The 144,179-nt window shown below is 45.0% G+C and overlaps 1 protein-coding gene across 1 annotated transcript; it reads left to right on the top strand.

The window, feature by feature from the left end:
* The first annotated feature begins 21,117 nt into the window (after positions 1-21,117).
* Positions 21,118-111,563, top strand: LOC141126554 (sterol O-acyltransferase 2-like). Its single transcript, XM_073612480.1, has 12 exons — positions 21,118-21,164; positions 41,066-41,173; positions 47,370-47,649; positions 49,864-49,930; positions 59,161-59,245; positions 61,192-61,237; positions 84,272-84,401; positions 84,718-84,815; positions 102,377-102,475; positions 102,568-102,703; positions 103,406-103,551; positions 111,289-111,563. The coding sequence occupies exons 1-12, from the start codon at positions 21,118-21,120 to the stop codon at positions 111,337-111,339; spliced, it is 1,293 nt and encodes a 430-aa protein (XP_073468581.1). The 3' UTR covers positions 111,340-111,563.
* Positions 111,564-144,179: the final 32,616 nt, after the last annotated feature.

Consider the following 144,179-nt stretch of genomic DNA (forward strand, 5'->3'; position numbering starts at 1 on the left):
CAGCCTCTGTCCCCCCCCAAATGCAGCATGCCTGTGTCCCATTAAATGCAGCCTCTGTTCTCCCAAATGCAGCCTCTGTCCCCCCCAAATGCAGCCTCTGTCCCCCCCCCAAATGCAGCCTCTGTCCCCCCCCAAATGCAGCATTCCTATGTCTCATTAAATGCAGCCTCTGTTCCCCCAAATGCAGCCTCTGCCCCCCCCCCCCAAATGCAGCATGCATGTGTCCCCCCCTCCAAATGAAGCCTCTGCCCCCCCCAAATGCAGCCTCTGCCCCAGCCAAATACAGCCTCTGCCCCCCCCAAATGCAGCCTCTACCCCCAAAATGCAGCCTCTGCCCCCCAAAAATGCAGCCTCTGCCCCCCCAAATACAGCCACTGTCCCCCCCAAATACAGCCTCTGCCCCCCCCAAAATGCAGCCTCTGTCCCCCCCAAAATGCAGCCTCTCCCCCCCAAATGCAGCCTCTGTCCCCCCCAAAATGCAGCCTCTGCCCCCCCAAATGCAGCCTCTGTCCCCCCCAAAATGCAGCCTCTGTCCCCCCCAATGCAGCCTCTATCCCCCCCAATGCAGCCTCTGCCCCCCAATGCAGCCTCTGTCCCCCCCAAAATGCAGCCTCTGTCCCCCCCAATGCAGCCTCTGTCCCCCCCAATGCAGCCTCTGTCCCCCCCTTAATGCAGCCTCTATCCCCCAAAATGCTGCCTGTCCCCCCCAATACAGCCTCTGTCCCCCCCCACATGCAGCCTCTGTCCCCCCCAAATTTAGCCTCTGTCCCCCCCATTCTCCACACAGCGGTACTTACCTTGGGTCTCCTGCGGTGTCCTCCTCCTCACACTGGCACCAGCATTCTTTCTGTTTCCTCCTCGGGCGCAATGAGAGAGAGAATCAGGAAGTGACATCTGACTCAGGGCAGATGTCAATCAAATCTGAAGCGCCAAGTAGCTTCTGCCCGGCGCCTGTAGTATCTATTACTATGGCCGGGCGGAAGCTACTCGGCGCTGCAGAAGACGCCACAAGGTGGGCTAAACGCCCGCAAATGCAGCGCCATGTCTGCAATCTCGTGATTGCATAGACGTGGAGCTTCCTATAAGTGCACTGTGTCCGGCGTCCGAACACAGTGCACTTAAGGACCTTTTTTTCCTTTTTTTTTTTTTAAAGGGGCAGTATTAAAAAAATTTTTTTTTTTTTTACTTTTTTTTTTCTGCCTGGAGGGGGGGGGGGGGGGGCGGCGCCCAGGCGCCCCCTGTGGACGGGCTGCCACTGCTTTTGTGTAGAAGTTGTCTACGTATAAATGGTAGCCTTTCTCCAGTAGGGGGTATATGAGGTCCCAAACAATTTTCCAGCTTGATCCCAAGTAGTCTGGGCAATTAGGGGGTTGAAGCTGGGTGTCCTTCCCTTCGTGCACTTTGAAGGCATATATGTACCCAGTGACTCGGTCATGTATACCTTCATAGCGGGCCCTTTTGCTGGGAATAAATTGTTTGATTTCAAGTCTGCCACTAACAAGGCACTCATCCACACATATGTGTTGGTCCGGGGTAAACAGCTGGGGGAATATTTAAGAAAAATAATTTAGAAGTGGCCGAATTTTGAAAAGCCTGTCATAATTTGGTAATTTCGGGGAGGGCACTGGGTATTATCATTGAAATGGAGGAACTTCATTATCATGAGGTATCTGGTTCTGGGCATTACCTTGTAGAAGATTGGCATGTGGTGGATGGGGTGGCTTGACCAATAGGAATTCAAAGTGTTTTCTTTTGGTGAGTGCCATACAAAATGTGAGGCCTAAAAAAACCTTCAACTCCTTCACTGTTAGGTCTCTCTACTTGTAGGGACGGGCATAATAGGATGTTGGATTATTTAAAATAAATTGCTGTGCATAGAGGTTGCACTGGGCCACAATTGTTGATAGCATGTCCTCTGTAAAAATTAAATCAAAAAAATTGATTGGGGAAAAATTCTCCGTGTCCACCTGGACTCCTGGCTGGGCAGTGAAAGGGGGAATGCTGGCTTCTCCTGAATTAGGAGGAAGCCACAAGGGGTTCTGAAGGGCATAGGGAAGGATGGCATGGGTCCTTGGCTTTTCTTGCCGAGGTACTGCGGTGCTGGTGGATGGCACTGTGGTGCTGGTGGATGGCACTGCGGTGCTGGTGGACGCCACTGCCTCCTCACCAGAATGCCTTCGTTTGGCGGGCAGAATATCTTCCTCCTCTGAGTCACCCAGTGTTCCACTACTGAGGACTGGCTCATAATTTACGTCCGACTCTGAATCGGAGTTTGAAAGGGAATCCGAAAAAGATAGCTCCCCGTTGCTCTCGTCGGCCTGGGAAAGTATTTGTTCCTCTGCAGAAAAGCATCTTTTGGACATGGTTGCTGGTGGTGATGCGACTACACAGGTGTGTGCTATGCCTGCACTGATGGGCACTGATGAGCACAGATGGGCACTGATGAGGTGGCACAGAGGGGCACTGATGAGGTGGCACAGAGGGGCACTGATGAGGCGGCACAGATGGGAACTGATGAGGCGGCACAGATGGGCACTGATGAGGCGGCACAGATGGGCACTGATGAGGCGGCACAGATGGGCACTGATGAGGTGGCACAGATGGGCACTGATGAGGTGGCACAGATGGGCACTGATGAGGCGGAACAGATGTGCACTGATTGATTGCACAGATGTGCACTGATGAGGCGGCACGGATGGGCACTGATGAGGTGGCACAGATGGGCACTGATTGATTGCACAGATGTGCACTGATGAGGCGGCACAGATGGGGCAGCACAGATGGGCACTGATGAGGCGGCATAGATGGGCACTAATGAGGCGGCACAGGTGTGCACTGATTGATTGCACAGATGTGCACTGATGAGGTGGCACAGGTAGGCACTGATGAGGTGGCACAGGTGGGCACTGAGGCCATAGGGAAGTGCCCGTGCGTCAGAGGGGGGCGGGGTCACCGGGTGGCCCCCGCGCTCCGTTATATAAGAACTGTCACCTGAACAGAAGCGTCACACAGTGGAAGACTCCTACTGAGGTGGATCGTGCGGAGGACGAAGCGGAGAAGAAGCCGGAGGAAGATGCCGGACGAGAAGACCAGAGGAAGAAACGGAGGAAGAAGCGGGGGAAGAAGAAGATGGAGGAAGAAGAACACCAAAGGAAGACCAGAAGAAAGAAGATGGAAGATGAAGTGGGGAAAGAAGAAGAAATTAATAAAGGAATTGTCAAAAACCGTCTCTTGTCTTTTTTAACCTTTTTGACACTTTTTTTGTGAAATGGTAGGGGCAAATTTGTACCCCATTACCCATTCACACAGGGGGGGCAGGATCTGGGGGTCCCCTTGTTAAAGGGGGCTTCCAGATTCTGATAAGCCCCCCGCCCGCAGACCCCCACAACCCCCACAACCACCGGGCAAGGGTTGTGGGAATGAGGCCCTTCTCCCCATCAACATGGGGACAAGGTGCTTTGGGGGGGGGGGGCGCTACCCCAAAGCACCCTCCCAATGTTGAGGGCATGTGGCCTGTATGGTTCAGGAGAGGGGGCGCTCTCTCGTGTCCCCCCCCTCTTTTCCTGCGGCCTGCCAGGTTGCGTGCCCGGATAAGGGAGGGGACCCCACGCCATTAAATTTTTGGTGCAGGGTTCCCCTTAAAATCCATACCAGACCTGAAGGGTCTGGTATGAATTTTGAGTGGGACCCCCACGCATTTCTTTTTAAATTTTGGTTTGGGGTTCTCCTATGGGGAAATCCCATGCCGTTTTTATCAATTAACTTTTATGTGTATTGCCAGACCGACAATTCATTATAGCCAGCGCTAGCGCTAGTACTTTTAAATGACTTTTTTTCCTTTAGAAATGTCATTTTGCAATCGGACTGTTCTAAACATGGGAAGCATGTGCCACTTTACAGGCATACTATAGACACCCCCCCAGGTACGAAATTTAAAGGAATATTTCACTTTTATTGTTTTACTTTAAGTTTTATTAAGATCACTGCTTCTGAAAAAATGGACGATTTTAAAACTTTTTTTGCACTGATACATGTCCCCTGGGGCAGGACCCAGGTCCCCAAACACTTTTTATGACAATAACTTGCATATAAGTCTTTAAAATTAGCACTTTTGATTTCTCCCATAGACTTTTAAAGAGCTTTCGAATTTGCCGCGAATACCCCAAATTGTTCGCTATTCGGCGAACGGGCGAACAGCCAATGTTCGAGTCAAACTCAATACAGGGTCCACCTGGCGGATGGTTCTGGTATCAAATCAGGACCTTTCTTTTCCATGAAGAATATTCCCGCTCCAGCAGGGGAAGAAGATGGCCGGATAAACCCTTTGTCAAGATTCTCATCAATGTACTTACGCAATTCCTCCAGTTCTGGTTCTGAGAGTGGGTAGATCCTGCCAAAGGGAATTTCTGCACCAGGTAAGAGATCGATAGGACAATCGTACGGTCTATGAAGAGGGAGAGTGTCAGCGTTCTTTTTATTGAAAACGTCCAGAAAATTATGGCAAACGGAAGGCACAAGTTTAATGGTTTCAGGGTCCATGGTGATGCAGAGAAGTGGTTCTTCAGACTTGGGTGGAGGAAGAATGCAGAATGCAGAACCATCCGCCAGGTGGACCGTGAAGCTGTTCTTCTTGGCACACAGGGGGAGTGCGAGCATGGTTGCAAAGGCAGCAGTGGTGGCCCTTCAAGAAAAAAATACAAAAAAAGGTCCTTAAGTGCACTGTGTTCGGAGGCCGGACACAGTGCGACGCCGGACACAGTGCACTTATGGGAAGCACCACATCTATGCAATCACAAGATTGCAGACACGGCGCTTCATTTGCGGGCTTTTATCCCGCCTTGCGGTGCTTTCCGAAAGCGCTGAGTAGCTTTCGCCCGACGCTTGTAGTATCTATTACTATGGCCAGGCAGTTTGATTGACATCTCAGTTTGATGTCGCTTCCGGTTTTCTCTCTCCCATTGTGCCCGGTATGAGAGGAGCGGACGGACCCCTCCATCGCTGCTGTGGAAGCAGACACTGCAGGACAACACACAGCAAAGTAAGTAGTACCGCTGTGCTCCCGCAGAGAATGGGGGGAGGGGGGTTCGATGTGACACAGGCTGCATTTGGTGGACACAGGCTGCATTTGTGGTGGGACACAAGCTGCATTTGGTGGACACAGGCTGCATTTCTGGTGGGACACAAGTTGCATTTGGTGGACACAGGCTGCATTTGGTGGACACAGGCTGCATTTGTGGCGGGATACAGGCTGCACTTGTGATGGGACACAGGCTGCACTTGTGGTGGGACACAGGCTGCATTTGGTGGACACAGGCTGCATTTGTGGTGGGACACAGGCTGCATTTGGTGGGACACAGGCTGCATTTGGCGAGACACAGGCTGCATTTGTGGTGGGATACAGGCTGAACTTGTGGTGGGACACAGGCTGCACTTGTGGTGGGACACAGGCTGCATTTGGTGGACACAGGCTGCATTTGGTGGACACAGGCTGCATTTGTGGTGGGACACAGGCTGCATTTGGCGAGACACAGGCTGCATTTGGCGGTCACAGGCTGCATTTGGTGATACAGGCTGCATTTGGTGGGACACAGGCTGCATTTGGTGGGACACAGGCTGCATTTGGTGGACACAGGCTGCATTTTGTGTGACACAGGCTGCATTTTCTGTGACACAGGCTGCATTTTCTGTGACACAGGCTGCATTTTATGGGACACAGGCTGCATGTAAGGACGGACTCTGCTGGGGACACCTGATGGCATCTGGTGGCAGGCGACCTGGCTAGTGACACGCTCAGGGCTCCCACTGATTCTGCATTATGGTGAGTTGAATGATTTCATTTTATATTACAATGTAATAATAGAAATAATGCGCTTCAATCATCCTGACACCATAACAACCATGGTGCCGGGATGATTGAAGTGCTAACACCAGGTGTTTGGAATATCTTTATCTGCTGATTGTTAAACTTTCTAGAATACACATATTTCTATTGTTGTGTAGGATCTGGGCCTGCTGTCCCTCCATCCCTCTCTCCCTCTCCCTCTCCCTCCATCCCTTGTTCATCTCAGACGCTAACCACACCACCTTAAAGCCACGCCCACTATTCTACTGAAACCACGCCCATTTTCACCAAGTGGGAGGCGTCAAAAAGGAAGGGTGGGGTCTGGCGCCCCCCATCCTAAAACTTCACCAGCCGCCACTGAAAGGCAGAGTCCCCGAAACAGCTACAGGCCCCAGAGTCCACAATGGCAGAAACAGTAAGAGTCTTTTCCGTTAACTGAAGAGAAACTGGCAGCAGGGTATGGTATTGACTGGAACTTAGTGCCGCAACTGTAGAAGATGGAAGAAAGGGTCTCCTACGATGTCTTCGGGAGCAAGTCTGTAGGAAGTGCCCCTGATCCCCACAATAAAGACAGAGAATTTTGCGGGGACGTCAAGACCGCTCTTGTTTGGTCAGAGGGGGCCTAGGAAAGCTGGCATGTGGAACCTTCCCGATGTCAGGAACATTTTTTGGCATGGTCGAGAAGGAGGCAAGTGATGGGTCCACAGAGCAGGTAGGCATTAGATGAAGATTCCCGGCTTTTTCGAACTGTCTTTCACGTAGGCGATGGTCAATTTGTATACTGAGGTGGATTAAGTCATTCAGAGAAGTGGGTATTTCCACTTTGGCGAGTTCATCTTTGATGGCTTCTGACAGGCCAAGACGAAATAGGAATCATTCCACTAGGTATCAGTACTCCATAAACAAAAGACCGATACATAGTCCTCCATAGGTCTAGAACTTTGTAAATGGCTCAGCGAAGTCTCTGCTGTCTGGTGACAGAAAGGATCGGCATATAATTGGGCCATAGCAGTAAAAAAGGAATTGACCGAAGCCAGGATAGGGTTGTGTTGTTCCCGAAGCTGAAATGCCCAGGCCTGGGGTTCCTCCAGCAACAGAGAGATGAGAAATCCCACCTTCACTTCCTCGGTAGAAAATGTATGGGGTAGCAAGGAAAAATATAGTTCACAGGCATTCTGAAAAGCCCTGTACTTCCTACGGTCCCCAGAAAATCGTTTGGGCAATGGTACCCTGGGTAAAGGAAAGTAAGATAGTTCAGCTTGGGGCAAAGTCATAGTTTGAGCAGAGAAATCCTTGATTCTTGGATGCTCGGAGGTGAGGGTCAAGCTGGATGTATGCTGGAGCTGGTTATGGATGCAGGCAAAGTCCATATGCAACCCTTGCACATGTGGGAGAGTGCGGTAACACTTCGACAGAGAGTTGACAGCAGGCCTCCCTTTCAGACTCCATCACCGGCTGACTGGTACTGTCACGTACCTGAAGGGAGACTGAAATGACAAGGTCAGCCTCTCTTGTATCTCCAGTCCAGGTCCCGCTGAGAGTGGAACAGAAGGAGCAAAAGGACAGGAGGCACACGAGTGCCTGCAGATAGAAACCCGGAATCCTGTAGCAGGAAGTTGCAGTTGGTCGCTGGACTGTAGTTGCAGAGCAGGAAGTCACAGCTGGTCGCAGGACCATAGTTGCAGTCACTCGGGTAGTAGTGCTGGGCCGAGCAGGACACCAGAGCAAGGTCACAGGGATAGCCGGGTTCGTCAACAGGCGGGCAGCAGGGTACTGGAACATCAGACAGAGACGGGTCAGGTGGGAAGCCGGGTTTGTCAACAGGCGGGAAGCAGGGTACCGGAACATCAGGCAGAGATGGGTCAGATGGGAAGCCGGGATCAGGAACCAGAGATCAGGTATAGCAGGGTTCAGAGCAGGGTCAACAGGAGCCAAGGTCAGCAACAGGAATCAGACAGAACAAATGCAGGTTTCAGGATAACAGGAACACAGCTGAAGACCAGTCAGCAACAATCAGTTGCTGGGGCCCCCTTTAAGTAGGCCGTCTGGTGCCAACTGGCGCTAAAGCTTGTGTACGCTGGGCATGCTGGGCTACGCATAAGCGCGCGCGAGCATCTGTGGTCATCCGTGAGCATGCGCACCAGTGCGTGCCAGGCGATTTCCACTGGTTTCCTTACAGTGCAGCTTCACTATCTCAATTTAATTTATAATCTCTTGAAGAACACCCCTGAGGAAAGAATTTAACTGAAACGCGTTGGGTGACAGATCACACCTGATCGTGCGCTGTCACAGTGGTATTTTTCCATACAGATCTGTATACATTACAATTAATGGAAATGACCATGTTTTTAATGTAATGTTTTGTATAATAAATATTTTGTAACATTCAAATACTTCTCAAAACTTTTTATGTTTAGATATTAATGCCTTAAAAGTCCACTTAGGGGTACCCATTCTTTTGGTTTTCAGTTATGAGGAATAACAACAAATATTAAACGTATTATCCTTGGAGAAGAGACACTTAAAAGAGGTTGTAAAGATTCCCGTTTTTTCACCTTAATGCATCCTATGCATTAAGGTGAAAAAACATCCGATGCTTACTGGTCCCCCAGCCCTCCCGTTTACTTACCTGAGCCCTCGAAAGTCCAGCGTCGAGAACGCGCTGGATTTCGACCCGGTCTTCTCGGCTCTTCATTAGATAGGTAGATAGCAGCGCAGCCATTGGCTCGCGCTACTGTCAATCAAATCCAATGACGCGGCCGCTGGGGGGTGGGGCTGAGTCGTGCACTCAGCGGCTATGGACGCCGAATGCAGGACTCAGGAGCGCACCCGCAAGGTAACCTCCCGGGAGAGCGCTTCTCCCAGGGGGTTATCTGAGACAGGGAGGAGAGCCGCCGGGGGACCACAGAAAACACCATTCGGGGCCACTCTATGCAAAATAAGCTGCACAGTGGAGGTAAGTATGACATGTTTGTTATTTTTAAAAAATAAAAATCAAACCTTTAGTGTCACTTTAAGAGGAGATATGATCACAATATACAAATCTTTAAATGGTGACTCTAGCATTGGGAGGGAACTATTTCATCTTGTGTATCTAAAGACATGCGGCCACACAAGAAGCTTTTCAACCTTAAACTTTATAAGGGGTTCTTTACTGTTGAAGCAATAAGGATGTGGATCTCCTTTCCACAGTTGATGTTAGTTGAGAGTATATACAAATAAAAAAAACTTCTAGATCGGTTTCTTAGCAAACACAATATAATGAAATATAATCTAAATACAATGCTTAAATTTTTTACAAGTCTCATACTACACTGGACTCTTTGGGAAACATATCTTCCAGGGGTCAGTCTACATCAACCGTGCTCAGAGGGCAGTTCAACTGGTTTACCAAATGACATCTCCACCTGCTAGCGTTTGTTACCTCATACATACTGTAAATGGTAACCTTATCCAACAAAAGATTGGCTAGATTGTGCAGTGCTCATCTCAGGTCTATGGCCAGTTTAAACAAATGGAAATTAAATTGGACTAGAGAGGAAATTGCTACATGCAATGTTTCTTTACTGCTTGTAATACACACATGTGACATCATGTAAGTAATTTAACCACTTAAGCTCCAGAATGTTTTACCCCCTTCATGTCCAGAGCTTTTTTTTCTATTTGGGACTGCGCTAATTTAACTGGCAATTGTGCCGTCATGCAACACTGTACGCAGATGAAATTTATGTCTTTTTTTCACACAAATAGAGCTTTCTTTTGGTGTTTGATCATCACTGGGTTTTTTATTTTTTAATATATGTATAAACGAAAAATTTTGGAAGAAAAAAAACATATTTTTTACTTTCTGCTATAAAACATATGATAAAAAAATCAAATTTCTTCATAAATTTAGGCCAAAATGAATTCTGTTCCATGTCTTTGGGAAAAAAAATCCCAATAAGTGTATATTTATTTGTTTGTGCAAAAGTTATCATTATAAGCGATGTATCTACAAACTATGGTATATATACTGGCTCCGCCCACACAGCTGCATCATTCATTCACAGAGTTCTGTGAATGAATGAAAGTCCTATTTTCCACTGCAGCAGATGAGTTGTAGTTCTCAGTGAACTAAGAGGGTGCTGGTGAGCGCTCTTGTAGTTCATTGATTCTTTCAGGACTTCCGTAGCTGTCTGCCTGTACGAGAGGTATGGGCGTCTGAGGTACTGAGCGTCTGCAGGAGCTTCTCATTGCACCTGCTGATGAGTGGTGCAATGATCTGCAGGCTACTAATGTTCCCCTTCCCTGCCAGTGTCATTTATACTGTGACAGTGTATTTTTTTAGCACTGATCACTGTATTGGTGGCACTGATCCCCAAAAAGTGTCACTTAGTATCTAATTTGTCCGCCGCAATGTCGTAGTCCCGCTAAAAATCGCTGATCACTGCCATTACTAGTAAAAAATAAACAGTCCCTAAATCTATCCCATAGTTTTCCTCTGAAAACAACCCGTGGGTGGGACGAAGCTGGTCAGGTGACCACAGGCGGTGACGTCTATTCTGGCCGGTGAGACGCAGGCCGTTTGGCCACTTACAGTTCCGGTTTTACATTGTTTTAACATTTTAATGTGAGTGGAATACCTGGCATTTTTGATTTTATACAATAAACACACAGAATTATGATAAATAGCTTATTTTGCCATTTGTACCCGTCCCTGGAGGTTCGTTGAGGACAACACCTTTTGTAGCTGGAGATACAGCCTGTGGGACCACAGAGCCCAGTAGTCCTCATAATGTTTACACACTTTCCAAGGGGATTCTGGGATTTCTAATGGCTCAGTGAGGACAACGCAAGCCGCAGTGACACAGCCTGTGATACTACTAAGCCCAGCCACCCTCTCAAAGCGTATCTCACTGTTATGGGAGTCCTGGATCTCTGGTGAGTGAGAGGGCACACAGAGGGGAGCACAAATTTTGCACTGATGTTTGTTTTTGGCACTTGGCATTTTATACTGCACATCTGATTAAGTTGAAGGTGCACTGGAAAAACTTCCTTGGATTCACTTGAACTTTATACAATAGTTTATTTGTTCACTGGAATTTATGGACTTTATATATTGTCATTTATATTTGACATGAGTTTTTATGATTTATTTGGTGATGTATTAATATATCTTGTTCACATCTTGTTCACATTTTTAAAGGCATATGCACTTTTGAGAACAGCAACCCTGAATGTTAGTAATCACGTATTTTTCATCATCAATTATTCCTTTATAATCACTTGTTTAGCCCAGGAATTCACGGTGTTATACACTATTTACCTACAATCAATATACGCTAATTGGGATTTTCTTTACCAAAAACATGTAGCAGAATACAAATAAACAAGAATTCCGCGCTTAGGTGTAATAAGAACTGCTTCACAACTTCACAAAGTGAAATCTACCAGATTAAAATCAACAAGAGGGAAATGGCGCTGTTCTATGAAGCCAAACTGTCATGAATGTAAAACTCTCATGAGTGATGAATAGAGGGTGATAAAAAATTAGAAATGTGATACAAGGGAATGACTTCCCAAACACAGGTGAGAAACTTTGTAAACTGTATGAGTAAACCATGTGAAGGCTAATATAGTGTATCCAGCAAAAAACAGTGAAAAATTATTAATTGAATTAATACATATATTGCAAAATATATGGTAATAAAAAGGAAAAAGAAATGTGTGAGTGCAAAACCCAATTAATGTGCAAAAGGCGTATTTAAGATGCAAAGGACATATTAATATAAATCAGCAAGTCCAATAAATGTGCAATAATGTCCATATATCAAAAATAAAAAATAAAAATAAAGAATAAATTTCCAAAGTGACTGGTGCAAACTCAAAAAAATATATAAAAAATATAGGTGACAGTCTATTTTCAGTTCCAGTGCCAGAAATATATAGGTGACTTTTCCGCGCCCCCCTCTCGTATTTGCACTTACCAGAGCACCTTACCCCTGCAGGGGTGAAAGGCGTGTATTTGGGATATACTCCTATCCCTGGTGACCTGATCCCGGGGTGTATCCTCCTCCACTCCCTGATACAAACGATCACCTGGATCTCCACCTGGAATCTTAGTCCCTCCTGGGGTGCGTGATGTATCGTGGGGTATGGACAGAAAAAAGTCCTCTCTCCACTGTGAGCTGGGAGTATCTGGGCATCCACATGTAATTTTAGCAGAAAGAATGGACCCTCATAGCGTACCACCATAAAAAATGCATTTTTTATTATAAAAATATAAAGGCAATGTAGCCTAGTTAAAAAGTGGGGAGCTCCAATTGATTCAAGTACCATTCAAGGGATACGTAAGACACTCTCGGGGTCTAAACGGCGTGTGTTCCACAGACCATGCCGAGAGAAAGTGACGGAAATGGCGTAGTGTGTACCAAGTCCCACCTCACGCGTTTCGTCATAAGACATCCTCTGAGGCGTGGCCATCTTAGTACACCCTACGTTTTATACAGCGTGGATGGAGGTGTAGATGTGGCCGCCCACAAACATGCCAAATTGCAGTCAGTTTGAGATATAAACAAGACGCAGTAATCACCGCGCATTCCCCAATTAGAGCCTAATCATTAGGGATGAGCTTCGAGTTCGAGTCTAGCTGTTCACCAGTTCGCCGAACAGCGAACAATTTGGGGTGTTCGTGGCAAATTCGAAAGCCGCGGAACACCCTTTAAAAGTCTATGGGAGAAATCAAAAGTGCCTAATTTTAAAGGCTTATATGCATGGTATCGTCATAAAAAGTGTTTGGGGACCTGGGTCCTGCCCCAGGGGACATGTATCAATGCAAAAAAAAGTTTTAAAAACGGCCGTTTTTTCAGGAGCAGTGATTTTAATAATGCTTAAAGTGAAACAATAAAAGTGTAATATTCCTTTAAATTTCGTACCTGGGGGGTGTCTATAGTATGCCTGTAAAGGGGCGAATGTTTCCCATGTTTAGAACAGTCTGACAGCTAAATGACATTTCAAAGGAAAAAAAGTCATTTAAAACTACTTGCGGCTATTAATGAATTGCCAGTCCGACAATACACATAAAAGTTCATTGATAAAAATGGCACGGGAATTCCCCACAGGGGAAACCTGAACCAAAATAAAAAAAAAAATGACGTGGGGGGTCCCCCTAAATTCCATACCAGGCCCTTCAGGTCTGGTATGGATATTAAGGAGAACCCCGGCCAAAATTTTTTAAAAAAATGGCGTGGGGGTCCCTCTCAAAATCTATACCAGACCCTTCAGTTCTGGTATGGATTTTAAGGGGAACCCTGCACCAAAATTTTTTTTAAAAATGGCGTGGGGCCCCCCTAAAAATCCATACCAGACCTTTATCCGAGCACGCAACCTGGCAGGCCGCAGGAAAAGAGGGGGGACGAGAGAGCGCCCCCCCTCCTGAACCATACCAGGCCACATGCCCTCGACATTGGGAGGGTGCTTTGGGGTAGCCCCCCAAAACACCTTGTCCCCATGTTGATGGGGACAAGGGCCTCATCCCCACAACCTTTGCCCGGTGGTTGTGGGGGTCTGCAGGCGGGGGGGCTTATCGGAATCTGGAAGCCCCCTTTAACAAGGGGACCCCCAGATCCTGGCCCTCCCCCCTTGTGCAATGGTAAGGGGGTACAAAAGTACCCCTACCATTTCACAAAAAAACTGTCAAAAATGTTAAAAATGACAAGAGACAGTTTTTGACAATTCCTTTATTTAAATGCTTCTTCTTTCTTCTATCTTCTATCTTCCTTCGGTTTCTTCCTCCATCTTCTTCTTCTTCTGATTCTTCTGGTTCTTCCTCTGGTGTTCTCGTCCGGCATCTTCCTCCGCGGCGCCAGCGTCTTCTTCCCTTCGTCTTCTGGGCCGCTCCGCATCCAGCATGGTGGGAGGCTCCCGCTGTGTGACACTTCTCCTCTTCTGACGGTTCTTAAATAAAGGAGGGCAGGGCCACCTCTGATGCACGGTGACTTCCCTGTCCGCCCCCTCTAACGTCACAGGAAATGCCACAGGGAAGTCCCCGTCAAGTCCCTGTGCGTCAGAGGGGGGCAGGGTCACCGGGTGGCCCCGCCCTCCGTTATTTAAGAACCGTCAGAAGAGGAGAAGCGTCACACAGCGGGAGCCTCCCACCATGCTGGATGCGGAGCGGCCCAGAAGACGAAGGGAAGAAGACGCCGGCGCCACGGAGGAAGATTCCGGACGAGAACATCGGAGGAAGAACCAGAAGATGAAGAAGATGGAGGAAGAAACCGAAGGAAGATAGAAGATAGAAGAAAGAAGATAGTAGAAGATAGAAGAAAGAAGAAAGAAGAAGCATTTAAATAAAGGAATTGTCAAAAACTGTCTCTTGTCATTTTTAACATTTTTGACAGTTTTTTTGTGAAATGGTAGGGGTACTTTTGTACCCCCTTACCATTTCACACAGGGGGGAGGGCCAGGATCTGGGGGTCCCCTTGTTTAAAGGGGGCTTCCAGATTCCGATAAGCCCCCTGCCCGCAGACCCCCACAACCACAGGGCAAGGGTTGTGGGGATGGGGCCCTTGTCCCCATCAACATGGGGACAAGGTGTTTTGGGGGGCTACCCCAAAGCACCATCCCAATGTTGAGGGCATGTGGCCTGGTACGGTTCAGGAGGGGGGAACTCTCTCGTCCCCCCTCTTTTCCTGCGGCCTGCCATGTTGCATGCTTGGATAAGGGTCTGGTATAGATTTTTGGGGAGACCCAACACCATTTTTTTTTTAAATTTTGGCGCGGGGCTCCCCTTAAAATCCATACCAAACCTGAAGGGTCTGGTATAGATTTTGAAGGGGACCCCCACGTCATTTTTTTAAAATTTTGGTTCGGGGTTCCCCTGTGGGGAATTCCCATGCTGTTTTTATCAATGAACTTTTATGTGTATTGTCGGACCGGCAATTCATTAATAGCCGCGAGTAGTTTTAAATGACTTTTTTTCCTTTGAAATGTAATTTCGCTGTCAGACTGTTCTAAACACGGGAAACATGCGCCCCTTTACAGGCATACTATAGACACCCCCCAGGTACGAAGTTTAAAGGAATATTACACTTTTATTGTTTCACTTTAAGCATTATTAAAATCACTGGTCCCAAAAAACGTCCGTTTTTAAAACTTTTTTTTGCATTGTTCCACGTCCCCTGGGGCAGAACCCAGGTCCCCAAACACTTTTTATGACAATAACTTGCATATAAGCCTTTAAAATTAGCACTTTTGATTACTCATGTTCGTGTCCCATAGACTTTAACGGTATTTGCGTGTTCGAACAAATTTTTTGCCTGTTCGCATGTTCTGGTGCGAACCGAACAGGGGGGTGTTCGGCTCATTCCTATTTATCAATTATTAAGCTTCTAGCTTCAAAGATTGGCCATTATCTTAATTTAATACATCACAATAATACATCATAATTTAACCACTTGAGTACCGGAAGGTCTTCATGACCAGGCCATTTTTTGCTATTTTACACTGCACTACTTTAACGAGCAATTGCACGGTCATGCGCTCTATCCAAACAAATATTTATATAATTTTTTAGGGATTTCTTTTGGTGGTATTTCATTACCACTGGGTTTTTTATTTTTTAGTATATAAAGGAAAAAAACTGAAATTTAAAAAAAAAAACAAAAAACAATATTTTTAACTTTCTGTTATAAAACATATACAATAAAAAATGTAAAAAATCAAATCTCTTCATAAATTTCGGCCAAAATGTATTCTGTTACATGTCTTTGTAAAAAAAAAAAATCCCAATAAGTGTATATTGATTGGTTTGTGTAAAAGTTATAGTGTCTGCAACCTATGGTATACAGTGTCTTGAAAAAGTATCCATTCCCCTTGAAATTTTCCACATTTTGTCATGTTGCAACCAAAAACATAAATGTATTTTATTGGGATTTTATGTGATAGACCAACACAAAGTGGCACATAATTGTGAAGTAGAAGGAAAATGATAAATGGTTTTCAAAATAAAAAAAATAAAAAAATCTGAAAAGTGTGGCGTGCATTTGTATTCAACCCGCCTGAGTCAATACTTTGTAGAACCACTCATTGGTGCAATTACAGCTGCAAGTCTTTTTTGGGTATGTCTCTACCAGCTTTGCACATCTATCTCTAGATGTGAAATTTTTGCCCATTCTTATTTGCAAAATAGCTTAAGCTCTGTCAGATTGGATGGAGAGCATCTGTGAATAGTAATTTTCAATTCTTGCCACAGATTCTCAATTGGATTTAGGTCTGGACTTTGACTGGGCCATTCTAACACATGGATATGCTTTGATCTAAACCATTACATTGTACTGTAGCTCTGGCTGTATGTTTAGGGTCATTGCCCTGTTGAAAGGTGAACCTCCACCCCAGTCTCAAGTCTTTTGCAGACTCTTACAGGTTTTCTTCTAAGATTGCCCTGTATTTGGCTCCATTCATCTACCCATCAACTCTAACCAGCTACCCTGTCTCTGCTGCAGAAAAGCATTCCCACAACATGATGCTGCCACCACCATGTTTCACGGTGGGGATGGTTTTCCGCCACACATAGCATTTTGCTTTTAGGCCAAAAAGTAAAAATTTGGTCTCTTCTGACCAGAGCACCTCTTTGAACCCTTTCAAACCATGCGATACCTGGCCAGGCACTCACTGAGAGATTGAATCTGGAACATCTCATCTAATCACACTGGTCTGTTTAATTGGTACTTACGTGAATTTATCTGGGTCCAGCTCTTGGCCATTCGCAGTCCCTTCCCTCCCCTGCATATGTGGGGGCATGTAAACGTGATCCCTCGCAAGGCGCACTTGGTCCTCCACCCGCCCTCTGGGGAGTTGGCCCGGTACGGGGGAGACAGAGGACATAGGAGGAACCACATTTCCTTAAATACTCTGTACCGCCAGGAAACCTGTGATAGTGGACAACCTATCCTCTGAAGAAGACCCAGTGAGGGTCGAAACGCGTCAGGATTTATATACAGTATTCTTGTTGTCCCATATATTGCATTGTACATTGCTCCTATTCACAGGCCCTGTTTTTTGCATTGTCATAAGGATTTAACATTTGAAGAAACCTTGGTTGTCTCATAACACATTGTAATTTGTATTGCTTCTAATCACGAATATTGTTTGTTGCAATTTTTATGCTGTATTCAGTTCATGTCCTGACTTGAATCGTCAGAAGTTATTTATCTATTTTTACACAGATTTTTGTATCAATAAAATCAACCTTTTTTGACTATCCTTACTGAATCTTATTGGCTACTTTAAAGCCCCGTTAGGGGGTTGTTGTAGTTTCTTTATGCACTTTATGGGGTGCGCAGCCCATTTGTCTACACTCATGTGAGTGTCCTTCGTTGTCCTCCTGACCAGAGCACCTTCTTCCACATGTTTGTTGTGTCCCCCACATGGCTTCTCACAAACTGCAAACGGGACTTCTTATGGCTTTCTTTTAAGAATGGCTTTCTTCTTGCCACTCTTCCATATAGGCCAGATTTGTGGAGTGCACGACTAATAGTAGTCCTGTGGACAGATTCTCCCACCTGAGCTGTGGATCTCTGCAGCTCCCCCAAAGTTTCCATGGCCTCTTGGCTGCTTCTCTGATTAATGCTCTTCTAGCCTGGCCTGTCAGTTTAGGTGAACTGCCCAGTCTTGGTAAGTTTGCATTTGTGCCATCCTCTTTCCATTTTTGGATGATGGATTGAACAGTGCTTCCTGAGATGTTCAAAGCTTGGGATATTTTTTTATAACCTAACCCTGCTTTAAACATCTCCACATCTTTATTCCTGACCTGTCTGGTGTTCCTTGGCCTTTATGATGCTGTTTGTTCTCTAAGGTTCTCTAACAAACCTCTGAGACTTCACAGAACAGCTGTATTAATACTGAGATTAAATTGCACACAGGTTGACCCTATTGACTAATTAGGTGACTTCTGAAGACAATTGGTTCCACTAGATTTTGGTTAGGGGTATCAGAGTAAAAGGGGCTGAATACAAATGCATGGCACACTTTTCAGATATTTTTTTTTTTTTAATTTGAAAACCATTTATCATTTTCCTTCCACTTCACAATTATGTGCCACTTTGTGTTGGTCTATCCCATAAAATACCAATAAATTACAGTTAAGTTTTTGGTTGCAACATGACAAAATGTGGAAAATTTCAAGTTCAAATTTAAAAAAATGTCACTGTATTAATGGCACTGGCGGGGAAAGGGTTAACATCTAGGGTTATCAAGGGGTTAAATGTGTGCCTAATAATGTGTAATGTGTGCTGTTTTTTACTAAACGTCTCTGTATTTCTGTTCCCTGCTTTGCAGGGATAAGAAGCAGAGAGATCTTTCTCTCTGTACAGAGCCCTGTGTTGATGCAGGCGGGGGGTCTGCAACTGTGTTCCTGTACTGTGCCATGCGATTCGGTGCGGTGCCCTGCGATAAAATGGAACATGTCTGTGTTGTAGTGCAGCCCCAGACTGCATTACAGTGTCAATGGGACACACAGGAAACAATTGTTTTCTGCGTGTCCCTGAGGTTTTGCAGTGCGGTAAAAAGTCTGCCATTGTACAATGTGTTTATTTAAGCCTCAAGGAGACACTTCTAAAGTAGTACCTGTTATCTGTTGTATTTTCTGGGTTTTTTCCCAATTAGTGATCACTAATGGAGGTTAGAGTATTGTGATATTATACAACCATAATCCTTTCCCTGCTGGATGTAATAACTACTCTTTTTCCATTTGGCATCCAGTTAGGAGAAAACTAAATCAAACTTTTTTTTGCCATTTGCTATGTTGTTATGTAAGGTCACTGCATTTTCTTATGTACATAATATACTTCATATTAAAATACATTGTATTGCTGTTTGTGATTAGACCCCAGGAATCAATGTCTGAAAGAAAGAAAACATTTGTGCATCGTGCTTCCCTACTGGAGTAAGTGGACATCTCCAATCTTTTTTTATTATATTAGTTTCCTGTGTTAGTGAGCAGACGGAGACACGGTACCCAGGTTATATTTTACTTATGTTTTTACAAGTAGATGTTAATGTCTGATATTTATAACTATTAATATAATATTTTTAATAAAGCTTAAGGCATTTTTGTGTGCTCATTTTGGATCAAATAGTAAAAAAAAAAAACACACAAGAAAGTAGACCTGGTAGAATGATAAAGAGCTAAGAACCTATGGCAAGTATACAAAAAAATGAAATGAAAAAATAAAAGCTAAGATGCAAAGCACTGTACCAGTTATAGAATTTATGGAGTTGCCACTTATGCCTATAGATTGGAATCAGCTTGTGTAAGAGATCAAGATTTTACCAAATGATTTGCAAAGCTTTCAGTCAGTTTCAAGCAGCTGTTTTGAAGCCTTCAACTCTAGGTTGGGAAGGCTAAGAAAAAGTTAATGGGAGTGCCGACTGTCAGTTTTTATTAGGCTTTGTCAGGCTTAGCTTCAGCACTACTTGTTGAAAGCTTGTTTTAACCTGCACAAAGCTGGTTTAACCAGCTTTAACCAGGGTCATTGCCCTGTTGAAAGGTGAACCTCCGCCCCAGTCTCAAGTCTTTTGCAGACTCTTACAGGTTTTCTTCTAAGATTGCCCTGTATTTGGCTCCATTCATCTACCCATCAACTCTAACCAGCTACCCTGTCTCTGCTGAAGAAAAGCATTCCCACAACATAATGCTGCCACCACCATGTTTCACGGTGGGGATGGTTTTCCGCCACACATAGCATTTTGCTTTTAGGCCAAAAAGTAAAATTTTGGTCTCTTCTGACCAGAGCACCTTCTTCCACATGTTTGCTGTGTCCCCCACATGGCTTTTCACAAACTGCAAACAGGACTTCTTATGGCTTTCTTTTAAGAATGGCTTTCTTCTTGCCACTCTTCCATAAAGGCCAGATTTGTGGAGTGCACGACTAATAGTAGTCCTGTGGACAGATTCTCCCACCTGAGCTGTGGATCTCTGCAGCTCCCCCAAAGTTTCCATGGCCTCTTGGCTGCTTCTCTGATTAATGCTCTTCTAGCCTGGCCTGTCAGTTTAGGTGAACTGCCCTTTCTTGGTAGGTTTGCAGTTGTGCCATACTCTTTCCATTTTTGGATGATGGATTGAACAGTGCTTCCTGAGATGTTCAAAGCTTGGGATGTTTTTTTATAACCTAACCCTGCTTTAAACATCTCCACATCTTTATTCCTGACCTGTCTGGTGTGTTCCTTGGCCTTTATGATGCTGTTTGTTCTCTAAGGTTCTCTAACAAACCTCTGAGACTTCACAGAACAGCTGTATTAATACTGAGATTAAATTGCACACAGGTTGACCCTATTTACTAATTAGGTGACTTCTGAAGACAATTGGTTCCACTAGATTTTGGTTAGGGGTATCAGAGTAAAAGGGGCTGAATACAAATGCATGGCACACTTTTCAGATATTTTTTTTTTTTTAATTTGAAAACCATTTATCATTTTCCTTCCACTTCACAATTATGTGCCACTTTGTGTTGGTCTATCCCATAAAATACCAATAAATTACAGTTAAGTTTTTGGTTGCAACATGACAAAATGTGGAAAATTTCAAGTTCAAATTTTAAAAATGTCACTGTATTAATGGCACTGGCGGGGAAGGGGTTAACATCTAGGGTTATCAAGGGGTTAAATGTGTGCCTAATAATGTGTAATGTGTGCTGTTTTTTACTAAACGTCTCTGTATTTCTGTTCCCTGCTTTGCAGGGATAAGAAGCAGAGAGATCTTTCTCTCTGTACAGAGCCCTGTGTTGATGCAGGCGGGGGGTCTGCAACTGTGTTCCTGTACTGTGCCATGCGATTCGGTGCGGTGCCCTGCGATAAAATGGAACATGTCTGTGTTGTAGTGCAGCCCCAGACTGCATTACAGTGTCAATGGGACACACAGGAAACAATTGTTTTCTGCGTGTCCCTGAGGTTTTGCAGTGCGGTAAAAAGTCTGCCATTGTACAATGTGTTTATTTAAGCCTCAAGGAGACACTTCTAAAGTAGTACCTGTTATCTGTTGTATTTTCTGGTTTTTTTCCCAATTAGTGATCACTAATGGAGGTTAGAGTATTGTGATATTATACAACCATAATCCTTTCCCTGCTGGATGTAATAACTACTCTTTTTCCATTTGGCATCCAGTTAGGAGAAAACTAAATCAAACTTTTTTTTGCCATTTGCTATGTTGTTATGTAAGGTCACTGCATTTTCTTATGTACATAATATACTTCATATTAAAATACATTGTATTGCTGTTTGTGATTAGACCCCAGGAATCAATGTCTGAAAGAAGGAAAACATTTGTGCATCGTGCTTCCCTACTGGAGTAAGTGGACATCTCCAATCTTTTTTTATTATATTAGTTTCCTGTGTTAGTGAGCAGACGGAGACACGGTACCCCGGTTATATTTTACTTATGTTTTTACAAGTAGATGTTAATGTCTGATATTTATAACTATTAATATAATATTTTTAATAAAGCTTAAGGCATTTTTGTGTGCTCATTTTGGATCAAATAGTAAAAAAAAAAAAACACACAAGAAAGTAGACCTGGTAGAATGATAAAGAGCTAAGAACCTATGGCAAGTATACAAAAAAATGAAATGAAAAAATAAAAGCTAAGATGCAAAGCACTGTACCAGTTATAGAATTTATGGAGTTGCCACTTATGCCTACAGATTGGAATCAGCTTGTGTAAGAGATCAAGATTTTACCAAATGATTTGCAAAGCTTTCAGTCAGTTTCAAGCAGCTGTTTTGAAGCCTTCAACTCTAGGTTGGGAAGGCTAAGAAAAAGTTAATGGGAGTGCTGACTGTCAGTTTTTATTAGGCTTTGTCAGGCTTAGCTTCAGCACTACTTGTTGAAAGCTTGTTTTAACCTGCACAAAGCTGGTTTAACCAGCTTTAACCAGGGTCATTGCCCTGTTGAAAGGTGAACCTCTGCCCCAGTCTCAAGTCTTTTGCAGACTCTTACAGGTTTTCTTCTAAGATTGCCCTGTATTTGGCTCCATTCATCTACCCATCAACTCTAACCAGCTACCCTGTCTCTGCTGAAGAAAAGCATTCCCACAACATAATGCTGCCACCACCATGTTTCACGGTGGGGATGGTTTTCCGCCACACATAGCATTTTGCTTTTAGGCCAAAAAGTAAAATTTTGGTCTCTTCTGACCAGAGCACCTTCTTCCACATGTTTGCTGTGTCCCCCACATGGCTTTTCACAAACTGCAAACAGGACTTCTTATGGCTTTCTTTTAAGAATGGCTTTCTTCTTGCCACTCTTCCATAAAGGCCAGATTTGTGGAGTGCACGACTAATAGTAGTTCTGTGGACAGATTCTCCCACCTGAGCTGTGGATCTCTGCAGCTCCCCCAAAGTTTCCATGGCCTCTTGGCTGCTTCTCTGATTAATGCTCTTCTAGCCTGGCCTGTCAGTTTAGGTGAACTGCCCTTTCTTGGTAGGTTTGCAGTTGTGCCATACTCTTTCCATTTTTGGATGATGGATTGAACAGTGCTTCCTGAGATGTTCAAAGCTTGGGATGTTTTTTATAACCTAACCCTGCTTTAAACATCTCCACATCTTTATTCCTGACCTGTCTGGTGTGTTCCTTGGCCTTTATGGTGCTGTTTGTTCTCTAAGGTTCTCTAACAAACCTCTGAGACTTCACAGAACAGCTGTATTAATACTGAGATTAAATTGCACACAGGTTGACCCTATTTACTAATTAGGTGACTTCTGAAGACAATTGGTTCCACTAGATTTTGGTTAGGGGTATCAGAGTAAAAGGGGCTGAATACAAATGCATGGCACACTTTTCAGATATTTTTTTTTTTTTTAATTTGAAAACCATTTATCATTTTCCTTCCACTTCACAGTTATGTGCCACTTTGTGTTGGTCTATCCCATAAAATACCAATAAATTACAGTTAAGTTTTTGGTTGCAACATGACAAAATGTGGAAAATTTCAAGTTCAAATTTTAAAAATGTCACTGTATTAATGGCACTGGCGGGGAAGGGGTTAACATCTAGGGTTATCAAGGGGTTAAATGTGTGCCTAATAATGTGTAAATAATGTGTAAACGTCTCTGTATTTCTGTTCCCTGCTTTGCAGGGATAAGAAGCAGAGAGATCTTTCTCTCTGTACAGAGCCCTGTGTTGATGCAGGCGGGGGGTCTGCAACTGTGTTCCTGTACTGTGCCATGCGATTCGGTGCGGTGCCCTGCGATAAAATGGAACATGTCTGTGTTGTAGTGCAGCCCCAGACTGCATTACAGTGTCAATGGGACACACAGGAAACAATTGTTTTCTGCGTGTCCCTGAGGTTTTGCAGTGCGGTAAAAAGTCTGCCATTGTACAATGTGTTTATTTAAGCCTCAAGGAGACACTTCTAAAGTAGTACCTGTTATCTGTTGTATTTTCTGGGTTTTTTCCCAATTAGTGATCACTAATGGAGGTTAGAGTATTGTGATATTATACAACCATAATCCTTTCCCTGCTGGATGTAATAACTACTCTTTTTCCATTTGGCATCCAGTTAGGAGAAAACTAAATCAAACTTTTTTTTGCCATTTGCTATGTTGTTATGTAAGGTCACTGCATTTTCTTATGTACATAATATACTTCATATTAAAATACATTGTATTGCTGTTTGTGATTAGACCCCAGGAATCAATGTCTGAAAGAAGGAAAACATTTGTGCATCGTGCTTCCCTACTGGAGTAAGTGGACATCTCCAATCTTTTTTTATTATATTAGTTTCCTGTGTTAGTGAGCAGACGGAGACACGGTACCCCGGTTATATTTTACTTATGTTTTTACAAGTAGATGTTAATGTCTGATATTTATAACTATTAATATAATATTTTTAATAAAGCTTAAGGCATTTTTGTGTGCTCATTTTGGATCAAATAGTAAAAAAAAAAACACACAAGAAAGTAGACCTGGTAGAATGTTAAAGAGCTAAGAACCTATGGCAAGTATACAAAAAAATGAAATGAAAAAAATAAAAGCTGGGCGGCACAGTGGTGTAGTGGGTAGCACTCTCGCCTAGCAGTAAGAAGGGTCGCTGGTTCGAATCCCGACCACGACACTACCTGCCTGGAGTTTGCATGTTCTCCCTATGTCTGTGTGGGTTTCCTCCGGGGTACTCCGGTTTCCTCCCACACTCCAAAGACATGCTGGTGGGTTAATTGGATCCTGTCTAAATTGGCCCTAGTATGTATGAATGTGAGTTAGGGACCTTAGATTGTAAGCTCCTTGAGGGTGTAGGGACTGATGTGAATGTATAATGTATATGTAAAAGCGCTGCGTAAATTGACGGCGCTATATAAGTACCTGAAATAAATAAAATAAAAATAAAATAAAAGCTAAGATGCAAAGCACTGTACCAGTTATAGAATTTATGGAGTTGCCACTTATGCCTACAGATTGGAATCAGCTTGTGTAAGAGATCAAGATTTTACCAAATGATTTGCAAAGCTTTCAGTAAGTTTCAAGCAGCTGTTTTGAAGCCTTCAACTCTAGGTTGGGAAGGCTAAGAACAAGTTAATAGGAGTGCTGACTGTCAGTTTTTATTAGGCTTTATCAGGCTTAGCTTCAGCACTACTTGTTGAAAGCTTGTTTTAACCTGCACAAAGCTGGTTTAACCACTTGACTGGATTGGTATGTTTGTGGGCGAGGTCATGTGCACCTGTGCACGAGGGGGTACCTTTCGCGTGCAGCACGCTCATCAATGCCCGGTACCAGGTGGAGACTGTGTCATGTGATGAATCTAACATCACAGTGACATCAAAGGAAGAAAACAGCGGGGGGGAGAAGTCATCAGGAAAGATGGTGGTGGGAGGAGAAGACGGCGGCAGGAGAGAAGGCCACGGGAGAGACGGCAGGAGAAGACGGCGGCAGAGAGGATGGCACCAGGAGAAGATAGAGCTATTAACCATTTCAGCCCCCAAAGATTTTATCCCCTTCCTGACCAGGGCACTTTTTACTATTTGGCACTGCGTAGATTTAACTGGTAATTGCGCGGTCATGCAGTGCTGTACCCAAATGAAACTTGTGTCCTTTTTTTCCCACAAATAGAGCTTTCTTTTGTTGGTATTTGATCACCTCTGCGGTTTTTATTTTTTGCGCATTAAAACAAAAAGAGAAGAGAGTAAATTTTGAAAAAAAAACTTTTTGCTGTAATAAATATCCCCAAAATGTTTTTTAAAAAACAAATTTCTTCAATTTCTTCATCAGTTTAGGCAAATATATATTCTTCCACATATTTTTGGTTAAAAAAAAAACAAAAAAAACATCAAGCGTATATTGATTGGTTTGTGCAAAAGTTATAGCGTCAGCAAAATTTTGGAAAGATTTATGGCTTTTTTTTTTTTAACTAGTAATGGCGGTGATCTGCGATTTTTTTGACACATTTTTGGGACCATTGACATTTATACAGCGATCAGTGCTATAAAAATGCACTGATTACTGTGTAAATGTCACTGGTAGGGAAGGGGTTGACACTAGGTGGCGAGCAAGGTGTGAAATATGTTCCCTAGTTAGTGTTTCTTACTGTATGGGGATATGACTGACTGTGGGAGGAGACATATCGCTGTTCCTACTTATTAGGAACAAACAATCTGTCTCCTCTCCCCTGACAGAACAGGGATTTGTGTGTTTACAGTGGATATCAGTGGATATGAGCGGATGTCAGTGGATATGAAATCGGATGTAAAAATCGAAATCCGTATCCATTTTTCTGGTACAATGTTTTTATTGAAATATGAAAAAGGGGAAACCAGATAACAAATTCCCACGCAGGGGATATGGACAAAAAACATAAGAAAAAGGTTCACATAAAAGTACATAATAAAACATATATTATGAGGGTGTAGATTATTAACTGACATTGACCTGCCAGCCAGGGCCGGGGGTCAATGCGCTATGCCCAAGCCTTGAGACCCAGGGGCTAAGGCAGACAAGGGGGAACGGAGTTGTCCGCAGAACAGGGAAGAGGGAGACAAACAAACACGAGAAAAAAAACAAAAAAAAACCCAAAACACATACACAACAGTGGGGCGAAGGAGGGAGGTAAGTGTAGAACAGAGCGGCGGGCGAGAGGCCCAGAAAGAGAGGAAATGGGAGGGAGAAAAGGGGCTGGAGGCTAGTTCAAGCTGAATTCACAGTCCTAGACTAGTCGGATATAGATTAGGGAGTGCGTAGGACCACCATGGGGCCCACACCTTAAGAAATTTTGCATGGGAGTCGTGGAGGACACTGGACATTTTCTTATGGATCATAAGGGTCGTCAAAGTATTCTTCACCTCTGCGAATGAGATAGAAGGTTTTTTCCAAGCCTTCGCTATTGTTCGTTTGGCAGCCAAAGGCCCTTGACCAGAAGCCCACAAGACGGGGGCAAGACCACTATGTGTGCAGTTCACCTCCTCATTGACCACAACCCCAAAAGCATCTGTCATTGCATGATGGGTTTGACTTGGCGATACGGGCTGGGACCCAGTACCAGCGCAGGAGGACCTTATAGGTCGCCTCCAACGTGGCAGCGTTAAAGGAGCATTTTGCTATGCTGGACCCGTATCCATTTTTGATCCAATTTTTTACAAAAAAAATGTGACTGAACAGAACAAAACAATGGAATGTCTGTGTGAAACCAGACTTAGTCTTTAAGTGGTTAAACTGACTTCATTTGCAGACTGAAGTTCATCCCTTTGATCTCTAAAAGAACAGAACCATACAATGTTACTTTTTATCTCTCTTTTAGCTCATGATGTTAAATGGGTGTTCCAGCCGTAAAATTTTTTTTTTTAAAGTCAGCAGCTACTAACACTATAGCTGCTGACTTTTAATAAGGACACTTACCTGTCCCCCCGAGGCCGATCCGTCCCTCATATTGTGTGCCGGCGCCGCCATCCTCACTAAGGGAAACAGGCAGTGAAGCTTTGCGGCTTCACTGCTCGTTTCCTACTGCGCATGCGCGAGTCCCCCGGCGATTTGTGAATGGGTGGCTGTCTTCTGTGACACACAGGTCCCAGAAGACACCACGCCCAAATTTCCCAGAAAACAACGCGAGGAGTAGAAGACTGAAGATCACCGCGGAATAGGAAGTGGCAGATTAGGACGATCTGTCTAGCAACAGGCATTTCTGGTGAGTAAAAATAATTTTTTTTCAAATGTTTTTTAATGTATTTAAAGGAGCATTTTTATGTATTTTTTTTTTTTCTTTTAGGGTGGACCTCCGCTTTAAGGCTGCTTTTTTGACAGCTGTGAGCACGGAACGGCTCTGCATTTGTTACATAAATCGTGTAAATGCTGGATTAAGATTGTGAGGGGGGTTGAATCGAGATCACTTTTTTTAGCGATGAATCATGCAGCTCTACTACACACTGTAACTAATATACAGTATGTTGCATTAGAAGGGACGTGCAGAGCCTGCACCCACTCCACCAGCCCAGCATACCTTCCTCAATCCCTTCCATCCCACACCTCATGATCAGGCCATAGATCTCCATAACACTGGTTTGGATCCGATTTCTGGAAACCAACCACTGGGGAGGGAGCCAGGCAATGGCCCCTCGCTACTGGAGGACCTGTCACCTTACCAGGTACTACGCCTAATGACTGGTTGCCTGTCACTTATTCCTTTACTTGGTAACCCATAGCAACTACTCCTTTCTTCTTGTCTTGTAGAGTTAACCTTTTGTAGCTGGTACTTTACACCCCATAGTGCATTTACAGACCCAAGTTCTTTTCATATGCCAGCACCTATACGCACCCCTTTGAATAACTTCAGACCTGGCTCGTAATGGTTAATGTAACTTTACTGAACAAGTTTTCTCTAAACTAACCACTGTAGTGTGGCTGCCCAGGCATACCTCCATAAGTTGATAGTCCACACTGGCATAGGTGTGCGTAGCCTATTGCATTAGGGTGTGCACCCCAAAGCTCAAACACACACGCCTTTCTCTGCAGCTTCAGCTCTGGACAGTGAATGAATGGGAAGTGCTCTGTGCTGAGCAGCTTACTGGTCATTCACAAATGGAAGCATAGTAAACAAATTTTACTATGTTTCAGTTATGAATGAACACAGTGAGTGAGTGTATGTTTACTGTGTTAATTTAGAAAAGGAAGGGGCTGGTAAATTACATATGCACTAGCCCCTTGCCCCACTCCCCATTCTGAAACATCCCTCGAAGAAGCCAGGGGAAGAGGAGAGAAGGGAAGCCAGCAGCACTGCGGGGGGGGGGGGGGGGGCGCAACACGGGGGGGAGCCCAGGCAATAGGGGGAATCTGCACCGCACGCAGTGATTAGGGTGTGCCCAGGCACACCTGGCACACCCCCTGTGCACACCTATGCATACTGGCATTCTGCATGGCTTGGATGTCCTCCAGAATCCCAATGCCTCTGATGGACTGCAAGATGCAGCAGTCCTACAGCATGCCTGTTCAGTGTCTCTGCCTTCTTCACATGCAGCAGCTTTCTCTGTGCAGAGCCCTTCCTCTTTTTATTTACAACACAGAGAAGGGGGCAGAGCCCAGAAAAGACTGGGAAACTGCAAAAACAGGTTTAAACCATTATGAGTGGACACCTCAGTGTGATCTAATTTTTGGGAAATGAAGAAACATATTGTTAATGAGAGGGGTATAACACTGTGCTTGAGCATGGCACACTATATTACATTTATAGGTCATACACAGAGGGATTAGGGTGACAATGGAAACATGGTGATTAAGGCGTAAATGTCCAGATGTGCAGAATAAGGCAGGCGATGGGAGGTAAAAGTGGTTGTAAAGGCTGAAGGTTTTTTACCTTCATGCATTCTATGCATGAAGGTAAAAAACCTTCAGTGTGCAGCTCCAACCTCATCCCCCCTAATACTTCGCTTAAGCCTCGTACACACAATCGGATTTTACACCAACAAAACCACTGACTTTTATTCGAAGGGCGTTGGCCAGGAACTTGTCTTGCATACAAACGGCAAGGAATTGTCGGCCAACAAACACGAACTTAGTGATGTACTACGTGGTTTTTCAGCTCTTTAGCGCCACCCTTTTGGGCTCCTTCTGCTAATTTTGTGTTAGTAGAAGTTTGTTGAGTGTTGATTCTCACTTTTCATTTCGTGCTTTTAATTTCATGCTTTTCAGTTAGTTTCTGAAGGGCCGTTCGTTAACCAGCCATGGTGCGGAATCGGAGGAGATAACGTGTTATTTATTATTGGCCTTGGAGTTATTGCTTTGACTAGGGATGAGCTTCGTGTTCGAGTCGAACCCATGTTCGACTCGAACATCGGCTGTTCGATCGTTCGCCGAATTGCGAACGTTATGGGCCGTTCGCGCTAAATTCGTGTGGCGCGTCACGGCCCATAATTCACTGCGGCATCGCAGTGCATTGCTGGCTGATGATTGGCCAAGCATGCACTATGACCCGCATGCTTGGCCAATCACAGCGCTGTCAGTAGAGAGAGCTGTAATTGGCCAAAGCCAGGGTGGCTTTGGCCAATTACGGCTCAGGGCATTTAGTACACACCCCACACTATATAAGGCCGCCTGCACGGCGGCCCTGTGTAGTGTGTGTTCCGGTGTGCTGAGAGATAGAGAGAGAGAGAGACAGTGTCATTTGATTTGAGTTAGATAGATTAGGCAGAACAGTCAGTCAGTTAGCTGCACTTACAGTGTATTGTGTATATATATGCATCCCAGGTGTTGCATATATATATATACACTGTATTCAGTTTAGCTAGATCCGTTCCTGTTATCTTCTATCTAGACTATTTACATTTAATGCAGTGCGTCCTGCTCACAGTGTTCAGCTAGATCCGTTCCTGTTAAATTCCTACTGACCGGCAGGCTTGTCTGGTTACAGTATATAAAGCTACCTGAAGAAAATTACAGGTGTTCTATTTGATCCTATTAGTACCACGGTCAGGCAGCTAGACTATTTACATTTAGTACAGTGCGTCCTGCTCACAGTGTTCAGCTAGATCCGTTCCTGTTATCTTCCTACTGACAGGCAGGCTTGTCTGGTTACAGTATATAAAGCTACCTGAAGAAAATTACAGGTGTTCTATTTGATCCTATTAGTACCACGGTCAGGCAGCTAGACTATTTACATTTAGTACAGTGCGTCCTGCTCACAGTGTACAGCTAGATCCGTTCCTGTTATCTTCCTACTGACAGGCAGGCTTGTCTGGTTACAGTATATAAAGCTACCTGAAGAAAATTACAGGTGTTCTATTTGATCCTATTAGTACCACGGTCAGGCAGCTAGACTATTTACATTTAGTACAGTGCGTCCTGCTCACAGTGTTCAGCTAGATCCGTTCCTGTTATCTTCCTACTGACAGGCAGGCTTGTCTGGTTACAGTATATAAAGCTACTTGAAGAAAATTACAGGTGTTCTATCCCAGCTTAGTGCAGCTACAGGCCATTAGTATGTCTGGAAGGCCAAGAAGGAGAGGCAGACAGTCACAAGCCAATAAGAGAGGGCAAGCAGGCTCTGTGTCTAGTGCTGGTCGTGGAGACGGTGCATCCTCATCAGCACGTGGCCATGGGACACGCTTGGCCTTTTTTTCGGCAGCTGGCCATGTTGAGCCGCAACATGCGGAAGACTTGGTCGAGTGGATGACCAAGCCGTCCTCATCCTCCTCATCCTCTCTCACCCATGCCCAGGGTGCTTTGTCTGGCAAAGCAGCGGCCTCTTCCCTCAGCTCAATGTCATCAGTGACTCCTTCCCTAGCTCCACCATGTCCTCATGAGGATTCCCTCGAACTGTTTGACCACAGTGTTGGGTACATGCTCCAGGAGGATGCCCAGCGTTTGGAAGGCTCTGATGACGATACTGAGCTCGATGAAGGCAGTAACATGAGCGCGGACAGAGGGGGTGCCCAAGAAGGACAGCAATCTGGCAGTCATGCTCCCCCTGCTGCAGCATACTGCCAGGTTTGCTCCAGTGATGAGGAGGGAGGGGATGATGAGGTCACTGACTCAACGTGGGTGCCTGATAGGAGAGAGGAGGAGGAGGAGGAGGAGGAGGAGGAGGAGGAGGAGGAGGCGGCAGCACATCACCAACGAGGCAGGATGCCCTCCAGGGGCCAGCCTAAGGGCAACACATTGACTGCATCACACCCCAAAGCTCCACATGTGCAGGGCGCTGCAGTCTCTGCGCGTTATTCAAAAAGTTCTTTGGTGTGGGCCTTTTTTGAGACGAGTGCATCAGATCGCACCGCTGCTATTTGCAACATATGTCTCAAGCGTATCTCGCGTGGCCAAAATATCTCCCGCTTGGGTACCACATGCTTGACCAGACATATGTTGACCTGCCATGCAGTTCGTTGGCAAGCGTATCTAAAAGACCCACACCAAAGAACAAAGAGGATCTCTCCTTGCTCCTCATCAGCTGAGATTTCCAACCCCACTAGACCTTCAGTCCTCTCTGAGACCTGCAGTGAGAGGAATGAAGGTGTAGAATTAGGTGTGTCACAGCCAAGTACTTGTGGGCAATCTGCTTTTGGTACACCGACGTCAGATTGTACCAGGCAAATTTCCCTGCCCCAGCTGCTGCACCGCCGAAAGAAGTTTGCTCCCAGCCATCCACATGCCCAGCGGTTGAATGCTAGCTTGGCAAAATTGCTAGCACTTCAACTGCTGCCTTTTCAGTTGGTAGACTCTGCCCCCTTCCGTGAGTTTGTGGAATGTGCGGTTCCTCAGTGGCAGGTACCCAAACGCCACTTTTTCTCACGGAAGGCGATTCCGGCTCTCTACCGGCATGTGGAAGGCAATGTCCATGCCTCGCTGGACAGGGCGGTCAGCGGTAAGGTGCATATTACCGCTGACTCATGGTCCAGCAGGCATGGACAGGGACGTTACCTAAGTTTCACGGCGCATTGGGTGACTCTGCTGGCAGCTGGGAAGGATGCAGGACAAGGTGCAGTAGTGTTGGAGGTTGTTCTGCCACCACGCCTCCAAAATGCTGATTGTGACACACCTCTCTCCTCCACCCCCTCCTCTTCTTCTTCCTCCATGGCCTCTTCCTCGGAACCAGCGGTGCTCCGTAGGCGTTCAAGGGGCTACGCAAGTACGCAGGCCAAAAGATGCCATGCGGTGCTTGAGCTGGTGTGCTTGGGGGACAGGAGCCACACTGGGGCAGAGGTTCTGTCAGCTCTGCAGGGGCAGGTTCAGAGGTGGTTGACGCCACGCCAACTTAAGGCAGGAATGGTGGTTTGCGACAATGGCACCAACCTCCTCTCTGCCCTCCGACAGGGACAAATGACCCATGTGCCCTGTTTGGCTCACGTCCTTAACTTGGTGGTGCAGCGGTTCTTGGGCAGGTACCCGGGCTTACAGGATGTCCTGAGGCAGGCCAGGAAAGTCTGTGTGCATTTCCGCCGGTCATATAATGCCAGTGCTCGGCTGACGGACCTCCAAAAGGAGTTTAACCTGCCCAAGAACCGCCTAATCTGTGACATGCCCACCAGGTGGAACTCAACGTTGGCCATGCTGCAGCGGCTGCACACGCAGCAGAGGGCCATCAATGAGTACCTGTGCGACTATGGCACCAGGACAGGGTCAGGGGAGCTTGGTTTTTTTTCCCCACGCCAGTGGGCCATGATCAGGGATGCATGCACTGTCCTGTCACCATTCGAGGAGGCCACGAGGATGGTGAGCAGTGACAGTGCATGCATCAGTGACACTGTCCCCCTTGTCCACCTGTTGGAGCACACGCTGCGTGGAATAATGGACAGGGCACTTGAGGCAGAACAGAGGCAGGAAGAGGAGGACTTCCTTAGCTCTCAAGGCCCCCTTTATCCAGACAGTGTTCCTGCGTGCCCGCCGATCACACAGGAAGAGGACGAGGAGGAAGAGGAGGAGGAGGAAGATTGTGTCAGTATGGAGGTGGAGCCTGGCACTCAGCATCAGCAGCAGTCTTTAAGGGATCAGTCCCAAGAAACACATGGACTTGTACGTGGCTGGGAGGAGGTGGCTGCGGACCATGTCGTTCTTAGTGACCCAGAGGACTCCGGACCGAATGCCTCAGCAAACCTACGCTGCATGGCCTCCCTGATCCTGCAAAGCCTGCGTAAGGATCCTCGTATTCGTGGTATCAAGGAGAAGGACCAATACTGGCTGGCAACCCTCCTTGATCCACGTTACAAGGGTAAGGTTGCGGACCTTATCTTGCCATCGCAGAGGGAGCAGAGGATGAAACATCTTCGGGAGGCCTTGCAGAAAGGTCTGTGCAACGCGTTCCCAGAGACTGGGAGGTTACAAACTCCTGTTTCTGGACAATGTGTTGCTGAGGCTTCGGTCAGTCAAAGAAGGAGCGGTGGAGAAGGTGGCCGTCTGACCGATGCGTTCAGACAATTTTTTGGTCCGCAGCCCCAAGGTATGATCGGTTCCAGCAACCATCGCCAGCGTCTGTTTTACATGGTGCAGGAATACCTAGGGGCAAGATCAGACTTGGACACCTTTCCCACCGAAAATCCTCTGGGTTACTGGGTCTTGAGGATGGATCACTGGCCAGAGCTTGCACAGTATGCAATTGAGCTACTGGCCTGTCCTGCATCCAGCGTTCTTTCGGAACGCACATTCAGTGCTGCTGGAGGCGTGGTAACCGATCACAGGGTGCGTCTGTCCACCGACTCGGTCGATCGGCTGACCTTCATAAAAATGAATGAGTCTTGGATCACCACCAGCTACCAAGCACCTGATGCTGATGTAACCGAATAATTTTTTTTGAAATCTCAGATCCCTTCAAAGACTGCCTATGCTGATGCTGAGTGACTATCCCTGAGTAATTATCCTCTTCCTCCTCAATCATCACGCTGATAGCTTGTAAGAACATTTTTGGTTCTGGGCGCCACCACCAGTGCCTAAGGCACAATTTTTCAGCCCCTGTTTAACAGGGGCGTGTAATTACAATTTTTGATGTAATACTTTGCAGCAGGGCTCGTTCCTGCATTCCAACTAGAGTGTCTGTGAGGGGTTGCAGTGTTGTGGCACCAGCACCAGTGCCTAAGGCCCAATTTTTCTGCCCCTGTCTAACAGGGGCGTGTAATTACAATTTTTGATGCAATACTTTGCAGCAGGGCTCGTTCCTGCGTTCCAACTAGAGTGTCTGTGAGGGGTTGCAGTGTTGTGGCACCAGCACCAGTGCCTAAGGCCCAATTTTTCTGCCCCTGTCTAACAGGGGCGTGTAATTACAATTTTTGAAGCAATAATTTGCAGCAGGGCTCGTTCCTGCGTTCCAACTAGAGTGTCTGTGAGGGGTTGCAGTGTTGTGGCACCAGCACCAGTGCCTAAGGCCTAATTTTTCAGCTCCTGTTCAACAGGGGCATGTAATTACAATTCTTGATCTAATATTTCACAGCAGGGCCCTGTGAGGGCTTACAGTGTTGTGGCCACAGCAACACCTAAGGCCCAAATTTCTGCTGAGTATATAGGGCAGGACCCTACTTTCAAACATCTAACTTACAAACGACTCCTACTTGCAAACGGAAGGAGACAACAGGAAGTGAGATGAAATCTACCCCTAGGAAGGGAAATTCTCTCCTGTAAGAGTTAATATGGGAAAACAATTTCTCCTTTCCACTGATGCTTTCCAATCCTTGTTCCACAAAAAAACCCAAATTTTCAAAAAACATTTTTCATTGGGACAAAAAAGTGAGGTGAAATCTTCTGAAGAGGAGGAAAGACAGCAAAACAAATGTCACAGGGGTGATAACCCTTCCCTATGTTTTCCAAAAAGCTTAGAAAAGATTTTTTGGCTGGAGCTAAACACGTTAAAAATGTTCAAAATTACAAACAGATTCTACTTAACAACAAACCTACAGTCCCTGTCTTGTTTGCACCGCCTGTATACTGCTGTTCAGAGTATATAGGGCCTGGTGGCCCCACACCTTTCCTTATTTTAATTTGGGTGCGGGGTTCCCCTTAATATCCATACAAGACCCAAAGGGCCTGGTAATGGACTGGGGGGTACCCATGCCGTTTGTCTCACTGATTTTCATCCATATTGCCATGACCCGACATGACATTAAACCCGCAAGCAGTTTTAAATGAGATTTTTTCCTTTAAAAATGACATTTGGTGCAGGGACTGTTCTAAACATGGGAAACACGCGTCACTTTACAGGCATACTATAGACACCCCCCAGGTACGATATTTAAAGGAATATTTCACTTTTTTTTTTTACTTTAAGCATCATTAAAATCACTGCTCCCGAAAAAACGGCCGTTTTTAAAAGTTTTTTTTGCATTGATACATGTCCCCTGGGGTAGGACCCGGGTCCCCAAACCCTTTTTAGGACAATACCATGCAAATTAGCCTTTAAAATGAGCACTTTTGATTTCGAACGTTCGAGTCCCATAGACGTCAATGGGGTTCTAACGTTCGTGCGAACTTTCGGTCCGTTCGCGGGTTCTGGTGCGAACCGAACCGGGGGGTGTTCGGCTCATCCCTAGCTTTGACCCAAGTCCAGTCCAGGAACAGGAGGAGGAGGATTTATTGGACCAAAAATGTATTGCTTTATTAATCATGACCAATTATGTCATATGCCTTTGCTGTGGGAGCTCCAGGAGAATAATCCATATGATTTTCGGAATTATCTCCGGATGACGGACTCCTGCTTTCACAAACTCTTGGCATTATTGACCCCTATATTAAGAAGCAGGACACATGCATGAGGCTTTTATTTTATTTTTTGTTTGAATAAGAATTTTGCTTAAAATAACAAGCATAATAATATTATTCTTGATATCACTAGAAAAAAAAAGCCTTTGAAAATTTGTTTGCAATAACTTCTTCAGTATCACCAGCAAAGCACCTTCATTTTTATCCCATTAAAGAAGTGGTGAATGTGTGCTGCATTTCGAGATTTCATAATTTGCTGCGTCACAAGTTCATTCTCCATTACAAATGCTAGTTTACAAGACCAATCGCTTCTGGCTTGTCATGGCTTCCGAGCATGCATGTTTGTACTTTGGACTTTTGTCCAGCGGACTTGTGTACACACGCTCGGAAAATCCGACAACAGACGATTGTCCGCGGAAAATTTTAAAGCCTGCCATCCAACATTTGTCCACGGAAAATCCGACAACAATTGTCCGATGGAGCATACACACGGTCGGATTTTCCGCCAAACAGCCTGTCATCACACAATTCCGGTCGTGTGTACGAGGCTTTAGTCTAATCTTGATCCAGCGATGTGCACGGGACCCGAGGCTCTAGTGATTGGCTGAGATGCAGGAGCCATTGGCTTCAGCTGCTGTGAATCGCAGCCAGCGAGGTGGCAGCAGGGGGAGGGCTGACGACCTTCTGAATGCAGAGAGCCAGCTCAGGAGCGAGCATGTATGAGTGCCCCACAGCAAGCGGCTTGCTATGGGTGCACTCGGCAAGGGGGAGGGGCCCTGAGCGCCACGGGAGACCTGAGAAGAGGAGGATCGGGGATGCTCTGTGCAAACCACTGCACAGAGCAGGTAAGTATAACATATATTTGTTTTTGTTTTTTTAAATAACAATTTTTCCTTTTTATAATCACTTCAATTTCAATGTCAGACCAGGAACAGGATAGGGCTGAAAAATACTGAAGAGAGAGTGAACGTCAGTGTTTCTGGTGGTGGTTACACTTTTACAGCTTTTTTTAGTGTGTGCTGACTGTAACCATGAAGTTTCTTGAAAGCTGCTGCTCACCACAGCCATTATAAACAATGTGTGGATATGGTACAGAGCCACTCTTGCTGGCTCTGTACATTCATGCAGTAATCTGCAGTGCTCAGTGCACTCACATTGTGATGCTCCTGCATGGTACAGGACATGCACAAGCACTTAAAAGAGGTCATTTTAAAATGGTATGCCTTCTGCTTATTTGCATTGTCCAGCCACTCACAATAAGATCTAAGTCTAACATATCCATAGTGGAACTGAATGGTGTTTTAATGGCTTCAAGAAAGCTACTTACAGCTTGGCTAAAAGTTTTGAAAATGCCTTGTTACAGTTTGCTGTCTGCTGTGTTCTTATACAATCTGAAGCCAACATGTACAGGGCCTAACACACTCCTCTGGGAACAGGTACTTGTTTGAAGGGTTCAATCTTCTCTGTAAAGCATTATGGAAAAGAAATAGTATTCTTGAGATCCATCAACAGGTCCTTTTTTTAAAGATTTTTGTAAAAGGGAATAGCTGTAGTAATTACTAAATCAGTATCACAGATTTAATTAAGTCCCTGTACCCCTCTTTTGGAGGGATTATGAGAAATGGCCCTCCCCAAACAGGATATTGCGCTAAACCTGCAAGTAAATAAGAGAACTAAAACCTTTGCTAAGTGGAAGCGTGGGACTGATAATAATTTGGCAGTGCCCCCATCCAGGACAGGGCCTCTGTGTACAGAGGGGATTCCCTTCCTGGGAAATTAACCATTAACCTAATCAAAATAATTTGGAGAAGAAGATCTACTGCAACCAACATATATCCTGTAGATGCACACCAGTATAGAAATAATACAAGTTTTATATAAGAAAAGATTAATAGTACATACTGTACATCCAATGTACAACCGGTATTATCAGCATAGGGCCCAACAATAGTGCTGGGGGAATTGTGCACAATTACCTGGGTAGATATACTGTAGCTATAATTATAAATGCATCCAGATTAGTGGCGGTTGGTGCTCCAAATTTTTTTGGGGGCGCAAACGAACTGTCTGAAAAATTCTGAAAAATACAGAAACAAAAACATCAATTGCAGCCACTGTGCCCATCATATGCAGCCAACTGTGCCCATCATATGCAGCCACTGTGCTCATCACATGCAGCCACTGTGCCCATCATATGTAGTCAAATGTGCCCATCATATGCAGACTCTGTGCCCAGCAAAAGCAGCCACCTGTGCCCATCATATGCAGACTCTGTACCCATCATATGCAGACTCTGTACCCATCATATGCAGCCACCTGTGCCCATCATATGCAGCCACCTGTGCCCATCATATGCAGCCACCTGTGCCCGTCATATGCAGCCACCTGTGCCTGTCATATGCAGCCAACTGTGCCCGTCATATGCAGCCAACTGTGCCCTCATATGCAGCCAACTGTGCCCAGCAAAAGCAGCCATCTGTGCCCATAATATGCAGCCAACTGTGCCCATCATATGCAGCCTCTGTGCCCCGCAAATGCAGCCAACTGTGCTCCATCAATTGCAGCCTTTGTGCCCATAATATGCAGCCACTGTGCCCCCCGGCCCGGTGTCTTCCCAGCACTTATCCCATGCAATGCATGAATCTATCCATAGAACACAGAGGAGGTGGCTGGAGAGAGGAGGCGGCACCCGAGCGCCCCTAATGGACGCACTGCCACTGCTCCAGATGAATGTTGCAGCAAAACTCTATTGCAGGGTGCCTAAGGATGATCATGATGTGGCATCCGTCTTTGTGTCGGAGAACTAAAGACGAGATCAATGGTGATGTGGAGATGCTGCAACTATTGTACAACCAGCCTGGAACGCAGATTCTCAACAGCTGAAACTGTGGTGTGGCACTGGAACTCAGTCGCCTATGTACTCTATGTCTTAGTCCCTAGTTTCTAATCTGTCATGCAACCAGACTTCTAACTACAGAAGTAGCCATTGGATGCCTAACCTAGCTCGAACCTATGCTGGCTTAGCTTAGCTACTAAGCTAAAACTAGCTATAGGATCCCAGGCCAGAAGGGACAGGGTTAACTTAAATAGCAGGAACTGTATATACACTCTATTGCAATAAACAGGTTCACTTACTGTACAACATTGTAATATACAACAAGGTGACCAATACACACGCACACCGTATCACAGATTTAGCCATCTGGTATAGTGCATGTGAGATATCACATCTTTACTGCAGGGAAAATGGGGCAGCTGCCTTGGGCCCTGTCCTTTCTGTGGGGCCCAAAAAGCAGTTGCACCACGAGCCCGCGCTAACCGCAAATTGGGGCTCAGGTGATGGCACTGCAGAGTGCACCGGAGACACGGAGGCAGCGCTGTATTCCCGAGCTAGCAGAAAAAAGGACGGGGCAGGGAGCTCCACTGGCGCCCTGACCCCACGCCATGCAGCCTGTATGTTCAGGAGGGAACAGCTGTAGTAGAGGCTGAGATCTGAGTGGGAGCCTTGCCCCTGCACTTCTGAAAGTGCATGGTGGGCCTGGCAGGCCAGGTATGCCCCCCCCCCATAGACTGCCTATCTGCTACCCTAAACCCTGAGCTGTTGTTCAGCTGTAAAGCTGTGCATTGCTGAAAGGTCTCTGGCTATCTCCTGTAGTATGTGTGCAGTCTCTGACCATCTCCTGTAGTGTGTGCGCAGTCTCTGATCATCTCCGGTAGTATGTCTGCAGTCTCTGATCATCTCCTATAGTATGTCTGCAGTCTCTGATCATCTCCTTTTGTATGTCTGCAGTCTCTGATCATCTCCTGTTGTATGTCTGCAGTCTCTGATCATCTCCTGTAGTGTGTGTGCAGTCTCTGATCATCTCTTGTAGTGTGTGTGCAGTCTCTGATCATCTCCTGTACTATGTCTGCAGTCTCTGACCATATCCTGTAGTATGTGCGCAGTCTCCGATAGTATCCTGTAGTGAGTGTGCAGTCTCTGACCGTCTCCTGTAGTGTCTGTGCAGTCCCTGACCGTCTCCTGTAGTGTCTGTGCAGTCTCTGACCATCTCCTATAGTGTCTGTGCAGTCTCTGATCATCTCCTGTAGTGTGTGTACAGTCTCTGAATGTCTCCTGTAGTATGTGCGCAGTCTCTGACCATCTCCTGTAGTATGTCTGCAGTCTCTGACCATCTCCTGTAGTATGTCTGCAGTCTCTGACCATCTCCTGTGGTATGTCTGCAGTCTCTGACCATCTCCTGTAGTATGTGTGTAGTCTCTGACCGTCTCCTGTAGTATATCTGTAGTCTCTGACCATCTCCTGTAGTGCATGCAATAACCACTAGAAACCAATCAGTAAGCAGAGATTATGTATTGTAACCTCTAGCAACCAGTTAGTGAGGGGTAATGATAGGCTGCAGTTGCTGCTGCAGCAAACTGATTTTGAGTCTACTGGTTATTTTTTTTTAATGTCTCAGAATGGTGTGTGTGTGTGTGGGGGGGGCAAGAAAATGTTTGCCCAGGGTCCAATCAATATTAAAGAGGGCCCTGGCAACAAGGAGACATATACTTCTGTCATCAATCTTTAAATAAATACATATATACACCCAGAAACTATAGGCAACAATAGTAAACTAATAAATATAGGAACACTTGCCTAACATCAATGTTTCTAGTCTGGGTTAGCAACCGTTCTTTTTCATGGACAGACTTTCTCTCTCTCCCTCCACATCCTCCTTCTGGGGTTTTTAATTTAACAACCCAAAGACAGGAAGTGATGTGCATAAGTAACTCTGTGAATATTAACCACTTGCTGCCCGCTAACCATACATTTACTGCTAGCGGGTGGAACAGCAATTTTTTTTTTATACATTCAGCTTTCAGCGGGGAAGCCCACTGACAGCTGATGGCTCATCAGTTGTTAAGGACACAGCTGGCTTCCTGGCCCATCTGCTGCATGCAAAAAACTGCTTGCAAAAATGCATAAAAAACGCAGGTTTAAAAATGCACTGCAAAACGCACCAAGCACAGCCGCATAGATGTGAGCCCAGACTTAGGGAAACCTTGAATATATGAATTCTTGGTAAAGATGTAGAAATTGCATTGCTTTGTATTGTGAATAATAATTGCAGATCATTACACATTTATATGTAGTAGATGGTTTAAATCATATACTAGTTAATCCATGGTTGGTCCCATAGGTGCGCGCAGCCTATTGAATTATCGTGTGCAAAACACAAACACACATGTGTGTGTCTACATGTATATGACCCCGGCACATTTATCTCCCTACCGGCACAGTGAATGAGAAGTAGGTAAACACTACTTCTCTTATGGCAAAGCCGGTAAGAGGGAGATCATCTTTACCATCTCCTGGTTGCCACACGGAGCGATAATGCTAATGCGCATGGGGTGATTAGGGTGTGCCCAGGCATAGCTGGCACACCCTGTGTGCACACCTATGGTTGGTCCCCTTTGAAACTAAATTCTCTTATTTTTTCGGTTATTCCTATGTGCTCCACCCATTACTTTATTCAGTCCAGAGAATGTGACATTAGCACAGTCCGCTACAATATGTCTAGTAAACCCATTAATTGTGTTGCATCTTCTTCCCTTTTTCTCCAGTGACTTGAAGGATGCGGGACATTTCCAGATCATTTACAACATATTTGTGGCTGCCTTCTGTGTTTTTATAATTAGTAAAGCAGCTGTGGCTATCATTGACCAAGGGAGGTTAGTGAAATCCTCAAATGTCTAATATCGCCATCATTTTAATTTTTCCTGTGATTTTTCAGATGGGATTATTGCATGTGAAAATGGGCCTGTACTTCTGAAGGTTCTTCAGCTTCCTCTGTTCTCTGAGATTACTGGATGGTGATTGCCCTAAAGCAGGGGTGGGCAACCTTAAAGTAGAACTATAGGCAAAACTTTTTTTTCATTTTAGATAGAGCAAGGGGGGTTATAACCCCTGTCAGATTTTTTCTTCATCATCTGTGTGACATTGTGGAGATTTCCCTTCGCTTCCTGTCTCAAAACCAAACAGGAAGTGAGAGGAAACCCCTGAAAATTAAGGGAATACCTTGGGGACCCCCATGTCACCAGAACTAGTGTCCCCATTGAAATATTTCCTTTCGATATATTTTCTGGGGACAACCCAAAATTTGGGATTTGCTTTTACTTTCACTTTCAATGATAATGGTAAACAGGACAAATGGAGAGGATGAATCTCCTTAACGGGGGCACAGACAGCAAGTTCTAATCCCTCTCCACTTGATCCTAAACTAAAAAAAAAAAAAAAAGTTTGCCTTTAGTCATACTTTAACCACTTAAGCCCCGGACCATTTGTTTGGCCAAAGAGCAGAGCAAGTTTTGCGATTCGGCACTGCGTTGCTTTAACTGACAATTGTGCGGTCGTGCGACGTGGCTCCCAAACAAAATTGACGTCCTTTTTTTCCCACAAATAGAACTTTCTTTTGGTGGTATTTGATCACCTGTGGTTTTTATTTCTTGCACTATAAACAAAAAAAGAGTGACAATTTTGAAAAAAAGCTATATCTTTTACTTTTTTCTATAATAAATATCCCCAAAAAATATATAAAAAAACATTTTTTTTCCTCAATTTAGCACGAAACGTATTCTTCTACATATTTTTGGTAAAAAAAAATTGCAATAAGCGTTTATTGATTGATTTTTTTTTTACTAGTAATGGCGGCGATCAGCAATTTTTATCGGACACTTTTGGGACAATTCACATTTATACAGTAATCAGTGCATTTTTAATTGTGACTGGCAGTGAAGGGGTTGACCACTAGGTGGCGCTGTAGGGGTTAAGTGTGTCCTAGGGAGTGATTCTAGCTGTAGAGGGGAGAGGCTATGTGTGACATGACACTGATAACCGCTACCGATCACAGGGAGCTGTGATCAGTGTCAATGTCACTAGGAAGAATGGGGAAATGCTTGTTTACAACAGCATTTCCCCGTTCCTCTCCGTGAGACGATAGCGGGTATCCCCACGGACATCAAGTCTGCAGGACCTGCGATCACACTTATGGAGCTTGCCGCGGGGCGTACGTGCCTGCAAGCCGCCTTTTAAAGGGCAACGTACAGGTACGTTAATCTGCCTGTACGTGCCCTTCTGCCGCAGTATATCTGCGTGAAGCGGTCGGCAAGCGGTTAAAGAGATGGAGATCTACCTGAACAACATGGAAGAAGTCAAAGAACACCGGGCACAGTGTTGTCCAGTGTCACCTCCTCACACCTGTTTAAAACCTCTAATTTCCATACTTCCATGTTGCAATCGTGTACATTTCACGGCAATTATAGGTTTAAATCAGGTGGTGAGGAGGCAACATATCGCCTCTTCACCACCTGTCAAACACACTCTGGTTGCTTTTCAGAGGAGCTGCAGTGCCTGCTGCACTTGTGAATAAGTCCTTGTATTCTACAGCAGCACCCTTAGGGCTCGTTCACATGTAAAGGTGGGGGGGTGGTAAAACTTTGCAGTTGAGTTTATCGCCACCAATCCCTACCCCCTTTAGCTGCTGAGGCAGCAGTCAAAGGTGTATGCATCAGTGGCGGCTGGTGCTCAAAATGTTTGGGGGGCGCAAACAAACTGAAAAATACTGAAACCCCCCTATCAATTGCAGCCTCACTGTGCCCATCAAATGCAGCCATTGTGCCCATCAATTGCAGCCACTGTGCCTATCATATGCAACCACGTGTGCCCATCATATGCAGCCACGTGTGCCCATCATATGCAGCCAGGTGTGCCCATCATATGCAGCCAGGTGTGCCCGTCATATGCAGCCACGTGTGCCCGTCATATGCAGCCACGTGTGCCCGTCAAATGCAGCCACGTGTGCCCATCAAATGCAGCCACTTGTGCCCGTCAAATGCAGCCACTTGTGTCCATCAAATGCAGCCACTTGTGCCCGTCAAATGCAGCCACTTGTGCCCGTCAAATGCAGCCACTTGTGCCCAGTATATGCAGCCACCTGTGCCCATCATAGGCAGCCACTTGTGCCCGTCAAATGCAGCAACTTGTGCCCGTCAAATGCAGCCACTGTGCCCATCAAATGCAGCCACTTGTGTCCATCATATGCAGCCACTGTGCCCACCGACCCCCCTCCCCCACACACAGGGCTCGCTGCTCTGGCAGCACCCCCAACCCCCCCGCACACGCAACTGTGACAGAGGGGACTTACGGTGCAGCAACTCCTCTCCAATGCGCCAGAGTGGTGGCGACCTCCGCTCCAGCGTGTCTCCTCCGCTCCTCTTCCTAAGCGCCAGGCATCCAATAGGGTCTGACACCCTGCCTCCTGACTGGCAGGGAGGAAGGTTATTGTGAAAATGGCGAAAATTAATTTGCTATCGTCACACAAGTGGGTGGGATCAGGGCGCACTCTCTGCGCCCTGAGTTCACCCTATTTTGAAGCCTATTAGAGCCTCTGGCTCTAATCAGGTGCTTCAAAATGTACCGCCCCCCCCCTCCATAGGAATCCATGCATCCTGCGTCCTGAAAGGGGCCAGGCGCATGGATGGGGGGGTGGTGCCCGTGCGCCCACAGTGCATGGGCCGCCACTGGTATACATGCCGCAGCAGAAATTAAGCCCCCTGTTGCCTTTGGTGGGTGCTACCGCCTGCCAGTCATGACCCATTCAAGTAAATGGGGCCACTCTGCAAGCGACCCACAACTCCATGCTTCTGCAAGGTCAAAGAGGTTAAAGTAAGTGGTGAGAAAGCAACACAATGCTGCCTGCTTTAACCCCTTGTTTGCTGTACTGCACAAGGTTGCAGGGCACTTGCAGAGTGGCCTCATTCACTTGAATGGTTCATGCTTGGTAGGTCCTACACCCACCAACCATAACAAGGCGTGTAACTCCTGCTGTGGCTGTGATCTGTGCACACCTCTTGCTACTGCAGCTAAAGGGGGTTCAGTTGTGGAAGGGGTGGTAAAAACACATCTTCACTATGGGGTTTTGTCAAACCCCAAAATGTAAATGTAAATGAACACTTACTGTTCTGAGCCCCCTATAAGGCTGCTTTCACACTGATGTGATGCAGTTTGCCTGCACTGTGGGTGCAGCACAGTGCATTTGTGATTTTCCAGGGTTAGCTGCACTTTGCCATAGACTTCTATTATATCCTGCAGATGTGGTGGACTTTCTGAAAGTGCACCAAAACTCCTGCATTCAGGAGTTTTGGGGCACATTCAGAAAGTGCACCAAACCCACAGGATATAATAGAAGTCTATGGCAAACCAGCAGGAAAATTGCAGGTATACTGGGTAAATTGCAACGCATCAGTGTGAAAACAGCCCTATACTATTATGCCCAGTGTATTGCGTCACACTGACCTGAAGATCACATCTTTCCTGCTGCTGGCACCACTCTGGAGACCGCTAGCCGCTAGCCTGGATAAGAGGTGGAGAGTGCAATTGGTATTACTCCGCATGGGACAGGAGCCAGAAGAGGCATCGGCTTATAAGGGCTTTTGCTCCCTACTACACATCCAACTTTACAAGTAGTCTCTCTGCACTGCACTCTGTTTGATGCTCTGGGATGGCGGGTCAACAAGCCCAGACTGCGATCTATCAATCACCTGTCTGTGATCTACTGGTAGATCACGATCTACAGGTTGCTGACCATTGCTCTAAAGCAGTAGTACTCAACCTTCTAGTGCCATGATCCCTTGATAAAATTAAAGTTGTGGGGACCCCTAACAGTAAAATTATTTTCGTAGTGAGGTTTGTCAGCACGCAAGGCAAGACAAGTAATTTGCACCCCTAACCCACGGACATTTAACGCTTACTGAGTCCCTTCCACTTGTACAGTATTGAAACCCCTTATGGTACATTTTAGGATGTACAGTGGAACCTTGGATTACGAGCATAATCCGTTCCAGAAGAATGCTTGTAATCCAAAGCACTCGCATATCAAAGCGAGTTTCCCCATAGAAGTCAATGAAAACGAAGATAATTCGTTCCGCATTGACTTTTACTACATGCAATACCGCATGTGGCCAGATGTGGGAGGCGCCGGAGAGCCTCGGAAATACTCGGGGACAGCTCGGCTAAACTCGGAAAACCTCGGAAACACTCAGGAACGGAGTATTTCCGAGTGTTTCCCGAGTATTTCTGAGTCATTCCGAGTATTTCTGAACGGCTCCGAACCGTTCTGAGTGTCCGCCTCTGGACAAATGCGGTACTGCACCGCCCATTAGCTTGAATTCTGCTCGTTTTGCGAGACAACACTCACAAACCGAGTCAGAATTTAAAAAAAAAAAAAAGTTGGTCATCTTTCAAAACGCTCGTTAACCGCGTTACTTGTAAACCAAGGTTCCACTGTACAACTCTTTATTTTTGTTCTCCTTTCTTTGTCTTTTATCTCTCTCTATGCTAATTTCTTGTTTTTTTTCCCCCCATCTAGCCATATTTCTTATTCTTTCTCTCCCTTTCTCTTTGTTCCTCCCTCTCTTTTCCTCTCCCTTCCATGTATTCTCTGTTTTTATTCCTTCTCTTACTCCTTGGTGGGGGGTGGGATCAGTGGCAGTGCTGGGGGGAGTTCTGATTAGCCAACTTAGGTGCTCTTGATCAAGGTCATTTGCTGATCTGAGAACTGTAGTGGGGACTTTTAATAGCAACTATAATCACAGGTAGTGTTACTCAATGTGTCTCCGACTTTGTGGTGTCTCGCAGCAGTGACATCTTTGCCGAAATCAGGAGATAGGGTCTCCTCCAGCCCCTCCCACTTCACATTCCTCACCAGTCAGCTGACTTCTAGTCTCTGCCCCCCAGCCATGCCGTGAACTAAATTGGCAGTTACAAAGAGGCTGGGTGGGCGGCCGCGGGCTCCAGGAACAGCCCAGGATTCAGTGACCCCTGGCAAATCGTCATTCAACCCCCGAGAGGGTCCCGACCCCAGGTTGAGAACCACTGCTCTAAAGCATATTAATGTTCGCACCTCTGTCTTTCCAGTCTGTAACCTCATTTACTGTATATGTTTTATGATGATAAAGACATCTCATACAAAATTATGTTGTTTCTTGACTATGACTGTGTTATTATTACAGGGTCTATATTAGGAAAAAGAGGTAGAGAAGGCGCTTCTAAGTGCAGTATTTAGTTTAATTGGCTGACACATTAAAAAACACTTACAAGATGTAGATGTATAGCGGGCTCATCTGACAATCACAATCGGATACCAGGTTCCTGCCCTTGCGGCTCCGAGTCCCCTTGCCGACCAGCAGTGATGGGAGAGATGCGGTGAACCGATTAGAAGAAGGACCTACCGCATTTCACTGTGTCCCCCAGACGACAGGTTCTCTTCCTATTGTCAGATGAGCCCGCTATACATTTACATCTTGTAAGTGTTTTTTAATGTGTTAGCCAAATAAACTGTCTAAATACTGCAATTAGAAGCGCCCTCTCTACCTCTTATCCCTTTGCCAGCCAGAGTCGGTTCTACTCTTTAGAACTGCTGCTCCAGTGCCAGGTTTTAGTTTCCACCTTTCCCTTGGATTCTATGGTCTGTCTATACTGAAACAGGATCCACTGGACAGAAGCGACCTGTGTTCCATGTAGGGTTGCCACCTCATCCCTTTAAACCCGAACACATATGAATTACACAGGTTCTGTGGCTGATTAAGGTGGTAATTAAACTCACTTAGTGCCTTACGTGCATTCAATTAGCCACAGAACCTGTGTAATTCATATGTGTTCAGGTTTAAAGGGATGAGGTGGCAACTCTAGTTCCATGAGGGGTCTATATTACCTTTTTTTAATGAGGGTTCAGTGTTTTTTATTATAAATTTAGCACAAAACCAGTGAGAGTACATCTACAGTATATGTATACAATATATAATCACAACTGAAATGTGACTGATCCCAGTAATTACAGCCTCTGCTCTCTTTCTCTCTCTCTCTCTCTAGGGTGGTTGACCCTGACCTTCTCATTTTTGCCTTTGGAAAACCTGGCACGGTTGCTTGGTCCTGGATCTGTCTGTTTACATATACACTGCTAGTGCCTTATAAAGCACTAGTCTTTTGGGGGTCTTTGTATCCCAAATCTAATCACAAAATCATGTTGTCTGCCTTTGTAGGAATACTCCTACTTGTGAGTCAAACATGTGTCCTTTGTATTTTCCCCATCTATGTGGTAAAACATTATCAGCTGCCACCAGCTTCAGGTTTCATTGTCACCCTAGAACAGGTGAGTTCTGTAAATAGAAATGATTGTCATATGGGTGCCAAATGAAACCTGGAATAGTCTTTGACATATGAGAGCTGTGGAAGGTCTCCTTTAGTGCTGTACATACTTGGGTAACACAGCTATATGTATCTTTCCACAGAGCACATACAGTATTAAGGCCTTGACTGATGCTGCTGTTTATGGAGGACTGAAATGAATGTACTACAGTGCGATTCAAAAAGGATGGTGCAAAAGTAAAGCTGACTTATTCATAACGGAATGAACCGAAACACAACTCTATTAACATGAAAAGACACATTAAGGGCTTGTTTATACTCAAAATGTGGCACTGGATACACTTTTTTGAAGTTCTCTGAATGCTAATCAAAGCACCTGTCAATAAATAAAATGGTACGCTTACAGTCCTGTCTACTCATTGTGTTTTGCTTTGCTTCGATTCAAAAATTATATCCCATGTCACTTTTTTGGTGCTTCAAAGCCTCCATAGAAGTCTATGACAAAGTTAGCTTAAAGCACCTGCAGCTTTTGAGAGGCTTTTATTCAGCTTTAGCTTCACTTTGTTTTGGAGGTATTGCAGGTATGATATATCCCAGTATGCACTGGTAAACCAACAAGCAAACCAGAAAGACATCATCAGCAGTGACTTCAGGTTCATGTGTATATATTCTGGGAGTGTCTGGTGCAGATGTCACATCTGGTGTGCAGTGTGGAGCAGATGGATAATAAGCAGGGTCCAGATTGGAGCGGAGAAACTAGCATACAGCACACGTGGTGTGCAACATGGGAACGCTATAGTGGAAGGTGAGCAGGGACCGAACAGAAAGGACTGAGTGGCAGAGGATCAGCAGAGCTGGGGGACTGGAGTAGGAGAAACTAGGAATGTCACACATGGTGGGCAGTATGGGAGCATTATAGTGGGAGGTGAGTTGGGACCAGAGAGGGAGGAGGATCAGCAAACCAGAGAATCGGCAGAGTGGGAGAGTGGGGCATCAGCAGAGCTGGGGGTACTACTAAGCAGGGGATCTGCTGAACAGGGGGTACCAATGAGCTAGGGATCTGTAGAGTGGGGTACTACTGAGCTGGGGTTCTACTATGATCCTTTAAAACAAATAGAAAATCAACACACACAGGGCATTTGCCAAGTTTTATTAAAGCTTAAAAAAAGCATCACTGAAGCATCAAAATAATTTGAAGTGGTAGGCGCTTTAATGTGTGTTAAAGTTGAAGCAAGTGTAAATAAGCCCTAACTGTCCAAGTTCTACCTCTGCACTATAAATTTTCCAAGGACTTGATGTATGTCTGCCCCCCCCCCCCTTTATTTTTGCACCGTCCTTTATGAATCATACTGTATTTTTTTGTTACAATCAAGTTCATACTGTATTTCCATTATTTCAGAGTGCAGTTCCAGGGGTGCCCTATGTACATAGTGCAGAGTTCAGGGGTGCACCACATACCGATTGCAGGGTTCAGGGGTTCGCTATGTAGAGAGTGCACTTTCAGGAGTGCCTTATGCACGGAGTGCAGAGTTCATGGGTGTGCTACATACAGAGTGCAGAGTTCATGGGTGCACTACATACAGAGTGCAGGGTTTAGGGGTGTGCTGTGCACAGAATGCAGAGTTGAGGAGTGTGCTACAGTCAGATTACAGTGTTTGGGGATGTGCTATGCATAGTGTGCAGGCTTCTGCTCACAGGCTGTCCCCACCTCACTTCCACCCCTCTTCAGCTCTGACCTCTGAATCACTTTCCCCCATTCCCCACCTCTGCACACATCTTCCTCCAAAGCCCTCATCCCCCCCCCCCCCCCCCACACACACACATCTTCCCCCAAAGCCCGGCTCTAGTACCTCTTGACAATGTAGAAGGCTCCACCTCACTCTCTCACTTGCAGGGAGATCATTGGTTGGCACAGATGGGGATCACAGTGCAGCTTACCACGTGATGCCCCATCGCACACTGCACCTGCATCTGCATCTCCCTTGTCCCTGCTGTGAGGGCAGGGCTGGTAGGGATGGCAGGGATCTGTGAGAGCCACCAAGAGGAAAGTTCTTCTTGTAAATAAAGAAGGCTTCAGTGTTTACAAGTGGCAGTGGGAAACGGAGGGCGAGAGCTGAAAAAAAACCTGGGTGCGAGGGCCAGATGAAATGGGCCGCGGGCCTTGTGTTTGACACGTGTTCTATGTCCTTAAATCTGATCTTATTTTTTCTTCACACAGTTTCGATTCATTATGAAGAGTTATTCGTTATTAAGAGAGGTAGTTCCTACTGTTTTACAGAAAGAAAGTAAGTATGAGCTTTGTTTAAAAAAAAAAAAACTACCTTTCTTCTAGTCTGTTATGGAAACTGCTACCAACCTCATCAGTCCAGCAAAGTAGAATGCCACATTTTGTATTTGTTACAGGAAAAGGATACATAGTCTATTTGTAAAAGTCCCATTTAATAAAACTGTTCATATAAACTATTTCATCTGTTTAACAAAACGTTAGGAATTTTCTTTTTTTGCTGTTTTTTCCCTTTACACATTTTGCTAAATTTCCTATTTATAATTTAACTTGTGGCATTTCTTTTTGTACAAATCTCCCACTGCCATCACCTAGCACTAGAAGATCACCTTTTGCAGCTTTTTTTTTTTCATGTTTTACCCAAGTTCTGTTCAATTGGCGAACTATACTTGAAGAACTACTGTTTTATCCCCTTCTCGCCGAGCGTACGCAGATGTGCGTACTCGGTTTTCCGGGGTTTATACCCGGATAATGCCCAGAGCTGCAGGCATTATCCCGGTACTGTTTTTTAGAGCCGGCGATCGGCTATCCAGATATAGCAACTGATGCAGCTGAAAGCTGCTTGGCTGTTATACTGAAGGAGTGGGAGTGGACGTCCCCCCCTCCCGCCACTCTTACCGGGCCTCCCGTTCCATCGGGAGGCCCAATAACCAATCGGCCGCCTCCGGCGGCTGGGGACGGAGTGGAACAAAGCCGTGAATGGCTTCGTTCCAGCCTCCTAATAGTAAACACGGAAGCGACGTCATGACGTCACTTCCCGTTTACTTGGCTGCCAATGGCGCTGGCTTTAAAAAAATACACAGTATTTAGAATCGCTGTTTTTGGTGATCTGAATACTTTGAAGTGCAAAGGAGGGATCGGGGGTCTACCCGCCATAAAGAGTACCTGTCACCACCTATTACTGTCACAAGGGATGTTTACATTCCTTGTGACAGCAATAAAAGTGATCAAATTTTTTTTTTTTTTTAAACACAAAAAATATAAAATTAAATAAAATAAATAAGAAAAAAAATTTTTTTAAAGCGCCCCCATCCCCGCAAGCTCGCGCAGCAAAGAAAACGCATATGGAAGTCGCGCCCGCATATGTAAACGGTGTTCAAATCACACATGTGAGGTATCGCCACGATCGTCAGAGCTAGAGCAATAATTCTAGGACTAGATCTCCTCTGTAACTCTAACCTGGTAACCGTAAAAAAAATTTAAAGCATTGCCTATGGAGATTTTTAGGTACCATAGTTTGTCGCCATTCCACGAGTGCATGCAATTATAAAGCGTGACATGTTTGGTATCTATTTACTCGGCGTAACATCATCTTTAACATTATACAAAAAAATTGGGGTAACTTTACTGTTTGTTTTTTTTTAAATTCATGAAAGTGTCCCTTTTCCCAAAAAGTTGCGTTTAAAACACCACTGCACAAATACCATGTGACATAAAATATTGCAACAATCGCCATTTTATTCTCTAGATTCTCTGCTAAAAAAAAATATATAATGTTTGGGGGCTCTAAGTAGTTTTCTAGCAAAAAATACGGATTTTAACTTGTAAACACCAAATTTCACAAATAGGCTTAGTCATGAAAGGGTTATAGCACAGATGTTTAAAGAGGAAGTAAAATTCCTCTACTGACTGTTGCCTATAATTAGGGATGAGCTTCGAGTTCGAGTTGAACCCACCGTTCTTCGAATTGCGAATGTTATGGGCCGTTCGCTCCAAATTCAAGTGGCGCGTCACGGCCCATAACTCACTGCGGCATCGCAGTGCATTGCTGGCTGATGATTGGCCAAGCAAGCACTATGACCCGCATGCTTGGCCAATCACAGCGCCATCTGTACAGAGAGCCGTAATTGGCCAAAGCCAGGGTGGCTTTGGCCAATTATGGCTCAGGGGGTTTAGTACAGGCCCCACACTATATAAGGCCACCTGCGTGGCGGCCTTGTGTAGTGTGTTTTGCAGCGCCAGATAGACAGAGAGACAGTGTCATTTGATTTAAGTTACATAGAGTAGGCAAGCGAGTCAGTCAGCTGCACTTACAGTGTATTGTGTATATATATGCATCCCAGGTGTTGTGTGTGTGTGTGTGTGTGTGTGTGTGTGTGTGTGTGTGTGTGTGTGTGTGTATATATATATATATATATATATATATATATACACACACACACTGTATTCAGTTTAGCTAGATCCGTTCCTGTTTTTCTCTTCCTACTGACAGGCAGGCAAGTGTTTTTACAGTATTTATAGTATTTACAGTTAGTGTACTGTGTCCTTTGCACAGTGTGGACCTAAAGCTACCAGAAGAAAATTGCTGGTATTCTTCTGATCCTATTAGTACCACAGGCAGGCAGCTGCAGTATTTACAGTTAGTCTACTGTGTCCTCTGCACAGTGTGCACCTAAAGCTACCTGAAGACAATTGCTGGTGTTCTGATCCTATTAATACCACAGGCAGGCAGCTGCAGTATTTACTGTTATGCCCCGTACACACGGTCGGATTTTCCGATGGAAAATGTGTGATAGGACCTTGTTGTCGGAAATTCCGACCGTGTGTAGGCTCCATTACACATTTTCCATCGGATTTTCCGACACACAAAGTTTGAGAGCAGGATATAAAAAAAATCCTAGGATTTTGTTGTTGGAATGTCCGAACAAAATCCGACCGTGTGTACAGGGCATTAGTGTACTGTGTCCTCTGCACAGTGTGCACCTAAAGCTACCTGAAGACAATTGCTGGTGTTCTGATCCTATTAATACCACAGGCAGGCAGCTGCAGTATTTACAGTTAGTGTACTGTGTCCTCTACACAGTGTGCATCTAAAGCTACCTGAAGACAATTGCTGGTGTTCTCATACTAATAATACTACCTTCAGGCAGTTGATTCTGTTAGCTGCAGTATAATCAGTATATATATACACATCCCAGCTTTGTGCAGCTACATCTCACTGCAGGCCATTAGTATGTCTGGAAGGCCAACAAGGAGAGGCAGACAGTCACAAGCCAATAAAAGAGGGCAAGCAGGCTCTGTGTCTAGAGGTAACAGTGCTCTCACCCAGGCTCAGGGTACTTTGTCTGGCAAAGCAGCTGCCAGCACAGCCTCTTCCCTCGGCTCAATGGCATCAGTCCTTCCTTAGCCCCACCATGTCCTCCTGAGGAGTCCCCCGAACTGTTTGACCACAGTGTCGGGTACATGCTCCAGGAGGATGCCAGCGTTTAAGGCTCCGGTGATGGTACCCAGCGAGAGGAAGGCAGTAACGTGAGCCCAGAGAGAGGGGTGCCCAAGAAGGACAGCAATCTAGCAGTCATGTTCCCCCAGCTGCAGCATACTGCCAGGTTTGCTCCAGTGATGTGGAGGGAGGGGATGATGAGGAAGTCACTGACTCCACATGAGTACCACATAGAGAGAGGAGGAGGCACATCTCCAATGATGCAGGATGCCCTCCAGGGGCCAGCTTAAGGATAGCACACCAACTGCATCACACCACAGAGCTACGCATTTGCAGGGCACTGCTGTCTCTGCACGTTATTCCAAAAGTTCTTTGGTGTGGGCCTTTTTTAAGACGAGTGCATCAGATCGCACCACTGCTATTTGCAACATATGTCTCAAGCGTATCTCGCGTGGCCAAAACATCACCCGCTTGGGCACCACATGCTTGACCAGACATATGTCGACCTGCCATGCAGTTCATTGGCAAGCGTACCTAAAAGACCCACACCAAAGAACAAAGCGGACCTCTCCTTGCTCCTCATCAGCTGGGATCTCCAACCCCACTATACCGTCAGTCCTCTCTGAAACCTGCACTGAGAAGAATGAAGGTGTAGAATTAGGTGTGTCACAGCCAAGTACTTGCGGGCAATCTGCTATCGGTACACTGACATCAGATTGTACCAGGCAAATTTCCCTGCCCCAGCTGCTGCACCGCCGAAAGAAGTTCGCTCCCAGCCATCCACATGCCCAGCGGTGGAATGCTAGCTTGGCTAAACTGCTAGCACTTCAACTGCTGCCTTTTCAGTTGGTAGACTCTGCCCCCTTCCGTGAGTTTGTGCAATGCGCGATTCCTCAGTGGCAGGTTCCCAAACGCCACTTTTTCTCACGGAAGGCGATTCCAGGTTTCTACACCGAATGTGGAAGGCAATGTCTTGGCCTCACTGGACAGGGCGGTCAGCGGTGAGGTGCATATTAACGCTGACTCATGGTCCAGCAGGCATGGACAGGGATGTTACCTATCTTTCACCGTGCACTGGGTGACTCTTCTGGCAGCTGGAAAGGATGCAGGACAGGGTGCAGTAGTGTTGGAGGTTTTTCCTAGTGGTAATTCTGCCACACCTCTCTCCTCCACCTTCTTCTTTCTCCATGGCCTCTTCCTGTGTTGATTTGTCCTCGGAACCAGCGGTGCTCCGTAGGCGTTCAAGGGGCTACGCAAGCACGGAGGCAAAAAGATGCCATGCGGTGCTTGAGCTAGTGTGCTTGGGGGACAGGAGCCACACTGGGGCAGAGATTCTGTCAGCTCTGCAGGGGCAGGTTCAGAGGTGGTTGACGCCACGCCAGCTTAAGCCAGGTATGATGGTTTGCGACAATGGCACAAACCTCCTCTCCTCCCTCCGACAGGGTCAACTGACCCATGTGCCCTGTTTGGCTCATGTCCTTAACTTGGTGGTGCAGTGGTTCTTGGGCAGGTACCCGGGCTTACAGAATGTCCTGAGGCAGGCCAGGAAAGTCTGTGTGCATTTCCGCAGGTCATATAATGCCAGTGCTCAGCTGGCTGACCTCCAAAAGGAATTTAACCTGCCTAATCTGTGACATGCCCACCAGGTGGAACTCAACGTTGGCCATGCTGCAGCGGCTGCACATGCAGCAGAGGGCCATCAATGAGTACCTGTGCGACTATGGCACCAGGACAGGGTCAGGGGAGCTTGTTTTTTTCTCCCCACGCCAGTGGGCTATGATCAGGGATGCATGCACTGTCCTGTCAACATTTGAGGAGGCCACGAGGATGGTGAGCAGTGACAGTGCATGCATCAGTGACGCTGTCCCTCTTGTCCACCTGTTGGAGCACACGCTACATGGAATAATTGACAGGGCACTTGAGGCAGAACAGAGGGAGGAAGAGGAGGACTTCCTTACCTCTCAAGGCCCCCTTTATCCAGACAGTGTTCCTGCATGCCCGCCGATCACACAGGAAGAGGACGAGGAGGAGGAGGAGGTGGAGGATTGTGTCAGCATGAAGGTGTTGCCTGGCACTCAGCATCAGCTGCAGTCTTCAAGGGATCATTTACAGTCCGAAGAAACCCATGGACTTGTACGTGGCTGGGAGGAGGTGGCTGCGGATCATGTCGTCCTTAGTGACCCAGAGACTCTGGACCGAATGCCTCAGCAAACCTACGCTGAATGGCCTCCCTGATCCTGCACAGCCTGCGGAAGGATCCTCGTATTCGTGGTATCAAGGGGAGGGATGATTACTGGCTGGCAACCTTGCTTGATCCACGTTACAAGGGTAAGGTTGCAGACCTTATCTTGCCATCGCAGAGGGAGCAGAGGATGAAACATCTTCGGGAGGCCTTGCAAAAAGGTTTGTGCAACGCGTTTCCAGAGCCTGAGAGGTTACAATTTCCTGGTCCTCCTGGACAACGTGTTGCTGAGGCTTCGGTCAGTCACAGAAGGAGCGGTGGAGAAGGAGGCCATCTGACCGATGCGTTCAGACAATTTTTTAGTCTGCAGCCCCAAGGTATGATCGGTTCCAGCAACCATCGCCAGCGTCTGATTCACATGGTGCAGGAATACCTAGGGGCAAGATCAGACTTGGACACCTTTCCCACCGTAAATCCTCTGAGTTACTGGGTCTTGAGGATGGATCACTGGCCAGAGCTTGCACAGTATGCAATTGAGCTACTTGCCTGTCCTGCATCCAGCGTTCTTTCAGAACGCACATTCAGTGCTGCTGGAGGCTTTGTAACCGATCACAGGGTGCGCCTGTCCACCAAATCGGTCAATCAGCTGACTTTCATAAAAATGAATCAGTCTTGGATCACCAGCTACCAAGCATCTGATGCTGATTAAAACAAATCATTTTTTTTTAATGTGAGATCCCTTCAAGACTGCCTATGCTGATGCTGAGTGACTATCCTCTTCCTCCTCAATTTTCATGCTGATAGCTTGTAAGAACATTTTTGGTTCTGGGCACCGCCACCAGTGGCTAAGGCCCAATTTTTCTGCCCCTGTTTAACAAGGGCGTGTAATTACAATTTTTGATGCAATACTTTGCAGCAGGGCTCATTCCTGCGCTCCAACTATAGTATCTGTGAGGGGTTGCAGTGTTGTGGCAGCGGTGGCTAAGGCCCAATTTTTCTGCCCCTGTTTAACAGGGGCGTGTAATTACAATTTTTGATGCAATACTTTGCATCAGGGCTCATTCCTGCGCTCCAACTAGAGTATCTGTGAGGGGTTGCAGTGTTGTGGCACCAGCACCAGTGCCCAAGGCCCAATTTTTCTGCCCCTGTCTAACAGGGGCGTATAATTACAATTTTTAATGCAATACTTTGCAGCAAGGCTCATTCCTGCACTCCAACTAGAGTCTCTGTGAGGGGTTGCAGTGTTGTGGCACCAGTGCCTAAGGCCCAATTTTTCTGCCCCTGTTCAACAGGGACATGTAATTACAATTCTGGATCTAATATTTCACAGCAGGGCCCATTCCTGTGCCCACCAAGAGTAACTGTGAGGGCTTACAGTGTTGTGGCAACACCACCACCACCACCAAAGGCCCAATTTTTCTACCACTGTTCAACAATGGCATGTAATTACAATTCTTGATCTAATATTTCACAGCAGGGCCCATTCCTGCGCCCACCAAGTGTAACTGTGAGGGCTTACAGTGTTGTGGCAACATCAACACCTAAGGCCCCAATTTCTGCAGAGTATATAGGGCAGGCCCATACTTTCAAACATCCAGCTTACAAACGACTCCTACTTGCAAACGGAATCAGACAACAGGAAGTGAGATTAAATCTACCCATAGGAAGGGAAATTCTCTCCTGTAAGAGTTAATATGGGGAAAAACGTTTCTCCTCTCCACTGATGCTTTATCACCAATCCTTATTTCTCTAAAAACCCCAAATTTTCAAAAAACATTTGTCATTGGGACAGAAAGTGAGGTGAAATCTTCTGAAGAGGTGCACAGACAGCAAAACAAATGTTACAGGGGTGATAACCCTTCCCTATGTTTTCCAAAAAGCTTACAAATAGATTTTTTGGCTGGAGCTACACTTTAAAAATGTACCAGTTCAAAATTACAAACAGATTCTACTTAACAAAAAACCTACAGTCCCTGTCTTGTTTACACTGCCTGTATACTGCTGTTCAGAGTATATAGGGCCTGGGGGATGCGGGGTTCCCCTTAATATCCATACAAGACCTAAAGGGCCTGGTAATGGACTGGGGGGGGTACCCATGCCGTTTGTCTCACTGATTTTGATCCATATTGGCGGGGACCCGACATTACATTAAAGCCGCAAGCAGTTTTAAATGACTTTTATTCCTTTACAAATGTCATTTTGTGCAGGGACTGTTCTAAGTACGGGAAACACGCGACACTCTACAGGTATACTATAGACACCCCCCAGGTATGATATTTAAAGGAATATTTTTTAAGGAATACTTTTTTTTTTCCACTTTAGCATCAATAAAATCACTGCTCCCCAAAAAAACTGCCATTTTTAAAACTTTTTTTTGCATTGATACATGCCCCCTGGGGCAGGACCCGGGTCCCCAAACCCTTTTTAGGACAATAACTTGCATATTAGCCTTTAAAATGATCACTTTTGATTTCAAACGTTCGAGTCCCATAGACTTTAATGGGGTTCTAAAGTTCGAGCAAACTTTCAGTCCGTTCGCAGGTTCTGGTGCGAACCGAACCGGGGGGGGTGTTCGGCTCGTCCCTACCTATAATAAGGCTTACCCATAGGTAGTATAAATATCTCCTAAACCTGCACCGTTTAGAAGATATTTACATTACATGCAGCCAGTGACATCACCCATGCCGTTCCTTCCAAACCCTGTGCCGTGAACGGCGGGTCCTGCACGCATGCGTCATCGCGGCTCCAGCCAGTCACAGAGCCAGAGCCCGCAAAGCCATAAGCAAGACAGGTGAAGATGGAAGCGGCTGCAGCACTGACATCGCGGCGCTGGAACAGCTTCGTTTCAAGGTAAGTTTCACATAATGTGCTAGCATGCGATGCACACTAGCACAATATGACTTTACCTTGCAGGAAAAAAAAAACATCCAGCGGTATACAACCGCTTTAAAGCATTTTGGTGCTCATCATGGCAGATCAGTCTTTTTCAACCAGGGTGTCCAGGCACTCTGGGGTGCCTTTAGATTTCTTCAGGGGTGCCTTAGCAAAATTCCTAAAAATTGACAAAAAAATTGTATACAAGCCTACAAACCAGAGGGTGGATCAAGTCTGCCTTTTAGTTACAGAAAGCCACAGGTTTTCATTGGTCACCATTACAGCCTTCTATTTGTTGACGGTGGCGATCAGTGCCCCCTCCTGTGGGAGACGGACGGTGGCGATTAGTGGCCTTACATTAGGAGGCCGATGCTCCTCGCTCCAGCTTTCCGAGGGAAGAGCTGGGGCCATTGCATCTCCTCCAGGCCAAACAGGCATTGCTTCTCCTCCCGGGCCGAGCAGGAAGTGGGTCCTGAGACCTGATTGGCCGAGAGTCCTAAGACTTCCTGGCCAATCGGATCTCAGGACCCGCTTCCTGATTGGCCGGGAGGAGAAGCAGGAAGACATTATCGAATATTAATTCACATAACTGGGTTGGCTCAGGGCGCAGTGCTCTGCGCCTCGAGCCAACCCTTTTTTGAAGCCAATTAGAGCCTCAAGCTCCTTGTTTGTCCTCCCCTTGCCCCTTTCTTTCAGCACTGGGGTCACATTAGCTCTGCAAGGAAGAGAAACATTGGAATACTAGTCAGTACCTCTGTGCAAAGGCGTGTTTTGCTTTGGAAGAATAAATCACCTTTAAAGTTGGGTGTCCTATGTATGGATGTTGCTGTGTTCTGTAATTAGTTTAGTTTTTACCATTTTAGAATGGGTGCCTCAACATTGTGCAGAATTTTAAAGGGTGCCTTGACTGAATAAAGGTTGAGAAACGCTGGTGCAGACACAAAAGCTGTGTATTGTTTTAGGGCATGGCTCGCATAGATGTGAATTTAATATATCTCCTGTGTACTTCTTACAGAAAAAGAGGTTCAGCTGCCAAAACTTTCCAGTTACCTGTATTTTCTCTTCTGTCCAACTCTAATCTATAGAGACAGCTATCCCAGGTAAAAAGTATTTTTATAACCCAATCACTGTGTGTATGTGCAACCCTTGTCTCCTAATATTTACAGTACATCTGCATATATATGTTTGGAAAATATTGTGCTGTTTTTGTACAGATGAAAGTACTGCACCTTGGAGCTTGAAGCATAATACTTAAAGTGATAGTAAACCACACCTTTAAAAAAGAAAAACCCTGCAAGACAATGGCATAATGTGCTAGTTTGCACCGCATACTAGTACATTATGAAATACTTACCTTAGAACGAAGCCCTCCAGTGGTGTGCTGTCACAGTTTTAGTGCTCAGGCCGTCTGATTGGCTGAGCCGCGATGACGTCACTCCCGCAGTACGGAGCTCTGAAGGGACAGCATGGGTATGCCTCCCCTTCAGAGTGCATGTGCTTGTGAAGTTACCAGCTGCATGCAGTGTGAATATCTCCTAAACAGTGCAAGTGTAGGAGATATTCACTGTACCTACAAGTAATCCTTATTATAGGCATACCTGTAGGTACAGTGGGGACGGAAAGTATTCAGACCCCCTTAAATTTTTCACTCTTTGTTATATTGCAGCCATTTGCTAAAACCATTTAAGTTCATTTTTTTTCCTCATTAATGTACACACAGTACCCCATATTGACAGAAAAACACAGAATTGTTTGCAGATTTATTAAAAAAGAAAAGCTGAAATATCACATGGTCCTAAGTATTCAGACCCTTTGCCGTGACACACATATATTTATATTTAATATTTAAGGTGCTGTCCATTTCTTCTGATCATCCTTGAGATGGTTCTACACCTTCATTTGAGTCCAGCTGTGTATGATTATATTCCATGTGATATTTCAGTTTTTCTATTTTAATAAAACTGCAAAAATGTCAACAATTCTGTGTTTTTCTGTCAATATGGGGTGCTTTGTGTACATTAATGAGGAAAAAAATGAACTTAAATGATTTTAGCAAATGGCTGCAATATAACAAAGAGTGAAAAATTTAAGTGGGTCTGAATACTTTCTGTCCCCACTGTACAAGTAAAAAAGACTTTACTACCACTTTAACTATAGTACATTCTTGGGCATGTAGAGAATAAGCAGGCAATGCGCTGCCTTATTGTAGGCACCAATTTTCTTCTGCCTCCCCCTGCAGTGCTGCCAGTACCTCCTCCTTCTTCTTCCTCTGCTGCACTGCAGGGTGATTGGTCCTAGCACATGCACCTCTTCCATCTGCTGCCTGGGCCCCTTGAGGGCTCCTTTCCCCCCTGCAGCACTTCCGGCTTCCCTTCTCCCCCCGGCTTCCCTTCTCTCCTTTCCTGCTGGCAGCTGCTGCGGGCATATAGGGGGATGTTTCAGGTCAGAGAGCAGGGGAAGTGGCAGGTAAATATATAATTTACTGGCCCCTTCTTTCCTGAATGAACATTGTGAGTGATCGGTACCAATCACTCCTGTGTCCCTTCATCACTGAAGCATAGTGAACTGTGTTTTCCGTTTGTGAATGAGCAGGAAACCTCAGAGCGTGTCCTATTCATTCATCTGTGCTACTGAGGCTGCAGAGAAGGGGACTGATAAATCTGGGCCCTCAGTCACTTTCGGCTAGAGGGGCCCTGTCAGGTAGGCTGTGTGGGGCCCCCGTGATTTCTAAAAGCAGCCCTGTGGCGAATTGTGGCTGTGGTAAAATTTGAGCTAACAGTGGGAGGGGCTTAAGAAATCAAGAATCGACTTGGGTGAGGACACCACGGGATCCCTGGACAGGTAAGTGCCCTAATAGTAAACTTTAGAAACTACGGTGGGTGTTTTAGTTTTAGAGCTATAGTTGTCAGAGCTTCATAAAAATATTATTTCCAATACATAGCACTCTTGGTATCTTGGTGATACTGTATAATATGAGTGCTGCAATGCTTTTGCTAAAGTGTAGTAGAAACATGTGAACTTCACTGTTATTCCTTTCTCTGTGCAGAACCCCATACATCAGGTGGAAATACGTAATCAAGTATTTTGCAGAGGTAGGACATGCAAATTATAGTTTTTTATGTATTTATTTGTATAATCTTATGTAATAATTATAAGTAGGAATTATAGCTAATAAAGGCCATATCAAACCTCTTTAAAAACTGGCAAATCCAATTAAGAACCTCTTTCAATAAACATTAATCTGACCATTCGTGCATACAACCCATACTTGTGTACATTTTTAAGGAAGAAATGCACAACCAGTGGCTATGAGCCATATGCGGCTATTTTCATTTGTTAGTAATAATATATTCTTAGCAGCAACCCAGTTCAAATGCTAAATTATGTTTACAGTGGTATTAAAGCAAATATGTATTTTTTCAATTATATTGCAGCTTACCAATTCTTAAATGTGGGAGCCGCATTCGTTTTTTGTTTGTTTTGGGTTTTTTTGGCTTTTATTCCAACATTTTCACTTGATGAAACAGTAAGTCTGTTATTTTTCAATGTTCTTTAACACAGTGGTCCTCAACCCAGTCCTCAGGGCCCACTAACAGGCCGGGTTTTATGTATTACCTTGGGGAGATGCAGACTAGAATACTTCAATCACTGAGCAGCAAATGATATCACCTGTAATGTATTTCAGTTATCTTGCAAACCTGGCCTGTTAGTGGGCCCTGAGGACAGGGTTGATTACCACTGCTTTAACAGACCAAGCTGTCCAGCAAAAGTGGCAGTTAGAGAGTTGAGACAAACCATTTAAAATGGACAGGGGTGCTTACAATGGTCATCTTTTATTTATGTAAAACCTTTGTCCCAAAAAGGAATACAAACTGTTTCTGTAACTGCTTAAAAAGTGTTAGCAGGAGTTTGGCTTTAATTTGTCAAGTCAATCTAGATTTGCTAGTGCATCTAACACTACCCTCTTCCCAGATATGTGTATACTGCTAATATATATTTCTTTCACTTTGTATATTTCTTAGTTTTTTCCAGGTACTTAATGTGACCTGTGCCCAAACTATACACAATAAAGTATTTACATATTCAGAACAAGCTGTAAAAGCATTTTAAAGCATTCCCTCATTTGCCTCTGTAGATATAAGCATTGTGGAGAAATTAATCTTCAAATTTCAAAACTGATGCACTAAAATCCCAGCTATTTTCTATAGAAAGCAGAATCTGGGCAGTCTGTAAGCCCTATAATGTAAATGTACAGCAGGTGTTTCTAAGCTTATTGAAACCGACTTATGATTCAGCCACACTGAATGCACAGCTGCTGGTGTGCTCTGTGAGACACAGTGCTGATGCACCCATCTCAGCACATTGCACGATTTGCTTTTTCACAGAACATTATTGAAATAAATCATGTGTGACATCAGGGCCGATCCTGGCTGGGGTGCACGGGGTGCAGTGCACCCGGGCGCCACAGAGGTGGGGGCGCTGAAGTGCCAGAGTGATCCCCTCCCTCCTCCTCTCCTTGTCCGTAGGCGGCTCTTTCCACCGGTCACCGCCGCCCCTGTGTTTCTTGCCGAAGCCCATCCCCCCTCCCTCCTCCTGTTAGAGGAGGAGAGCTGGAGATTGGGGCGGCTGTGTCTCTGTGTGCAGAGAGACCAGCTGCTCAGTGATTTCACTGGGGGGGGGGGGGGGGGGCGGTTCGTGCCCGAAGTGTTCCAGTTCTCCTCCTCCTGTGTCTCACTCCCACCTGCTGCCCAAGCCTGACACGCTCTGTTCTCCACCCGGGCACCGCGGCTGCACACTGTCCTCTTCTCTCCAGCTGCCGCCCAGATGTTTAATGGGGGTCTATACTAATGGAGGGGGGTTTGTCCTGGGGGGTCTATACTAATGGAGGGGGGTTTGTCCTGGGGGGTCTATACTAGTGGAGGGGGGGTTGTCCTGGGGGGTCTATACTAATGGAGGGGGGGTTTGTCCTGGGGGGGTCTATACTAATGGAGGGGGGTTGTCCTGGGGGGGTCTGTACTAATGGGGGGGTTGTCCTGGGGGGGTCTGTACTAATGGAGGGGGGGTGGTTTGTTCTGAGGGTCTGTACTAATGAAGGGGGGTGGTTTGTCCTGGGGGGGTCTGTACTAACGGAGGGGGGGTGGTTTGTTCTGGGGGGTCTGTACTAATGTAGGGGGGTGGTTTGTTCTGGGGGGTCTTTACTAATGGAGGGGGGTGGTTTGTTCTGGGGGGGTCTGTACTAATGAAGGGGGGTGGTTTGTCCTGGGGGGGTCTGTACTAATGGAGGGGGGTGGTTTGTTCTGGGGGGGTCTGTACTAATGGAGGGGGGTGGTTTGTTCTGGGGGTCTGTTCTAATTTAGGGGGGGTGGTTTGTCCGGGGGGTCTGTACTAATGGAGGGGGGTGGTTTGTCCAGGGGGGTCTGTACTAATGGAGGGGGGTGGTTTGTTCTGGGGGTCTGTACTAATGAAGGGGGGTGGTTTGTCCTGGGGGGTCTGTACTAACGGAGGGGGGGTGGTTTGTTCTGGGGGGTCTGTACTAATGTAGGGGGGTGGTTTGTTCTGGGGGGTTTTTACTAATGGAGGGGGGTGGTTTGTTCTGGGGGGTCTGTACTAATGAAGGGGTGTGGTTTGTCCTGGGGGGGTCTGTACTAATGGAGGGGGGGTGGTTTGTTCTGGGGGATCTGTTCTAATTTAGGGGGGGTGGTTTGTCCGGGGGGGTCTGTACTAATGAAGGGGGGTGGTTTGTCCAGGGGGGGTCTGTACTAATGAAGGGGGGTGGTTTGTCCTGGGGGGGTCTGTACTAATGGAGGGGGGTGGTTTGTTCTGGGGGGGTCTGTACTAATGGAGGGGGGTGGTTTGTTCTGGGGGTCTGTACTAATAGAGGGGGTGGTTCTGGGGGGTCTGTACTAATGGAGGAGGTGGTTTGTCCGGGGGGGTCTGTACTAATGGAGGGGGGTGGTTTGTCCAGGGGGGGTCTGTACTAATGGAGGGGGGTGGTTTGTTCTGGGGGTCTGTACTAATAGAGGGGGTGGTTCTGGGGGGGTCTGTACTAATGGAGGGGGGTGGTTTGTCCTGGGGGGTCTGTACTAATGGAGGGGGGTGGTTTGTTCTGGGGGGGTCTGTACTAATGGAGGGTGGGTGGTTCTGTACTAATGTAGGAGGGGTGGTTTGTTCTGGGGGGTCTGTACTAATGTAAGGGGGTGGTTTGTTCTGGGGGGGGTCTGTACTAATGGAGGGGGGTGGTTCTGTACTAATGGAGGGGGGTAGTTTGTCCTGAGGGGGGTCTATACTGATAGAGGGGGTGTTTTGTCCTGGGGGGTCTATACTGGTGGGGGGTCTGTACTGAGGGAGGGGTTTATACTTAGTGGGGAATCTGCACTGACGGAGGGGGGTCTATACTTCGTGGAGGGGGGTCTGTACTGAGGGGCGACTATAGTTGGTGGAGGGGGGTGATACCATGTTTTACCGCACCAGGTGACACCCCACTCCCTCTCCTCTTCGCGCGCGCTGCTGTACTAGTGAGCGGCGCACTATGTTTCTTCCCCGCCTTCATATCGGCCAGGGAAGAAAACAAAAAGGAGCAAAGAAGAGGATTGTGGGACATGTAGTCCTGAGGACTGGCAGCCCCACTGTAACATGGAAACTGCAGCCCACACAGCATGCTCAGCTGAATGGGAGAGGGAGAGAGCCAGGAGCTCGGGAAAGCTTTCAGGGAAGTACACCCAGGACTCCAGAGGGAGAGGACAGTGCTGAGGGAACACCATCAGAGAGAGAACCCCGCTGCCCTGCGCCACCAGAGGGAAAGCCACACAGCCTAGCTCCATCCCTGGCGGAGAAAGGAATGGAGTCATTGCCAGAATACAGATCTGGGCTCTACCCAACGAAGTCGCCATGGGCAATTTAGAGTGAGCTGACTCCTGATCAGAGGAACCGTTGTTGCTTTATCGCTGGGTCAGGTGAGAGGGCCGATCGGCCATTATGTACTAACGTCCATAGGAATTGCAGTCTCTGACCATCTCTTGTAACATGTCTGCAGTCTCTGACCATCTCTTGTACTATGTCTTCAGTCTCTGACTGTCTTCTGTACTATGTCTGCAGTCTCTGACCATCTCCTGTACCAAGTCTGCAGTCTCTGACCATCTCCTGTAGTATGTCTGCAATCTCTGACCATCTCCTGTAATATGTCTGCAGTCTCTGACCATCTCCTGTACTATGTCTGCAGTCTCTGACCATCTCCTGTACTATGTCTGCAGTCTCTGACCATCTCCTGTACTATGTCTGCAGTCTCTGATCATCTCCTGTACTATGTCTGCAGTCTCTGACCATCTCCTGTACTATGTCTGCAGTCTCTGACCATCTCTTTTAACATGTCTGCAGTCTCTGACCATCTCCTGTACTATGTCTGCAGTCTCTGACCATCTCTTGTAACATGTCTGCAGTCTCTGACCATCTCCTGTACTATGTCTGCAGTCTCTGACCATCTCCAGTATTATGTCTACAGTCTCTGACTATCTCTTGTATTGTGTCTGCTGTCTCTGACCATCTCTTGTATTATGTCTGCAGTCTCTGGCCATCTCTTGTATTATGTCTGCCGTCTCTGATAATCTCCTGTATTATGTGTGCATTCTCTGACCATCTCCTGTAGTATGTCTGCAGTCTCTGACCATCTCCTGTACTATATCTCCAGTCTCTGACCATCTCCTGTAATATGTCCGCATTCTCTGACCATCTCCTGTATTATGTCTGTAGTCTCTGATCATCTCCTGTATTATGTCTGCAGTCTCTGACCATCTCCTGTACTATGTCTGGGGATTCTTTCTAACAGAAGCCCTCTCTGTGTGCATCAGAGAGACTTCCCTCCAGGTCTCAGTGTACACTCTTCCTGTATTTTCTTTATTGTTAAAAGATCATGGGAGGATCCCAGGGTAACAAAGACTTCTTAGGGGAGCATCTCTGTGTTTTAGTCATTGCCATAGTAACAATTGTAAAGGGGAGGAGTTGGTAAGATTACCACGCCCACGTGGGGGCGCCAGAAATATTTCTGCACCCAGGCGTCTGTGACCCTAGGATCGGCCCTGTGTGACATTTCAACAGGGTTCTATTCACTGGGCTGGCATTGCAATCTTGTGGTTCACATTGCATCCCACAGTGTTGACAAAAAGTACTGCATGCAATAGGATTTTTCAGCACATACCACAGCAATGTTGTGTTGTGAACTGACACCATAGAAAGCAAGGCATTTTGCGTTGTCTATGCATTAGGGTTGCACTGGAAATAGCTGTCAGAGCAGCATCTGGTGTAAACAGGCTGTTAGTCTCTCCCTCTCTTATCTCTCTCTCTCCTCTTTTGAGACCCACTGTATTCATCTGTTTTCACAGGTTTCCCTGAGGATTGCAGGAATCTTCCCCACTTTAACCCTTCACTGTATTATGCTACTGACCACCTCTATGACAAAATCTCACCTATGTCCTGTCCTAACCTGGCCAACTTTGTCTACAGCAGTTCACTATTAAGGCCCGTACACACGATTGGACTTTTTGACAACAAACATGCAAATTAGCTGTTTTAAGGCAACATTTGACCGTGTGTACGTTCCATCGGACAAACTTTTTCGGTTTTCATCTGACTTTTGTTGGCTGTGCGAATGGACAAACTTTCTGGCAACAAAAGTCTGATAGAGCAAAGTCCGATTGTGTGTACACAAAACCATCGGACCCACTAACTCATTGTCCAAGAGATTGCCAAACACTTCAAAAACAAGACTGATGCAATTTGTGGGGACTTCTCCACTGTACAGATATCTTCCCCACCTAATATACCTTGTCTAACAACACATTCAATACTTTTGTCATGTACCTGGTGGTAGAGTCTGATATGCAGAGGGAGGCCTCTTTTACACCTCTGACTCGAGGCCCCTGGTAGAGTAAACAGGAGGCGTGGGAGTGCAGAGTCGCACGAGTGCCTGGCAGAGTTGCTAGCAGAGGAGCTGCACTGGAACTGATGGTGGAGCTGGGATAGAACCAGAAACAGCTGTCAGGCTGGAGACTGGAGGTCAGGCAGGTGCAGGCAGGCAGGCTGGAGGCACAGGTAAACAAGTCCAGAACAGATGTGATACAGGAGCAGAGTCAGGTGCAGGCAGGTTCGGCAACAGGCTGGCAGCAAAGTAGCAGAAGGAACAGGCAGGAATGTAGTCAAGCCGAGGTCGGGTGCAGACAGATAACAGGAATAGTCAGGGACAAGCCGGGTAGGTCAACTGGAACAGGTACAGGCAAACGGTTATCAAGAATCACAGGGAACGCTGTAGACCAGACAGCACTGATCCAGGGGAATAAGTCAGTTTAATTAGCCTGTTTAGCGCCAAGAACCATCACAGGGTGTGCACGCGTGCACATGTTGGCATTCTGTGCGGCATTAGTGTGCATGCTCCCGAGCATAGGCGCGCACAAGCGTGCCCGCACAGCCCTTCTCAGTGGGACATGCAGTACAGGGGAACTTCTGTGGCCTCCGTCTTGATTATTGGCGTGCCCTTCCTGACAACTTTCCTCTTTTGACCTGGCTACTACTAAAGAGGTTACCAGTCTTTTCTCAAATGCCCACCTAACCAATTGTCCCCTGGATCCTGTTCCCTCACAAATATTACAGTCACCCTTTTCTTCTATCCTAAGCGTTCTCACTAACATCTTCAACCTCTCCCTCTTTACTGGCATCATCTTCTCACCTAAAGCTTGCACAGATCACCCCCATACTTTAAAAGCCCTCACTGGACCCTATCAACCTGAGCAACTTAAAACCTATCACCTTGCTCCCATTTACCTCCAAACTTTTAGAACGCTTGGGACTTTCCGCCAACAAAACTGTGGATTTTTGTTCAAAGGTTGTTGGCTCAAACTTGTCTTGCATACACACAGTCACACAACAGTTGGCCAACAATTCCGAACGTGGGAAGGCGGTGACGTACAAGACGTACAACGAGCCGAGAAAAAGGAAGTTCAATAGCCAGTGCAGCTCCTTCTGCTTGATTCCGAGCATGCATGAACTTTTGTGCGACAGACTGGTGTTTAAACGATTGGACTTTCCGACAACAAAGTTTTGTTGGCGGAAAATTTGAGAACCTGCTAGCAAACATTTGTTGACGGAAAGTCCGACAGCAAATGTTCGATGGAGCATACACACGGTGGGACTTTCCGACAACAAGCTCACATCCAACATTTCCCATCGGAAAATCCGACCGTGTGTACGCAGCATTAGTCTACAACTGTCTGAGCACCTACCTAACCGAAAACAACCTTCTTGGCCCCTTACAGTCTAGCTCTTACCTGCAGCACTCTACATAAACTGCACTACTAAAATTCCCTAATGATTTACTACTTGCTAAAACTAAAGCCTCATACACACGATAGGACTTTGTACAAACTTTCCCGTGGATTTTTGTACGAAGGGCGTTGCCCATAAGTTTGTATTACATACACACGGCATAACTTTTTCAGCCAACTTTCACCAAATCACGTGGTTTTCAGCTCTTTACCACCACCCTTTGCTCAACTTCTGTATTGTCTGATAGATATTGTGTCAATCTCGCTGCTTTTATCGGCGAGATTGACACCTTGCGAGCTGGGTTCACACTGGTGCGGGGATCCGCCTTGGATCTCCGCCAATGCCAGGCACTGTGTTTGGTATGAATCATGAGGGGGAACTCCACGCCGAATTTTAAGTAAAAAACCGGCATGGGTTCCCCTCCGGGGGCATACCAGCCCTTAGGTCTGGTATGGCTTTTAAGGGGAACCCCTTACGCTGGGGTCCCCCAAAATCCATACCAGACCCTTATCCAAGCACGTAGCCCGGCTGGTCAGGAAAGGGGGTGGGGACGAGCGAGCGCCCCCCCTCCTGAACCATACCAGGCCGCATGCCCTCAAAATGGGGGGTGGGTGCTTTGGGGGAGGCGGGCGCCCTGCGGCCCCCCCACCCCAAAGCACCTTGTGCCCATGTTGATGAGGACAAGTGCCTCTTCCCGACAACCCTGGCCGTTGGTTGTCGGGGTCTGCGGGCGAGGGGCTTATCGGGATCCAGGAGCCCCCTTTAATAAGGGGGCCCCCAGATCCCGGGGTTCCCCACCCTATGTGAATGAGTATGGGGTACATCGTACCCATACCCATTCATCTAGGGAAAAAAGTGTCAATAAAAAAAACACACTACACAGGTTTTTAAAGTAATTTATTAGGCAACCCTGGGGGTCTTCTGACTTCGGGGGTCTCCCCGGCCTCTTCTCCCGATGTCCGGTTCATCTCCACTCTCTCCGGCCTCTTCTCCCAGTGTCCGGGTTCTTCTCCCGGTGTCCGGTTCTTCTGCCGGGCTACTCCGCTATTTTCTGCTCTTTTGCCGCTCTCTTGCTAGAGGTGGCCTGGTCTTCTTCGTCATCTTCTTCCCTCTTCTCTTCTTCCGATGTTGACACAACGCTCTTTCCTGCTGTAATGCTGTGTGAGCGCCTCGCAATGACTTATATAGGCATGGGGCGTGGTCACCGGGTGATGTAATCCGGTGACCATGCCCCCTTATGACGTCACAGTCCCGGGGCATGCTGGGGCTGTGACGTCAAGACCCCCGAAGTTGGAAGAAGACCCCCGGAGCTGCCTAATAAATTACTTTAAAAACCTGTGTAGTGTTTTTTTTATTGACACTTTTTTCCCTAGGTGAATGGGTAGGGGTACGATGTACCCCATACTCATTCACATAGGGTGGGGGGCCGGGATCTGGGGGCCCCCTTATTAAAGGGGGCTCCCGGATTCCGATAAGCCCCCGCCCACAGACCCCGACAACCAACGGCCAGGGTTGTCGGGAAGAGGCCCTTGTCCTCATCAATATGGGGACAAGGTGCTTTGGTGTGGGGGGCCGCAGGGCGCCCCCCTCCCCCAAAGCACCCATCCCCCATGTTGAGGGCATGCGGCCTGGTACGGTTCAGGAGGGGGGGGCGCTCGCTTGTCCCCACCCCCTTTCCTGACTGGCCGGGCTGCATGCTCGGATAAGGGTCTGGTATGGATTTTGGGGGGCCCCCACGCCTGGTATGCTCCTAGAGGGGAAATCCCTCTCGCGCTCGCCACAATAGGAAAATGTGTTTTTCCTGTTGCAGCCAACGCGAGATGTACAGTACCCTGTCGCCGAGAACCAGCGCGATGGGATCGCGCTGGAAACATTCTCGCGGCTGCGTACTGTAGTTTGTACAAAAGTCCGATGGTGTTGTGTACACACGATCGGACTTTGCTCCATCGGACTTTTGTTGCTGGAAAGTTTGTGCGTTCGCACAGCCAACAAAAGTTCAATGGAAACAGAAAAACTTTGTCCAATGGAGCGTACACACGGTCAGATGTTGCTCCAAAACAGCTAATTTGCATGTTTGTTGTCAAAAAGTCAGATCGTGTGTACTACATGTGCATACAACTTGAATCACTTGAGCACTGCTGCAGACCAGAGTCAAACCCTAATGTGTTATTGTGTGGCTATGCAAAATTTAAAACAAAACCACTAATGCAAGCAAGGAAATCAAAAAGAAGGGAATCTTGGGGGTTGCAGTCAGCTGGAGCGGTATCACGGCATAGAGATTCCAATGTTAGTATTTATGCTGTAGATGCATAATTGATATACACAACACAGATGCTATAATTATAGACATCATATGGCTTGATGAACTGCAGCTTGAAACAGTATGTCATTCCAAGGATATGATTTCCAACATAACAAAGGTGGGCCTTGCAAATTCAGTGTGCTCCAACCTCACAAGCTACCAACTCCATGTAATCACTTGAAGCGTAGATAGTGAAGCAGTGATAATGTTATTAAGCCAAGCTGAGCATTTCTAATAGGGAGAGCTGCCATAGATTGTGGGCAGGCCCGGATTTATTCCCTTTGCCGTCCCAAGGCCGGGTCCTTCAATGCCGCCCCCCCACACACACACACACACACCACCATTCTTGTCCTTTATCAATGACTGCTACAATAGACTGCGCCCCACACAAGTCCTCTGCGCCCCACACAAGTCCTCTGCGCCCCACACAAGTCCTCTGCGCCCCACACAAGTCCTCTGCGCCCCATGTATCCTCCCCGGGGGAGGGGGCACTGTGTTACATTGAGCTCTGTACAAGCTCGGGAAGGGGTGACCGCTGTCTTTTCTTTAAACTTGGTAAGTTTTGTAAAGTCCATACAGGTGCAGTATATGGGGGTTCGTCAACCCCCGGGCCACTGGTCTTGGCCTGGCAGCCGGCTGTAGCAGGTGAAGATTCTCTGAGTGGATGAACAATGTCGGGGAAGGTGAGAGTGAAGCGCACATTCCATTGCTCGGTGTGGTCGCGTGCTCTCCCTCACCTCCTGTACACAGCAGCTCAGTGTTGTCTATTGCTGAGCGCTGTGTGTTGTTTATTATGCACCGTGACCCCTCCCTCCGTCTCTCACACGGACACTCCCCTTACGATGTGAATGGACGTGCCCCCTCCTCACTGAGCTCGCCCCGCCCTTCTGTCATAGGGGAAGGTGCAGCACACCGTCACCTCCAAGACAGCCCACAGTAGCAGGGAAGCCACTGGGGGTGGATAGAGCTGAGAGGGGACGAGTCCACACTTCTTCCGGGAGAGCAGGGAGCCGCCCCCTCCCCTCTGATCCCTCCATATACTTAACTGCTGCTAATCCTCAGACCTCATCACCGAAAACACACCAATATGACTGACCTCCGGAGGAGAGGCCGGGGGCAGGGGGGGCCGCGAAAGCCGAGAAGTCGCCGCAGGAGCGGCACCGCACCTGCACCACTGCCGCCCCGAGGCCTGGCCTCGGTGGCCTTGTCGGAAATCCGGCCCTGATTGCCGGAGTATACAAGCAGATGAACAGTTCTATAGCGGAAGCACTAGGGATACAGATCAGGCCAGGGCCGCTGTTATAAATTATGGGACCCCATACAGCCTACCTGATGGGGCTCCCCGACCCCACCCTTGACTCCGCCCACCCGCCTCAAAAAAAGGCTGCATTGCCATGAAGTAATATTTATCTTTCTCCAGGCTGTTATAAAAACTTAATTAGACTAGGATCTAAACACCGAATTGCTCTTTAGACAGCATTTGGCAGGTGGTGAACCCACTTAAAAATCCTGACAGTAGTTGAAAGGGATCATTTTTATTAGGTAACATGGTGGGTGGTTAAACCCTTGCCAGGGTTTTTTTTCTCAGAGAATAGGTGCAGGAACTCCGCCTTTCGGAGTTAGCCCTTGTCTCTGCTCCTACCCACCTCCGAGCACCATTACTTGGTTCCACCCCCTTTCCACCTCCCAATACTGCCCCTTTTAGAAAATACAAAACCAAGTAACATTTGTGGTACTAAGTAATTTGTATGGAATTTGTTAATGATAACAAGAGCAGTAAAAAAGATCCCCTGCAGCCACCAATAGACCCCCCCCCCCCAGCAACAATGGACCATCTGCAAAAAATACCCCCCTCCAGCAACAATAGACCCCCCCGCAGCAACAACAGATCTCCCCCCACAGGCAGCATGCATCAATACACCCTCCAGCAGCCAGCTACAATAGACTGCTCCCTCAACAGTAAATCCCCCCAACAACAACTGACCCCCCAGCAACAATTGATCCCCACCAGCAACAATAGATTCCCCGCCAGCAACAACAGACCTCTCCTGTAAAAATAGATTGCTTTCAGACACAACAGGTCCCCCAGCAGCAACAATAGACCTCCCCAGCAACAATAAACCCCTGCAAAAAAATAGCACCTCTAGTAACAATAGATCCCCAAGCAGCCAGCATCAATAGACACTGTAACACAATCCAGCACCCCTTGCCATTACATACATTCAGTGCTGAAGGTGCCGGAACTGCGTTCCCCCGCGTTCCCGCTGAAAAAAAGCCCTGATCCTTGCTATGCAAAAAGCATTGCAGTTGTGGCATATGTACTTTCCCCACCGCTGCCTTTCTAGCATAAGGGCTCTTTCATACTAAGCAACTCCGCTCAGCAGGGGATAAGTGAGCATTTCCCCTGCTGAATTGGAGCTAAACAAGACAGATGTCAGTGCTTTAACATCTGTGATCACTCAGTTTGTGTCCACATACACCACACAGCGGACAGGGGTGGACTTGTGATGGCTCTATGGGTGACCAGATGTAAATGGACTTGTGTCCACTTACATCAGACTACCTCTGATCTGTCATGTTTAGGTCTGAAAAAATTGGAAAGAACACAGTTCTTTTCCATTTTTTGGGGGGGCCTGAACCGAACAGACCCAGAGGTAGGCAGGTGTAAACAGACACAAGTCCATTTACATGCGGACTCCTGTAGACCTACATGGAGCTTTCAATCCGTCCAGAATACAAAAAAACTGACAGACGAACCTAATTGGAAAGCTTGGGTGAAATGTTATTTACTGCCCTCCTTCCGTCCAAACACAAGTGTAAAGTAGCATCTCATGCTTATGATCATCATCATTATGATGATCACAGCACAGCAGGTTCTCTATGGCTCTTTCCCTGTGTCACATGGCTGTTGGGTGCTGACTTTACTATAGTTGTAACACAGTACAGCGATAAATTAACAAAGTCAGCACCCAACAGCCATGTGACACAGGGAAAGAGCCATAGAGAACCTGCTGTGCTGTGATCATCATAATGATGATGATCATAAACACACAATGGGGAGTCTGGGGACTGTACCTTCCTTCCACAGTAGTCATTACCACTGTGTGCAATGTGTGCTGCTGCTTGCCTGAAGCTGTGCACCACCACCTGCTGCCGGTTTAGGTCAGCTGCGCCCCCTTGGCCACCTGCCCGCCTCACATAAGTCTCTCCTTCAGATTGCAACACTTTTGGGGTGGTGTACAAATGAATCACTCCACCAGGGATGGTACAAGCAGTGGGCAGCCACGGCCTGAACTATAATATGGCAGCGCATTATGCGGTGTGGGCTTATCTGCCTGCGCCCTGAAAATGGAAAGAAAGTCCCTCCTTTGCACTCATTTTCTGGGCCCCTCTGTTGACTTGATGGGGCCCAGGATAATTTATCTACACCATGGAAAGCAAGTAGGAGCGTAGGTGTGGTTTAGTAAAACCTTTTCATTTTTTTAGCCAGAAATTAACTATAAGGCTTCCCCCCCGTTGAACTGATGGGGCCAATTTGTATGAACATGTAGTGCAACAACTGGAGCATACTGCATGAGCCAGGCCCGAACCAATCTCTGACTGTGTATGGATGTGTGAGAGACGTGTATGGGAACGTCCGAAACTTGACGACGTTGTCATAGATGTTTTTATCCAAAAAGGAAAGGTGATGGTTCATTTTTTATTTCGTATCATTTTCATAATTTTTCTAATTTTCAATATTTTTGTATAAAGTATTGATTTATTTCAAAGCTCTGTAAAACTTTTCAGGGACTGTCTTTTTGTGGTCTCTTCTGCAAGTGTTAACTAATGGCCACTGCTCCATACTCTTACTACTAGTCCTCCCTGCAGCCTTTGATACTGTTGACCGCCCTCTCCTTCCCAATAAACTCCAGTCCCTTGGCTTCAAAGATTCTGCTCTTTCCTGGTTCTCCTCCTATCTATCACAGTGCTCCTTCAGTGTTACCTACATTTCTGTCTCCTCTTCTCCACTTACTCTTTCTGTATACCCCCCTCCCAAGGCTCTGTTCTTGGACCAGTGGCGGCTGGTGAAATTTTAGGATGGGGGGTGCCAGACCCCGCCCTTACTTTTGACCACTCCCACTTCTCATAAGCCACACCCCTTATAGAATTCACCCTTTCCGTCCCCTGTATTCCACTTGCTTCCACCCATAGTGTCAGGAGTATACAGCTCAGCATCACAGGACAGAGGATAAAGCTCAGCCTCACAGGTCAGGGTATATAGCTCAGCATTACAGATCAGGGTATATAGCTCAGCATTACAGATCAGAGTATATAGCTCAGCATTACATATCAGGATATATAGCTCAGCATTACAGATCAGGATATATAGCTCAACATTACAGATCAGGCTATATAGCTCAACATTACAGATCAGGGTATACAATCCCTGGAGTCTTTATGATTGTTCGGAGGCCAGGCGTGATGTTATGATGTCATGCCCGGCCTCTGCATTTGAAAAAATGCCACCGCCTCATCTGGGAAGCCGAAATCATTTTTTTCCTTTGTTTTTGTTTTTTTATTTCAGGCTTCCCAGCCTAGAGATGAGATGTGGGGACTTATTGACCCCAGATCTCTCTGTAAAGGAATGTTTACATTCCTTGTAATAGGAATAAAAGTGATAATAAAATTTTAAAATAAACATGTAAAAAGAAAGCATCAAACTAGAAAAATTTAAGCAAAATTAACAATAAAAAAAAAAAAAAAATTTAAAGCGCTCCTGTCCCCGTGTTCTCACTCGCAGAAGCGAGCGCATGCATAAGTCTCTCCCACATATGTAAACGGTGTTAAAACCACATGTGAGGTATCACCGCAAATGTTAGAGCGAGAGCAATAATTCTAGCGCTAGACCTCCTCTGTAACTCTAAAAATGTAACCTGTAAAAAAATTTAAGGCGTTGTCTATGGAGATTTTCAAGTACCGAAGTTTGGCGCCATTCCACAAGTGTGCACAATTTTGAAGCGTGACATGTTAGGTATCTATTTACTCGGCGTAACATCATTTTTCACATTATACAAAAAAATTGGGCTTACTTTACTGTTTAGGTTTTTTTTTAAATGCAAAAAAAAGTGTTTGAAAAATTGCTACGCAAATACTGTGCGAGATAAAGAGTTGCAACGACCGCCATTTTATTCTCTAGGGTCTCTGCTAAAAAAAAAAAAAACAAAAAAAAAACACATATATAATGTTTGGGAGTTCTGAGTATTTTTCTAGGAAAAAAAATGATTATTTTTACATGTAGGAGAGAAGTGTCAGAATTGGCCTAGGTAGCAAGTGGTTAACATAGTGAATATGTGCCAGCTTGAGAGATGTGTATCAGCTATGGAGAAACTGCAGACTTAGTAACCTGCTCTCAACCCTTCCCCCCACCCCACACACACCCCCCTGCACTTCTGACCCTTCTTGTCACTTGTCAGTATCACATGTCCCCTGCAAACAAATCAGTATTGTATCCTGACATGAAAGGCTATCTGCTTATCTGCACAATCTTTCTGCAGACACAGCTCAGCTCAGTGCTCACCTCTCTCTCTGTGGTGTCAGCATAGGCTGTGCTCCAGCTTCTCTCAGCAGGCCACTGTAAATCGAGGTTGGGGGTTAGATCGGAGGGCTGAAGGGTACAGAGCGAATGTGCAAGAGATCACTGGGGGAGATTTACTCAGAAGCAGCGGCAGCTGGTGGGTCAGCTGGTCAGCGGGGACACAGTGCGGGCCGGGACACCTCCTCTCCGGAAGTGACGTCATAACTAGGAGAACCAAGCACCCGACCATAGTGATACTACGGTCAGAAGTTGTCCAGCACAATGGACTGTGCTACAAAGCAGGTCAAAAGCCTGCAAATGAAGCGCCTCGTCTGTAATCTCGTGATTGCATAGACGTGGTGCTTCCCATAGTGCACTGTGTCTGGCACCCGAACACAGCGCACTTAAAAAGGACATTTTTTTCTATTTTTTTTTTAAAGGGTCTTTTTTAAAATCAAAATTTTAATTATTATTTTTTTTTACTGCCTGGGGGGCGGCGCCAGTGCGCCCCCTATGGACGGGCCGCCACTGTCTTGGACCCCTTTTCTTCTTTCTCTTCTCTATCTACACTTCCTCTCTTGGTCACTTGATAACCTCCCACGGCTTCCAATACCAATTCTATGCTAATGACACCCAAATCTATCTCTCATTTCCTCACCTCACTCCTTCAGTCTCCTCTTGCATTACTAACTTACTAACTGACATATCAACATGACTGCCACAACACTTCCGTAAACAAAAGCTTTCTAAAACCAAGCTTGTAATATTCCCCCCTGCTCGTGCTCTCTCCCCTGACTTTTCCATCAAGATCAATAATAAAACTTTCGGTTTCTCCTCTCAGGCCAGGGTACTAGGTGTAATCCTAGACTCTGACCTGTCCTTCAACCCCAAATCCAATCACTGTCAAAAGCTTGTAGACTTCACCTCTCTAAAATTCTCCCCTTTTTAACTAGTGACAGCACCAAGCTACTCATTCACTCTCTTGTATCTCTCACCTAAACTATAGACCCTTGAAAAAGTATTCACACCCCTTGAAATTTTCCACATTTTGTCATATTACAACCAAAAATTTAAATGTATTTTATTGGTATTTTATGTGATAGACCAACACAAAGTGGCACATAATTGTGAAGTGGAAGGAAAATGAGGAATGGCTTTCAACATTTTTCACAAATTAATATCTGTAAAGTGTGGCATGCATTTTTATTCAGCCCCCTTTACTCTGATACCCCTAACTAAAATCTAGTGGAACCAATTGCCTTCAGAAGTCACCTAATTAGTAAATAGAGTCCGTGTGTAAATTTATTCTCAGAATAAATACAGCTGTTCTGTGAAGCCCTCGTAGGTTTGTTAGATAACCTTAGTGAACAAACCACATCATGAAGGCCAATGAACACACCAGACAGGTCAGGGATAAAGTTGTGGAGAAGTTTAAAGCAGGATTAGGTTATAAAAAATATATCCCAAACATCTCACGGAGCACTGTTCAATCCATCATCCGAAAATGGAAAGAGTATGGCACAACTGCAAACCTACCAAGACATGTCCCTTCCACCTAAACTGACAGGCCGGACAAGCAGAGCATTAATCAGAGAAGCAGCCAAGAGGCCCATGGTAACTCTTGAGGAGCTGCAGAGATCCACAGCTCAGGTGGGAGAATCTGTCCACAGGACAACTATTAGTCATGCACTCCACAAATCTGGTCTTCATGGAAGAGTGGCAAGAAGAAAGTCATTATTGAAAAAAAGGCAAAAGAAGTCCCATTTGCAGTTTGCGAGAAGCCATGTGGGGGACACAGCAAACATGTGGAAGAAAGTGCTTTTGTCAGATGAGACCAAAATGGAACTTTTTGGCCTAAAAGCAAAATGCTATGTGTGGCATAAAACTAACACTACACATCACCCTGAACACACCATCCCCACTGTGGTGGAGGCAGCATTATGTTGTGGGGATGCTTTTCTTCAGCAGGGACAGGGAAGCTGGTCAGAGTTGATGGGAGTATGGATGTTGCCAAATCCAAGGCAATGTTAGAAGAAAACCTGTTAGTCTGCAAAAGACTTGAGACTGGGGCGGAGGTTCACCTTCCAGCAGGACAATGTCCCTAAACATACAGCCAGAGCTACCATGAAATGGTTTATATCAAAGCATATTCATGCAGTGGTGGAATTATCATGCTCTTCCGGGGGGGGGGGGGGGGGGGGCTTCATGATTTCTTGTACCGGGGCCCTGAAGTTTCTAGTTACGCCTCTGTATTGATGTGTTAGACTTTGACTGGCCCAGTCAAAGTCCAGACCTAAATCCAATTGAGAATCTGTGACAAGACTTAAAAATTGCTGTTCACAGATGCTCTCCATCCATTCTGACAGAGCTTGAGCTATTTTGCAAAAAAGAATGGGCAAAAATTTCACTCTCTAGTGCAAAGCTGGTAGAGACATCCCCAAAAAGACTTGCAGCTGTAATTGCAGCGAAAGGTGGTTTTACAAAGTATTGACAATTATGTGCTACTTTGTGTTGGTCTATCACATAAAATCCAAATAAAATACATTTACGTTTTTGGTTGTAACATGACAAAATGTGGAAAATGTATGGGGATATGAATACTTTTTCAAGGCACTGTAAGAATTAATTCTCTCAGTTCTGGATGGTCATTATCATGCCAAATTAACCCCTGTGTGTGTGTGTAATAAAACAGCGGAAGTATCTTTAATATAACCAGGAAGCCTTGTGACCAAAGGCTGCAAATACTGGTCGATCCACTGGCCCAACTTTTCAAACAAAGATCCAATGCCCACCACTATGGGGCGGCCCTGTACTGGCAAAACATTTTTGTGTAGCTTAGGTAAATGGTGAAACACTGGTATTGTAGGAATATCTACCAAAAGATATTCCGCTTTTTTAGGGGATAAGACTCATCTCCAATCCCTTGTCTAGCAATTCCGACAAATGTTTTTTAAAAACAAGAGTTGGATCGCTTTTTAAAGATCGGTAGGTGGTAACATCATTCAATTGATGCAAATCCTCCACTCTATAATCCTCTGTGAAGAGAATCACAACTGCACCCCCTTTATCAGCTTCTTTAATTACAATATCTCTGCAAGATTTAAGATTAGTCAAGGCTGATTGTTATTCATTCTAAATGCAGGGGCAGTTGTGACTTTCTCTTGGAGTTGGACAAGGTCCCTTTATACAAATGAGAGACCTTTAGAAAGGAGAGATATTTCAGCATCAGAGAGAACAATATGTGAAAGATTAACAACATTCCTAGTACTGTCCAAATTAGTGGAATTATAGATTACCTGTGTTACTATTTCTTGTTCCTCACTTGTCTGAAACGGGTTTTATCTTCTTGGGGTGTTATCCGCCTCTTCTAGTCTTTTATGTTTTTTTCTTCTTGGTTTTGCTGTCCCAAGTTCAAGGCTGTTTTTTTGAAATGTCCTGGTCAGGGTTGTCGTTCATGAAGACAGAGGAGGCTGAGCCCCTAGAAGAATGTGACGATCTAACATTGTTAGTATCCAAATGTTCAGATTGAGAATTTAATATATCTGGTGAACTGAAATCGATGTGTCTATGGGTCCTCTGTCTTGATCTTCTTGTTTTGAGAATTGATTGTGGCCGATCTGACCTACTGTGAAAATAGACTATGTTTTGTTGGCAGATCCTCATTGTTAGGTCGCTTCCTTTCCTGATAACTCGGGTTGGACTTATGGGTGTATGGATAGAACTCTCTGATCGATCGGGTAATCAAGACTCCATACACACAGAGATGGTGAATCAAGATTACTACGCTTTATTGGGTTTGCATATATCTTATACACTTATAGAGAGAGAGAAACCTCCCTCTTATTATCAGCCAATGGGATTGAAGCATAAACTTTATAAAAAAATAAGCATAAATGTCACAAACAAACTGCATATTCTGCCTGGAGACATCTCTCAGGCTATGTTTAAATATAAATATATATGAAGCTATGTATATTAGGCAATTTTCCAATGTTCCAGACACCGAACTTCTAACTTGTTATAACTTCGTTATTCATTGTCTAATATTAAGTGTCAGACTGACCACATGTACATCCTGTATCAGCACATAGCATCCTTGCATCTAACTTTTGCAGCCTACATTTCTAACTTTCTATATATCAAAGCAAAATACATTTCTTTATATATATATATATATATATATACATATATATAACATTACAATGTCTTAAAGCAGTACTCTAACTCCTTACGCTCATTAAGGGTGGTGTAGCCATCCAGAGATTGAAAAGGGGTAAGTGAATCCTTCAGGGTTTTGATTTCCTCATTGAGCGTATTTAAAAGTTCTTCTTCATGGGTAATAATGAGACTCATTAATTCCAAAGAACACCTCGAGAGGATTGTGAGAGTTTGGACTCTCGATCCATGTTATTGTGAAACTATTTTGCCAGTGCTAAAAGTCCTGAAAAGCTCTTCTCATGTGTATAAAGTAAAATAAATTTATATGGTCGGTAGGTGGTTTCCAAAGAAAAACTGTCCAGTATGCCTTGGGTACACAGAGCCGCTGCCAGAGGGATAATCCAACAGGAAAAACAGATGGTGCAGAGCTCAAAGCAGTGTAGCCATTTAGCAGGTGTAAGGCAGGAGACCACAAAGGGTGCTCTGGCTCAGATTTTCCCTCTTATATATCGGTAAATGCACAAATGCAGAAGATAGAGCCGGCAATAATTCTTAATCCATTTTATTGACACATGAAAAAAATTTAAAAGATACAAAAACGGGCTCACGCGTACAGTATCAGCTGATAAGCCTTGTTCACAGCACAAATTGCAAGTAAAAAGGCAGGACATATATAGGGCAGATCAAGCACCACCCTCCAATTGATACCTCAGGTGTAGCAAGAAACATAGTACAACAATAAACAGTGTTTGGTACAATAAATATATGTATATATAGCATGAACATCTATACAACTGTTGTAATATATGGGAAAATAGCAAAAAAGTAGCACAGACACCACGGAAAGCAGTTATTTTAAAAATAAATAAACAAAACCGAAAATCCACCAAACTTCTCTTTCTAGAAGTTTGCAATGGAGATCCCCTCCTCTTAGCAATTTCTTTGACTCTCTCCAGACCCCAAAAGACAAAAGATCTCAGGTCTCCAGAATATTTAGGATGTCTAGAGACGTGAGATAATTTTCTGTCCTTGGTATAAGACTCTGTTTTGAAGTCTGTACATCTTTTCTTCCGATAAACAAATAAAACATATATTTGACTATAAATGGCTGCAGAGAATGTGCTAAGCTGCTGGACAGTTGGAAGAGATAAAAAGTAAGCTGGGATGGAAAGGGTGTCAAGACAGATGGCTATGTGGACTCCTGTAGCATGTACAATTATGGGAGCTGATCGAATGCCAATCGTCAGACCTTTTCCGGTCATGCCCCTTCAAAAGAAGCCAGATGTTCTGTTTTTGTACACACGGGCCGAATGTTGGCTGGTTTCTATCGAACCTTCACGATACTGCCCGATATTTGGCCCGTGTGTACGGGGCTTAAGTGAAAGTAACATCAGTGATCTGGGAAGGAACGTGAGTTAATGGGAGTGAACGTCTGGAGGAGTTGGGGAATCCGGACATTGTGCAGTGAGAGAGTGACCATCACTCCTGTCAGTTAAGCCTGGTACACACAGGTACACACACCCAGCAGGCTGAACGAAAAAAAATGAGGAGCTCATTGTACTAACTATGCAATGTTAGTACAGCATCTCCCAGCTAAGCTATTGTGTTCTGACATAGGGACTGTATTTAACTAGGATTAGAGGAAAACAGTGTAGACTCTGACTTGGTGGTTGCTAATTGAGGGTGCTATGGGGAGTACCAGCAGAATTTTTGGGGGTGCTTCAGCAGCCCCTGCTCTTAGGCCTACCTCTACAAAGGCTGTCTCCCTTTTAATCTATTATGAATGCTGCTGCCAGACTACTCTACCTTACCAACCGCTGGATGTCTGCCACCCCTCTCTGCCAATCCCTACACTGGCTTCTGATTGCCCAGCAAATTAAATTGAAAATACTAACAGAAACATACAAAGCCATTCACAACTTTGCCCCAAGCTACATCACAGATCTGGTCTCAAAATATCACCCAAACCATCCTCCGTTCCCATCCCAAGACCCCCTGCTCTCTTGTCTCCTCCTCCCATGCTAGTCTCCAGGGCCTCTCCCATCCTCTGGAACTCTCTATCTCAATCTGTTCAGCTATTTTATACTATGGCCACCTTTAGGCGATCCCTGGAAACTCATCACTTCAGAGAAGCCTATCCCACCTCCACCTAACTGAACTTTTAATTCTTCTCTCAGCTCATCCCCCACAGTTATTACCTTTTGTACCACCAGCTCCACCCCATTAGATTGCAAATTCTTATGAGCAGGGCCCTTCTAACCCTTTTGTATTTTATTGTATTGTAAACTGTATTTTCTCCCTTTATATTGTAAAGCACTGTGCAAACTGTTGGCGCTATCTAAATCCTGTAAAATATTATTAATAATCTTTGAGTATAAATTACTTCAGTGTACAAGCAGATAGAGAGGTTAGAGATTTATTTATTTATTTTTTTTTATGTTTGGTAAGAATATGTAAATACTTTACTGCCCTTAGTGTGGACACAGGTGAACTTTAATAGCCAGCATTGATGGACTTTGGGCTACATATGCAACTTGCGTTCAGCATCAGTTGATTCTGAGATAATACAGAATTCATTGCAGTGTACATTTGACCTCCTATTCTGCATTTGACTTGCATAAAGCTACTTTTACATTTGCATTGACTTGTTTGGTAAGAGAAACAGTTCTGGTGCAAACAAAAATAGGTCCTTAAAGCACTGGTTAACTCTTATGCCCTGTACGCACGATCGGACATTGATCGGACATTCCGACGCCAAATCCTGGATTTTTTCCGACGGATGTTGGCTTAAACTTGCCTTGCATACACACGGCCGCACAAAGTTGTCGGAAAAAAACGGTCGTTCTGAACACGGTGACATAAAACACGTACGTCTGGACTATGAACGGGGCAGTTACCAATAGCTTTCGTCTCTTAATTTATTCTGAGCATGCGTGGCACTTTGTGCGTCTGATTTGTGTACACGCGATTGGAATTTAACCGTTCGGATTTTGTTGTCGGAAAATTTTATAGCCTGCTCTCAAACTTTGTGTGTCGGAAATTCCGACTGAAAAAGTCAGATGGAGCCCACACACGATCGGAATTTCTGACTACAAGCTCCGATCGCACATTTTCAGTCGGAAAATCCGACAGTGTGTACAGGGCATTAATATTTATTTGGCGCTGTGAATATCACCCAAACTTGCGTCGTTTAGAAGATCATAAGCAGCCGATGACATCACCGGTGTATGCACAGTACCTCTGCATTCAGGGCACGCTCACTGAATGTTCTGTGAATGCGCAGAGTGTGCCGTGAAGGTGCATACTAGCACATTAGGGCATAGAGCTGCAGGAGCATATTAAAAAAAAAATAGGTAGCGTTTAACATCTTGGGAATCTCAAAGTAAGTACCCCCCCCCCCCCAATACCTGGCTGTGCACCCACCAGGGCTATAAAAGATCTAGCTAGTATTCAAGCTAAAAACTGGCATCTACCACCCCTGCTGGATGTTATTCGTGATTACGTAGAAAATATGGCTGGCCTGGGTAGTGCCAAAAAACTGATAGGTCATACCTCAAAATGTTTGCAAAGCCAGCAGGCTACTGGAACACCATCTACCCAAAAACTGAAATCACATTTATAATTGAAATTGCCAAATAAACCTATCAAAGAAATGCTTATACCAAGCTTCTAGTAACAGCATAGTTTCAGGAAATCCAAAACTGTTACAATTGTATGTTATATTGTTGTTGTTATTATTACCTACAATTATAAAGTTAGGTTTATTTTTATCTAATAATCTTTTTATTATGTTGATAGTTCCTAGGCTGCCTGCTTTTCATCTACTATGTCATGGACACCTTGTGTATTCCATTCTTCACCAACATGAGCAAACAGCCATTCAGTGTAAAGACTTTGGTGTTATCCATCTTCCATGCTACACTACCAGGTGAGAAGGATCTCTGCCTCCTTCCAACTGTTTAGTGCCTTTAATCAGGCGAATAATAGTGGGGGTGGAAACCCTTGTGACAGCCCATATGGCCATGATGAGGCCTATTGGCAAGGAATGAGGATGCTTGCTTTTCTTCTATAACGTACATGTGCCTTCTTTGTGCACTGAATTGGTAATGTCAGACTAGAAAGTGGAGGTTGCCAGAATTTTAACTACCTCATTTCCTTCTGTTCAGGTTTTTTCTTTTTTTCTTCAAAGATTTAAATTCAGATTTTAGATTACTTTCTTATGATTAATTGTTGTGTTTTTAAAGGAACCCTTATGCTGCTGCTGTCATTCTTCGGCCTCTTGCACTGCTGGCACAATGCTTTTGCAGAGATGCTCCGCTTTGCAGATCGAATGTTTTACAAGGTGACATCTCTTCATCATTTACTCTGTAATCAAGTCTAATATGTGTTTTTGCCCAATTAAATCAAGCAGTTTAAGTGTAATGCCCCGTACACACGATCGGACATTGATCGGACATTCCGACAACAAAATCCGTGGATTTTTTCCGACGGATGTTGGCTCAAACTTGTTTTGCATACACACGGTCGCACAAAGTTGTCGGAATTTCCGATCGCCAAGAACGCGGTCACGTACACCACGTACGAGACTATAAAAGGGCAGTTCAGAACCAAGCGCTGCACCCTTTGGGCTCCTTTTGCTAATCTCGTGTTAGTAAAAGTTTGGTGAGAGACGTTCGCGCTTTTTCAGACTCGTGGTTTTCTGCTGTTCAGTTTGTGCTTGTGGGTTTGTATCTGTTCTTCAGTGCATGCAGCGAGTACAATTGACTTGTCATTGTGTTCGTTCGTTACTGATTTTCAGGTCGCTCTTCACAGGCCTTGCTGTTCTTCAGTGCGTTCTGTTACTTCGTTCTGAGCAGCCGACAGTTTTCTAGCCATGTTGCGTATACGTACTCCTCGTAGAGTTCGTGCTGTGTGGGGGCTTGGTGTTGGGGTCCTTACCTTGACAAAAGCCCAGTCCATGAACAGGGTGGGGAGGAGTTCATGGACCAAGAATTGATTGCTCCAGCGTGACCAGTTCTGTCATATGCCTTTGCTCCGTGAGATCCGTGAGAATAATCCTGATGATTTCAGGAACTTTATCCAGGTGACGGACCCCGTATTTCACCGTTTATTGGCTTCGCTGACCCCCTATTTTAGCAGGCAGGATACCTGCATGAGGCCAGCCATCACTCTGGAGCAGAGGCTAGTTGCCACCCTGCGGTACTTGGCGATGGGGATGGGGAGAAGCCTGCAGGACCTCAAGTTCTCGACAGGCATCTTCCCCCAGGCTCTGGGAATCATTATCCCAGAGACCTGTTCTGCTATCATCCAGGTCCTGCAGAAGGAGTAAATTAAGGTAAGATTTTTATCCTTTAACATCACATTTTATTGTATAGAATGTTTGTTAATATATTGTATTTCTTGCCTCAATCCCTAATTACCATGGTTGTAATATGCTGTGAATGTCCCCTTTGTCCTCATGCATGCTGGATTTTTAAGTAATTTTTTTTGTCCTTCATACATATTTGCCTTCACTTACCTCCCCAGCATGCTCTCCTGGGCCTATATTCACCTTGTGTAGTCACTTAACAATGTATTTGGTCAGATCCATAGTAGTGCTTTCCCCTAAATACCCCCTAAAATGTGTAAATTTGTAATGTGTGCTTTAAATTCAGGCAGAGTGCCAGAGGCTTTTTTTTTGGTCTCCCAAAATCTTTTTGAACCCTCCCTCCCCCTAACTGCTAACTCAGCTGATACCAATCCTCTATCTGCTGACTTTGCCAAACCCATACACACTATACCCACCTCTTTAGTGGTCAGATTTATGGATGAATTCCCCAAAGCATGTAGTGCAAGGTCCTGCCAGAATACTTTCAAATGGTACTGTTTCAAGTTTTTGAATCCTATTATTATCTTGATAGGCAATAGCAGAATGTAAACATGTGCTCAAATGTGTACAGTGTGTATTAACATCTTTGTATTATGACACTTCTTACCTGTCCAGTGGGCTGCCAATAGTGTAAAGTAAGGAGGGGCTGGCCAAAGTAATACACATTATTTAGGTATTCATCTCTCAATGAAGTGGAGAGGGTTACCTGTCCAAAACATCTCCCTCCCCCCCCATAAAATTTATAAAATGGCCCATGAGGGGGGGGGGGGGGGAATCTGATAGGTGGACCTTATACCTTTGTCTTTAAATACTCCCTAAAATAAATGTTATACTGATGTTGGCCAAGAATGTTTGTGTCTAATCTGCTTTCCATGTTTATGTGCAAAATGATTAATTAAATTTTCTGGTTTTACTCCACAGTTTCCTTCCAACCCACAGGAATGGCAGACTGTGGCCTCCAACTTTGCCCAGCGGACTTTCCTAACTGCGGAGGGGCAATTGATGGGAAACACGTCCACATTGTCCCACCACCCAACTTGGGGTCATACTATTATAATTATAAGGGTTTCAATAATATTGTGATGTTGGCGATGGTGTCGGCTACTTATGAGTTCCTGTATGTGGATGTTGGGAAGAATGGCCGGCGGATGTCAGATGGTGGAGTCATTGCGCAGACGGAGATCTACAGGCGTCACCAGAATGGCAGCTTGGACTTGCCACCTCCAGAAGACAATGTGGAAGGACTCCCATTCGCCTTCATTGTAGATGAAGCATTTGGGCTGGGGGACCATCTTATGCGGCCATTCCCGATGAGGACCCTCACCCCGGACCAGAGGGTTGTTAATTACCGGCTGGCCAGAGCCAGAAGAGTGGTGGAGAACACATTTGGAATCATGGCCAGCCGGTTCCGCCTATTTCTTACACCCATACACATGGCGGAGTATAAACTGAATCATATCATTCTGGCATGCTGTGTTCTACACAACTTTTTAAGGTGAAATTTTGCCAACTATGCTGCCTCAGTGGGGCCTGAGGCCGGAATTCATGGAAATGAACCAAACCTGACGGCGCTTGAGGCTGGCCGTCCTGGCTTGCCCCCCCTGAGTGCCCGCGAGATCCGTCTAAGATACCTTGAATAATTTGCGGGTAGGGGGGCCATCAATATGCCAGACAATGTCTGAGCCTTTTTTTAAATAAAAAAATTAGTTTACCTACTAAAATATTTGCTGACATTTACTGCTTGTGTTTCTTTTAGCTGACCCTGACTGAAATGTGTGTAGTCCTGAAAATAGCCTGATTGTGTAACATTAGAAAGCACTGTTGTGTGTTATTTACTAAAGGAAAATACACTTTGCACTACAAGTGCACTTGAGACTGCACTGAAACTGCACTTGTAGTGCAAAGTGGATTTGCCCTTAGGAAATAACCCCCATTGTCACAGAAACCACCAATTTTACCCCCAAAAAAGTTGTGGAGCATTGAAAGAAGAATCCACACATTGTTGATTATCAATATTTTAATACAAGCACAATCACATGTGCATTTATAAAAGGTTTTTAAAACAAACCAACATGTTTGTTGTATAACAATTTTTTTGGTCACATTACTAAAAGTAAAAATGTCCATCTAAGGTAAAACAGGCATGTTTAAAACCAACAAGAAATACACAAATCTGGAACTTATAAAGTTCAACTTTGTTAGAAATTGAAGGCAATATCAGACATGAGTATTTATAAACTGTGTTTGATATTGCGTTCAGATGGGGTGAAGTCACCCCTCGAAAAGCCAAATTTTGAAGATGCACACAAATTGCAGAATGTCAACATGTGCTAGCTGCCATCATGGGGGATCAAGGTATGTGTTTTGGGGGTGAAACCCCTTCCCATCAGCTACTTTATTATTTAGGAAGGGGTTGCACCCCCATAACGCATACATTGATCTCCCGTGATGGCTGATAGCACATGTTGACACACTGTGTGCATCTTCAAAATTTGGCTTTTCGTGAATATGTCAAAAAAGGCACGAAAAATTTTTATATTCAAAAAACAAAAAAAAAGTCAGGGATTTGGAGGTGTTTTAAACTCTCCCTAAAACATCAATGATGTTCTTCATTTTGTTTTGAACATCATTGATGTTTTTATGGATGTTTTCCGTGTCCCTATTGCACCCCATGATCTCCCCGATCAGGATCTGTGCACTTTCACTGGTGAAATGTCCTTCATCCACAACATCACGATCACCTAAAAATATAGAAACAAAAACACACCATGTATTATAAATATTCCGGCATCCATCTCTTACCTGAGCCTGTCCTTGCAGACACTCACCTGTTGTGGTGACAATTTCCACCACGTCTCCCTCCTCCTCCTCCTGTTGGCTTTGGGGGATTTCTCCTTCTTCCTGAGGTGGGGGGTCTGTTGTCTCTTCTGATGAGTGGTATCCTCCGAGTCTTTTCTCCCCTATGTAAAAAAAAATAGGTATACTTTGCACAAATAGGAATATGAAACATTGCTTGGAAGTGGGGTACAATTGTCTGTTTTGGCAGAGTTCCAAGATGAAAAATTATTTTTTTCCTTTGTCAAGCTTGAATACTTACCTGTTTTGTACAAGCTTCACAGATGGAGACACCCCTATAGTATACACTGGAGCACCTGTGTAGAACCCCCAATAAAAAGGGTGTTCTGGTGTCCCACACTAGTGCTCCTGAGTCCAGATGTGTAAACAGCTGCTGAGTGTCCTCTCCTTACACAGAATCTAGTTTGCAGTTCATTCTAGTTACAAACACATCTAGGCAACAAAATTATTTGTAGAGAACTAGGCTAGCAAAAATGTATTCAAAATGCATATGTCCAAAACATGGTGTTTTCTATGCCAAACAAACAATGTTTCATACGAATGAATAATATGCCCATGAACATGAAAGTTGCCATTTTAAACTGTACAACAGTAAAGAAAAGCACATGGAGCAGCACGAACGTTAGAAAAATAAAGAATAGGAACACAGGACAACTACTTACTTTTTTGCAGCACTCTCCTGATCCTTCGGTACTGATCGTGCTCCCTTAATTTGAGGTCCGACCAGCGCTTCCTGAGTTGATCCTTGGATCGTCGTACTCCAAAATTCTTCTGAAGACTCTTGACAACTTTCGCCATGATCTTGGCCTTTCTGACATTAGGGTTGGGGTAAGGTCCATACTTCCCGTCATAATCGTCCCTCTTCAGTATATCGGCCATATCCAACATCTCCCCAAAGGACATATTTGAGGCCTTAAATCGTCTCCTCCGGGATCGGGACGTTTCTGGCTCCGGGCTTTCCTCCTCCTCGTTGCTGTAATTAGCACGCACCTGCTGTGTCTCTGCCATGTGCTCTTCCCACACTGCGCCGAACGAGAAGGGGCGGGGAATAGACTAGAAAGAACGTCAGGGGTGGGAGGAGTTTCACGCATGTGCAGTGTATATAAAGCGTAACACGCGTGCATCGTACATACGATCTGTGAGTGGAGGAAGGAGTATTGGAAGCGCCGATCGTGATAACGAAGGTACAATTTTAAGTTGGGCCTATACTGCTTATAGATTGAGGCCTATATTGGGACAAGATTAGGAGATTTTAGCCTGACAATAGGGTTTGTCTTGTGTATTGCAGATAAAATGGATGGCTTCAATGACCACAACTTCCTCCCCCTGTTCATAGATAAATACAGGGAGCTGCCCTGTCTGTGGCAGGTGAAACACCCGCATTATAATCATAAATAATAATAATAAAAGAGGCAGGCAGCGCTGGAGAAACTGCTGGAGTTGGTGAAGCCGGTGGTCCCCACGGCAACCATCCCCTATTTAAAAGCTAAAATTGGTGGCCTGAGGAGCACTTATCTTAGGGAGCGCAAGAAGGTCACAGATTCCCAGAGATCCGGAGCTGCAGCAGATGACGTTTATGTCCCCAGGCTGTGGTACTATGAGAGACTTCGATTTCTGTCAGACCAGACTGATGTCAGGGAATCCCTCTCAACCCTACCTTCCACTCTTCCTTCCACCCTATCTTCCACCCCAGCTGAGGCTTCCGATGTCCAGCCTGGGACTTCCAGCCAGGAAGAAGTGGAGGAGCCCAGCTGGAGTCAGGTATAGCATTCTTCTACAGATTTCTGGTCAATAAATAAATGATGTTTACTAGATGTTATTATTGATGACTAATTGCTGATTTAATAAAGTGTTTTACATATCAATAGACAGTAGTGGGCAAAAATAATTGGGACAAGAATGAAAAATGATGGGCTCAGAATGATAGTCTGTTATATTTGTTACCATTCAATTTGCAACAGTCATGAGATGAAAATTGTGTGTGATTGATGAAGAAAAAACTAAAACTATGTCCTTTTTTCATACACAGGAAGACCTCAGCCAGGAGGAGGCTGTGGAATGTGGCAGCCAGGAGGAGGCTGTGGAATGTGGCAGCCAGGAGGAGGCGGGGGTTAGTGACAGCCAGGAGGAAGCGGGGGTTAGTGACAGCCAGGAGGAAGCGGGGCTAAGTGGCAGCCAGGAGAAGGCTGGGCCCAGTAGGAGCCTGACAGAATCCCAGGTCCCTCCCCTCCGCCTTCCAAACAAAAGACCCAGGAAGGGGAGTAACGTGCAGGATTCAGCACTCAGGCTGATTCAGGAGGCTTCTGCGTCCCTCAGAGCCTTCCCTACTCCTAAAGAGGCCTTTGCCTCCATGGCTGCCACAAAACTGCAGGGCATGCAGGAGGGTCAACGCCTCATGTGTGAGGACATTCTTTATAAAGCCTTAACTAAGGGGGTGAGGGGCGAAATCACACCCAATACCCACCTGTGTGAGTTGGACCATCCTCCTCCTCCTGCCACAACTCCACCACCACAGACACAGCGTGGAAGGAAGCGTAGAAGAAAGACCAGAGAGTGATGACCTGGGTTCAGTCTGGTCTGACAAAAGATGCAGCCTCTTGTATGACCACAGCCTGGGGACACAGATGTCATCTGCTGCTGTTCGTGATCTCTTGGACTTCTAGACCAGACTGCACTCTCTTATATATGGACTCCTCAGGCCACCAATTTTGCAGTAAAATAATTATGTGTGCCCTGGGGGCCAAAGGCTTCACCAATTTCGGATGTTTCTCCAGCGTTGCCTCCCTCTTTGTTTGGTTCGGATCCCTTAATAAAGGTTTTTTGGTTTCAATTATACTCGCCTATGTGTGTTTTCCTTCAAAAAGGACAGTTTGTTTGTGAGTAGGCAGGTACATTTCAAAAATACAATGTAAATTGAGTACTGTCCGTGATACTTTTCAGGTCCAAGTACTGCTTGGACCTTGAAGAAGGGGACATACCCCGAAAGCTTGTCCTGAAAAATTGTATGTTAGTGCAAATAAAAAAAGTATCATGGACAGTACTCAATTTTCTCTGTCACAATTGCACTAATACGGCTACAATCAAATCAAGTAAAAATTAACAAGAGACACCAACACCAAGCAACCTCCTTGAGATTAAATAATACAAGATAATAATGGTGCTGGGGTAACTTGACACACAAAACACACCCAAAAATATTCTGGAGTAAAAAAAAAAAAAAATCAGGCTTGAAAAAAATAACCCCAAAAAAAAAAAACATTTTTGAGTCAGATGTGACAAATAAAAATATTATACTGATGAAATCACGAGAAATAATAAAGAAAGAAGTTTGTGAGAAGTCTGTGTGAATATTGAGCAGCAAAACAACTTCATTCCTCTCACATTATAAAGAAGAACAGAGTGCGCTGCATTAAACAATTTAAAACATTGCAGCCTGACGAAAGTGCTATATCCATTCCGAATGCTAATTTTACCAGACCGAGTTGTTCCGTCTCGGAATTTCTTCTGAGCATGCGTGGCACATTGTGCGTCGGAATAGTCCACACACGGTCGGAATTGACGCAATCGGATTTTGTTGTCGGAAAATTTTATAGCCTGCTCTCGAACTTTGTGTGTCAGAAAATCCGATGGAAAAAGTCCGATGGAGCCCACACATGGTCGGAATTTCTGACAACACGCTCCGATCGCACATTTTCCGGCGGAAAATCCGACCGTGTGTACGGGGCATAAGTGCAGTTAAATGCACATCTGAAATCTATACTGTATATGTTATTGCCTGGCCAAAATAAATAAATAAAAACCATGATTATGGTCACTTTAGTGGTTAAAATGCTTCTGCCACACCACATACCTACTGTTGGTGGGCATCATGACCGCATAAAGTGATTACACCAGTTAAATGAAAACAAATTATGGTAATGTTCTTAAACCCCAAATCTCCTAATACAAATTTCTTACAGTTATTATGGTGTCTAGGAGAAATCTAATAGTTCTAATAGAATAATTATTTTATAGTGAATCTTTTCACAATCTGCCAGTTGCTCAGTTCAAAATGAGGACACAATAAATGGTCATATGTAAAAGGAACAACCCATCATTTCTTTTAAAACTCAGACCCATATTGTTACTTATATCTATAATTAAGGTCATACGCAACACTATCTTACACAGGATTTATAGCCCAGTTTAACTTTGTTTAATTGGGCTACAATTTTAAATCCTCAAAATACATTCCATGTGCTTCAATACAAAAAAGCTGCTCAGTGTCTTACTTTTTCTTTAGAAAGCAGCCATAATCTGAGTAGGAAAGCCTGTCACCTGCCAGCATGCTGCAAAGAAGGTCTCTACATGTTCTCTGTTAAATCAGAGCTAGAGGGCTCCAATCTGCAGGGAACACGAGCTTTGCTGAGTGCAAATCTATAGATTTAACACATCAGGGGGCGTCAGACCACTGCTTCTGCATGGGTTCTTCTGTGCAGCATGCATGCAGGGAACAGTCATTTCTACTCCACACACAGAATAACAGCATGTCATTACGTGGTTGCATTTAGGATTCGCCAACAGACAATATTTTCTTGAATACATTTTATAACATTGTTTGTGGAAGATTGCTGTCATATTGTACAGTTATTTATAGTTACAGGGTGTGGCAGTTTTTAGGGGATGTGTGTTTATTTTTTTCCCAAGTTTTAGATATTTTTAGATTATATTCAATATATGTTACAGTTTATTGTGTTCAGGACCAGAATCTGAACCCATAACCTTTGTTGTGTCCAGCAGTAGCTCTTTTTGCTGAACCACCTAAGCAGTTGGACTGCATGCTGTCTGAACCCTTGTATAATGTTGTCTTTTACCATGTTTCTGGTGAACCTTGAACTCCTCCCATGAACTTCCTATTTAAGTCATGCAAGTGCACTTCCTGTTTGCCAGATTATTTTGTTCTTTCCAGCCCAAATCTTGCTTGTTTGTTTACCTGAAGCTGTCCTTATCTCCACTACCACTTGTTACTGACCTTTGGCTTGTTCCTCAGCTATGCACCTGCTTGATCCCAACCTGCACCCACTTGTTACTGGCCTTTGGCTTGTTTACGGACTACACTTTTGCTTGATCCCTGGGTCCTGCTACCAGACCCAGGCTTGCTCATCTCCTGGTGGGGTGATCCTGAGGACTGCCACCTAGTACAAACAGGCAGCAAACCCCATCTCCATCATCAGAAGCTCTGGTGAATACCGGTAAGTGCTTGGACTCTACACCTCAGGCCTGTGTCATCTGCCAGGAAGACCTGCTTGTATATTTATCCTGCTGGTTAGTGGGAGCCTTTCTACTGCTATTGCTACTGGTCTCCAAACCTTACCCCTGAACATGACATATTGAATAGTAGTATATTGCTGCTGTAGACTTTTTCTAGCTGAACTCCAGGTACAAAAAAAATCACTTACATACATTGACCAGCCATAACATTATGACCACCTACCATAACATTATGACCACCTACCATAACATTATGACCACCCACCTAATGTTGAATAGCTTCCTCTTTTGCCGCCAAAACAACCCTGACCTGTCGAGGCATAGAATCCAAAGTAACATCTCCATAAGTGTCATGACCCAAGGTTTCCCAATAGAACATTGCTCAAAGCAAGACACCACCTTGGATGGCTTGCCTTGCTCCCACAGTGCATCCTGGTGCCGTCTCTTCCCCAGGTAAGGGATGGACACTCACCCTGCCATCCACATGATGTGAAAAAAAACAGGATTTATCAGATCAGGTTATCTTTTTTTCATTGCTCTGTACTCCAGTTCTGATGATCACATACCCATTGTACGTGCTTTTGGCTGTGGACACAGGTCAGCATGGGCACCCTGACTGGCCTGCAGCTATGCAGCCCCATACAAAACAAACTGCAATGCACTCTGTGGTCTGGCAACTTTTTAAGTGGTTTGAGCTATAGTAGCTCTTCTATTTGATTGGACTACACTTTTGGTAGGTCTTGATCATTCCACAAGACCTGCAGTTTTGGGTTTGCTCTGACCCAGTCATCTAGCCATACAATTGGGCCCTTATCAAAGTCACACACTTGCACATTTTTCTGCTTTCAAAAAAAAATGAGTGGGGGGGGGGGGGGGGGGGTGCAGGTACCTGCTCCCTTCAAATTACAGAGGCTCCATATAAACGGTTATGTGATCACTTAGCTCCTGCACACACTGCCACATTAACGATCTATACAAGATAATGGTACAACTCATTTCATGGTTGTGTATAAAGGGAGAACAGTACTCACTACAGAGGTGGGTGAGAGCAATCTCTTGGAGGGCGAGGGCAGGTGCAGGGTGTGTTAAGGATGTCACCTGCTGAACTCCATCCTTCTAACAGGTTTTCATTCTCTAAGGGTCAGACAGCAGGAAGTACTGGAGGAGTTTTTAACCACTTCAGCCCCTGACCATTTGGCTGCCTAAAGACCAGAGGACTTTTTACAATTTGGCACTGCGCTTCTTTAACTGGTAATTGCGCGGTCATGCAATGCTGTACCCAAACGAAATTTGTGTCCTTTTTTTCCCACAAATAGAGCTTTCTTTTGATGGTATTTGATTGCCTCTGCTATTTTCATTTTTTGCGATATAAACGGAAAAAGACCGAAATAAAAAAAAAAGATATTTTCTACTTTTTGTTATGAGAAAAATCCAATAAACTCAATTTTAGTAATACATTTAGGCCAAAATGTATTCAGCCACATGTCTTTGGTAAAAAAAAATCTCAGTAAGTATATATTTATTGGTTTGCACAAAAGTGTCAAAATATAAAATATTCCATGGACTCGATATGCCTCTCAGCAAATACCTTGGGGTGTCTACTTTCCAAAATGGGGTCATTTGGGGGGGTTTTGAACTGTCCTGGCATTTTATGCACAACATTTAGAAGCTTATGTCACACATCACCCACTCTTCTAACCACTTGAAGACAAAGCCCTTTCTGACACTTTTTGCTTACATAAAATATTTTTTTTTGCAAGAAAATTACTTTGAACCCCCAAACATTATATATATTTTTTTTATAGCAAAGGCCCTACAGATTAAAATGGTGGGTGTTTCCTCTTTTTTTTTTTTTTTTTTACACAGTATTTTAGCAGCAATTTTTCAAACGCATTTTTTTGGGAAAAAAAAACACACTTTTTTTTAAATTTTAATGCACTAAAACACACTATATTGCCCAAATGTTTAGTGCAATAAAAATGATGATCTTAGACGAAGTACATGGATACCAAACACAACATGCTTTAAAATTGTGCGCTAACGTGGAACGGAGACAAACTACATACATTTTTAAAAGCCTTTACAGGTTACCACTTTAGATTTACAGAGGAGGTCTACTGCTAAAATTACTGCCCTCGATCTGACCTTTGTGGTGATGCCTCACATGCATGGTGCAATTGCTGTTTATATATGATGCCAGACTGGCGCTTGCGTTCGCCTTTGTGCGAGAGCAGGGGGGGACAGGGGTGCTTTTCTTTCTTTTTTTTTTTTTAATTATTTATTTTGCTTTTTTTATTTTATTTTTAAACTGTTCCTTTCATTTTTTTTATCATTTTTATTGTTATCTCAGGGAATGTAAATATCCCCTATGATAGCAATAGGTAGTGACAGGTACTCTTTTGTGAAAAAATTGGGGTCCATTAGACCCTAGATCTCTCCTCTGCCCTCAAAGCATCTGACCACGCCAAGATCAGTGTGATAAAATGCTTTCCCAATTTTCCAATGGCGCTGTTTATATCCGGCGAAATCTAAGTCATGAAATGCTTGTAGCTTATGGTTTCTTAGGCCATAGAAATGATTGGACCATTCTGGTCTCTGATCAGCTCTATGGTCAGCTGGCGGAACCACCAGCTTTATTCTCAGGTTCCCTGTTGAGACAGGAGAGCCAGAGAAAACCATGGAAGACAGTGGGATGGGGGGGGGGGACATTCCCTCCCACTGCTTGTAAAAGCAGTCTAGAGGCTAATTAGCTGCTAGGATGGCTTTTACATGAAAGCTGACCGCTGGCTGAAAAGAATGATACCAAGATGATAAGTAAACCCGCAGGCATCATTTTGGTATAGCCACTTAAAGACCAGCAACATACCAGTAAGTTGCTGGTCCTTGTTGGGCATATATTGTAATCTTTTTAATCTTTTTAATGCAGCCTGTGCGCTGAACGAAAAAAAGAGATTGATCGGTGGGTATGCCCACCATTTGAATACCTCCCTTCATCCACCCACTTCTAATGATGGGTATACATGCACCATTTTGTTTTTAACTGTGCTGGTGAAATCACCACTTACAGCGCTGGAGTCACAGCTTTATGTATCGTGGGAGCAAACGCTATTGCTGTCTAGATAAATAAATCCGCACTGCAGCTGAATGGTATACCTGCTAAGTAAATGATGGTTAACAATAAAACAAAGTAACATTACAGTATAACAGTAAGACATACCATACCTGCAAAGCAAATACAGAAAAAACATAGTAAAAAATAAAACATTTTTTAACGCAACCTGTGCCCAAAATATATATATGCCGAATCATGGGGGCATCCGCCCCAAAAGTTAGGAGCAAATCGCTCCTCCACCCCTGCTGCCCCCATGCTTCGGCATATATGCTCTTTTTTTTTAACTGTGGTGGTGAAATCACTTGCTACAGCGCTGGAGACAAGGGCTTTATGTATTGTAGGAGCAAATGCTGTTGCTGTCAAGATAGATAAATCCGCGCTGCAGCTGAATGGCGTACCTGAAAACAAAAAAATGGTTAACAATAAAACATTGCAGAATAAAATACAGTAAAAACATACATTTAGTTTTTTTTATTTTATATTTTTTGGGTTTTTTTTTTATTTTTTACCTTATTTTTATTTATTTTTTTACACTTTTATTTGTAACTAACGGTTTGGTTCCAGGTTCGGGTCTCTCAAAATGCGATAGCATCTTGGGAGACCCTCTGAAAGTGTGTCCTAGACTGTGCAGTGCCATACCCTACGCTAATACTCCACTAGTGTATGGTAGCGTTCAAAACATTCACCAATGCAAAGACCAGGATTGTCAGGACAGGAGGGACCAAATTAGTGGGTGTCATGCCTATATCCGTGCTTTCTACAGACACAACATTTTCTTTGGGGGGCTCGTTGGGTAGGGGTACTAGGGAGGACATACGGAAAATGCCTCTCATGCAGCCGGCTTACTGCAATTGGATTGGGAAGGTGAGGTAGAGCACCGTCTGGAAACAGAAGGGCTCTGACGATCTCTTACTGGAATTTAAGTCTGTCCTGAAGCTCTGTATAGCACATCAGCGTTCAGCAAAACCAATTGAAATAAGTATACAGACACTTTTTTGTACCAGCGTCTGGCCTTATGGGCAATTAGGTATGGCGCCAACAACTGGTCGTTGAGGTCCACCCCTCCCATATTAAGGTTATATTGGTGGACACAGAGGGGTTTCTCCACAACACCAGTCGCCGTAGGAATTTGGACCGTCGTGTCTGCATGAAGAGAGGAAAGAACGAAAACATTCTTATTATCCCTCCACTTCACAGCGAGCAAATTATTACACTTGAAGCAGGCTCTCTCCCCCAGCCTAAGATGGGAATCTACAAGCCGCTGGGGATAGCCCCGGCAATTAGGTCGCAAGGTGCCACATGCACCAATCTGATGATCAAACAAGTAACTAAAAAGTGGCACGCTCGTGCAATAATTGTCCACATACAAATGGTACCCCTTTCCGAATAAGGATGACACCAAGTCCCACACAATCTTGCCAGCGCTCCCTATGTAATCTGGGCAGTTCCTCGGCTCTACGTGACTATCTCTTCCCTTGTAAACCACGCTTGCTGGGAAGGTACTGTTTGAAAGACAAGCAGCCAGAAAACTTAATCAGGGACTCATCAACGTAGACAACTTGATGGGGAGTAAACAAGGCTGCAAAACATTTGTTGAAGTTGTTTACGAGGGGCCGAATTTTGTAGAGCCGATCGTATCCAGGGTCTCCATGAGGACGACAGAGTTCATTGCTGTTGAAGTGCATGAACCGCAAGATCTGCTTGTATCGTGTCCTGGCCATGGAGGCAGAGAACACGGGCATATGGTGAATTGGGTCAGTGGACCAATATGACTGCAACTCACTCTTTTTAGTTATGCCCATGTCGAGGGCTAGGCCCAGAAAGGTCTTAAATTTGTAAACCGTAATTGGTTTCCAATCTCTGGCAAGGGAGGACTGGGGATTAGTGGCGATGAATTGACCAGCATACAAATTGCTTTGGTCCACAATAGATCTATAGAGCTCTTCCCTGGAAAAACAGCGAATAAAAATCAAGTGACTAAAATCAACTGTTTCCACCTGAATGCCGGGTTGGCCAGTGAATGGGTGAATTACGGGTGCTGCAGAAGTGGTGGGCTCCCAATCAGGATTGGCAAATTCTGCAGGAAGGACACTATGAGCATGGTAGGCCTGTCTTTGTCTTCTTGGTGGCAGCGGGATACTACTTGTGCTTGCCACCTCGCCAGCTTGAACTGCACTTATGGGACTCGCCATGTCACCACGTGATACTACAGTGCTGGATGTACGAGCAGGGTGTACTAGGCCGCTTGCCAGTTCACCAGAAGGATGAGCGGCACAAGTACTTCTCTGCTCCATACGAGAGCCTTGCGGTTCTTGCATCTCAACAACTGATTGGGGTCTGGTACGCCTGACCTTGACTGGGACCACAACTCCGTCGTCAGAGCTATCTGTCATGGAGCCGCTGTCGTCTACAGGATCGTATTCTGAGCCTGAATCTGACAGATGAGTGACTTCCTCTTCACTATCTGTCATGCTCAAAAACGTGTAGGCCTCTTCACTAATGTGCCGTACATTTGCCATTTTGGGCTCTAAATTTACTGGTACACTAGTGAGACTGACAGGAAAAAAGCTCCTAGGCTGTCAGCAACTGTATTAAACGCTACCAAAAAAAACGTAGTGATCGCAGAGATCAAGCCTGACTCTACGAATGCTGCAGTTATGTGTTTAGTGATTGATCGATACTGCACTTGGGTGGGCTGGGCTGGGTGGAGGGGCAAAACACAGGTGCTAGCAGATATCTGGGCTGATCCCGCTAACACTGCATTTTTGGGAACCCTAAAATGCCGGGGACGCTAGTATAGATCTGATCAGATCAAATAGTGATCCGTTCAGATACTATACCACTAAGGGAGGTGTATGCTGCGTGCATGGATGTTCGCACTACTGGCACTAATCTGAAGCTGCCTGGGGCGATGCAGACCCTATCTGATGCTTAAACCTAACTGATATCACCCGCTGGGCGATCAGGTTGTTAAACCTTTATTGGGTAATAAACGGCGGGTATAAAAAACAAACTATCTAATCAGCGTCACCCGTAACACTTATGGTGATCACTGGTAACTAGGGGGCAATCAGGGGGTTAAAACCTTTATTAGGTAGTATGTGGGGTACCTGACGCTATAAAAAGCTGACGGCGAAACTAAATAACTAACTGGTTAACTAGCATCACGCGTGACACTTATAGGGCGATCAGAAAAATTATCGATTAGTGACACTGGCGACAGGGGCTGAAAGGGTTAACTGGGGGGTGATCAAGGGGTTAAACATTTATTAGGGGGGTTAGGGGGGTACCCTAGACTTAAAGGGGCCTACAACTAACAGCCCTAACACTTCTAACAGTCACAAATGACACCAATGCAGTGATCAGTAAAAAAGTTAAAACTGCTATTGGTGTCACTGTGACAGGGGATGCAGGGGGGATGATCGGGGGGGTGATTTGTGTGCCTACGTGTACTGGTGTTAGTGTGCTGTTGGTGCAAACTCACATGTCTTCTCTCCTCGGGCTCCGGACTAAAAGACCACACGAGAGAGATAACATCACTTCCTCTGCTTCTGTTTACATTTCAGAAGCAGATGAAGCTTCTCATTCGTCAGGAGCGATGGCGAGGGGGTGGCCATGAATCGGTGGCCTCCACCTCAGCACGGATTGCTCCTGGAACGAAGCCGACCGCCACAGGATCGGGCCCCTCCCCCCCGTTGGGAGGCAGGGACGTACAGGTACGTACGCCTATATGCCTGCCCATGCCATTATGTCGACGTACATCGTCATGCGGCGGTCGGCAAGTGGTTAATAGGAAACACTGGAGGCCGAGGCCTGCCCTAGAACATAAAGAAAGCTTTTACTTTTCTGAAACAGAGGCTCATTAATGGTATAATGGTACATAGGAAAGCTGGAATTTAGAGAAAATGGGTGAACTTAGCTTTTAACCTGAACATTGGTAGATTGATCAGCTTTGTGGTCAGAAGTGTTTGTGAATTACAAGGACAGCTGTGCAGAATTACAATTTTGTGGGGGGAAAACAATAAACCTATTCAAATGTATCTGTGTGTATACAGTATCTAGTGGTGTGTCTGTTTCACGTTAACCTGTACTTTAACAAATGACAGAGTATGGTTCAGACATCTCAAGTTTCCCAGAAGGTGCGGGAGACTCCCACATTTCTGCTGTGGCTCCCACACACCCACAAGCACCTCCCGATCTCCTGGGAATGATCGGTGCGGCTGGAGGGATAGCTGTGATCACCGATCTCCTTTGTATAGATTTTTAGCTGACAGCCGCTTCTCCTTCTCTCCCTCCCGCGGCTGTCAGCTAAAAAGCTATACAGGGAGATCGGTGATCACAGCTATCCCTCCAGCCGCACCGATCATCCCCAGCTGCCCTGTGTGCTCCTCCCGGGCCCCCTCCATGTCCTTCTCCGCCTCCGTTCTCCACCAGCCCCCTTCATGTCCTTCTCCACCCCCCATTCTCCTCCGGCCCTCTCCATGTCCTTCTCCACCCCCGTTCTTCTCTGGCCCCCTCCATGTCCTTCTCCACACCCCCCTTGTTCTCCTCTGGCCCCCTCGTCCCCTGAAGCCGGCTCCCCCCCTCTCCTCTCCCACTGGCTGTGGGGGGGGCTAGTTAATGGACACAGCGAGCGAGATCGTTCCTGTGTCCTGTGATTGCTGAGCAGAGTAAACTGTGTTTACTCTACTCAGTTTATGAATGAACAAGAGCCTCTGTCTCTTGTTCATTCATCTTTAGTGCTGAGAAAGGGACTGAGGAATGTGTCCTCAGTCCCTTTGTCTGTCTCAAAGGGGAGATGTCGGGGGTCTGTTTAGACCCCTGACATCTCACCAAAGCCCCTCAAAAAATATTTAAAGAAAAAATTGTAAAAAAATTCTAAAAAAAATGAAAAAGTGTAAAAAAATAAAATAAAATAACTACTGACACCACTCTCCCCTGCCCTACCAACACTGTCCACTGCCCCAACCCCCACCCCCCAAAAAGCATTGTGAAAAAAAATTAAAAACAAAATTCAATTGTAAAAAAAAAACAATTATTAAAAAAAAAAAAAACTACTGACACCGTCCACATACCACCCACCCCCACCCCTTCCCCAGAAGCACTGCGGAAATATTGAAAAGGTGATTTAATATTTTTCTGCAGGGGTGGGGAGGGGGAGGCGTTTGCGGGCGCGAAGTGCCACCTCCCTGAAATGAGTTTGCCACCTCCCTGAAATGAGTTTCTGCAGGTTGGGATGTCTGATGATTTATTGGGCAGCACAAGCATTTTTCTTTGTCTTAAATTACCTGTTATTACTGTTGTTTTGTTTATACAGGACTGGTGGAATTCCACTTCATTCTCAAACTATTACCGGACATGGAATGTGGTGATCCATGATTGGCTCTTTTATTATGTGTACCAAGACCTTCTGTGGGTAAGGGCCTGGTAGGACAAAAATAGACAAATTATAAAAATAAGTGTCATCTTTGAAACAAGTGATTGATCTTCTTTTCATTTTGTTTTCAGCTGCTGAAAAGGAAGTTTCGTTCAGCAGTGACACTGGCCGTGTTTCTCATGTCCGCTTCTGTGCATGAATATGCCTTCACAATGTCACTTGGGTATTTTTACCCGGTTATGTTTTGCCTCTTTGCTATTTTAGGAGGTACAGATTGAGGTCATTCTTAACCTTTTATTACTGGTATCAAGTGGCAGGAATGTGGATTTTAGGTTAATGTTTGGGTTATGTTGGGTTTATGAAAATCTTGCAGGGTCCTCTGCTTGTGTTTTTGAAGGTTCCGATGACTTCCAATAAAGTAGGTTTTATCAAAAACCACCAACAACGGTCGAAAAAGTGCAAGTTTCTAATTTAACATGAAAGGACAACACTGCAAGCTGTTTAATGACTTTAACATGATTCCTATATCTTGGGCTGAGTACACCTCACCTTGGAACCAGCCTACAGTCTAGAAAGCTACTGGCTGGAACTTCATAATGTCAAGGAAAGACCATCCTTGCCCAATGCAAAAATTAGAGTTTGGAGAATTTAAATAGTTTGGTCAAATTCAACATACTTTACTATTATTGTTTTTTTTGTTTTTTTTTTAATCTTTGCATATTCATTAATGGTGGCAAAACTAAAGGGCAATAACCCATAGCAGACAGTTTTTAGTTAACTAAAGTTAGATATCTAAACTCTGATCAGTTACCACAGGTTACTGAACTTTTTGTTGAATAACCTTGACTATGGTTGTTGAAGTAGACTTGAATTTTTTACTTTTGCTCTGGTTTGCATACTGTATGCCATGTATAGAAATATTTGTACTGTGAATAACTAATCTCTCTGTATATTCTTGTGTTTTTTTAGTTCTGTTAAATTTCGCAATCAATGACAAACGAAAAAGTCCTGTGTTCAATGTAATACTATGGACCTCCCTGTTCATTGGTCAGGGCATCCAGGTTTCTCTATACTGTCAGGAATGGTATGCACAGATCCACTGTCCACTCACAGAGGTACATTGACCTTTTATCATTCAAGCAATATTGTGCGTTATCCAAAATAGTATATATTATGTAAGATAATATAAAAACAAAGCAGCCATAAATCACTCACAGTATTAATTTCAAAGTATAGCTCAGAGTGATACAACCTTGATGACTAGGTTTACTCTATACTATAGACTTATCTTTGATCTGGTATTATCTGGTTTGGTCTTATGCAGATATTGTTAACTGGGATTAGGTACAAAACTCTGTAATATCCTAAAGTAGGGCTTATGGAAACTGTTTTTATTGTTAAATTTAAGAGTAAAACCAGGTGAATAAAAATGTGTGCTGGGGAAGAACACCACAAATCTAGGTGGAAAAAATAAATGACAGTATCTAACAAAAGTGAGTACACCCCTCACATTTGTGTAAATATTTTATTATATCTTTTCATATGACAACACTGAAGAAATGACACTTTGCTACAATATAAAGTAGTGAGTGTCCACCTTGTATAACAGTGTAAATTTGCCGAAGAATACATGGAAAAAGGGAAAACTGTATGACTTTAAAGGTGTCGAAGAAAAAATATATATAGTATTTTTTAATTATAAAAAATATTTTATTAATAACAATAAAAACAATATCATATAAAATCCCTTGTTGCATATCAAATTCATTTCATGAACATATACAGACACTACCGCTCTACATGGTTTGCTTCGAGTGAGCTTCTTCAGGAGATTCTAGGGTGCTGTATGAAATGATTACTAAAAGAGATAAATAAAAAAAAACTACAAAAATGGGAGTAATTACTACAGAGTTACAATTAATTACACATTATCAAAATATAGGTGCACAAAAATACACTTGTTTTTATATTTAATATTGCCAAAAAGGAATTTTACAATCAAAGAATATTATTGAAGCATAGAAGGACCTACCGAGCATGAAGAGTTTGCAAAATAAGACGCCTGAGCGTTCAATATCTGAAGATTCCCAACAGACAACTCAATATTCAGAAATTGAACGCCCAGGCGTCTTATTCTGCAAACTCTTCATACTCGGTAGGTCCTTCTATGCTTCAATAGTATTCTTTGATTTAAAATTCCTTTTTGGCAACATTAAATATAAAAACAAGTGTATTTTTGTGCACCTATATTTTGACAATTTGTAATTAATTGTAACTCTGTAGTAATTAATCCCAATTTTGTTGTTGTTTTTTATCTATCTTAGTAATCATTTCATACAGTACGCTAGAATCTCCTGAAGAAGCTCACTCGAAGCGAAACATGTAGAGCGGTAGTCTGTATATGTACATGAAATTTGATATGCAGCAAGGTATTTTTTATGATAATGTTTTTATTAATAAAATATATTTTTTTATAATTAAAAAATTATTATGTATATATATATATATATATATATATTTCTTCAACACCTTTAAAGTCCCACAGTTTTCCCTTTTCCATGTATTCTTCATAAAAATTGGGATGTGGTGTCCACTCTGATCTTGCCGCCAAAAAGTGTAAATTTGCTGTCCCCTCAAAATAACACAGCCATTAATGTCTAAACCACTGCCAACAAAAGTGAGTACACCCCTAAGTGGAAATGTCCAAATTGGGCCCAATTAGCCATTTTCCCTTCCCAGTGTCATGTGACTCGTTAGTGTTACAAGGTCTCAGGTGTGAATGGGGAGCAGGCGTGTTCAATTTGGCATTATCACTCTCACTCTCTCATAATGGTCACTGGAAATTCAACATGGCACCTCATGGGAAAGAACTCTGAGGATCTGAAAAAAATAATTGTTGCTCTACATAAAGATGGCCTAGGCTAAAAGAAGAAGATTGCCAAGACCCTGAAACTGAGCTGCAGCACAGTGGCCAAGACCATACAGCGGTTTAACAGGACAGGTTCCACTCAGAACAGGCCTCGCCATGGTCAACCAAAGAAGTTGAGTGCACGCGCTCAGCGTCATATCCAGAGGTTGTCTTTGGAAATAGACGTATGAGTGCTGCCAGCATTGCTGCAGAGATTGAAGGGATGGGAGGTCAGCCTGTCAGTGCTCAGACCATACACTGCATCAAATTGGTCTGCATGGATGTCGTCCCAGAAGGAAGCCTCTTCTAAAGATTATGCACAAGAAAGCCCTCAAACAGTTTGCTGAAGACAAAAAGACTAAGGACATGGATTAGTAGAACCATGTCTGGTGGTCTGATGAGACCAAGATAAACTTATTTGGTTCAGATGATGTTAAGCATGTGTGGCGGCAACCAGGTGAGACGTACAAAGACAAGTGTGTCTTGCCTACAGTCAAGCATGGTGGCGGGAGTGTCATGGTCTGGGGCTGCATGAGTTTTGCTGGCACTGGGGAGCTACAGTTCGTTGAGGGAACCATGAATGCCAACATGTACTGTGACATACTGAAGCAGAGCATGATCCCCTCCCTTCGGAGACTGGGCCGCAGAGCAGTATTCCAACCCCAAACACACCTCCAAGGCGACCCCTGCCTTGCTAAAGAAGTTGAGGGTAAAGGTGATGGACTGGCCAAGCATGTCTCCAGACCTAAACCCTATTAAGCGCACCTCAAGCGAAGGTTTCTAACATCCCCCAGCTCTGTGATGTCATCATGGAGGAGTGAAAGAGGACTCCAGTGGCAACCTGTGAAGCTCTGGGGAACTCCATGCCCAAGAGGGTTAAGACAGTGCTGGAAAATAATGGTGGCCACATAATATATTGATACTTTGGGCCCAATTTAGACATTTTCACTTAGAGGTGTACTTGCTTTTGTTGCCAGTGGTTTAAACATTAATGGCTGTGTGTTGAGTTATTTTGAGGGGACAGCAAATTTACATGGTTATACAAGCCGTACACTCACTACTTTACATTGTAGTAAAGTGTAATTTCTTCAATGTTGTCACATGAAAAGATATAATAAAATATTTACAAAAATGTGAGCGGTGTACTCACTTTTGTGAGATACTGTCCATCTGCTGTTTTCTGTATAATTACTATTAATCTGTATCTAGAGCAGGGGTCTCAAACTGGCGGCCCTCCAGCTGTTACTAAACTACAAGTCCCATGAGGCATTGCAAGGCTGACAGTTACAAGCATGACTTCCACAGGCAGAGGCATGATGGGACTTGTAGTTTTGCAACAGCTGGAGGGCTGCCAGTTTGAGAAACCTGATCTAGAGAAAATTCTTGAAGATGCTTAGGGATGAGCCGAACACCCCCCTGTTCGGTTCGCACCAGAACTTGCAAACAGGCAAAAAATTTGAACACGCGAACACCGTTGAAGTCTATAGGACACGAACATGAATAATCAAAAGTGCTAATTTTAAAGGCTTATACGCAAGTTATTGTCATAAAAAGTGTTTGGGGCCTGGGGCCTGCCCAAGGGGACATGGATCAATGCAAAAAAGTTTTAAAAACGTCAGTTTTTTTGGGAGCAGTGATTTTAATAATGCTTAAAGTGAAACAATAAAAGTGTAATATTCCTTTAAATTTCGTACCTGGGGGGTGTCTATAGTATGCCTGTAAAGGGGCAAATGTTTCCCGTGTTTAGAACAGTCTGACAGCAAAACGACATTTCAAAGGAAAAAAGGTAATTTAAAACTACCCGCGGCTATTAATGAATTGCCGGTCCGACAATACACATAAAAGTTCATTGATAAAAACGGCATGGGAATTCCCCACAGGGGAACCCCGAACCAAAATTAAAAAAAAAAAAAGACGTGGGGGGTCCCCCTAAATTTCATACCAGGCCCTTCAAGTCTGGTATGGATATTAAGGGGAACCCCGGCCAAAATTAAAAAAAAATGGCATTGGGTCCCCCCAAAAATCCATACCAGACCCTTATCCGAGCACACAACCTGGCAGGCCGCAGAAAAAGAGGGGGGGACGAGAGAGCGCCCCCCCCTCCTGAACCGTACCAGGCCACATGCCCACAACATTGGGAGGGTGCTTTGGGGTAACCCCCCAAAACACCTTGTCCCCATGTTGATGGGGACAAGGGCCTCATCCCCACAACCCTTGCCTGGTGGTTGTGGGGGTCTGCGGGCGGAGGGCTTATCGGAATCTGGAAGCCGCCTTTAACAAGGGGACCCCCAGATCCCAGCCTTCCCCCTGTGTGAAATGGTAAGGGGGTACAAAAGTACCCCTACAATTTCACCAAAGAACTGTCAAAAATGTTAAAAATGACAAGAGACAGTTTTTGACAATTCTCTTCTTCTTCTTCCTTCCTCCTTCCTCCTTCTTCCTTCTTCCGCCTTCCTCCATCTTCCTCCTCCTCCCTCCTCCTCCTCCTCCTCCTCCTCCATCTTCCTCCGCGGCGTCTTCTTCCCTTCTTCTCCTCGGGCCGCTCCACATACATGATGGCATGATGGGAGGCTCCCGCTGTGTGACACTTCTTAAATAATGGGGGGCGGGGCCACCCAATGACCCCGCCCCCTCTGACGCACTTGACGGGGACTTCCCTGTGGCATTCCCCGTGATGTCGGAGGGGGCGGGGTCACCCGTTAAGTAACCCCACCCCCTTCTGACATCACGGGGAATGCCACAGGGAAGTCCCCGTGCGTCAGAGGGGGGCGGGGTCACCGGGTGGCCCCCCCCCCGTTATTTAAGAACCGTCAGAAGAGGAGAAGCATCACACAGCGGGAGCCTGCCATCATGTATGCGGAGCGGCCCGAGGAGAAGAAGGGAAGAAGACGCCGAGGAGGAAGATGCCGGACGAGAACATCAGAGGAAGAACCAGAAGAAAAAGAAGATGGAGGAAGAAACCGAAGGAAGATAGAAGATAGAAGAAAGGGGAAGCATTTAAATAAAGGAATTGTCAAAAACTGTCTCTGGTCATTTTTAACATTTTTGACAGTTTTTTTGTGAAATTTACCTTACCATTTCACACAGGGGGGATGGCCAGGATCTGGGGATCCCCTTTGTTGAAGGGGGCTTCCAGATTCCGATAGGCCCCCCGCCCGCAGACCCCCACAACCACCGGGCAAGGGTTGTGGGGATGAGGCCCTTGTCCCCATCAACATGGGGACAAGGTGTTTTGGGGGGCTACCCCAAAGCACCCTCCCAATGTTGAGGGCATGTGGCCTGGTACGGTTCAGGAGGGGGGCGCTCTCTCATCCCCCCCTCTTTTCCTGCGGCCTGCCAGGTTGCATGCTCAGATAAGGGTCTGGTATGGATTCTTGGGGGGACCCTACGCCATTTTTCTTAAATTTTGGCGCGGGGTTCCCCTTAAAATCCATACTAGACCTGAAGGGTCTGGTATAGATTTTGAGGGGGACCCCACGCCATTTTTTTTTAAATTTTGGCAAGGGTTCCCCTTAATATCCATACCAGACCTGAAGGGCCTGGTATGGAATTTAGGGGGACCCCCCACGTCATTTTTTTTTTTTTAATTTTGGTTCGGGGTTCCCCTGTGGAGAATTCCCATGCCATTTTTATCAATGAACTTTTATGTGTATTGTCGGACCGGCAATTCATTAATAGCCGCGGGTAGTTTTAAATTACTTTTTTTCCTTTGAAATGTCGTTTTGCTGTCAGACTGTTCTAAACACGGGAAACATTCGCCCCTTTACAGGCATACTATAGACACCCCCCCGGTACGAAATTTAAAGGAATATTACACTTTTATTGTTTCAGTTTAAGCATTATTAAAATCACTGCTCCCGAAAAAACGGACGTTTTTAAAACTTTTTTTGCATTGATCCATGTCCCCTGGGGCAGGCCCCCAAACACTTTTTATGACAATAACTTGCGTATAAGCCTTTAAAATTAGCACTTTTGATCCTTCAGACTGTTCTAAACACGGGAAACATGCGCCCCTTTACAGGCATACTATAGACACCCCCCCAGGTACGAAATTTAAAGGAATATTACACTTTTATTGTTTCACTTTAAGCATTATCAAAATAAATACTCGAGAAAAAACAGCTGTTTTTAAAACTTTTTTTGCATTGATCCATGTCCCCTGGGGCAGGACCCAGGTCCCCAAACACTTTTTATGACAATACCATGCATATATGCCTTTAAAATTAGCACTTTTGATTTCTGCCATAGACTTTTAAAGGGTGTTCCATGGCATTCGAATTTGCCGTGAACACCCCAAATTGTTCGCTGTTCGGCGAACTGGCGAACAGCCGATGTTCGAGTCGAACTAAACTCGAAGCTCATCCCTAAAGATGATGTATGGGGTATATAAACAAACATGCATACTCAACTTCACTGCATTAGACTGGTGCTGCAACTGTCCCCTGCTGACTCTAAGCCTGAGAACTGAGTGATCACATGACCTCTGATCACTGGTGACTGTCACCATTCTCTGCTCAGCCCAGCACTCTTGGGGGGGGCGGGAGAAGAGGCGGGAGGAGCTGGCTCCAGCTCTCAGCCACACGCTGAGTTCCAGAGCCAGCTGTCAATCCAGCAGCTGGGTGGATCCAGACAATATGGTTGGGATTATTCCAGAGCCTGGAGCAGCTCTGTGATGTCAGCAGGCTGATTCTGGGTCACAGGAGAGCAAAATTAAGTGTACGCCTGTGATTCACAAGAGAAGTATTGCCAAAAAAGCTCTGGATATACCTCTCTGTTAAAGGGTTTCTTGATTGGATGACCTCAGAAAGAAGTAGCTGAATCTGCCACTTCAAATTTGAACACAGTACTGTGTTGGAGGGATCCTACTTCATAGTTGGCATGGCAAACAAAATACATTTCCATCCTGCTCCTTCAAATTTTCCCATCATTATGAACAAATCCAAACACCTATTTGACCCCATTAATGATTAGAAAATCAAACGAACATTCTTAAAATATTGTGAACAAAATTCTACTATTGGATATCCAGCTTAACAGATTCCTCCATACATGCTAAAAGTGTGGACAGACAAATTTTCTCTGCCAGGCTATTGTATTCTGCCAGCCAGTGTTGCTGGCTGTCAGAATGGCCCAATGTTGTCTGCATCTGATTGGATGTACTGTAGGCCTTGTTCAGCTGACAATGTTCCAACTAAATTTGAAACAACAATCAACAGTATATGTACAGTATATAGGTAAATGGGGTTTAAAGAGGGTAACTCCATCTACTGTATGGGAACCAGGAATTACAATTCCATATCCACACATGTAAAACCTTGATCTAAGCCTGTGTCCTAAATGTTATGGCATTTAGCTGGACATCCCCTATGGAGATAAAGATATTTTATATGAAATATGAGCATTAACGTCTGCCAACCATTGGTTCACTGTTTAAGTCAACACTGACATCCACCTTTTAGCAATCATCTTTCTTCTCATAAACAATGTCTCTTGAAGAAATGTTGTATCATGCCTAACAAGTTCTCAAATATGTGGGGGGGTTTTTTATTATTTTTTTTTTGCTGCTGTGATCTGACTTTCTGTTAGGAGGTGTCTATGTTTGTTCTCCATGAACTTACTGTCTGTAGGAACATTGCCACCCTCTCTCTTTCTCACTCCCAAGATGGGCTATGGACTGTGGAATTTGTAATGTGCATAGAGCAGTGAACATGACCACAATTAACATACACTACTTGTTCCAAACAAATGCAAGTGAGGGGTGGAAAAAGAGGTTTGGTAATTCCAGGAGGGCATTACAAGTAGGATTACAGGGCCATTAGAGGGGATGTGTATAGATTATTTTCTATAGACGGCTTGTTTTTTAAAGAATAAGAATATTGTTTAGTGACACTTTAATGCAAATAACTATGACAAATCAATTTATCCATGTATTTTCTTTTTGCAGAAAACATTCTGGGGACTGGTGACACCTCGCTCATGGTCCTGCCACTTATGACCAAAGAACCAAATATATTTCTAGAAACTTTCAATATGTAAACTTTACGCCCTATGCACAGAAAAGTTTAAAACATTTGCCAGTGACTGGATGTATGGACCTTATTCTACAGATCACTAAAAATCCCTTAAATCACAACAATCTGTTAATACTTCTGCAAGCAAATGTGTTTTTTTCTAGTCAATGTGCCCTACTTAAAGTATTAAAAAGTAACCTAATACAAAGCCTCATGTATCATTGAGAGCTTAGTGTCAATACAATGGAAAATTGTTATCACTTACCGTAATTTTCCTTTCCTGGCCCATCCTCACGTCAGCACATAATGGGTTAACACCTCCTTTGGAGCCCCCAATGACCACATGTTCCAAGCTAATTATAAAAGACAGCCCCTCCCCCAACTAAGATGTTCGATAACTTAGCCTGCGACAAGCCACTAGGGAGGGAGTCCTGTGCTGACGTGAGGATGGGCCAGGAAAGGAAAATTACGGTAAGTGATAGCAATTTTCCATTTTCCTGGCCCATCCTCCCGTCAGCACATAACGGGATATACCAAAGCCAATATAGGGTGGTAGAGAACAAATGAAAAGAGATACTGACAATCAAAGAAAAGCTGCTAAAGCCAGAAAGAATTGAACTCTTGTCCCAAACTTGCACAGTGGCGATGTCCAAAATTTTAGTTTCTATTGAATTTGTATAGGCACAAAGATTTTCTGATCCATAGACAGCCCAGCTCATAGGCTAAAGAAGGAAAATTGAAACGCCCTCATGTGCCACCTGGCCCAAGGTACCACCACTGCCAACAAGATCTTCAAAAAGGTTCCTGGGGCTGTGCCAATTCTGTAAAAGGCAGACAACTGGAAGTGACCTTTGGCCACCGCAAATCTTACACGCCTCTGGTGTTCTGCATTGATCGGTAAATAGAAGTATGAGTCGGCCAGTCGAATGATTCCAACTGGTCCTCCTGCTGAACTGTACCTGTAACTGTCTGCATGGACTCCATCTTGAACCTCCTGATGTATATGAACACATTCCATTCCTTCAAACTGAAACAGGTCAGGAGGCTCCTGCCTTAGTTACTAGAAAAACTGGGGAGAAAGGCCCCCAGATGATTCGGCATCACTGGCTTAATGGCCTTGTAGCAGTATAAAAATTTTGCAAACATTTTCTCTTCTGAGATCTGTTCTCCATTCTCCACCTACCTGTCTTCTGGACCCACTGGTCTTTGGCGATTGTTGTCCAAACCCTCCAGAAGGAAGCTACAATCATCTACTTCACTTAGGCCCCCTGACCCCAACTGGAAGAGACTGGTTGGACGTACCTTTAAAAAGATACTTTCCAGCCATCTTAGCAGCTTGCTCTGGACTTATTTCATATCAAAAGTAACTTTGAGATACCTCCATTGTGATCTATTAAATCTGCAGCCTGTCCTAAAAGATTTGACCTCCTGCACCCTCTGAAGTTCAATGGGCTTGAGTGAAGGATGGCGGCTTCCTCTTACTAGTCTGTGGCTACAGTCCAGACTTTTCCTCCTGTCATTCGTTTAATTGCGTTGTTCAGCGTTTGGCTGAACAATAACCTCCCATTATAGGAAATGTCAAAGGCTTGTGAAGTTCCGCCTGCCCTCCAGTGGCATAACCACAATGCTCTCCTAGCAGTGACTGAGTGCACCAGTGCTTGTACTAGGTCTATCAAAACCATCAACCAAAAGTCAGTTGCCAGGTTCCAATCTTTCCAGAAACTGTGCCAAATCTTGCAGTTTCCAATGTTGAATGTAATGCCATTTCTGAAATTAATATATTGAAGTTAACTCTATTGCTGGTTGGCAGGCAAAATCTGTCACTGTATAGATTCTGTGCAAGCCTGATGGCCAGATCACCACAGTTTCTGCATTCCAGATGTGTTTCTGCATGAGTGTTCTTGATGCATTCTACATGCGTTTTGCCACTTTCCTGATGTGTTCCTATAAAGAAACAATGCAACCTTCTACTCTTGTTGACGGCATTAGAATGTGCTGTACTGGTGTGAATTAAGTAATTGGAATCAAAGTTAAACACTATCCATGCGTTCTTGATGCAGAAATAAAAACGCACTTACTGCATCTGGTGTGAACAAGTCCATTGAAGGCAACCAAATTATAAAAAGGCAAAGACACTAGCTGCACCGGACACAAGAGGGCAGCAACCACCCCTGAAAGTGCAGTGCATAAACATACAGCAGCCATTTCATCTGGATAAAGCTTAGGCAACCTGCTACAGTAAATTGGTCTTCTAACGAGGTCTCTGTCATCCACCATCCTCCATTTACGCTCTATCATTGTTGGGAAAAGACCATCCACCAACGAGCGATTTACACTCTGCCATTATTTGAAAAGGTCATCCTCTATCATGAGCGATTTATGCTCTCCCATTATGGGAAAAGGCCATCCTTCATGAACAAGCGATTTACGCTCTGCCATTATGGGAAAAGACCATCCTTCATGAACCAGCGATTTACGCTCTGCCATTATGGGAAAAGACCATCCTTCATGAACCAGCGATTTACGCTCTGCCATTATGGGAAAAGACCATCCTTCATGAATGAGCGATTTATGCTCTATCGTTATGGGTGTTGCTTGTGGCGTGGATATTTGCAGCATACTTTCTGCTATAGCCGTCTTAATAGGTCTTGGAATTTTGCACAACCCCTATCCTTGTGAGGCAACCTGTGCAATTTCATTGCTCTGCCACTGCAGACTGCATGCAGGCCCAAAATGCACCCTGAGCTTGGCAAGGCATCTTCTACCATGTATATAAAGCAATAAAAACCATAAACAACAATGCAGAGTCCTTAAATAAATGGTGTCTTATTGCAGCAGCGCTGCGTGCCAAAAACTCCCGGACACGTTCTTTATATGAAGAAAGCAAAAGAAGTGGAGATCTATAATAGCTTCAGCAGCTGTGTTCTGTAAGAGAGGGGAGCTTCTTCCACCCAAAACTTCACCACCTGAGGGGGAGTAGACCCCAATGGGAATGCACTCACCAGAAATTCAGCATACAAGAGCCTTTGATAACACTAGTAGTTCTCCACCTCTTCTAATCGAGCACCAGATGTCAGTAATACTCTCGGTTATTCCAGCATAACATGTAGGAGGAATAGAATGTCCACATAGTGTGATATTGCTAAAACCATTTTATTCAGCTAAAACATCCAAACAAACCTCCCTAGTAACCTTCTAGTAAAAGGCAACTGGTGTTTTCTATTAAACAAGGTCTAAATGAGCCATTGACATGCATCACAGTTGTACTTAGGAACCTGTCTTTGCAAAGTTCAACTAAATGAAATCCTTTCTTATTTTTGCTTGGGAATAGAGTGCAGAGGGATTAGAAGTCTGGTCAGTTTTTGGGGATGTCTGCACCCCTGATAGGGTGAAGACACCTCCCAACTGTTGCCACTTTCTCCTTCAAATTTATTCACTTCCTGTCACATAGCCAAACAAGAAGTGAGGGTAAAACCCTACCAATGTCTTTCCTAGGGGACACACATGTCAATCTAAATAGCTTCCCCCTTAGGTAAATTGCACTCTAGCATTTTGCTATGTACACCCCAAATTCTTAGGTATCTTGGACTTTGGGCCTTATTTACTAAAGGCAAATCCACTTTGCACTACAAGTGCACTTGCTGGAGATCCGAGGGGGAGATGCAAGGAAAAGAAAAAAATACCATCTTTGCTTCTACATGATTGGATGTTAAAATCACCAATGCTTTCTCTCAGATTCAGCGACTACACTTGTATTGTAGAGTGGATTTTCCTTTACTAAACCCCAAACTGCCTAATCATTTGGGGTGTACACAACAAAGTGCAATTTGCTCAATGGGGACACTAGTTAGATTGATCTGTGTGTACGCGAGAAAAGACATTGGTAGACATTGGACCCCAACCTAAAAAAAAAAGCAGGGGCTCTAACACTCACTTGGTTTCCCTCAAATGCCCACAATTAAAATAGGATTGCCTTGAGCTAGAGTTTAGCGCAGTGCTCTAAATCAGTGCTTATCAAGCCTATCCTCAAGTACCCCCAACAGGCCATGTTTGCAGGTTTTCCATCATCTTGCACAGATGCTTTAACCACTTGAGCCCCGGACCATTATGCTGCCTAAGGACCAGAGGTCTTTTTCCAATTTGGCACTGCGTCGCTTTAACTGCTAATTGCGCGGTCATGCAATGCTGTACCCAAACGAAATTTGCGTCCTTTTCTTCCCACAAATAGAGCTTTCTTTTGATGGTATTTGATCACCTCTGCGGTTTTTATTTTTTGCGCTATAAACGTAAAAAGACCGAAAATTTTGAAAAAAATGATATTTTCTACTTTTTGTTATAAAAAAAATCCAATAAACTCAATTTTAGTCATACATTTAGGCCAAAATGTATTCGGCCACATGTCTTTGGTAAAAAAAATGTCAATAAGCGTATATTTATTGGTTTGCGCAAAAGTTATAGCGTCTACAAACTAGGGTACATTTTCTGGAATTTACACAGCTTTTAGTTTATGACTGCCTATGTAATTTCTTGAGGTGCTAAAATGGCAGGGCAGTACAAACCCCCCCCCCAAATGACCCCATTTTGGAAAGTAGACACCCCAAGGAAATTGCTGAGAGGCATGTTGAACCCATTGAATATTTTTTTTTTTTGTCCCAAGTGATTGAATAATGACAAAAAAAAAAAAAATATTTACAAAAAGTTGTCACTAAATGATATATTGCTCACACAGGCCATGGGGCTATGTGGAATTGCACCCCAAAATACATTCAGCTGCTTCTCCTGAGTAGGGGGATACCACATGTGTGGGACTTTTTGGGAGCCTAGCCGCGTACGGGACCCCGAAAACCAATCACCGCCTTCAGGATTTCTAAGGGTGTAAATTTTTGATTTCACTCTTCACTGCCTATCACAGTTTCGGAGGCCATGGAATGCCCAGGTGGCACAAACCCCCCCCCCAAATGACCCCATTTTGGAAAGTAGACACCCCAAGCTATTGGCTGAGAGGCATATTGAGTCCATGGAATATTTTATATTTTGGCACAAGTTGCGGGAAAGTGACACATTTTTTTTTTTGCAAAAAGTTGTCACTAAATGATATATTGCTCACACAGGCCATGGGCATGTGTGGAATTGCACCCCAAAATACATTTAGCTGCTTCTCCTGAGTATGGTGATACCACATGTGTGGGACTTTTTGGGAGCCTAGCCGCGTACGGGGCCCCGAAAACCAATCACCGCCTTCAGCATTTTTAAGGGCGTGAATTTTTGATTTTACTCTTCACTGCCTATCACCGTTTCGGAGGCCATGGAATGCCCAGGTGGCACAAAACCCCCCCAAATGACCCCATTTTGGAAAGTAGACACCCCAAGCTATTTGCTGAGAGGTATGGTGAGTATTTTGCAGCTCTCATTTGTTTTTGAAAATGAAAAAAGACAAGAAAACATTTTTTTTTTTTCTTTTTTCAATTTTCAAAACTTTGTGACAAAAAGTGAGGTCTGCAAAATACTCACTATACCACTCAGCAAATAGCTTGGGGTGTCTACTTTCCAAAATGGGGTCATTTGGGGGGGGTTTGTGCCACCTGGGCATTCCATGGCCTCCGAAACTGTGATAGGCAGTGAAGAGTGAAATCAAAAATTCACGCCCTTAGAAAGCCTGAAGACGGTGCTTGGTTTTCGGGGTCCCGTACGCGGCTAGGCTCCCAAAAAGTCTCACACAGGAGAAGTACTCAGGAGAAGCAGCAGAATGTATTTTGGGGTGTAATTTCACATATTCCCATGGCATGTTTGAGCAATATATCATTTAGTGACAACTTTGTGCAAAAAAAAAAAAAAAAATTTGTCTCTTTCCCGCAACTTGTGTCGCAATATAAAATATTCCATGGACTCGACATGCCTCTCAGCAAATAGCTTGGGGTGTCTACTTTCCAAAATGGGGTCATTTGGGGGGTTTTGAACTGTCCTGGCATTTTATGCACAACATTTAGAAGCTTATGTCACACATCACCCACTCTTCTAACCACTTGAAGACAAAGCCCTTTCTGACACTTTTTGATTACATGAAAAAGTTATTTTTTTTTGCAAGAAAATTACTTTGAACCCCCAAACATTTTATATTTTTTTAAAGCAAATGCTCTACAGATTAAAATGGTGGGTGTTTCATTTTTTTTTTTTCACACAGTATTTGCGCAGCGATTTTTCAAACGCATTTTTTGGGGAAAAAACACACTTTTTTAAATTTTAATGCACTAAAACACACTATATTGCCCAAATGTTTGATGAAATAAAAAAGATGATCTTAGGCCGAGTACATGGATACCAAACATGACATGCTTTACAATTGCGCACAAACGTGCAGTGGCAACAAAATAAATACATTTTTAAAAGCCTTTAAAAGCCTTTACAGGTTACCACTTTAGATTTACAGAGGAGGTCTACTGCTAAAATTACTGCCCTCGATCTGACCTTCACGGTGATACCTCACATGCATGGTGCAATTGCTGTTTGACGACAGACCGCCGCTTGTGTTCGCCTTAGCGCAAGAGAAGGGGGCGACAGGGGTGCTTTTTTTTTTTTTTTTTCTTTATTTTTTTTTTGCTTTTTTATCTTATTTTTAAACTGTTCCTTTCATTTTTTTTTTTTTTAAATCATTTTTATTGTTATCTCGGGAAATGTAAATATCCCCTATGATAGCAATAGGTAGTGACAGGTACTCTTTTTTGAAAAAATTGGGGTCTATTAGACCCTAGATCTCTCCTCTGCCCTCAAAGCATCTGACCACACCAAGATCGGTGTGATAAAATGCTTCCCCAATTTCCCAATGGCGCTATTTACATCCGGCAAATTCTAAGTCATAAAATGCTTGTAGCTTCCGGTTTCTTAGGCCATAGAGATGTTTGGAGCCACTCTGGTCTCTGATCAGCTCTATGGTCAGCTGGCTGAATCACCGGCTGCATTCTCAGGTTCCCTGTTGAGACAGGAGAGCCAGAGAAAAACACGGAAGACGGTGGGGGGCATTCCCTCCCACGGCTTGTAAAGGCAGTCTATAGGCTAATTAGCCGCTAGGATTGCTTTTACATGAAAGCCGACCGCTGGCTGAAAAGAATGATACCAAGATGATCCCTAAACCTGCAGGCATCTTTCTGGTATAACCACTCAAAGTCGTGAATGGCGTACCTGAAGACAAAAAAATGGTTAACAATAAAGCACAGTAAACGGTAAAGTATAAAAAATTGCATACCTGAAAAACAAACATGATAAAACATAATAACAATAAAACATTGCAGAATAGAATACAGTAAAAAAGAGCAGAACAATAGAGAGAGAGAATAGAGAGAGAGAGAGAGAGAGAGAGAGAGAGAGAGAGAGAACAATAAAACGACAACAATTTTTTTTTATTTTATATATTTTTTTTTTTACACTTTTTTTGTAACTAACTTTTATAACTGTAACCGGTTCCAGGTTCGGGTCTCTCAAAATGCGATGGCATCTTGGGAGACCCTGTGAAAGTGTGTCCTAGTCTGTGCAATGCTGTACCCTACGCTAATACTCAACTAGTGCATGGTAGCGTTCAAAACATTCACCAATGCAAAGACCAGGATTGTCAGGACAGGAGGGACAATAATAGCAGGTGTCACGCCTATATCCGCGCTTGCTGCAGACACAACATCTTTTTTGGGGGGGTTCGTTGGGTAGGGGTACTCGGGAGGACATAAAAATGCCTCTCATGCAGCCGACTGCATTTGGTTGGGGATGTGAATGGGGGAAGTACGGGCGCTGCAGAAGTGGTGGGTTCCCAATTAGTAGGATTGGCGAATGCAGCAGGAAGCGCATTATGGGCACGACGGGCCTGTGTTTGTCTTTTTGGTGGCAGCGGGACACTACTTGTGCTTGCCACCTCACCAGCTTGAACTGCACTTATGGGACTCGCCACATCACCAAGTGTTACTGCAGTGCTGGTTTGACTACGACCGGGGTGTACTAGGCTGCTGGTGCTTGCCAGTTCAATAAAAAGCTTCCAAAAAAACTGTTAGCGATCGCAGGGATCAGGCCTGACTCTGCGAACGCTGCAGTTATGTGTTTAGTGCCTTGTAAGTGACAGTGATCGATCGATACTGCACTTGGGCTGGGCCGGGCGGAGGGGCAAAACGCAGGTGCTAGCAGGTATCTGGGCTGATCCCGCTAACACTGCGTTTTTGGGAACCCTAAACTGCTGGGGACGCTAGTATAGATCTGATCGGACCAGATATTGATCCGTTCAGATACTATACCACTAAGGGAGGTGTACGGTACGTGCGTGGGTGTTAGCGGTACTGGCGCTAACCTGACGGTGCCTGGGGCTGGTGCTTGCTAGTTCACCAAAATGCTACCAAAAAAACTGTTAGCGATCGCAGGGATCAGGCCTGACTCTGCGAACGCTGCAGTTATGCATTTAGTGCCTTATAAGTGACAGTGATCGATCGATACTGCACTTGGGCTGGGCCGGGCGGAGGGACAAAACGCAGGTGCTAGCAGGTATCTGGGCTGATCCTGCTAACACTGCGTTTTTGGGAACCCTAAACTGCTGGGGACGCTAGTATAGATCTGATCGGATCAGATATTGATCCGTTCAGATACTATACCACTAAGGGAGGCGTATGCCGCGTGCGTGGGTGTTAGCGGTACTGGTGCTAATCTAACGCTGCCTGGGGCGACGCATATCACCGCCGGGCGATCGGGGGGCTAAACCTTTATTCGGTAATAAACGGCGGGTTCCCTGACACTATAAAAAATAAACGAACTAACCAGCGTCACCCGTAACGGTTATACGGTGATCAGTGGTGAAAGGGTTAACTAGGGGGCAATCAAGGGGTTAAAACATTTATTAGGTAGTATATGGGGGTCCCTGTCGCTATAAAACGCTGACGGCGAACCTAAATATTTACCTCACTAACTAGCGTCACCAGCGACACTAATACAGCGATCAGAAAAATGATCGCTTAGTGACACTGGCGACAGGGGGTGATCAAGGGGTTAAAACTTTATTAGGGGGGGTTAGGGGGGTATCCTAGACCTAAAGGGGGCTATCACTAACTGTCCCAACACTGTAACTGTCACAAACTGACACCAATGCTGTAATCAGAAAAAAAAAAAAACTGCTGGTGTCAGTTTGTGACAGGGAGGGGGGGGGTGATTGGGGGTGGGATCGGGGTGTTTTGTGTGCCTGGCATGTTCTACTGTGTGTGTAGTGTTGTGCACTCACATTGATGTCTTCTCTCCTCGGCGCTGCAACAGAAAATACAGAGCCGAGGAGAGATGACATCATTTCCTTTGCTGCTGTTTAGCATACAGCAGCAAAGGAAGTGATCTGATTGGCCGGCGGCGATCGCGAGGGGGGGGGCCACGAACGGATGGCCTCCCCCTCACCTCCGATCGCTGGGGGACAAAACAGGACCGCATCGGGCACCGGGGGGGGGGTCCAATCGGATATATGTACGTGATTTTGCCTGCCCGTGCCGCCTTGCCGACGTACATCGGCGTGAGGCGGTCCTTAAGTGGTTAAATCACAGTCAATGGCTTCGTATTTTGGACAGCTATTCTAGAGAAGATGAATTCACAAAACATGTCCTGTCGGGGGTACTTGAGGACTGAGGCAGAGAACCACTGCAGTAAAAAGGAAAATTGAATACTTACCGCTCTATAAATTTTCCTTTTCTGGTGCCTATCCATGGCAGCATACACACAATCCATGCATATGCTATCATGAAGGCATCAGGAAAGTAACTTAGACAAATCACTCCTGTTTTGTTTTGACATGCCAATCATCCTAGTTAAGCTACAGCTGTGAAATCTGTTGCATGAAAACAAAAAACAAACATCTAAATTTGCATCAGATTTTATTGGTCAACAAAACAGGAAAAGAGCAAGGAAAGAAAAAAAAAAAAAACAAAACAAAAAAAACCCCACACATGTATGTTAATTTGGGACACTAACAGAAAATGATTTTTGAGGTCTGATCATTTTGCATTGGAAATTAACAGGAGATAAAAGGGCATCTATTAGCCTGAGCCACCCCCATCAAATCATTCTTTGCAGCTATTACCTTTTGTACCACCACCCCCTCCCTTTAGAATGTAAGCTCTATGAGCAGTGCCCTCCTGTACCTTTTGTATTGAACTGTACTGTAACTGTGTTGTCCCCCTTATACATTGTAAAGCGCTGCGTAAACTGTTGGCGCTATATAAATCTCATATAATAATAATAATTAATGATTTAAATATTAGTCATAACATCTTGAGAATGATTTAGCAAAATAATCCAGCACAGACAATTAAATCAAAGTGAACGTAAAAACGACACACATTAACATCAAAAAGCACCCAAAAAAACAAAATCCCTGAGCATGCCCAGACCAACCCAAATGCAGCTAGCACAAAATAAGTCACCCCCCTGTCCAGAATGAAGCACATCATCCAGCATGCTACAGAATTAGAGATGGGACAAACACCCCCCAGTCCAGTGGGGGAGCAAACAAAGAGCCTAAAGTTATACAACAAATACCATTGCAGTCTATGGGAACTGTTTTGTTAATTTTGCTAGTCCCCACTTGGCTGGCTTATCTTCTAGTTATTGGCCTTAAAATGGCTATGGGGGCCCAGGTCCCACCCTAAGGGATATATATCAATTGTCAACAATTTGGAGAACCCCAAAAACGTAACAAGGAGAAATGCCCTCAACCACCTCAATACTGGGCACTTTCGCCCCCTTCCTTCCCAGACCAATTTTCAGCTTTTAGCGCTCTCGCACTTTTTTAATGACAATTGCGCAGTCATGTAACACTGTACCCGAATTAAATTTTTATCATTTTGTTCACACAAATAGAGCTTTCTTTTGGTGGTATTTATTCACGACTCCGTTTTATTTTTTGCGATATAAGCGAAAAAAATTGCAGAAATTTGGAAAAAAAAAACATTTTCTTCTTTCTATTTTAAATGAAATTCATAAAAAAATCGAATTTTGTCATAAATTTAAGCCAAAATGTATTCTGCTACATGTTTTTGGTAAGAAAAATCCCACTAAGTGTATAATGGTTCGTATGATCATGGACAGATGTACGCAAATGATCATGTACAGATGTGCGAAGGTGATCACGAACATTTGTGTGCAGATTATCATTGGGACATGTGATTTTATTTGGACATATGTGTGGGACAGGTGTTTTTACTGTGTGGGGACATGTGTTTTGGGGACGTGTGTGTTTACTTTGTGCTTTTTACATGTGTGGGGACACTAGACTGGTGATCAGTGAGTAAAAAGCTCTAAAAAACAGCTCATACTCACTGATCACCAGCCGGCTGCAGCGATCCGCTCTCCTCTCCTCACTGACAACTTCTGTGTGAGGAAAGGAGAGCCGATTGCTTAGCAACCGGCTCTGTGTTTACATCACATGACGGCTGTGATTCGACACATTTGATCAGGAGGGCCAATCACAGAGCCCTCCTGCCGATCGGAGATGCGCCGTGTCCGGGCGACATGAGCGCATCGGGATCGCGCCGCTGCACGGGCACGCGTGTGTGTGATCCCGCTCCTTCTGAGGGACGTTCCTGAACGTCCACTCAGAAGGAGAGAGCGTCCACCTGACCGTTTATGTGCAGTGGCCGAGTGGGAAGTGGTTAAATATGCAAAATTGCTTAAGAGCCAGTTCACACCACATGCAGTCCAGTGCGTTTTTTTTTTGCATCAAAAACGCATGGAAAGTAGGTTATATGTTTTTCAATGGCATAGTTCACACCATTGATTGCAGTTCCAGTGCCTTCCAGTTCCAGAAAATAAAGTAGAACATTCTGCATTTTTCCTGCACTGGACTGTACTGGAACGCTGTAAAAAGCAAAAAAAAAAGCATCAGAAACGCACAGGAACGCATAAAAAATGCACATGCAGAAAAGCATCTGGACTGCGTTTATATAGAGTGAACTTACCCTAAAGCTAATAACTTGGGGGGGGGGGTTTACTCTGCCTGTAAAGTGGTGCATCTGTAGCATGTATCCAAAATGCTGCAATGCTGTTTCAAAGATGTACGGCTTTAGAGCAAACTTAACAAATCGACATTGCAACTGCAAGATTTTAACATGAAAAAAAAAAAAAATGAAGATAATTACCACCGCTCAGAGCAGACCAGGCTGAAATCTCTTGTCCTCCACTACGCAAAAAAGAGAGAGCCCCAGGTGCTGGCAATTGCTGATACAATTGTGTTCATGCGGAAAGAATCTGGACAGCCGCACACTGAGATGAGCCAATAAAATCTTCTTTATTCAAAACACAAAGTAATACAGTACATGACACCGCTGGAATAACACAGCTTAGCCGCTGACGCGTTTCACGCTCCTTCAGAGCGCTTACTCATAGCTATGAGTAAGCGCTCTGAAAGAGCGTGATACGCGCCAGCGGCTAAGCTGTGTTATTCCAGCGGTGTCATGTACTGTATTACTTCGTGTTTTGAATAAAGAAGTCTTTATTGGCTCATCTCAGTGTGCGGCTGTCCAGATCCTTTCCGCATGAACACAATAAAAAAAAAAAAAAAAATAGCCTGCCCCCCACCCCCCAATACATACAAGGCCATTTGGGTCTGGAAAGGCTTAAAATGAGAACCCTCATGTGAAAAATACCACCCAAAATCAAAAAATATAGCCAAACACAGCAAGCCAGCTAATGAAAGGGGGGGGATGTTTGGGGGCAGGAGGGGCTCGAGCACCCCAAAAGTGGTTTGGATTGGTGAAGGCAACTCACAGCCTTTGGAGTATGGAGTGGAGTGTAGAGTTCCCCTTTAAAGGAAAAAACTAGCCCAAATAAAACATATGCATTAGAAGTGGAGACAAGAGCATTGGAGTGTAGAGTTCCCCTTTAAAAGCAAAAGCTAGTCCAAAGAAATCATATATGCATTAGAGGGGGGAAGGTTAAATGCCCTTTTAAGAGGAGAGTCTTTTTACATAATTTTAACAAGGGACATGTCACATGTTGCCAACGTAACACGCTAACCTGACCTGTGTGCAAATATCCTTAAAAAAACACATAAAAGTGAACCAGCGAAAAAAAAAAAGTTTAGAGGTGCGCCCGTTCAACCTACGCAAATGCATTTACGTTGCTTGACATTTACTAAGATTTTGCCGGCGCACTGAACCAACGCATTTGAACGTCCGCAAATGCTGCTTGCGCATACGCAGTGCATAAATTGACCTCACGCAGTTCTAAACGTACTTGCAGGCGCAGCAGTCTTGTTCAGAAAAAGTTACTTTCTCATTCTATTTTGGGCATATTTGTTTCTCGGGCAGTTATTACTATACTTCCTCACATCACCCCACATCACCCCCATAATTTTGGCACTTCCAGCTTCTTTTAATTTTGAGGTGAAGATGCTGAGCGCCAGGTCCATAGTGGCGCACTGATCGCCTTCTCCTGTGCGCTGAGATTACTTTAGTAAATGGGGAATAGTGCTGTGTTACCGGCGCAACTGTTTTGTAAATACCAAAACGTACATTGCGCCTCGGCGTGCGCCTCAACTAATGGGGCAAACGGTTTGTAAATCAGCCCCAATGTGTGCTTATAGATTGTTGACCTTATATTATGGTATATCTAGGCATGCATTTATATGGATAAACACATGCATGTAAAGCCTGACATAAAATAAGGTATGGGGAAACCATGAACATAAACAGATGGAAGGGAAATAACAGAAAAAAAGAAGAAAAAGGAAAAAAAGAGAAAAAGGAACAAATAACATCAATATTGCATATTAGGCATTATGGGTTGTGGAGTATGGCTTAACTGATTCTGATATATATCCCCCATAATATTCTGATATATATCTGACAAAATTACCACATTCATCTTCATTTTCCCTGCTATGTTAGGCTTATTGACATTTTATCTATATATTTTTATCTTTTTATATATTTTTTAAATATAGATGCATATTATTAGTACATTCTTTATAGTCTTTCTCTATATTGGCGCTATATGTGTATGACGATCTAGGGTTTATCTACAGTATGAATTCATACCTATGTTTGTTTGCAGCCTTATATCAGCTAGGGACGTTTCTTTGTCCCCTCCCCTTTAGCCTATTTATACATGATCTCCTGATCAGTCAGCTGGATCTGAAGAAACAGTGGATGCTGTGAAACGCGTCATCCTATTGGCTGCCCCAATCACGTCACTTCCAGTCCTCGTTGTTCACCTGGTTTTTATCCTTGTCTTCCAGAATTTTTGCTTCTACTCCTAAGGCTGCAGCCACCAGTGGATTTTGGAACTTATGTTGAAACTATCAGACAGACTTTTTCATTATCATCTCCCCTATGTATTTTTTATACTTGTATTTTTTAGTTTTATTTTATGATTACTCAGTTGGTCTTTGCGCCGTCATCCCTCTTCTTCTGGATAAAGATCTTCACCATGGAGTTGGTGTCAAGCTGCTGTGACCGGGAAACACAGGACTTGCACTTTGGAGAAGATCAGTGAAGGAGAAGCAACAGTAGGACTGAGGAGAGTAGAACAAAGCTCTGTGACTGGGGAACACAGAACTTGCCCTTTGGAGAAGGTCAGTGTGAAAGAAGCAAAAGGAGAATTGTTAAGAGTAGTGCAGAATGCTGTGGCCGGGGAATGCAGTGTTTGCAGCTATGGACTGGCTGGGAACAGTAGTCCGCCTATTTCCATGTGCTAGGCCGTCGGGGAGAGGTTCCGAGTATCTCTAGCCTTGTAAAGCACTCTGGTAATATCATCCAGGAGACTGTGTAGCTACCAAACTCACTGAGCCACTGGGGAGAGGTATTGTATGCCTCTGGCTTATTGATTTGCTGAAGCAACATCATTCAAGAGACTTTATTACAGTAACAAAGTACGGCCAGCAAACTGGGGTTATTCAGAGTGATCCCTTTTTGTCCTACTGGAAGTGATGATAGAGGAGTCTAATGCCCCGTACACACAGTCGGACTTTATTCGGACATTCCGACAACAAAATCCTAGGATTTTTTCCGACGGATGTTGGCTCAAACTTGTCTTGGATACACATGGTCACACAAAGTTGTCGGAAAATCCGATCGTTCTAAACGCGGTGACGTAAAACACGTACGTCGGGACTATAAACGGGGCAGTGGCCAATAGCTTTTATCTCTTTATTTATTCTGAGCATGCGTAGCACTTTGTCCGTCGGATTTGTGTACACACGATCGGAATTTCCGACAACGGATTTTGTTGTCGGAAAATTTTATAGCCTGCTCTCAAACTTTGTGTGTTTGAAAGTCCGATGGAAAATGTGTGATGGAGCCTACACACGGTCGGAATTTCCGACAACAAGGTCCTATCACACATTTTCTGTCGGAAAATCCGACCGTGTGTACGGGGCATAACAGTTTTGCAGCAAAGGATTTGTACAAGAGGAGTTTGAGGTAGTGATACTTTGCAGAAGTCAGTGCAGAGGAGGAAGAGGAGTAATTGTCTGCAGTGGAGATATGCAGGAGAACAGACTGTGAATGTTAGAAGTGCAATATTTTCAGGGCTAAAGCTGCTAATCAATTCAATAAGTGCTATGGGCATCCCATCTCTTCCTTTACCCCAACCAAGTTGTAACCCACAATAAACGCAACAAAATTACGCAAATGACTGCTCATGTCTCAGAGGTGATAGATGGGGGTCTGGCAGCAGGGTGAATTGGTCGATGTTAGTAACTCGTAGCAACCTACCACTACACGGATACCAGATAAGTAGCTCTGTAAAATTCCCATGAACCCCTGGCCTGTCTGTCTCTTCTTGGTATAGGGACGTTTTTAGAGGGTGAGCTGCAAAAAATGGACAAACTGACAGGAGTTTGCAGGGGTCTGAAGTGCTGGACACCTGATAGATATGCTTGATAGTGTTGGCGGAAAAGGCCAATATGCTGTGGCAATATGCATCGAAAGCCAAAGTCAGGAACCTTAGAAATCTTCCAACTCCCTGATCATCCTTATTAAAAATTAGGCTATGGCCAATCCATTCGTAACACTGAGCTCCCTGACCAACCAGTCCCCATGTGACTGTAACTGCCACTATTGGGCAAGTAACGAAACTAAATATATGGAAACTAGGGCAGACAAAAACTTCCGGGCGGCGGCTGAAACACTCCGAGAGCCCTGCTCATGGTTGTGGAATAAACATGGAGATACCATTCCAGACACACAGAAAACTGGTCCCACATGATTTAAGTTGGGTCGTGCTTCTGCTGGTAACCCGACAACCGAGTCGGAGTCCTAAAACAGGGGAAGGAGGCTAGACTTCATCCTGAGGAATACTCAAGGCAGGATTCAGCATACCAAAAAGTGACTGAGAGTCCCCCTTGGAACAGATTGGGGATTGGACAAAAGGTGAATGGTCTGACGTATCTGACCAGTTCTCCAGGAAACCTCGCAATCAAAAGATTAGGGCCGAGAGTGAAACCCAAAATAATGATGATTTTCTTTTGGCCCGGACCTACCACTTTGAGGGCAGTCAGGGGACGTTGGTTTAGCACCCACCCTGAGAGAGACTGCTGATCCCTGGGCGGTAACCAGGGTCTTCACGCAACAGGATATCAACTAAATGAATTATCCCCTGACCCCCCTGCAGTTACCCAAGATCCAATGGAGTACTTGGCAAAGGTGTCAAATAAGCATGGACTGCTTTTGACCCGAAGGTTAACCTAGTGGTGAAATGACATTTGCGCCATTTACCATGCTATACCAGCGGGCAGGTCTGATGGAAGTAGCTTCAAAGCATTGGTAATATCAGCTAGGATAGCCAATACACCCCCCTAACTGTAGAAAGTTCTGAAATGCCAGAACCACAGTCGAGCACTTTGATCAAAATACTTCCGCAGGAAAGAGGGCAGCCAAAATGTAAACAAACTATATCGGAAACTTACCACTGGACACCCCAGAGGGCCAACCCTCCACCTTCAGAACGATGGTGAAAGAACCGGACCAAGCACCCATTTGAAATTACTGTCTGCAGTAACTTATCAACAATGAAAGCATGACTGTCTGCTGAAGCCCAGATACTACATACGAAAGACTCTGACGAGATAGTGATGAGGCCCACATGAAGGCCTACTGAAAAATTCCTCCAGCAAGGGCTGACTGAATCCCTGGGAAAGGAGATTCCTACACAGCCCCCATCAAAGAAACATTACTTGGCTCAGACATATTGAACCAGAAGGCTTGACAAGACTGGTGGACTAAGGGGATACAGACCTTGCCTGCAGGAATGTAGAAAGAGTGGGAGTTGGGGGTGCGCTGACACCCGCCTTTAACCGAGCGAGCTTCGATCACCTCCATCCTGTCTTGCAACCATAACAGGCCGTGGAGAGCATATTTAGCCAAAATGAATCTGAGTTAAAGAATAATGCCCAGATCATGTTCCTTGCTGGTGGATGGGAGTAGCTGGGACGGAATTGGAAATAACAATCCAAAGCGTTCTGCCTTCCCGGCTGAGGCCGGGAAAGGAAAATTTCTGTGACGAAGCTCCGCTGTGAGCTTAAGTATAGACGAACTCTTTAATGACGGGGTGCTACCATGCTCTGAAGCCCCACGTGGGGTTGAAGGGATGAATGTGAATTAGTCGCTTCTGAAACGTGCGGCATGCCCAACCTAAAGAAACACAAACTAGAGAAAGTGACAGACAACCAGACATGAGAGCAACACCCCTCTGTGCCTACCTAAGTATGAGGACTTAAGCAGTAATGACAAGACCACAGCAGGTGCATGAACCTGATGATGACCTCTACCCTAGTCAGAGGCGGCTCTCTAATTAGGAAAATTAGGCAGTCGCCTTAGGCCTCGCCCTCACAGGGGCCTCGCGGCCGCCTAATTTTCTGGGTTTGTGTGTGGGAAAGTGGGAGGGAATGTCCCCAGTCAGTGTCCCCAAGCTGGCGGGGAGAGCGGGCCGGACAGGTAAAGCGTTTTTTTGTATACAGCGCTGCTGCTGTGAGATGTAGGGGTGGAGGCGGGGCTGCTGGGCCACTGCTGAACCCGTTAGGAGGTAGGGGTGGACTGGGGAACGGGGAGGCCTCTGATGCCTCGTAAAAAAGGCTGCTTGCTCTGCACTGCTGTAGACAGGCGTGACACCTGCCGGCCACCGCTACCATGTGTTCTATCTGAGTGGTGCACATAGCGAGTATGCTATGTGCACCAGCACACAAAGTCCAAAGCAGTCACTTCTGTGAGGCGGAGTGATCTCCGCCCGACAGGAGCTTTCTAGTCCCGCCCAGCCTGATGTCATTCACAGGCCGGGAGGAGGCAGAGGAGAGTGAGCATAGCTCCCAACTGTCCCTGATTTCGAGGGACTGTCCCTGATTTGGAGCAATGTCCCTCTGTCCCTCTTTCCTCCTCATTTGTCCCTCATTTTGGTCTGATCTATGTAGATGTATATAAAAATCACTTTTTATCTACCAAAATGTGTTTCCAGTGCTAAACCTTTCATCTGATTTCTAAATTGTTGCATTTGTAAATTCCAGAAGCCAATATAAAGGAATAGTAGTAGTAAAAAAAGCACTTGTGGGTTTAACCAATCTTTTTTTTTTTGTACAATTCTCCTTTAAGGGAGCGTGGCAAGGGGTGTGTCCTATGCCTGCATACTTTTGCTGATAGGTGTCCCACATTCCCATCTCAAAAAGTTGGGAGGTATGGAGTGAGTGCTGTTGCCAAGACCTCAGAGGAGCCAGTGAAGCCCCGTGCAACAGTGCAAGTGAGTTTGCAGAGGCTAAAAACCTAAGGCACTGTTGTGTTAGTATCTTAGTTGTGTGAACTGCCTGAAATGATTAACTCTTTGGGGGGGGGTTCATTGGTAATGCTATTAGTAATATGCAGCATGGAGGGGGTTAATGTACTGATGCATTAGAGACCAGTGGCAGTTAATTAACCCCTCTGTGCTGCATTAGTGGCACCAGTGTCAGGGTTTATTAACCCCTGTATGCTGCAGCATGAAGGGGTTAATAAACCCTGACACTGTTGCCACTAATGCAGCACAGAGAGGTTAATTAACTGCCATTGGTCACTAATGCATCAGTGGCCAGTGGTGTATTTTATTTTTGTGCTGCCCTAGGCAAATTAAAATTGAGCACCAACCCCCATCTAAATTTGTCCCATCCCAGGCGCAGTATACTGTTATTGTCTCAGGGTCTGATGGGGAAGCCACAGCCATTCACAGTGAACAGCTGCGGCTTCCTCATCAGACCCTGAGACATGAGGGCAGAGGATGGGGTTAGCAGGACAGAGGATGTGACAGCACTGGTGGGCACTGATATGCGGCACTGGTTGGCACTGATAAGGAGGCAGTGATGAAGCTGCACTGATATGTGACACTGATAAGGAGGCAGTGATGAAGCTGCACTGATATGCGGCACTGGTTGGCACTGATAGACGGCACTGATGGGAACTGGTTGGTACTAATAGACGGCACTGGTTGGCACTAATACACAGCACTGATAGGCACTGTTGGGGCTGCACTGATCATCAGGACACAGACGATCAGTGTCGTGGTTATCAGTGTAGATGTCCCCTTTAACACTAGCCATTTACTGGCTCTCTCCTCTTTTCACGCTGTGATAGCATGAGGAAAGGAATGTCGATAACCAGCAAGTTTATATCGTGATCAGCACATGATTGAACTCAGCTGATCACATAGTAAAGAGCTGCTGTGATTGGCTTTTAACCCCAATTCGCTGCACCTGGATGACCGCACTGTAGCCGTCATTTGGTTTTAGTGCAGTCCCCTTGGGGGTGGCACCACTCCAGGCAAATGCCTTGTTTGCCTCACAGCAGATACTCCCCTCCATGCTGCCTATTACAAATAAAATTGTAAATTAAATAACCTCCACTCCCCCCCCCGCCCCCCAAACCGTTAAAATGTTTATAAAGCTGGCCATACAATATGCAACTGTCTTATTCAATTTTCATTAGATTTATCTTTAACTATGTAGTGCAAGGGGCTGCCTGACTGCATACAAACTGAAAGTGTTTAGATTTGACCTCCTAATATATATATATATATATATATATATATATATATATATATATATATACATACATACATACATACACAGTCAGGTCCATAAATATTGGGACAGTGAAACAATTCTAATCTTTTTGGCTCTATACACCACCACAATGGATTTGAAATGAAACGAACAATATGTGCTTTAATTTGAGGGTATTTACATCAAAATCAGGTGAACGGTGTAGGAATTACAACAGTTTGTATATGTGCCTCCCACTTTTTAAGGGACCAAAAGTAATGGGACAATTGGCTGCTCAGCTGTTCCATGGCCAGGTGTGTGTTATTCCCTCATTATCCCATTTACAAGGAGCAGATAAAAGGTGCAGAGTTAATTTCAAGTGTGCTATTTGCATTTGGAATCTGTTGCTGTCAACTCTCAATATGAGATCCAAAGACCTGAGGCTGAAAAAACAAAACAAAACAAACCCATCAGAGAGATAGCAAAAACATTTGGTGTGGCCAAATCAACTGCTTGGAACATCTTTAAAAATAAAAAATGCACCGGTGAGCTCAGCAACACCAAAAGACCTGGAAGACCACGGAAAACAACTGTGGTAGATGACCGAAGAATTCTTTCCCTGGTCAAAGAAAACACCCTTCACAACAGTTGGCCAGATCAAAAACACTCTCCAGGAGGTAGGTGTATGTGTGTCAAAGTCAACAATCAAGAGAAGACTTCACCAGAGTGAATACAGAGGGTTCACCACAAGATGTAAACCAATGGTGAGCCTCAAAAACAGGAAGGCCAGATTAGAGTTTGCCAAACAACATCTAAAAAAGCCTTCACAGTTCTGGAACAACATCCTATGAACAGATGAGACCAAGATCAACTTGTACCAGAGTGATGAGAAGAGTATGGAGAAGGAAAGGAACTGCTCATGATCCAAAGCATACCACCTCATCAGTGAAGCATGGTGGTGGTGGTGTCATGGCGTGGGCATTTATGACTGCCATGGAACTGGTTCTCCTGTATTTATTGATAATGTGACTGCTGACAAAAGCAGCAGGAGGAATTATGAAGTGTTTTGGGCAAAATTTTCTGCTCATATTTAGCAAAAATGCTTCAGAACTCATTGGAAATAGAGAAACCGCCTGAGGGTGGGATTTTAAAGGCACTACTGTGACCACAATGTAAAAAAGTATATAAAGTTTATTAATTATGATAAATACAAAACAATGGAAAAAACATACAATACAAAGGATGTATAGTACTTGTGCAAACATACGACATAGGATACACAATCCAGAGACCCTACGTTTTCGGAGATGGACTGTAGTCTCCTTCATCAGGGGTTTTTCTGGGAAGCACAGTGTATCATAGTGGTTAAACAGGTACAAAGATGCATCCACAATTTAAAAAGCGTGAGGAAGATATGGAGCAGGGAGTCCCACACAGGCCCAATCCACTGAGAAGCAATTTAATATGGTAATAAAGGATGATATGGAGAAAAGAAGGAGGGGGAGAGGAAACTGTCCCCCTCCTGTCACCCAGAAACCGCCGGATTCGCAAACCGAAACAGCGACAGGCTGACATATGCACTGAGGCCCAAAAAATAGACTGGAGGATCTAGGTTAAATGAGAGAATCTGGAGACCGGTGGCGATAGGGAAAAAGACTGCTGCACAATCTGGAGAGCTGAGAACTGCAAGGGATCACTAATACAGCGGATCTCAAAAAAATGGAAAATTTTCAGAGGGCAGCAGGTCCCTGGTTAAGGGAAAGAAGTTGAATGTTATGCAATGGCCTGACCTGAATCCGATTGAGCGTGCATTTTACTTGCTGAAGACAAAACTGAAGGGAAAATGCCCCAAGAACAAGGAGGAACTGAAGACAGTTGCAGTAGAGGCCTGGCAGAGCATCACCAGGGATGAAACCCAATGTCTGGTGATGTCTATGCGTTCGACTTCAGGCTGTAATTGACTGCAAAGGATTTGCAACCAAGTATTAAAAAAGTGAAAGTTTGATGGATGATTGTTAATCTGTCCCATTACTTTTGGTCCCTTAAAAAGTGGGAGGCACATATACAAACTGTTGTAATTCCTACACCGTTCACCTGATTTGGATGTAAATACCCTAAAATTAAAGCTGAAAGTCTGCAGTTAAAGCACATCTGTGGTGTATAGAGCCAAAAAGATTAGAATTGTGTCGATGTCCCAATATTTATGGACCTGACTGTATATACTGTGTGTGTATATATATATATATATATAATATATATATATATATAATTTTTTTTTTTTTAATTAAATCTAAAGGAAAGCTGTACAAGAAAATTAATGTATGGCCAGACTAAAAGCTGTAGTTTTTTTATTTTCATGCATTTTATGCATGAAAATAAAAAACATTTTGTGTGCTACCCCTTGATACTTACCTGAGTCCTTTCCCAGTACTGTGCACAGGAGCCTCAACTCTCTAGGGTCTCTTTCTCCTTATAGACTCCGCACTCCTCTCATGTACATACTACCCGCCATCATACCCTCCACTATTCTTTTCCTACTCAGGTTTACTGCCATTGTAGAATGCCATCATAATAGCATCATGGACAAAGTAATTCATTGGGGCCCCTACTAGGGAGATGGTGACCTGTGGCATACACAGTGCACCACAGAAAACAGTGAGTGTGGCTAAATTATGCTTCATATTGGGCATGGCTTTTTAGTTTGATTAGAAATCTTAGATCAAATTTTTTTACAGTTTTTTTATTATAGATTTTAAAATGTTTCATGTTTTTTTGGTGAGTTTTTTGTTTTCTTTGGTGAGATATCAGGGGTCTAAACAGAGCCCTGATATCTCACTTTTTAAACTGAGAAAGGGACTGAGAACCCAGTCCTTCTTTGTAGCCTCAGCTGTACTTCTGTTTAATGAACAGTAGGCAGAGGCTCCTGTTAATTCATAAACAAAAACATAGTAAACACAGTTTACTATGCTTCAGTTATGAATGAACACAGCGAGTGATCAGCACCGATCACTCACTGTGTTCATTTAGATAAGGAAGGGGTTTTTAAATTACATTTACCAGCCCCTTTTCCTGGCCTCCATCCTAAAGATCGCCTATAGCAGTCAGCGGGAGAGAAGCCAGCAGCGCTGTGGGGGGGGGGGGGGGAGCACACAGTTATTTTTTATCACTTTTATTATTTTTCCCATTATGGGCGTGAGTGGGGCCTCATGTCTAAGTTTTGCCTAAGACCTCACAAAGCCTAGAGCCGCCTCTGACCCTAGTGTATGTAGTAAGTGAGCCCGAGTAACCTGCAGTGCAAAGACAGGTAATTAAAACTGAACACTCAGGGCTAATGTACCCACAGACCGTTGTGGGTAGTTGTACAGGTGTAATGAAATGAACCTGCATCGTATGACGTATGGTATACGGGCGAGAAGATTGTGGTCAACAATCATTTAAAAGTGAAACCTCAGCCCGTATGAATCTGTAGACGTGACAGATCCCGAGATGTGAGCACTAGCTAACTAAACCCAGGTATACAAAGAAACTTGAACGAAAGGTACGATGAGAGATGGAAAACAAATAAAAATGAAATGGCTACTGGTGTCTATGCCGTAACTGCATGGCACCGATATGCTATGACAGAAACGCGATATGACAGAAACGCTATGACAGAAACACTATGACAAATCGCATGTATCGCAAGAAATTACCATGACAGTGGAGCTGAGTCACCAACCAGCCCCCCCCCCATTATTATTATCCTTCCAGCCTGAAAACATTTGGCAATCAGACCTCACAACTTGCAGAGATGACAGGTGTAAGTATAATACGCATACAGTATACCGAATAATATATATGGTGTGTAGCTCAGTATAGATGGGGACATCGATACATACACATATATTACACACAGTATACAGTGCAGTAACCTGTGGCGTGCAGCCGCCCCCCCCCCCTCCTGTGATCCATACCGCAAGGAAAGCGCAGACCTGGACTAACAGCATGCGTCTTCTCTCCCCTGACACCAGCGACAGACTAGCTGGCTACTCTGTCCCCCTCCCCTTTTTCCAATGCCCCAGGAATGGATGGTCTGCTGTCAGCGGGCAGATCCCCCCTGACACTGCCACTCCCGACCCGTGCATGACAACCGAGCTATAGGAGGCATGGCCCCCCCGCTGATGCCCTCTGCCCGCACCAACCAGAAGCGTGAACACCGGGAGAGGTGAACCGCCACGAGTCTCCTGCAGCTGCTGCCTCTCTGCAAACGGAAAAAATGGAAGTGACGTGAACACCCTGTGGACTGGGAAATTAAGTCAGCTGTAACCATGAAGACGAGCAGACGCAGGATCAGACAGAGGAGGAGGGGGGATATATACCCCCCTGACTCCTCCTACAAATGCAGGCTAGCCTCCGGCAAGCCTTCTTACTTATCATAAGTATAAATTTAGCTCATAAAGCAACAGCAACTGGAATTTAATTTGTCATATAACTAAGGAAAGAGCCATAAAAGAGGCCTAGGAAGGCTCAGACTGACACCAGATCTGTGTGTCTGTGTCAGGGCCACTCGCCCTGCAAGTGGGTGCACCTCATCAATGCCCTGGACCAAGCAGGGACTGCGGCCATGTGAGAATCAAACATTAAGGCAGTTCCCTGACTTAGAGGTGAGCAGTGTCACTGTGTGCAGTAATAAAAGTACAGAGTTTTCTCCGAAAAGTGCTGTCCCGTATCATTACACACCTTGCATAATGTATGTTGCAAATAGTAGGCACACTGCTGAGCCTGTACCCTCTGCACCAGTCCCGTGTATCTCTGTCATCCCACTCTCAGTGACAGAATAGGGGCCTGCCGTGAACCTAGCGCAGACCTCATGTGTGCACTTGTTAAATCCTTCGTTTCTGTACCATGCGGCCAGGCTATGGGTTTCCATAATGTGGCTTCGGTCCCAGTTGCTACAAGATTCCGACCGCTGGAGAGGGAGCCAGATCAGGGCTGACATGGCATGGCTAAGGGATGTCCCTCTGCCATGCCAGGTATCACACTTTATGACTGTCTGCTGTATACCTTGCACTAGTCCTTGGTTACCCATAGCAACTGCATTATTCCTTCTGCATGTCTTGCTGAGTAGACCTTTCGTAGGGGCTTTATTTCATACCCCACATGTGCTTTACTGGCCCTAGTTCTTTTAAATGCCTGGAACCTTCTTGTGTGTTTGTTTTGGTGTGACCAGGGCCATCTTTAAGGCAGGGCAAAAGTGGCAGTTGCCCTGGGCCCTGACATTGTTATGGGGCCCAAAGCAGCTGCCTCATACTAGCCAACTATCCCAGTTTAAATTCCCTCATCCCTTGAGGTTTTAGTCCCATGCTGTGTCCTGATATCTCAGTGTGAAGTTCTGTTACTAATGCCACCCAGTTCTGCCCTATTGTTGTGTACAGATGACTCACCTGCGGACCCTGTGTTTACATGTAAACATTGGCATTGAAATGTAAATAGCGGCAGCATTCATATGTAAATAGTGACGGTCCGGCAGCCAGGCCCAGATTTACTCCCTTTGCCGCCCCAAGGCCGGGTCTTTCAATGCCGCCCCCCCCCCCACACACACACACACACACACACACACACACACACACACACACCACGTCCTTTATCGATGACTTCTACAATAGATCAATTAAAAACATATCTCCATACACGAGAACACTGAAAATAACTGGCTTTAATTGTACAGACTAAAAATACTTCAGGGCGCGCGAGGGGTAAGGATTTTTCGCAGGCAATTTTTCAAGGCAATGGCTGGTGTTAGTGCTTCAATCATCCCCGGAACCATGGTTGTTATGGTGTCAGGATGATTGAAACACATTACTTCTATCATTACATTGTAATATAAACTGAAATAGTTCAACTCACCATAATGCAGAATCATTGGGAGCCATGAGAGTGTCACTTGCCACCCTCTCTTGTCACTTGCCACTATGCTTGCCACCAGATGGGGATGTCACTTGCCACCATGCCTGCCACCAGATGGGGATGTCACTTGCCACCATGCCTGCCACCAGATGGGGATGTCACCTTCCACGCTGCCTGCCACCAGATGGGGATGTCACCTTCCACGCTGCCTGCCACCAGATGGGGATGTCACCTTCCACGCTGCCTGCCACCAGATGGGGATGTCACCTTCCACGCTGCCTGCCACCAGATGGAGATGTCACTTGCTACGCTGCCTGCCACCAGATGGGGATGTCACTTGCCACGCTGCCTGCCACCAGATGGGGATGTCACTTGCCACCAGATGGGGATGTCACTTGCCACGCTGCCTGCCACCAGATGGGGATGTCACTTGCCACCAGATGGGGATGTCACTTGCCACGCTGCCTGCCACCAGATGGGGATGTCACTTGCCACCATGCCTGCCACCAGATGGGGATGTCACTTGCCACTAGATGGTGATGTCACTTGCCACCAGATGGGGATGTCACTTGCCACCATGCCTGCCACCAGATGGGGATGTCACTTGCCACCAAAAGGGGATGTCACTTGCCACCATGCCTGCCACCAGATGGGGATGTCACTTGCCACCAGATGGGGATGTCACTTGCCACCAGATGGGGATGTCCCTTGCCACCAGATGGGGATGTCCCTTGCCAATGTTGCCATGCTGCCTGCCATCAGAAGGAGGAGGGCGGAACAGCGGTGCGGGCAATGAGAGATGTCATCTTTCTCCCACGCCGCCACACCACTGACACTACTAGCTACTCTAAATTTTTTTTAAAATGGCGCCGGGCGGCGCAATCACGCTACTGCGCATGCGCCACCCGGCCGAGCGCTTACGAGCTTTCCCGAGTCCGGCCGGCTTCGGAACGGCGCATGCGCAGTTGCGTGGTCGGCTCGCGGCCATCTTTTCTATGGGCACTGGTGCCCATAATAGACTTTAATGGGCAGCACGAAAGGGGGGGCGGCCGCGAAGTCGCTGCAGGAGCGGCGCCGCCCCTACACCACTGCCGCCCCGAGGCCTGGCCTCAGTGGCCTTGTGGCTAATCCGGCCCTGCCGGCAGCATTCATATGTAACCCTGAGGTCATATCCACCATCACCTATACTAAATGCTGCCCACTGGGGAGATAAAGGGGCATGCTTGAAAGTCCTGCCCACAACTGTGGTCATTAAGCTTACCATCATCCTGTTCTGCAAAGGTAAACAAATTAGTGGGGGGAGGGTAGTGTGGGGTGTGCAGAGGTAGACAGAGAAGGAATTACAAAAATGTAAAAGGGTGTATTTACAGGCCCAAAAATACACCACTCAGCGCCAAGTGCCCTAGCAGTACCAGAGCAGTAATGAATAAGAGACAAACAGGGAACAAAATAAATATGTAAAAATGACACTAAAATGTTAAGTGACAGAGGTCTCAAATAAGACTAAACAGAGAAGCAGCCGTTTAAAATTGCAGAGACATCATCATAAATCGTGGCATACCAAAATCAACAAAGTGATCATAGTAACACACTAAAAACAGCGCTAGTGTTGAGCTAAACGGATAATGTGGCCAACTACACATGCAAAAAAAGTCCTTCAAGAGAGAAGAGCAGTAAGAATAATGGTTCAGATAGTGTCCATAGGTGATCAAAGTAGAAAAGTTCAGCGTGCACCTTCCACCGATCCATCCACTTCCACCCTGTGAGAACACACTCCCCTCAGGGGGTCAAACTCACCAGAGCCTAGTAATAATAAGCATCCAAAAAAGGGGAAATCCAAGCCACCAGCCACTGTCAGCTACCCTCCAGAGGAATCCAAGATGGTCAGGGCTCATAAATCACTTTTGTTATTCTGAAGAAATGCCTGTGAGTTTGACCCCCTGAGGGGAGTGTGTTCTCACAGGGTGGAAGTGGATGGATCGGTGGAAGGTGCACGCTGAACTTTTCTACTTTGATCACCTATGGACACTATCTGAACCATTATTCTTACTGCTCTTCTCTCTTGAAGGACTTTTTTTGCATGTGTAGTTGGCCACATTATCCGTTTAGCTCAACACTAGCGCTGTTTTTAGTGTGTTACTATGATCACTTTGTTGATTTTGGTATGCCACGATTTAAGAGAAGGAATTACAGTTTGGTGTGCACAGGTGAGCAAGGAGGGGATGTGTAGAGGTAAGGAAGGTGGGTGGCACTGCTGTGTATCTGCTAAAGGGAAGCACATTTCTGTGGTGTCAGGAAAGTGATTTTGCATGCATTCCCGACGCACACAAATGTAAACGCAGGCTAAATGTCTCAGTTACATTGGTGGTCAGTGTAAATCTTTTCATTACATTGGTGATGGTGTAGAATCCTTTCATTCACACTAGTGGCCACCAGTGTGAATGTCGCTCTTACATTGGTAGTCAGTGTAAATCTCTCCTTACATTGGTGATTACTGTGAATGCTTCTATTATATTAGTGGTCAGTGTAAACCCCTATTACATTAATGGTCAGTGTAAACCCATATTACATTGTAGAAGGGAGGAGCCTAATCTGTGAAGCATCGTGAATGTAGATTTGCGGTGAATGAAGTGATGATTTGAGACATGCTGTTTTAAAGTTTTTATCTTGTAAGTGGATTTGTTTTGGGGGCTTTTAATAAACATGCAGAGTACACTATGGCACCTGTGTTTGTTGTTTCATGTCCATAAACTTACGGAAGTAATAACGTGATTGAGCACTTATGAGAAAGTGAAGGAAGGTTTGTCTGGCAGCAACACAAACGCTGATTACCCACACAGAGGAGCAGTCTGGAGACTGTAGGATTACCATTGGAGAGTGAAAGTTGATCCATTGTGGTGGACACGAGGAGTGATTTGACTATGCTTTTACATTCATCTTTGAGGTGAGCAGGCGCTTTAGCTGGTGGAGGTGTGCACTGGATATTGGTCCTTTTGAGGACGAACACACACAGCGGTGATTGCTTTGGAAGCATTGACACAGATTAAGTGTTTTTTTCTAATTTTTGGACATTTTCACTTTTTAATTTAAAATATATTTTTTTGATCATGAAATGTTTAATATCAATTTTTTATGCACATTGTTTAATGAGACACAGCGCTGCATTATTTAGAAAACAATATTGAATTTGGTGTGGTGTATCATTGCAAGTGTTCAGCAGCTGTGCAGTCACATATATTAGCAATTTTACACAATTACCCTTTTATAGGAGGAAGTAATTTATTTTGGCGCTGATTGTTTTTTTCACAATTTAAATTAGCCAAGATAGCTATTCCTGGCAAGTAAATTTGTGAGGATCATCCCTGCCTAAACTCCAGGGTGCTACATCTTCCCCCTGCCTACAAAACTACATCTCAGAGTTTGCAGATAAATAATTTCAAGCCCTCAAGCCTGAGAGCAAATGTCCTGGCAAAAACTGAAAAAGAATAACAAAGTAACAGTATCACATGAAATAAACATGGTATTAGACATATGAGATAGTAAATCACATATGACAAGGAAATATCAAAAATAGTTATGTACAATTTTAAAAGTAAGCAAAAGCAATGTTATTGCTTCCTAACTATCTAATATATACAGTAATAACAAGGTATAGAAAGGGTTAGTTTTGTTGTCCAGTTAGATCCCTGTCTCTCCTTAGCCAAGAAAGATGCGCCGACTCAGCAACCTTTATTAGGTAATAAATGGCGGGTGCCCTGATGCGATAAAAAACAAACTAACTAACCAGCATCACCCATAACACTAATACCGTGATCACTGGTGTCGGGGTGATCAAAGGGTTAAACCTTTATTAGGGGGGTTCCCTAGACCTATCTGGGGACTACTACCAAGTACCCTAACGCTGATTAGTGTCACAAATGACACCAGTACTGTGATCAAAGAAAAATATGAAAACTGCACTGAGTGACAGGGAGTTAAGGCGTTAACTGGGGGGCGATCGGGGGGGTTGAAATGTGTGCCTAGGTGTACTGTGTCAGTGTAGTGTTTGGATGTTCTCTCTCCTCTCTCTGGAACGGAAAAGAGTTCCACGAGGGGAGATGACATCACTATCCCCTGCCTGTGTTTACACTTACACAGGCAGGGGAGGATTTAATTCATCAGAACCGATCAGCAGGTCCAGGCCAGAAATCATTGGCCTGGGCCTGGAGACTGATCATTTCTGAGGCGGCCGAGTGCCCGACATAAGGTAACATCGCTTCACCCACCTGTGCCATTCTGCCGCAGTAAAACTGCAGCAGCTGTTCGGGAAGCGGTTAAATGCTCATTATGTAAATAAAGTGCACTCAGGTCAGCTCCACTCATGCCACCTGGTGACCAACACTAGAGTTCTGATGCATAGTCCATTTTTCACATGAATAATAGGAATTTGTCTCGTTACCCCAACCTATTCTAACTACACACCCAATGTCCATGACATGTCATAGTCCATCAGTTTCACTCGGGGTGAACAATACTTCCTAGTAGTTTCTCTTCTTCCTTAGAGACAACTCCAGGGACAAGAAAGCACAGCTGCATTTCAGGCAACAAACAGCCAGGCCATGGTGCAAGGGACCGTACTTCGGGACACAGGTCTCCTTGCAAATGTATCCTCAGTCTGTCCACATGACAGCCGGGGACTTTGAAGATTTTTTTTTTCTTGAGAACAACAACCTGCTGAAGGTCACTCTTCAGAATGGAGCACCCCAACAACTTAAACTTTAGCCAACATTGCACAGGTGGGCACTCCAGCACAGTCCAGCACAGTCCAGGCAGTACAGCTCTCTGGAACGTTCTTCACTAGAAACAATTTAAATATGTGTGTAAAGTGGCTGTCAGCATAGCGTCCTTGACATCACACAACACGTATATGTAATCCAAGGTGATAGTAATACCATTTCTGATAAGGTTTACAAGTAGTACCCGGGGTCGGGTAGAATTACGGGCTCTGCCTTTTCATTCACCGTGGTGACAAGTGCTTGAGGTCCCTTTTGTAGAGTTGACATTATTTGTATTAATCCGACAAACATATGTAAGAACAGATAACAATGGGGCCCTTTAATCCCCGGTTCTCTGCTGTATTCACTGTAACAACTTACTCATGAGATTCTTAAGACGGATTGTTTCAGCGGCTCTGCCAGTGGTAGAAATACTTCTTCCCTTAAGGTTAGGAAGTGAACAATATGATGTAAAGATTTGAGGCCCGATGTATGACAGCTACTTTATACATTAGTGACTTTATTCGTCTTGTACATTCTCCCCTTGCTCTTCACTTACCGGCTTCAGGCACCGTCGGGGAGGGATCCGAGATCGTTCACCTCTCTTCACCCGCGATGAGTGAATATACTTGGCTAAGCAAGTAATGACCGTAGGGGCCACCATCTTCCGCAACAGTGATACCCAAGGTGGAACACGAGGCAGATGCTTGGATCTCCTCAGTAGGGAAATGGGTTACTGGCACCACCTGCTCCGGACTAGCGGTCACTGTAGGGGTCTCGGAAGGAACGACAGCAGTGGGAACTGACACTTCCACTGCAGTATCTGCAAACTCATCGGACACATCTGGTTCATCTGGGGCAGGACTTCCAGAATCAGCGGCCTCGGTACTGGACGCAGGTTCCTCCACGGTGGCATATGCGCAGACCCAGTCTGCCCTCATCACCCGTGATGGCAGCGGCGGTCTGGCAGCTATCAGCAGCAGTTCTCTGCATTGACAGCACCGGCTCCAAGGGCGCATAAACAGGGCAAACCCGGACCACCACCGGCGATCCCCATACCAGACGATCCCCATAGCCGTGCAGCTTTGAGAAATATACTGGGGGATCTCACCCTTCGGTGCCATCCAAATACCTGTGTCAGTAATCGTGGTTCCAGAGGCGAAGAAACTGGCAATTTCCCATGGGTCATATTCAGCCGACATGGGTTGAGGGACTTAAAATCCTGGAGCCCCCAAGTGTGCCATGTTTTCTTTCAGGCCATAAGGTCTCAGCATGCGAACCCAAGATAGCGACCCAAACAGAAATGTGTCCTCCTCTGCAGTGGGAACTCCTCCCCCTGCCAACGGACTGGTGCAAATGTTCTCTGGGAACTATGGCACCCGCCTTCTACATGCTGCAGCGTGCCAAAACTGTACTGGAGTCCATTTTGGAGTCTGTACTAACCCTCACAGCGCTGAGGGAAGTGTCAAAAGACCAGGCTGATCCTTTCCCCTGAGCAGTGAGACTTGTTGGTTCTGCCGAACAAATATAATACCCGACAATACAGTCCATTAGAAGTGTAAAGGTTACTTGCCACCTTCCCATGGATCCAGACGAAATCCCGATAAAGCTGAGGCCGTTTGCTAAGGGCAATGGCTGTAGAGATAACGCTTCAGCCCCATGTTGCGTGCCAAATGTAGCAAGGTCCCAGGCCTCCTTTGATCCAATAAGAACCTCCAGGGCCAGGTAGGGATACAAAAATAGAAAACGTCATCTTTGAAAAAAAAATAAACGTCATCTTTGAAACAGGTTAAAGGTTATTCGCAATGGGGTATGGCGCTCCCTATAGGATTATATGGGATGAGCAGCTACAGCGAAGGGGTAGGTGGGGGGGGGGGGGTTGTTACCCTATATATCCTAATGTGTAATAGTGTAAGCTATACCAAATATCTAAATAACCACTGATGGTGGTTTACAGTAACCACCAATAAGTTGTGCCGATATGAGCAATCTTAAGTGATAAAAATCATAAAAATGTGAACACAATAAATATAAACAGGTGTAGGCTAAACACCTCTAATTGTGATAGGATTTCAAAGAAAAAAACACCATATAATATAGTGGTTAGGCATTAAACAGAGACATATAGTGCACCTCTGCCTACTAATACAAATATATACAAATAACACCAAACAAATTATATATAGTG

Source organism: Aquarana catesbeiana, linkage group LG02 (genome assembly GCF_042186555.1).
Source record: "Aquarana catesbeiana isolate 2022-GZ linkage group LG02, ASM4218655v1, whole genome shotgun sequence".
Lineage (NCBI taxonomy): Eukaryota > Metazoa > Chordata > Amphibia > Anura > Ranidae > Aquarana > Aquarana catesbeiana.

Coding starts and splice junctions, on each gene's coding strand:
- LOC141126554 (XM_073612480.1), top strand. CDS start 21,118: ATGTCTGAAAGAAGGAAAACATTTGTGCATCGTGCTTCCCTACTGGA. Junction 21,165..41,065: donor CATCGTGCTTCCCTACTGGA/GTAAGTGGACAT, acceptor CTTTTTCTCCAG/TGACTTGAAGGATGCGGGAC. Junction 59,246..61,191: donor TATAGAGACAGCTATCCCAG/GTAAAAAGTATT, acceptor TTCTCTGTGCAG/AACCCCATACATCAGGTGGA.